Raw genomic sequence first — 144179 nt, forward strand, 5'->3', positions numbered from 1 at the left:
CCGTCCACCTAGTCATCCTCGGCCATGGGACGCAGCTACCGCCGCCGGCAGAAGGCAAGGTCAAAACCGCCGGCGATGTGGAGCCCATCTTGCGGCAGCCCGGATGCCAGCTCCGTCCGACGCTCGCGGCTCCTAGCTAGCCAAGATAGCTCCATCCAGCTGCTTGTCTGCAAGGTTTTCTAGCTAGATTGGCACGGCGGCACGGCGGCTTGCTCGCGCGCGCCGCGCTAAGGCCTGCCATCTGGCTCAAGCGAAGGCCAGCGCGGCGGCTTGCTCGCTCGTGAGTCACGCTCGGGCCAGCATGCCAACCCGTGCGGATGCCAGCGCAGCGTCCGGCCCGCCCGGCGGAGTGGCGGCCAACTCTCTCATCACCGGCACCACCGACGAACACGCATCAGTACTATTTGAAGTAATGTTTAGGAAAAATAATGATTTGAGGGGGAATAACAGGATAGAAGGTCAGATGTGGGTCCCTCATGTCAACGGTCAAACAAAATATGTTGGTTTAAGCTGCCTCGTCAGCACGGATGTGTGGGCCAACCCTATCATAAATGGGTTTAAACTAACCTAATCGCAAGGTAGTAGTTTTTGGCGTGGATTAAGAAATTTTGGGTATGTTTTTGCTATTTTTTGTACAATAGATTCTTCCTAGGGCTAACATATTGTAAGTAGGAGTGAAAGTTAAGCTTTGGAACCTAATAAGCAAGGCTAGTTACATAGTGCATATGTGTACATGATTGAAAGTAAATATCAACCATGAGTGACTAATATCTTGATGGAAAACTCGAAACTATGGAATACTAGGGAAAAATTGCATGGTTTGAAATACTAGCAATGTTCATGTGCGTTGCAACGAATCATAATTAGAATAATACTTATTCACAAACTTGATACAAAACACTCTAATTTTGATATACATATATCTCTAGAGATATATTATGTTTCAATTAGAATATATTCCTTGGGCTGTTTTGGTGAGGTTAGGGAGGGATGAGGTTGGTTTTAAGATACTAATTATGGGTTTTTCTGCAAATTGGTAGAGAAGTGGGATGTTTGTGAGAAAAGGCAACACCTTACCTCACAGTCGAAGTAAATTGCACAAAAGTGCCACAATTGAGGCATTGGAAGTAGATTGGTACCAAGATTGATAATTTTTACGTGTCAGTACCAACTTTGGGACGAGGCGTTGCAAAAGAGGCTAAAACTGTTGTTTATACGTATTGACAGGGAAACTGATGGGTTGGGCCCGTCTGTCGGGTGCTGATGTGGCATGTTTTTTTTTGCAGAAAACTCCCTTGCTTTGTACGTAATCCCATAAATGTCCAATTATTTCGGGGAAAAAGGCTCAAATATGAGGCTTTTTTCCGTTCGTAATTTCCACCCCCGATTCAGACTCATTTGAAAACTTGAGCCGGTTTGAACAAACAAATAAAACAAACCAAAATTGATTCCCGTGGAGGTTTCGAACCGCTAACCTGCGGCTACGCAGCGCCGCGTGCTAGCCAACCCGCCACGGCAGCGCTCGCAACGTACAACATGCTAGACCGCTTTTATACTAGATCAAAGACGTTGGGCCGGCCCAGCGAGGCTGCGCGTTGGATTACTGTTTTTTTAATCATGATATTAATACATATATTTTTTGTGACTACATATTAGTATTATTATTTTTTGAGCAGAAAAAGTATCCTTTAATGAATGTTCAAACACATGGGGATACAAATGATATTGGGCAGAGTTGTAAGCCAAACATGGCGCCCGGGAGGGAGAGAAGCAGCCACCTTAGCTAAGGCATGAGCTTCCTCATTATGTCTTCTATTCTCGTGCACAAACTGAATATCTTGGATAGAATACCTCCTATGCTTGATCTCCTCCAAAATAGCAAAATATCGGCATGGGGCACCAGTATGGATATTGGTGATCACCTCGAGGCAATCCGAAGCAACACACACGGATTGAGCATGGAGGTCCGTAGCAAGAGCAAGGGCCTCGTTGCACGCCTGGGCTTCGAGTGTAGTTGGGTCAAGAAAACCCTCGAAAATAACCGCTGAAGCACCAAGAAACATGCCATGCCTATCCATGCAGATCACCGCCAAAGCTCCTCGGTCTCCAACCTTGGAAAGGCCACCGTCAACATTAATCTTCACGTCATGCTTCGCTGGAGGGAGCCACACCGCCTGAACTAATTGGTCGTGCTGCACTGATTCATCCCAGGGCATTACATGCACGTCCCTGGGCGTTGCATGCAGGTCCTTGGATTTTGCATTTCGGTCCCTGGGTCGCCCCTTCCTGTCGGGGATCGCCTCCAACTCTGACAAAAATTTCTCAATGAACATATGCGTGCTTAGAGGACTTTGGTACTGATCATCGTGGATAGCTCGACGTCGTGCCCATGAAATTACCCACATCGTCACGAGGACGCACGCAAGTTCCATCGAGGGAAGAGTATCAACAAGCCACAGCATCCACAATTTTGCATCATCAGTCCGGTTGGAGACAATGGTTTCCATGAGATCCTCATCAGCTAGTGCCCAAACGCACCTAGCCATCTTGCAATCAAAAAATGAGTGACGCCACATATCCACTGCCACCTTCCAAATGGTGCACTCTGGTATTTCATCCGTGCTCCTATTCTTGCGGACTTCTCCCGTAGGGATGGAATATTTAGCCAATCTCCATGCAAAAATTCTAACTTTGGAAGGGACCGATGCTCCCCACAGCTTTGTCCAAGATCGGCGATCAGACTCGAGGCATGAGTGGCCGTCGTTGTGCTCTAGCCAGTCCGTCCGTTGTTGCTTTGTGGAGGCCAAGAGTCTATAAGCAGACCGTACTGTGAAAACACCCCCTCTCATAATGCCAAGACCAGAAATCATCACGGACTCTTGAACTTAACGGGATGTTAAGGATTGCTTCAACGTCCATGGGGTAGAGGTGCTGATCAAGAACATCTCTGTCCCATGTCATATTAACTGGATCAATAAGGTCTGACACCTTGTGAGGAGGATTCAAAGTCTTTGGGCAAACTGACCGAAGCTTGAAATCACGTGGAATCCAATTGTCATTCCATATGTTTGTGTCCTCTCCCGAACCAATCCGTTTCAAAAGCCCAAGCTTCAAAGTGTCTCTGCCTTCAATTATGGAGCGCCAAACTTGTGAAGGATGATTGCCCACTTCTGCATCAAGAATGGTGGAAAAAGGGTAGTAAACAGCTGTTAGGATCCGCACACTCAAAGAGGTGGGTTCCTGTAGGAGGCGCCAGGCCTGTCTGTCTAGTAATGCCAGGTTAAAAAGCTTGATATCTCGGAAACACATTCCTCCCATGAACTTTGGTTGTGACATGACTTCCCAAGAGACACAGGCAGTCTTTCTTTCTCCCTTTTTGAGTCCCACCAAAACTTGCGTAAGAACCCATTAATGTGTTGGCATAATCCTCTAGGAAGTTTGAAATAGGCCATGGAGTAGGTAGGAATAGCTTGAGCAACGGATTTAATAAGCACCTCTTTGCCCCCAACGGACAAAGTTTTATCCATCTAACCTTGAATGTACTTCCAGATTCTATCTTTCAAATACTTGAAAGCACCCTCTTTGGCCTGACCAACGTCAGAGGGGAGACCAAGATATTTCTCATAGAGCTACTCATCCAGAACATCCAAAATTTGCTTGATTTCCTGTCTCACAGGTTCAGCACAGCCCTTGCTAAAGAAGACGGAGGATTTATCTTTATTTATGCGTTGACCCGAGGCAGAACAATACCTTTGCAAAAGATCATCCACCCGTTTTGCCATCTCCGGTGTAGCATTAAAGAAAAGAAGGCTATCATCTTCAAAGACAAGATGGTTTACCTCCGGTGCACCTGCTGCCACCGTAATGCCTTGTATCCTCTCCATTGGAAGCACCGATTTCAACAAACATGAAAGGCCCTTAGCCGCCAGTAGGAAGAGATGTGGAGATATGGGACCCCCTGCCTCAAACTGCGCGATGGCGTGAAGTCTTCTTGTTTCCCTCCATTGAAGATAACAGAAAAGGATACAAAAGAGACACACTGCATCACAATCTCTGTGAACTTTGGGATGATTCCCAATTTCAACATGACCTTCTCCAAATAATTCCACTCTAAATGATCATAGGCTTTCATCATATCAAGTTTCAGAGCACAGAACATGTTTCCCTTGAGCTTCCTTGTTTTCATGTAGTGTAGGCACTCATAGGCTGAGGTAAAATTGTCGGTGATTAGACGACCAGGTACAAATGCCGGCTATTCTTCTGAGATGATATTGGGGAGAATAAGTTTGAGCCGATTGGCCAGGACCTTTGATGCAATCTTGAAGATCATGTTACAAAGGCTAATCGGTTGAAACTGTCCTATGTTTTTCGGACCTGCAATCTTGGGTATTAAGATGATATCGGTTACCTCATCAACACATAGATCCCAATGCCGTTGAAAAAATGTGCAGGGAAGCCGTCGGGTCCTGGAGCCTTTGTAGGAAACATTTGAAAGAGAGCCTCCTTGACCTCGGCGTTGGTGTAACGAGCCGTCGGAATATTGTTCACGGCATCATCCACTTTCCTTGGTATATGAGATAGGACTTCCTTGATCCCAACCGTATTCTCGGAAGCATACAAGTTGCTATAAAAGTTCGTGGCCATACTAGCCATTTCCTGCTCATCTTTGCTTACAGAACCATCCGCCCGCTGAAGTTTTGTGATACGATTTCGGATCTTTCTTGCACTAGCTTTGTGATGGAAGAACTTGGTGTTACTATCACCTTCTGCCAGCCATTGAATACGGGCTCGTTGACGCCACATAATCTCCTCCTACAGACATAACTCAGTCATCCGGGCTTCGACCCTTTCTCTTCATCAGACGGGCCGACTCGGCTATGCATATCACACAAGTCCAGCAGCTACGTGCGTAGAGCTCGAAGTTCCGCCCGGACAGCACCAAAAGTGATGCGACCCCAGCGCTGTAGAGAGCCAGCAACCGAGGCCATTTTGTGCAATAGATCAGCCACGGTCGACGCTCGGGCCGTGGCATTCCAAGCTTCAGTGACCACATATCCAAATCTTGGGTCCCGCTCCCACATACACCCGTAATGGAATTTTTTCTGTCGTGCTCTTACACTTGTATCCACCAGATTAGTCTCTAATAGTATTGGGCAGTGATCGGACTTGCCTGCCGTGAGGTGCTCAACAATGGCGAAAGGGAATAGTCCTGACCAACCAGCTGTCGCTAAAGCTCGGTCCAGACGAACTCTATAGTAATGACCACCAGCCACTTTTTTCTCCCAAGTCCAATCTAGGCCCCGTTATCCAAGATCAGCAAGGCCACACACATCCACCGCTTCTCTGAATGCTTCGATCTGGCCACTATCCCGTTCGTTAGGACCATGTTGTTCATCGGCTCTCAAGATCTCATTGAAATCACCTATGCACATCCATGCGAGGGTACTCTCCCCCCTAAGTCTCGTCATTGTGTTCCATGTTTTATACCTCAAACTTCTTGTTGCTTCTCCATAAAAACACGTCAACCTCCATTGTTCCCTACCTGGTTCGGTAACCCAGGTGTCCACATGATACTCTGAATAGTTCTTTATTTCAACATCAAGAGAGTTTTTCCAAAAGATACAAATGCCGCCACTGCGACCAGTACTACCAACACCAAAACTGAAATCAAAACCTAAGGAAGAACGAAGACCCTCAACACGAGCCTTTTGTAACTGAGTTTCTACTAAACAAAGGATAGATGGCGAGCTGATCTCAAGGCGATCACGGATTTCGCGAACTGTGGCGGGATCGCCTATCCCACGGTAGTTCCAACTTAATATTTTCATTGGGCCTGGCGGAACCCCTGGTCGGAGCCCGCCAATGTCGCCATTTTGTCATTGCTCTGCTTTAAGGGAGAGCAGCCCTTCCGTTGTTTCTTGAGGTCTCCTGGTGAGACATACGCCGGAGGGAGCGGTGGGGTTGCACCCTGGACGGTGCCCGCCAGTGCTTGAGCCTCCAAAGATGTTGCCGTAGAGCCGGGCCAAACCATCAGTGCGGCTGCGGTGGCACTCTCCGACATCGCTGCATCTAGGTTGCGTCGATCCCCCACTTCATCTCTGACCTTGGTCTCTGCTGCTACAGCCGTTTTGAGGGGGCCGGTCAGTTCTTCCTCCCCTGCCCCTGAGTCCAGGCCGGCCTCCTGTGATGATCTCTTCTGGGGGCGAGTTTTGGCGATGTTCTGGACCTCTACGCCTTGCCCTGCCTCGCACTCGTCCTCCCGCATGGTCACCCCGTGTCTGCACTGAGGATATTATTATGTATCCTAATTACTATGTATCCGATGCTCAAAAAAATACAATGTATCCTAACTATATTATTTAAGTACGCAACTTAAAAAAATGCCCAACACACAGATTTTTATTTGAGTTACTCGCATATTGATTGTATTTTTAAAAATGCACTGTTACTTAAAAGTTGACAACATGTATTAAACATAAATGTGTAATCATAATAAATTTTAGAAATGCATTACAACTGTTCAACTTTTATTAAAAAAATCGACACGTCTCTTGAAATGCAAGAATGATTTACATAATAAGTTTTTAACACATGCTGAACATTTCTTGAAATACAAATAATTCACCATGTATTAAGAAAATGTTCACCATAATGCTCTTGAAACTCATCTGTATTAAGAAAATGCTCACCATAAATTACAAAAACTCACCGCGCATTAAGTAAACTTTTCTTCATATCTTAAGAAAATATTACAAAAATATTCAATTTGCATTCAAAATATGTTCAATGTTCATATTATTGAAAAAATGTTCACCGTATGTAAAGAAAAGTTCATCGTGCATTAAAAATGTTCACTATAAATTAAGAAATTATGTAATCATAATGTTCTTGAAAATCATCGTGTAATAAGAAAATGTACACCATAAATTACGAAAATTTCACCATATACTAAAACCCGTCATAAAAAAATATTCAGTAAATATGTTAAAGATCCAGGAGAAAAACCAACTAGTGAATGAAAAAAGAAGAAAGAAAAAGCAAGGAAGGAAAACCTAAAAATAAGACAAAACTAGAAACAAAAATATAAAGCATAATAAGTAAGAAAAATGAAACATAAAGAAATCTGGGCAACGAATGAGCTCCAACACGCGCGGCAGGTAAGTGCGAAACGAAAAATAATTCGCAGGCCTCGGTGGGCCGGCCCAGCGTTCTTGAGCTAGTATAAAAAGGACCTCGCCTGTTGTACATTGCGAGAGCGGTCTTGGCGGGGTGGCCGTCGCGCGGCGCTGCTGAGCCGCAGGTCGGCGGTTCAAAACCTGCGCGGGATTCAATTTTGGTTTCTTTTATTTATTTGTTCAAACCGACTCAAATTTTCAAACGAGTGCAAATCGGTGGTGGAAATTACAAACGAAAAAAACCTCTCATTTGAGCCCTTTTTCCGAAATAATTGGGGATTTATGGGATTACGTACAAAGCAAGGGAGTTTTCTGCAAAAAACATGCCACTTCAGCATCCGATAGGCGGGCCCAACCAGTCAGTTTCCCTGTCAATACATATAAACTGCAGTTTTAGTCTCTTTTGCAATGCCTCGCCCCAAAGATAGTACTTACACATAAAAATTACCAATCTGCTTCCAATGCCTCAATTGTGGTACTTCTGTGCAATTTACACTCACACTATCATCACCAACTTAGTCTTCTGTAGGAGTACTAGCAAGATCTGTGCATTGCACGAAACATCAAGATGCATATTTTTATAAAAACACTCATTGTGATTGACCCATGCGGGACTAATCCCATGTGTAAAAACTAATGATATCTCGAGAAATAGGATATAAGGTGAAGAGGAATGCGGCGTGGTGGTGATTGGTGGTCGGAGTGAGCGGAGGCATGGGGATTGACGTCGCCGGCAGCGGCCACCAGGCCAGTTTGTTCCAGAGGCTTCCTTTATTAATTGCTCAATAATGAGGTTGTCGAAGATAAGGATGAACGAGGGAAGGCCTTGTCTGCAAATGTGGAGAGGGGTGCGGGTATCTTTTAGTTTAATTTCCATCAGTTAGATATAGATCGGACGGTCTATATTGCAAGATGGCACGCGCACCATCATCACCAACTCGGTTTTTTATAAGAGAAGAAATATAAGTATGGAGACACAAACGTATGATCGATACTTGTTTCCGTAAACTAGCATCTACATTCTATTCAACGCCTCATCATGTGAGGCCTTAGCACAATGACTTCTCGACTGTGTAAAACAAAGGTTTTCCCGTCGCCGATAAGAAGGGGGTGACGGTGGCGCGCTTTTTGGCTTGCTCTAGTCCTAGTAGTCATACTAGGTGGTCTAAGCACATGTATATTTATTCTTTTTCACGTCTTGTGTTCGCCGTGCTTCCATGACTGTTGATGAATAGACGGTAAGTTATTCACGAGGAAACCCTTGTTGAGCGTGTTTGCGAGAGAGAGACAGTGTGTGTGTGTGTGATATGTCTAGAGACTAAGGCAATGATAACAGATTCTTTGTGTCTATGTGTGTGGAGGATAGAGAGAGACATGTACATCGGGCTTTGTGTTGTGTAACGTGGAGACACATATACATAATTAGAGAGTGAGTGTGTGAGATACACATGCGGACATGGGGAGAGATGAGGATCCAGATGAATGGGTGTTTGTGCACACGTTTGTGTGTGAGAGGGAGTGTGTGTATGTGGAGTAGAGAGACCACTAATGATGTAAACCTAGTATAAGGGAAGGGGGAATGGTGTGACATGTGTAGTAGCGGGATAGTATGGGTGCGGGCGGGGGGAGCAGACTATTTGGAAGAGACAACGATTGTGTGTGGGAGAGGGGTGTGAGAGCGAGAGAGAGTGAGGGAGTCCTGGATTAGGGGGTCTCCGGACAGCCGGACTATATCCTTTGGCTGGACTGTTGGACTATGAAGATAAAAGATTAAAGACTTCGTCCCGTGTCCGGATGGGACTTTCCTTGGCATGGAAGGCAAGCTTGGCAATACGGATATTTAGATCTCCTCCCTTGTAACCGACTCTGTGTAACCCTAGCCCCCTCCGGTGTCTATATAAACCAGAGGGTTTAGCCCGTAGGACAACAGACAATCAGACCATAGGGTAGCTTCTAGGGTTTAGCCTCTAAGATCTCGTGGTAGATCAACTCTTGTAATACTCATATCATGAAGATCAATCAAGCAGGATGTAGGGTATTACCTCCATCGAGAGGGCCCGAACCTGGGTAAACATGGTGTCCCCTGCCTCCTGTTACCATCCGCCTTAGACGCATAGTTCGGGACCCCCTACCCGAGATCCACCAATTTTGACACCGACATTGGTGCTTTCATTGAGAGTTCCACTGTGCCGTCACTTTAAGGCTCGATGGCCCCTTCGATCATCGGTAACGATGCGGTCCAGGGTGAGGTTTTCCTTCCCGGACAGATCTTCGTATTCGGCAGCTTCATACTGCGGGCCAACTCGCTTGGCCATCTGGAGTAGATCGAGAGATACGCCCCTGGCCATCAGGTCAGGTTTAGAAACCTAAACTACACTGCCGACATCCGCGGAGACTTGGTCTTCGACAGATTCGAGACCATGTCAGGTGCGCCGCACGATCACGACGAGCATGATTTAGCTCTGCCGTCGGACAGTGTTCGGGAGATCACACCTACAATTACTCAGGCCTTCAATCTGGAGCAAATTGCGCCATCCGAGGATGGAGGGATAGACCCCGCCGCGGAGGCCGCACTCTTAGTGGCGATGGAGCCGGATACTGACTTCACCCCTTACGAGAGCCGTGTTGCCGAACCACTGGATTCGTCTACAGCCACGGACTCCGAGCCGCCTGCATCCGTGCCTATCGAATCCGATTGGGCGCCAATCATGGAGTTCACCTCCACGGATATCTTTCAGCACTCACCTTTCGGTGACGTGCTAAATTCATTAAGGTCTCTCTCCTTGTCAGGAGATCCTTGGCCGAACTATGTCCGGCTAGATTGGGTTGCGGACGACAAAGAAATTCGCTGCCCACCCAGCACCCACTTAGTAGCCTCTGTCGACGATTTAACCGACGTGCTCGATTTCGACTCCGCAGACATCGACGGCATGGACGACGATGCAGGAGAGGAACAGGAACTAGTGCCCACAGGGCACTGGACAGCCACTTCATCACATGACATATACATGGTGGATACACCCAAAGAAAACGATGATGAGGAATGGGAGGAGACAACGGAGGATGACCCCTCCAAGAAGCAAACAAAGCGTCGGCGTAGGCACCGCTCCAAATCCCGCCTCGGCAAAAACAGTGATAACAGCGCAAGAGAAAAACAACACTCTAGTCGACTCCGGAGGAAACGACGACCACATTGCCCCGGCGGCAGAGCACGATGAAGCTGCAAATGGTGAACATAGTATGGATCTGACATCCGAACACGGCGACGCCGATGATAAACCTCATCAAACCCCCTCTGAGGAGGAAAACAGTCCGTACGAAGATGCACACATCATCCCGGAAACGCACTTGGAGCAAGAGAACCTTCGCAGAAGGCTTATTGCCACAACGAGGAGTCTGAAGAAGCAGAAGAAAAGGCTTAAGGCCGAACAGAATACGCTCAACAGCAGGTGGAACAAAGTGCTCGACAACGAGGAAAAGTATGGTGGAGGTTACCACACAAAGAGTTATCCAAAGCGCAAGCTATTACCCGAATTCGACGATGAGGCCTTAGAGCCCATACAGCCGAAAAATAAAATGGCCAACCGGCCGGATCAACCACCTTGTGACCGCGATAGAGCGGCTAACAAGGTCGCACATAAGTCAAAACATGATCTACGTGAGGACTTGCGCCAAAAATCCAGTATGACCAGATCCATCTATGGATCTAGGAAATGCGCTCCGACACAAAATCAAAACCGAATACTACAACCGTCCGAACGCCATGATACATCCAAATACAGGGGTGCCGCACACCCCCTATGTTTCACCGATGAGGTGCTGGACCACGAATTCCCAGAAGGATTCAAACCAGTGAACATAGAGGCGTATGACGGGACCATAGACCCTAGGGTCTGGATTGAGGACTTTATCCTCCATATCCATATGGCTCGCGGAGACGATCTCCATGCCATCAAGTGCTTGCCCCTCAAGCTTAAAGGACCAGCTCGGCACTGGCTGAAAAGCCTCCCCAAAACTCAATTGGAAGTTGGGAGGCGAGGATGCTTTTCAGGCTAATTTTCAAGGGACCTATGTCCGACCTCCGGACGCAGACGATTTAGGTCATATAATTCAACAACCCGGAGAGTCAGCCTGAAAGCTTTGGAACAGGTTTCTCACGAAGAAGAACCAAATCGTTGATTGTCCTGACGCTGAAGCCTTAGCAGCTTTCAAACACAGCGTCCGAGACGAATGGTTCGCCAGACACCTCGGCCAAGAAAAACCGAGAATAATGGCAGCCCTGACAAGCCTCATGACCCGCTTTTGTGCGGGCGAAGATAGCTGGTTAACCCGTAGTAGCACCAGCGACCCAAGCACATCTAAAGTCAGGGATGGGAATGGAAACCACGACGCGGTAAAAGCAAGCGTCGCAATAAAGAAGACATCCCATATAATACGGCGGTAAACGCCGGATTCAGAGGCTCTCGACCAGGTCAGAGGAAAAAGCCTTTCAAAGGTAGCAGAGATGGACCGTCTAGCCTAAACAAGATTCTCAGCAAACTATGTCAGATTCAAGGCACCCCCGATAAACCTGCAAATCACACCCACAGAGAATGCTGGGTCTTCAAGGAGGCCGGCAAGCTAAACGCCGAACACAAGGGGAGGGAGACACCAAGTGAAGACGAGGACGAGCCTCGCCAGCAAAGCACTGGGGGACAGAAAAAAATTCCCACCAGAGGTTAAAACAGTAAACATGATCCACGTGACAAAGAGGAGAAGAAAACATGCACTCCGAAACACACGCGCCGTAGAGCCCGTCACCCCTAAGTTCAACCACTAGTTGGCCTACCCGATCACTTTTGATCGCGGGGATCACGCGACAAGCATCCAACATGAAGGATTGGCTGCCTTGGTGTTAGACCCAATAATAAATGGATACCATCTCACATGAGTCTTTATGGACGGCGGCAGTGGTCTAAATCTGATATATCAAGACACAGTCCGCAAAATGGGGATAGACCCAACAAAAATCAGCCGTAGCAATACTTCCTTCAAGGGAGTAATACCAGGTGTGGGAGTCCTGGATTAGGGGGTCTCCGGATAGCCGGACTATCTCCATTGGCCGGACTGTTAGACTATGAGGATACAAGATTCAAGACTTCGTCTCGTGTCCGGATGGGTCTCTACTTGGCGTGGAAGGAAAGCTAGGCAATACGTATATGGATATCTCCTCCTTTGTAACCGACCTTGTGTAACCCTAACCCTCTCCAGTGTCTATATAAACCGAAGGGTTTTAGTCCGTAGGACAACAATCACAACATACAATCATACCATAGGCTAGCTTCTAGGGTTTAGCCTCTCTGATCTCGTGGTAGATCTACTCTTGTAACACCCATATCATCAATATTAATCAAGCAGGACGTAGGGTTTTACCTCCATCAAGAGGGCCCGAACCTGGGTAAAACTTCGTGTCCCTTGTCTCCTATTACCATCCGGCCTAGACGCACAGTTCGGGACCCCCTACCCGAGATCCACCGGTTTTGACACCGACATTGGTGCTTTCATTGAGAGTTCCTCTGTGTCGTCGCCGTTAGGCTTGATGGCTCCTACTATCATCGATAGCGATGCGGTCCAGGGTGAGACTTTTCTCCCTGGACAGATCTTCGTATTCGGCGGCTTTGCACTGCGGGCTAATTCGCTTGGCCATCTGGAGCAGATTGAAAGTTGCGCCCCTGGCCATCAGGTCAGATTTGGAAGTTTGAATTACACGGCCAATATCCGTGGGGACTTGATCTTCGACGGATTCGAGCCACAGCCGGGCGCGCCGCACGGTCGCAATGGGTATGACCTAGCTCTGCCACCGGACGGTACTCCAGAGGTCGCGCCCGCATCAGCTCTGACCCTTAGCTCAGAGCCAACTGCGCCAATCGAGGACGGGTGGCTAGACACCACCTCAGGGGCTGCAGTCTCGACGGCGATCGAGCCAAACACCAGCATAATCCTCTGCACAGCCCGTGACTCCAAGGTGTCGGACTCTCTTCCGGACCCAGAACCATCCGTGCCCCTGCCAATCAAATCCGAGTGGGCGCCGATCATGGAATTCACCGACGCGGATATCTTTCAGCACTCGCCCTTCGGCGACATTCTGAATTCACTAAGGTCTCTCTCTTTGTCAGGAGAGCCCTGGCCAGATTATGGCCAACAGGATTGGGATGCGGACGACGAAGAAATTCGACGCCCACCCACCACCCACTTTGTAGCCACTGTCGATGACTTAACCGACATGCTCGACTTCGACTCCGAAGACATCGACGGTATGGACGACGATGTAGGAGACGAACATGAACCAGCACCTACAGGGCACTAGACAGCCACCTCGTCATATGACATATACATGGTGGATACACCCAATGAAGGCAACGGCGATGAGATAACAAAGGATGACCCCTCCAATAAGCAACCCAAGCACCGACGTCAGCGGCGCCGCTCTAAGTCCCGCCAAAGCAAAAGTGGTGATATCGGCACAGGAGATAATAACACTTCGGATAGCGCCGAAGACAACAACAATCCCCTCCAGCAAGATTTAGAGCAAGAGGATGAAGGAGCCAGCTCTCCTGATAGAGCGGCTGGCGGAGAGGAGGAGGATGACAATTACATGCCCCCCTCCGAAGACGAGGCAAGCGTAGGCTCATGGCCACGGCCACGGCAAAAGCGCTTCAAGCGTAGGCTCATGGCCACGGCAAATAGCCTGAAGAAAAAGCAGCAGCAGCTTCGAGCTGACCAAGATCTCCTAGCTGACAAATGTACTGAAGTCCTCGCGGCCGAGCAATATAAACTCGAGCGTCCCTCCAAGAGTTATCCAAGGCGCAGGTTATTTCCCCGAATGGAGGAAGAAGCGTATGAAACGGCTGATCGACCACCTCGTGGCCGCGATAGAGAGGCATTCCAGTCAAAAGCTCAACCTCCACCCCAGCGCCATTCAAATAAAAAGGCATGGGGAGATACGCCAGACCCGCGAGACATCTTGGAGGACAAAGCAAAGCATTCAAGATCGATCTACGGATCACGAGGGCGCACCACTCTACAAGATGATAAACGTCACGCCGGATATAGTAAAAGCAAATCTGGCCAGGCTGAACACAGCGGGAAGGACCCATTCGAGCTGCGTCGCGATATAGCCCAATACAGAGGTGTCGCACACCCCTTATGCTTCACAGAAGAAGTAATGGAACATCAATTCCCAGAAGGTTTCAAACCTGTAAACATTGAATCATACGACGGCACTACAGACCCCGCGGTATGGATTGAGGAGTTCCTCCTCCACATCCACATGGCCCGTAGTGATGACTTACATGCCATCAAGTACCTCCCACTAAAACTCAAAGGACCAGCGCGGCATTGGCTCAATAGCTTGCCAGCGGACTCCATTAGCTGTTGGGAAGATCTGGAAGCCGCATTCCTCGACAACTTTCAGGGCACTTATGTGAGATCACATAATTTAGCAGCCAGAAGAGTCGGCCAGGCGGTTCTGGACTCGGTTCCTTACAAAGAAAAATCAAATCGTCGACTGTCCGGATGCAGAGGCCTTAGCGGCTTTCAAGCACAACATTAGAGACGAGTGGCTAGCCCGGCACCTTGGTCAGGAAAAGCCGAAATCTATGGCAGCCCTCACGATGCTCATGACCCGCTTTTGTGTGGGAGAAGACAGCTGGTTGGCTCGCAGTAATAACATATCAAAGAACCATGGTACCTCAGATACCAAGGACAGCAATAGCAGGTCACGTCGCAACAAGCATAAGCGCCGCATTAACGGCGAAAGTACTGAGGATACGGCAGTCAATGCCAGATTCAAAGGCTCTAAACCCGGTCAATGGAAAAAGCCATTCAAACAAAGTACGCCGGGTTTGTCCGGCTTGGATCGTATACTCGATCGCTCGTGTCAAATACACGGCACCCCAGACAAGCCAGCCAATCACACCAACAGGGATTGTTGGGTGTTCAAGCAGGCCGGCAAGTTAATTGCTGAAAACAAGGACAAGGGGCCGCATAGTGATGACGAGGAAGAACCCCGGGAGCCGCACACTGGAGGACAGAAGAGGTCTCCCCCGCAAGTGCGGACTGTGAACATGATATAAGCAACCCACATCACCAAGAGGGAGCAGAAATTTGCGCTCAGGGACGTATATGTGTTGGAGCCAGTCGCCCCAAAGTTCAACCCTTGGTCCTCCTGTCCGATCACCTTCGATCGCAGGGACCACCCCACTAGTATCCGTCACGGCGGATTCGCCGCACTGGTCCTAGACCCAATCATCGGCGGATTTCACCTCACTCGAGTCCTTATGGACGGTGGCTGCACCCTGAACCTGCTTTATCAGGACACAGTGCGCAAAATGGGTATAGACCCCTCAAGGATCAAACCCAAAAAGACGACCTTTAAGGGCGTCATTCCAGGCGTAGAGGCCCACTGCACAGGCTCAATTACACTAGAAGTGGTCTTCGGATCCCCGGATAACTTCTGAAGCGAAGAGTTAATCTTCGATATAGTCCCGTTCCGCAGTGGTTATCACGCACTGCTCGGACGAACCACATTTGCTAGATTCAATGCAGTACCACATTATGCATACCTCAAGCTCAAGATTCCAGGACGTCGCGGAGTTATTACAGTCAATGGAAACACAGAGCGCTCTCTCCGAACAGAGGAGCACACCGCGGCCCTCGCAGCAGAAGCGCAAAGCAGCCTCTCAAGGCAATCTACCAGTTCGGCGTTTCAAAGCCCAGACACCTTCAAGCGCGCTCGGGGCAATCGGCAAACAGACCGACTGGCACGATCGGAGCTCGCGTAGCAATACGGCGGCCACCCCAATCCCAGCCCAACAACGTTGTTTGTGCCGCGCGTACATAATTATGCATTAAAAATACCATGGGCACAGGTGGGGAAGGGGGCACAACTACGGCATGCCCCAAAACGCGGCCTAAACCTCACCAGGGGCTTCCCGTTTGGTTATTTTTCTTTTTCTTTCAGGACTTCAATCTCTGGAAACACTGTGCGACATCTCTATTGCCGAACACATGATACAATAACCAAGGAGGCCGACAACTACGGAATTCCCAAGTGGATTACAGATTTCATATAATTCCTCAGCTCGCCCTTGGAAGGGACATAGTCCTACTCTTTTGCTTATCACACTATCTGTATTATTCTGCTTTAATGCAATTTTTTAATATACAATGTGTAAGTGCATCTAGTGCCACCCCTAGTTGGTTTTGGAGTATTGACGACAAACCTAGCTGAGGGACTAATGTGTTTGTCAGAATTGCAGGAAAACACAGGTAGAAGTCCCTCATTGATTCGGTTTTACTACCAGAGATGACCCCTAAAATGTACGAAGACATTGAAGACAATGGTGGTTTATGAAGATATTCGTATTGAAGACAATGACATGAGAAGACTCCCTATGAAGCTTTTGGAACTCGAAGACCTAGATCCTTCGTAGTTTTATTTCATTCATGTTGTGTCATAGGAACCACCGTACTGTTAAGTGGGGTCCAAAAGAACCAGTCAGAATGACTGTAGTGATGCCTAATTCAAATCCTATGTCTTCGAGCGAAGCCTATGAGAGAAAATCTTGTCCAGAGTTAGACAAGTCAGCTTTACTTGTAGCCCAAGTAAAGTTGCCGTGTGAGTTCGAAATCCGACCGTTGGTACACGTGTCAGTTCCTTAGTGACCCAGGGTCATTTCGGACAGATCAGGTCGGGTTGCCAAGTGGCTATAAATAGTCCACCCACCACAACCATAAACGGTTGGCTGCTCAGATTTCAGTGCACGGCTTTTGTCGTTTGAGAGCAACCCACCTCGAAGCCTTTGAAAGAAAAATTCCCAGTGAGGACAAAAGCCCTAACCACCCAGAGCCAGAGTAAATTGGGAATCACTTAAGTCTTCGTGTCTGTGTGATTTGAAGACTTATTACACTTGAGGACTGTGCATCCTCCAGACGGTTAGGCGTCGCGTTCTGAGCATCCAAGAGAAATTGTGGATTGTCAGTGAACGAAGTCTGTGAAGGTTTGGGAGTCTACCTTGAAGACTTACCTGAGTGATTGGGCGAGGTCTGTGTGACCTTAGCTCAAGGAGAAAACGGTGAGGACTGGGTGTCTTGGACTAAGTGTCCTTTACTGGGTGTCCGGGACTGTGTGTCCTTTGGTTTAAATACCTAACCGCTCCAACCAGACGTACAGTTGTCACAGCAACTGGAACTGGTCCAACAAATCATTGTCTTCAACGTGTCACTGGTTTCATCTTCACTTCCTTTCGCTTACAGTTATTCATTGTGAAGCCATTGCATGCTTGATTTATCATTTGTCTTCACAACATGAATGTATGATCTGTTCGGCCTCATAACTTCTTCCTACCTAATCCTTATTACACTGAAGCTGCTTGTCATTGCGCTTTCACTCTATTGAATACATGACCATGGCTGGCCTAGTGTAATCTAACTTCCGCTGCATAGTAATAGGCATGATCTTCACTGTTTGTCTTCACAACTCTCACATTTTGAAGACTTTCATAAAAATCGCCTATTCACCCCCCTCTAGTCGATATAACGCACTTTCAGTTGGTATCAGAGCAAGGTGCTCCCTTGTTCTGTGTGATTCGGTTTAACCACCTGGAGTTTTAGTTATGTCGACTGCAGGGATAATCAAAGCCTCCACTGCTTGCCCCGTCTTCGATGGAACTGAATATCCCTACTGGAAGAATAAGATGCGCATGCATCTTGAAGCCATTGACATCGACCTATGGTATGTCATCGAGAACGGCGTTCCCAAGGCTGGAGAAGGTGTCACTGCTGCTGATGTCAAGAAGTTCACTCAACTGGACTCCACTGCCAAGAATATCATATGTGGTCATCTGACCAAAGGACAGTATGGCCGTGTGAGTGCTTTGAAGACATCCAAGCTAGTCTGAGACTGGCTCTCAAAGGTCAATGAAGGCATCTCAACCCAGAGAGATCAAAGAATCAGTGTTCTTCGCAACCTCTTCAACCGCTTCAAGCGAAATGACAATGAGAATGTCCAGCACACATTTGACCGGCTCACTGACATCACAAATGAGCTTCAAGCCCTCGGCGCTACTGAGATCACCAAACATGAAATCGTCAAGACGCTGCTGAGATCACTTGATAGTTCGTTTGACATTCTGGCCCTGATGATTCAAGAACGTCCTGATTTCAAGACACTCGATCCGTCTGACATACTTGAGAGGATCAACACACATGAGTTTCAGCTTTCTGAGAAAAGAGATATCTACGGCCCAAACTATGGGCGAACTCGTGCCTTGAAGGCAAAAGCTGTCTCCTCATCTGAAGAAGAATCTGACTGCAGTTCTGATGATCCTGAAGACATTGGAAGAGAACTTGCAATGCTAGTGAAGAAGTTCCAAAAATTCACTAAGAAGAAAGGCTTCAGGAAATCTTCACGATCAAGCTCAAGGAATGATGAAGCTTCTGCTCATGACTACAAGAAGAAAACATGTCACAAGTGCAAGAAAACTGGACACTTCATCTCTGAGTGTCCACAGTGGGACAATGAGAACAGAAGGAAGAAGAAGAGCAAGGAATATGATTCTGACGACAAGAAGAAGAAGAAATACTCAAAGTCTTCTTCCAAAACTTCATTAAGGTCTTCATCACACAAGAAGAGCTCATCTGGCAAGGCACGTGCGTTTGTTGGAAAGGAGATGGATTCAGAGGAGGAGTCCGCATCTGAGGAGGCAGAGGTGGAGTCTGAGGAGGAGTCTGATTCTGGCATTGCGAGTCTGGCTACAGCATACGTCACCAAGTCCATCTTCAATACTGAAGACAATGACTGCATCACCGACACCGACCCAAATGACAAGAACGACTCCACTCCTACCTACTGCTTCATGGCACACAGTGCCAAGGTAAACACACGCACAACTCGCTATGAAACATCTAGTGACGATGACTCTGAATGTGATTCAAAACCTAGCTACAAAACACTTGCTCAAATTGCAACTAAACAACAGAAAGCTATGGAACATATTCAAAAATTGTTAGACAGAAGCGATGATCTGTTGGGTGCTGAAATGACTCGATCTGAATCCTTAATTGAAGACATAAAAAACCTTCACGTTAAGTATCAGGAACTTGAAGATCGTCATGATACTCTCTCAACAACTCATGAAAAGCTTTCCTATGATTATCTTCAAAGGAAGCAAGAACTTGAGAAATTGAGGGTGGCTCATGAAGATCTTCAACAGGAAAACGAGTCACTTCGCGCTGAACAGATCCGTCCCGCTCAGGAAGGATTTGAACCACCATGTCTTAAATGCATTGAGCGTGATAATGCTGCTTCTGTTGCTGAATGTTCCACTGCTACTACTGTTTCAATATCTTCAACTGTTGATGTGGTAACTAACCCCTCTGCTGAGGATACCACTGCTATTGCTGATGAGAATGCTAGGTTGAAGACATTGCTTGAAACAGGGATGTACAAAAGTCTGAAAGGGCATCAAACATTATGTCATGTCCTTAAGAAGCAGATTCTGAACCGAAACCCTAGGAAAGAGGGTGTTGGGTTCGAGAGGAGAATTAATGCAGATGGCTCTTACTGGAAACCTGAGCAGTACCCCAAAACCATATGGGTTGCTGCAAAGGAATCCTCAGTAGATCCATCTAATCTGTCTGGCTTCACTTGTGATAACCCAATTATCACTGATGAATCCTTTGATGCAAACTATAAACTGTTTAAAAATCAGAATGGTGAAGTGTTTGCCAGGTACATTGGTACTAACTGCAGGAATGGACCGCCTATGAAGAAGATCTGGGTTCCGAAAACATGTCTGGAAAATCTTCCTGTGAATGTCTTCATGACACCTCACTTGAAGAAGACAAACCTCGGTCCAAAGGCTTCATACAGACAGAGGACTCACCTGAGTCACACTAACGCAAATGTTTTGCAGGGAAACCATACTCAGGCATATGAATATGAGAGCGGTTCATCGAACCGTCATGTTCACATGACCAAAAATTATTCTGCTTATTCCTATGAGTATTATTGTCCCCCTGCTAGACTGTTTGCTAAGGCTTCAAAGCCAAAATTCTCAGATGCTGCACTTAGACTCATAGCTTCTAAGCCACCCGTGAAGATGTGGGTGGTTAAGAAAGCTTAACTCTCTTTTGCAGGGAAAGGTCTCCAGCACAAAAACAAAATCTTCTGATGCTATTGCCGGGGACCATAAAAATTTTGTGGGGCACAAGATAAAATGCCCAAATGGCATCATTATGTACTTCATTCCTGAATCGCATGCTATTCTCCCCATTAGTCGTAATCTGGATCTAAGTTTTCATAACCCACTGGTTCGTCAAATGTTTATGCTTCACAACACTCTTTGTGAAGCCTATCCCCCTAACTGCACTGTAGGGTACGACACCAGTGACTTCAAAGTCTTCAGAATGGATTATTGACAGTGGGTGTACAGATCACATGACTGGCAGAAGAAGCCTTCTTATGGACTCAACTTTACGTCCATCCGACAAGAGCCACATTACATTCGCTGAGACTGGTAAAAGTAAGGTATTGGGTCTAGGTAGAGTTGCAATCTCAAAGGATCAACACATAGATAAAGTCATGCTTGTTGAATCACTTGGCTTCAACTTAATGTCTGTCTCAATGCTTTGCGATTTGAATATGATTGTAATGTTTGGCAAATATCGCTGCCTAGTGCTAATGGAATCTGACAAATCTCTAGTGTTTGAAAGGTATAGGAAAGGTGATTTGTATGTGGTAGATTTCTCAGCAGGACCACAACTTGCAGTATGTCTTCTTGCAAAAGCTTCAGAATGCTGGCTTTGGCATCGAAGGCTTGGGCATGCTGGCATGAGGAACCTCCACACCCTTGCGAAGAAAAAGCACGTCATAGGCATCGAGGGCGTCAAGTTTAAGAAAGATCACTTATGCGGTGCCTGTGAAGCAGGGAAGATGACAAGGGCAAAACATCCTTCAAAGACAATCATGACTACTACACAACCCTTTGAACTGCTTCACATGGATCTTTTCGGTCCCACTCACTACTCAACTTTTACTACTTCTGCATGCCTCTATGGCTTCGTAATTGTTGATGATTATTCTAGATATACTTGGGTGCACATAATCCTTTACAAGACTGAAGTGCAGGATGTCTTCAGACGCTTCGCAAATCGAGCTATGAACAATTTTGGAGCCAAGATAAAGCACATCAGAAGTGACAATGGCACTGAATTCAAGAACACTGGCATTGATACATATCTGGATACCTTGGGCATCACACATGAATTCTCAGCTCCATACACGCCATAGCAGAATGGCGTCGTCGAACGCAAGAACAGAACACTCATTGAGATGGCCAGAACAATGCTAGATGAATACAAGACTCCAAGAAAATTCTGGACTGAAGCCATTGATACTGCATGCCATACAATCAATCGTGTTTATCTTCACAAGCTTCTGAACAAGACATCCTATGAACTCCTAACTGGCAAGAAGCCAAATGTCAGTTATTTCAGAGTATTTGGCGCAAAATGCTGGATCAAGGACCCACACCACACCTCAAAGTTTGCACCAAAAGCACATGAAGGCTTCATGCTTGGATATGGAAAGGATTCGCACTCCTACAGAGTCTTCAATCTCTTCCACTACAAAGTGGTTGAAACAGTGGATGTGCGATTTGATGAAACCAATGGATCACAAAGAGAGCAATTGCCAAATGTGCTAGATGAAGTTCCAGCAAATGAATTAATCAAGCTTATGGGAACTGGAGAAATTGTACCTTCTGAAGCTCAACCTGAAGAAGAACTTATCATCTCAGCACCTGATCCACATGAAGACAATGCTCAGCCTGAAGATATACCTTCAAATGACCACATAGATCAGCAAGAGCAAAGTCTTCGCCCCACACACCCTCGTGTTGCAAATGAAGTACAAATTGACAAAATACTGGACAGCATCAATGCACCTGGTCCACTCACTCGTTCAAGGGCAACTCAGCTAATAAACTTCTGTGGGCATTTCGCATTCGTCTCAATATCAGAACCCAAGAAAGTTGAAGAAGCCTTCATGGAACCTGAATGGATTCAAGCTATGCAAGAAGAGCTTCAACAGTTTGAGCTGAATAATGTATGGGAACTGGTTAAGCGTCCTGATCCACGGAAGCACAACATAATAGGCACCAAATGGATATACCGCAACAAGCAAGATGAGCATGGTCAAGTTGTCAGAAACAAAGCTCGTCTAGTTGCTCAAGGATATACTCAAGTGGAGGGCATTGACTTCGATGAAACATTTGCTCCTGTGGCTAGCTTGAAGCCATACGCATCTGCTGGCCTATGCAAATCATCATAACATACTTCTCTATCAGATGGATGTGAAAAGTGCCTTTCTCAATGGCAAGATTGAAGAAGAAGTGTATGTTGCACAACCACCTGGCTTTGAAAATCCAAAACATCCTGATATGGTATACAAGCTCAACAAGGCACTGTATGGCCCTCAAACAAGCCCCTAGGGCCTGGTATGATACACTCAAGTACTTTCTGAAAAGCAAAGGCTTCATACCTGGTTCCCTGGATCCCACTCTTTTCACGAAGACATATGATGGTGAACTGTTTGTGTGCCAAATATATGTGGATGACATTATCTTCGGCTGCACCAATCAGAAGTATAGTGAAGAGTTTGGATACATGATGCAAGAGCAATATCAGATGTCCATGATGGGGGAGCTGAAGTTCTTTCTCGGTCTTCAAATACGGCAACAACGCAACGGCATCTTCATATCTCAAGAGAAATATCTTAAAGAGTGCCTGAAGAAGTTCGGTATGCAAGACTGCAAAGGCTTCACAACACTAATGCCAGCCAAGCATCATCTGGGTCCCGACGATAATGGTAAAGAGTTCGATCAAAAGGTATACCGCTCCATGATTGGGTCTTTGCTTTATTTATGTGCATCTAGGCCAGATATCATGCTTAGTGTTTGCATGTGTGCTCGATTTCAAGAGACACCAAAGGAGTCGCATCACTTAGCTGTGAAGCGAATTCTTTGATATTTGGCTCACACCCCAACTCTAGGATTATGGTATCCAAAGGGCTCAGAGTTTGATTTAGTTGGATTTTCGGATGCTGATTATGCTGGTGACAAAGTTGATCGCAAGTCTACATCAGGCACATGTCACTTTCTGGGACGATCACTTGTATGTTGGTCTTCAAAGAAGCAGAACTGTGTATCACTCTCCACTGCTGAATCTGAATACATTGCTGCTGGATCTTGCTGCGCTCAGCTTCTGTGGATGAAGCAAACACTCAAGGATTATGGCATTCATCTAAAGCAAGTGCCACTTTACTGCGACAACGAAAGCGCCATCAAGATTGCCAACAACCCAGTTCAGCACTCGAAGACAAAGCACATTGAAATTCGTCATCACTTTCTCAGAGATCATGTTGTGAAGGAAGACATTGATATCATACACGTCAACACTGAAGAGCAATTGATAGATATCTTCACCAAGCCCTTGGATGAGAAGAGATTTTGCAAGTTACGGTGTGAGCTAAATATCTTGGAATCCTCAAATGTCCTGTGATCAGGCACACATCCTAACACTTAAGCATATTGATGACTTAGATGTGCAACACACGAAGTAGCGTATATCTTCAAACAATGAAGACATACATTCTAAGTGTGAATACATTAATGTGGAATTTGACTTCGGAGCGCCACGATAATTCTGCGCCGTGTCTGGGTCTAATACTTCCTATACGGTGGGTAACGCCACCACCAAACGTTCCATTTTGAAGTGTTACCTCTCAATGTCTTCACAATTGGTTTGGTTTCATTCTCAATATGTCTTCATGATTATCTTCACTACATTGATTATATGGATATATATGTACTGATGTTCTGTCCTCTACAGCATTCACTTATAGCTATGTCTTCTTGGTTGAATCTTTTGAACTAAGTGAATGTGATCGGACCCTAACCTCTCTATGCTTTCTATCTCAAACTCTATCTCTCCAAGTCATATGCATTCTGTTGAAACTGTCAAATGTCTTCACTGTGTCCTTGTCAGCTGAAGACATAGTGACAACCATAAAAGTCCGTTTTTAATGCTCATTCCTCCACATAAGATCCGGAGAAGAAGGAACGACCTCCCGACAATTTAGGCGTGCGTGGGACATGGAACAAATCCCAATCTTCCTCTAACTGGCCACGCGTGCCTCAAATGCGAACCGCCAGGGGTACCTGTGTAATAACGCAGTGCCGCCTCTATCCCTATAAATACACGATTCACTGCGGTCATTATCTCCTTCTTCCACCCTCGCACGAACCCTAGCGCCACCGCTAGCACTCGACGACGCCGGCGACCAAGCGCTTCACTGCCGCAACCTCTCCGACGTCGTTTTCATGCCGACAGCGGACATCGCTCTCTCCGCCGTCGCCGTAGGTGTCTTCCGTTGCCAAGTTAGGGCACGGAGGATTGAACTGCTCGACCTCAACTCTCACTTCGTCTAGCAGTTCCAAGTGTGGTAAATAAAACCTCTTTTAACAGCCTCTTTTGATCCTACAGTTCAGTCACTTTCTGCCATAAGAAGTTTCTCTTCACACCAGTTAAATCTCTCGCTGCATCTCATAAAATGCCTAGTATATTCACTTGTACTTCATAAAGTAGTTAGATTCCTCACTTGTACTGATCTATGGGTTCGTACAAATCTGGAACCAACTTCTTATCTGCAAGTGAATGTCTTCGCATAATGAGGTCAATGTCTTCTAAACCGATTTATCTTCAAAATCTTCTGAGAATGCATATGACCTCTTCCCCTTCCCTCGCACCTTAATGCTGTCACAGGTACATGTCCGTGGGAGAATCGTTTGGTTCTCATAGTCTGCATTCATTTGCAGAGTACTTGCAGCATCACATCAACTCACCTGAAGCCAGTTCTTGCAAAAGGAAGCCTTTGAAGCCTTTGAACATCTTGAAGCCTTCCAAGTTATTCATGGCTTCAGAAATAGCAGCAAGGAAGGGAGGCAGACAGCGACGTGGTGAAACGTCCAAAGATCTGCCTGATGAATTGGCAGAGATGTACAAAACTGATCCTGAAGAAAGCTATGGTCAGCGCAAGACACGAATCCAATGGATTCGAAGATATTGGGCAGAGCAATGGTTCCACTACCGCTTCGTCACTCAGGAATATGCAGAGAAGTGCGCCATCAAGAGACCGTGGGGAGATGTATTATACAAAAATCTCGTACCCAGGTCCAGAGACGAAGCCATTGCTCAAGGCTTCTATCCATGCATGGTGAGAGGACCACAGCCAGCTGAGGCACATCCGTCATCACTTCTCTGGTGCCGCGATGATAATCTCTTCAAGCGCAACTTTTAGTTTGCACAACAGCCAGCGAAGATAAACAAGAAGAAATTTGGGCTTGACGTCAACCCTGGTCCCTCCTCACCAAGGGCAGATGGCACACGCAACGCCGATCCCAATATCATCGGGCCGTATGCCAATCTTGCAGGCCTCATCACTCGCATCCTAGTCCAAGGGACTGCTGTGAATGACCCTCCAGCAGATACTGAGTCAGATGACGCCCCTGTTGCTCCGAAGCCAAAGCAGAAGAAGCCAAAAGCTCCAAAATCTTCAAAGCCAGCCGCTTCTCCCAAGATCGCAAGAGTGAAGCCTTTAGCAACTGCACCTCCTGAAGCCAGTGTGCAGTCAGAAGGCTTATCACGAGTGTCCAAGCCCCAAGAAGCCAAGAAGCCTCAGCCACACACAGGCAAAGAGCTCACAGCTGCTGACATTCTGCGCTGCGAAGCCATTGATCTCTCAAGTGATGAAGATCTTGGAGATGATGCTCTTGAGCAGCTCATCAAGAGCAAGGAGGAGGCTGAAATCTTCAACAATCTGCCTCTGTTTGATGTCGCCATCATCCACAACTTCATTGATGAATGGTTTGACACACCAGACATAAGCTTCAATGATCTGCAGCTACCCGTAGGCCTCAGCGTTGCCTTTCAAGGTGCAATTGCTTCAGAACTTGCAATAGCCCAGCGAATTGTCGAACTGAAGTAGAAAATTGATCATGAAAAGGCTCAGTTCAAGAAGCACGTGGACAAGCTCAGTGTGCAAGAAGTGAAAAACTTCAAGATCATGTTGCACGAGCTGAAAGAGAACTTCCTGAAGACGCGTGCCGAAGCTCAAGGCTCGCGAGAACGCATGAAGACTTTGGCTGATCGCTGCGTGCAAGCCTACAATGAGGCAGAAAATCGCAAGGCACTTGGGCGTCCCGGCATTGACCCCAGGATGGCCGCGAAGAAGAAAAACAAGGCGGCTGTGCCCGAACCTGAAGCGCCAAGGTCAGAAACTGCTCCGATTGTCTTCCCCGCTGCAACGACTGGCTCGAAGCCAAAGAGTCGATCAACCGCCTCACAGCACAAGAAGACACGGACTGCAGAGGCTGAAGCTAAGAAGAGAAAACATTCTGAAGCCTCTCCTTCTGAACCCATCATCAAGAAGCGCAAGACCAAGAAATCTCGGGCTGCTCCCACAGAGCCCCTGATAGTTGAACCACTCTGCGTCCGCTATCCTGACGCAGATCGTCAGTTGACAGTGCATGAGCCTGCTTACATAGAGGCTCCGCACGCTGAAGACATTCCAGCAGCCAACCCCAATGCTGCTGAAGACATTGGTCCCCAAGAAAATGTGCGAGGTGATGCAGCCCTTCCTCAGCTTGAGACAAGCGAACAGATCAGTATTGGTCGTCCATTGACGCCAATCACACAAAATGCGTCGTGGGCAGATCGCCCATAGGAGGAAGATGAGCCCCAACTCACTGCAACTCCACCAGCGCCTACACTTCATAGGCTTCGCAAAGGGCCAAGGGCTCAGGCTGCTGAAGACATTCCGGCTGCATCAGCCGAAGAGCAAGCAGAAATACCACAAGCTCCAACTCCCCCGCACCAACAAGAAGCAGTTCTCAAGGAGAACGTGCCTGAAGCTGAAAATGTTGAGGCTGCCACAAACAACGCCGAAGCAAATGTGGAGCCCTCCCCAACAACAGCTTCAGAAGACACCGAAGCTACTGCTCCTGAACATTCTGTGCCTGTGTCTGCTGCCGGACCACAATTCAACTATCATATTGCGCACAGGCCCCAGGTCCAGAAGCCGATCCCACGACTACCAAGGTTCCCAGGTCCTGCATCAGCTCCTGGTTCCTTCAACATCAACGGCTTCAGGGAAGATAACACGTTTTTCGACCGCTCCAAGAACCCTTATTCAAGGGAACGGATTGTATCAGATAGGTTCTGGAGCCATCAACAGCGCAGCTATTATTCATGCATCCTCTACAACCAAGGCCGCATCTTTCCTCACAAGCGCCTTGAGGTTGAAGCTGTTGCAGGTCTGCCTGGTCTGGAAGAAGCACTGGATTGCTTCAAGCAAGTGGGTTTGCTGCCATTTATCACTGACGAAGAGCACTGGAACGAAGAGCTTCTGCTCCAGTTCTATGCCACCTTGCATATCAAAGGCTATAACAGAGATCCGAAGACATGGATCCTGGAGTGGATGACAGGCAATATCCATCATGAAGCCAATGCTTTCGACCTAATTGAGCTTACCGGCCTTCCCACTCCTGGCGAATTCTTTGAAGAAGGGTGCCAACTCCATGCTGAAGCAATTGAGAGCATATTTCAGCGTCCTGAGCCAGATATGAGTCAGATGCTCTCAATGATGAAGCCATTTCCTCCAAATGCACCCTATCCAACTAGGTTCTTCGTTGAAGACTTAGAGTACCTGCCCAGAACAATATATCACATCATAAGGCGGACTCTCTGGCCAGTCAAGGGACACTCTCGATATGCAACGATTGATGGTGCAATGAAGACTCTCATCTTCTGCATTCTTCACGGCAAATGCTTCAATACACAGGATCTCTTCATCCGTCAATTTGCAGCGTCTGCTTCAGAACTGTTTGGATTAAAGTTTTATGCTCCTTGGGTTATGAGGCTGATCAAGCTTCACTCTGCAATCTCCTATCAACCCTCAGCCCGCAATCATAGGATATTTTTGCCAGATGTGGACACATCTGCTGAAGCAATATATCCAGAGCCGGCCAAGCAACCACTAAGTCTTCAGAATGCAGAACACCAGAGCTTCACTCAAAATATTGAAGGTGTTGAAGCTCTCTCCCGAGTGTATCCAATGGCTGGCACCACACGTGCCCCTGCATCAACTGAAGCCACCAACAGCACAGCTGCAAAGAGACCCAAGAAGCGCGCTCGTGCACTCAATGACAGAGAGCTTCTTGTGGCTCTTCACCAAAAGCAAGATAGGCATCACGACTGGCTCAAGAGGCAGATGAGAAGCATCATGCAAGACGTCAATCGCATCAGAAATATGGCAACCAAGAATGCATTTGTCACACACGAGACCTGTCGCCGCACTTGGAAGGGCCTCACCATGATGTGCCCTGAAGCTGAACTGCATGAGGATGGCTTCACAGAGCACTTCAAATTTGACTCCACGCCTCCAAGAAGAGCGGTGATGCGCAGCACACCATCACTTGAAGAGTCAGAGTTCTCTTCTTCTGCTGCCACCGTGTCTGCCCGGATTATTGAAGAAGAAGACGACGCGACATCATCTCCACCTGCTTCAACGCGCGTCGAATCTGCACCAAGCTCGTCTGCACCACCGCCAAACAACTCCACCGACCCTGCTGCGCCTGGGAACGCGTAGAAACCTCTATGTCTTCAAACCTTTTTGGTCATCACTGACAAAAGGGGGAGAAGCATATGATGGTTATAGTCTTCAAGCGGGTCACTATGGGCGGGTGCCTTCATATTTTGCTACATTTTGCTTCGTGCTTACAACTCCCGTTTTTTTGCTACATTTGCTTCATTGAGTTGTAACACTTAGCCTTGATGGTCGTCTGCTACCTGTTTGTCACTCGTTTGCGAAGATAAATTCCGCACTCATCTCATTCTGCAGACGTCCATTTTCCATTATGCATGTCATTATCTTCATATACTTTCACATGCATAGTGGATTGTCATCATAAGTTGAAGTGGATCTCCACAAAGTACAACCTGCCATGTGCATTTGCATTCAAGAAGCAAATTACTTATATGCACATCTTCAGGGGGAGCCCTTGCAACTTATGAAGACAATTCCTTTACAATTTCACAAATTATGTTCCCCGTTGAAAACTTCAACTAGTTTGTCATCAATCACCAAAAAGGGGGAGATTGTAAGTGCATCTAGTGCCACCCCTAGTTGGTTTTGGAGTATTGACGACAAACCTAGTTGAGGGACTAATGTGTTTGTGAGAATTGCAGGAAAACACAGGTAGAAGTCCCTCATTGATTCGGTTTTACTACCAGAGATGACCCCTAAAAATGTACGAAGACATTGAAGACAATGGTGGTTTATGAAGATATTCATATTGAAGACAATGACATGAGAAGACTCCCTATGAAGCTTTTGGAACTCGAAGACCTAGATCCTTCGTAGTTTTATTTCATTCATGTTGTGTCATAGGAACCACCGTACTGTTAAGTGGGGTCGAAGAGAACCAGTCAGAATGACTGAAGTGATGCCTAATTCAAATCCTATGTCTTCGAGCGAAGCCTATGAGAGAAAATCTTGTCCAGAGTCAGACAAGTCAGCTTTACTTGTAGCCCAAGTAAAGTTGCCGTGTGAGTTCGAAAATTCGACCGTTGGTACACGTGTCAGTTCCTTAGTGACCCAGGGTCATTTCGGACAGATCAGGTCGGGTTGCCAAGTGGCTATAAATAGTCCACCCCCCACAACCATAAACGGTTGGCTGCTCAGATTTCAGTGCACGGCTTTTGTCGTTTGAGAGCAACCCACCTCGAAGCCTTTGAAAGAAAAATTCCCAGTGAGGAGAAAAGCCCTAACCACCCAGAGCCAGAGTAAATTGGGCATCACTTAAGTCTTCGTGTCTGTGTGATTTGAAGACTTATTACACTTGAGGACTGTGCATCCTCCAGACGGTTAGGCGTCGCGTTCTGAGCATCCAAGAGAAATTGTGGATTGGTCAGTGAACGAAGTCTGTGAAGGTTTGGGAGTCTACCTTGAAGACTTACCTGAGTGATTGGGCGAGGTCTGTGTGACCTTAGCTCAAGGAGAAAACGGTGAGGACTGGGTGTCTGGACTAAGTGTCCTTGACTGGGTGTCCGGGACTGTGTTGTCCTTTGGTTTAAATACCTAACCGCTCCAACCAGACGTACAGTTGTCACAGCAACTGGAACTGGTCCAACAAATCATTGTCTTCAACGTGTCACTGGTTTCATCTTCACTTCCTTTCGCTTACAGTTATTCATTGTGAAGCCATTGCATGCTTGATTTATCTTTTGTCTTCACAACATGAATGTATGATCTGTTCGGCCTCATAACTTCTTCCTACCTGATCCTTATTACACTGAAGCTGCTTGTCATTGCGCTTTCACTCTATTGAATACATGACCATGGCTGGCCTAGTGTAATCTAACTTCCGCTGCATAGTAATAGGCATGATCTTCACTGTTTGTCTTCACAACTCTCACGTTTTGAAGACTTTCATAAAAATCGCCTATTCACCCCCCCTCTAGTCGATATAACGCACTTTCACAATGCATGACATTACGACTATTATCGCAGTTTTGTTATATATATACATATCTATGTGTTCATTAATGATGCCTAGCAACCGTACACTCTAGTACGGCCAATGCACCAGGGGCTTATGTACCTAGAATATGGTGTGAAAAGTCCGAACACTTTCACAAGTGCGGCACCCCAAACTTATAGCATTATATGCATCAGCTCCGAATCATGTCTTTGGTCAAATGTTGGGTTTGCCCGGCTCCTATGTTTTGGTACCTTACGTTCCGCTCTATCAGCTAAGGTAGCGCTAGGAGAACTACTGCGATTGTGCCCCGGTTCTGCCGGGCCGAGCACCTCAGTAGAGAAAGCTAAAACTGACTATCATGATAAGCCGAGAGACCGGTCGCTGTTCGGCGAGGTTTTTCGAGTCCCTAAAGACTTATGCCACTTAGGGCGAGGGGCCGGCTCTGTCCGGCTTACAGGCGTGTATCGTGCCCCGAATTCGGCCTTCCGAATACCAGGGGCTTCACCGAAATTTAAAATTATAGAATTCTATTGCTAAGTGAGAGTGATAAAGCATTATTAGTACGGTTGCCTTGTTCGTTGTGCTGAGCACCTCCCTCGAAGGACCCAACCATGGGAACAAGAGTGCTCAGGTTTATCCTGAACACCCCGGCACTCGTGGCATGGGGGCAGAAGCCGAGGACTAGCCATCTCTCAGATTGGATAAATAGCCAAACAGAAGGTAATATTTTAAATTCACACAAGCGTTGCATAGCGAATACGATACAAGTTTTCATACATACAGGACAAACGAGCAAGTCTCATTCAAATATTACATTTTGCAAACACTCATCCGCGATAAGACGGGCGCCCGGCAGAACACCCTCGTAGTACATCTCGGGGTGGCGGTGCTCCTTGCCCTCCGGCGCCCCCTCCTTGATCAGCTTCACGGCGTCTAGCTTGACCCACTGCGATTTTACACGGGCGAAGGCCCGGCATGCACCTTCAATGCAGACGGATCGCTTGACCACCTCCAGCCATGGGCAGGCATCCACAAGCCGCCTCACTAGGCCAAAGAAGCTGTTCGTAAGGGCATCACCAGGCCACAACCAGACTATGAAGCCCTTCATGGCCTGATCGTCCGCCTTATGTAGCTCGGCCATCTGCTTCAGCTGGTCGCTCATCGGCACCGGATGTTCGGCCTCAGCATACTGAGACCAGAACAGCTTCTCCGTCAAGGTACCGTCCTCGGCCTGGTAAAATTGTGCGGCATCGGAGACATTGCGGGGCAAATCTGCGAATGCTCCTAAAGAGCTCCGGATCCGGGTAAGTAATCCATAATTTACTTTTACATGCTTGCTTTGCATATAGAAAGCCTTACCCGCCGCTATCTTCTTTATCGCGTCGATCTCCTGAAGGGCCTTCTGGGCCTCAGCCTTGGCACTCTTCGCGCTCTCACGGGCCGCGGCAAGCTCAGACTATCGCGTCTTTATGTCAAGCTCGAACGCCTCGTGCTTCGTCACGAGAGCCTGGAGCTCTTGCCGCACCTCGCCCACCCAAGCCTCGTGCCTCTCTCGCTCGGTGTGCTCCTGGGCCGCCTTCTCTTCGTCCTGGGACAGCGCTTGCTTCAGGGTCGCCACCTCAATCATGGCCGCTGGCAAACATACAATGATCCTGTCATTTAGCAATCGCGTCCTTTTTCTCATCTATAGACGGGGTATTACTTACCCTTGTTCTCCACGAGCTGCCTCTTAGCAAGGCCGAGTTCTTTCTGGGACCCCTCGAGGGCGTCCTTCAGTACGGCGACCTCCAGAGTTAGTGCGGCGGACGCCAGCAGTGAAGCCTGCATATGCATATTGACATACTTATATTAGACACCTGCGATATTATTTGATCCTCTGTTCGGCTTTTCTTTGTGAACACCGAACAAAGCATCAGGGGCTACTGTCTATGCAGTAATATTTATACTACATTTTAAAACACTTACCTCGAAGCCTGCTAGAAGGCTAGTATAGGCTTCAGTCAATCCGCTCTTGGCGGACTGAACCTTCTGGATCACCGCACTCATGATAGTGCGGTGCTCCTCCTTGATGGAAGCGCTGCGAAGCGCTTCCAACATATTGTCCGGCGCCTCTGGATGGACAGAGGTCACCGGCATAGGCGTCTCACCCCTCTTAGAAGGAGACAGCCTGCCCGAGCCCGGAACCGCTGGAGGTTCTGGCGCGGGGTTCGGTTGAGGGTCGAACTCGGAGCTCTGAGGGGGCCCGTCCCCTCTGCTCCCGGAGTCCGGAAGGTCGCCTTGAGACGCCTTCAGGACTGTCTCCCCTTGATCCGGTGCCTCTTGGGACAACACCTCGGCGTTGTCCGCAGGATGAGGGGAGGTGGCAGTCGGGACTGGATCGCTATCCATGTCCGACGAACCCAGGGAGCCGTCTGATGATACCTCGATATTGGCTCGTGGCGGCCTGCGTAATTATGTTCGGCGATTAGGGAAAGCAGTGCGACAATGGAATCCTACGGGTTACTTTGGTATCCAAATACTTACGATCTCCCCTAGGGCTTGGCCCTAGGCAACCACTCGTCTTCACTTTCGTCGGTGGCGGTGGAGCTATCCGGAAGGAGAGTCCTTCCCTTCTTGGACCCTCCGGCCTCCCCAGTTGGGGCGGCCTTCCTTTTCTTGTCTCCCCCCGTCGGTGGGGGAGCCTCTTCTTTCTCTTCCTCATCTTCAGGGGAAGAGTGCGCCGTAGAGTCGTCGGACGGTGAGTCCGACGACGCCTGGCGTCGGGAACTCTTTCGAGCTCCCTTGGCCTTCTTGGTCTTCTCCGGCACCTTATAAGGGGCCGGAGTCAGCATCTTTGTCAAAAGAGCGTCTACGGGGCCTTCGGGCAAGGGAGCCGGATAGTCGATCTGTCCGGTCATCTTCTGCCAGTCCTGTCAAAATTACGGGAGTTTAGATCCCGCATAGAGTCAATCTATATAAAAATAAGTATCCTGTGAAAGGTAAAACAACTTACCGCGCTGGCTTGGCACTTCGTGCTGAATCCGCGATCCTCAGTAATGGGGGGAGGGACCTCGGCGCTCTTGAACAGCACCCTCCAGGCATCTTCATGAGTCGTGCCGAAGAGCCTGTTTAGAGTTCGGTGCTGCGCCGGATTGAACTCCCACAAAGTGAACTCCCGTTGTTGGCACGGGAGTATCCGGCGGACGAGCATAACCTGGACTATGTTGACGAGCTTGAGCTTCTTGTCCACCATGTTTTGAATACATGACTGGAGTCCGGTCAGCTCTTTTGAATTACCCCAGGACAGGCCCTTCTCCTTCCAGGAGGTGAGCCGCATGGGGGTTCCTGATCGGAACTCGGGGGCCGCTACCCATGCAGGGTCGCGTGGCTCGGTTATGTAGAACCACCCCGATTGCCAGCCCTTTATGGTTTCCACAAAGGAGCCCTCGAGCCATGTTATGTTGGGAATATTTCCCACCATGGAGCCTCCGCACTCCGCTTGGCGGCCGCCCACCACCTTCGGCTTGACGTTGAAGGTCTTCAGCCATAGGCCGAAGTTGGGCTTGACGCGGAGAAAGGCCTCGCACACGACGATAAACGCTGAGATGTTGAGGATGAAGTTCGGGGCCAGATCATGGAAATCCAGGCCGTAATAGAACATGAGCCCACGGACAAAGGGATGGAGAGGGAATCCCAGTCCGCAGAAGAAATGGGTGAGGAATACGACCCTCTCATGGGGCCTGGGGGTGGGGATGAGTTGCCCCTCATCTGGGAGCCGGTGCGCGATGTCGTCGGGCAGGTATCCGGCTCTCCTCAGTTTCTTGACGTCTCCCTCCGTGACTTAGGAGACCATCCACTTGCCTCCCGCTCCGGAAATGGTTGGGGAAGGTTGAGATGGAAGTGAGGACTTGGGCGCTAGATCTCGAGTGTGCGGGAGCAGATGAGCAGAGGAGGAAGAAGGCGTGGATAGAAAGGTGAATCCTTATCCCTTTATATGGGCGGACAAAACTAAGCATCCCCACTTTCCTGGTAAAACTTGCTTATCCCCCAAGCGCCGTAATTAATGGCGCGGTTGGGTTACCCACACCCGTATTGATGAGAATCCCGTAATAAGGGGACACGATATCTGCTTTGACAAGACGTGTCGAAAAACTGCCTCGCATTATGTGCGGGGCTGGTTAAAAGAAACGGTTCGAATAATCACCAGGCCATGACGTAACATCATGTTGCCAAAACAAGCTAGCGGATTAGATCTGCGAAAACATTATTCTCTCTACGGTGAAATATGGAACTTATTTTGCAGGGTCGGACACTATCCTCGTATTCAAATTCTTCTGTGATGTATTCGAAGAAGGAACCCGCCTTGTAATGCCGAAGACAACTGCGCGCCGGACTCATCGTCATTGAAGCCTGGTTCAGGGGCTACTATGGGAGTCTTGGATTAGGGGGTCTCTGGATAGCCGGACTATCTCCAGTGGCTGGACTGTTAGACTATGAAGATACAAGATTGAAGACTTTGTCTCGTGTCTGGATGGGACTCTACTTGGCGTGGAAGGCAAGCTAGGCAATACGTATATGGATATCTCCTCCTTTGTAACCGACCTTGTGTAACCCTAACCCTCTCTGGTGTGTATATAAACCAAAGGGTTTTAGTCCGTAGGACAACAATCACAACATACAATCATACCATAGGCTAGCTTCTAGTGTTTAGCCTCTCTGATCTCGTGGTAGATCTACTCTTGTAACACCCATATCATCAATATTAATCAAGCAGGACGTAGGGTTTTACCTCCATCAAGAGGCCCCGAACCAGAGTAAAACTTCGTGTCCCTTGTCTCCTGTTACCATCCGGCCTAGACGCATAGTTCGGGACCCCCTACCCGAGATCCGCCGGTTTTGACACCGACACCAGGCCAAGAGGCCCGCTGCATGAGCTCTCTATTACTAGAGGTTGTATTCGGTTCTTCCGACAACTTCCTAAGAGAAAAGTTAACTTTCTACATCGCTCCATTCCGAAGTGGCTAGCAAGAACTACTCGGAAGAGCGGCCTTCGCTCATTTTAATGCAGTACCGCATTACGCTTCTCTCAAGCTTAAGATGCCCGGTACACGTGGCACCATCACAGTTAGTGGAAATACTGAGCGTTCTCTATGCACGGAAGAATGTGCGGCGGCTTTAACACCCGAGCACTAGACGGCCTCACCAACCAGAAAAAATGAGAGGTCGTCAAGACCACGGACACGGTTAGACGAGTCCAGCGCATCACTACATATACATGAGATTGGTTTGATGGTTAAATCCTCATAAACGGTACCAGGGGCTTCCCGCGTGTAATCAGGGCTAGTTCGGCTCAACTTGACTTATCTTGAATTTTAATGGCTTATTGATAAGAACCAATTTTCTGGCACGACAACTTTCACCTAAGTTCTTCTCTTTTATAGATGACAATCGTGCTACACCTGTCCAGGACACGGCACAACGGAGACACAGGCACAGACATGCAACAGGGACCTGCTCAAAGGTTTCTTTTCAGATTAAGACCCTGCGTAAACCTTTTTTACTGTATCTTGTTGTTCACATCCTCCGGATATTCAATACAACCGAGAAGGATGCTGACGTTATTGGCATGTGGCCATGTCACGATATTGCACGTACCTGGACACTCGGGGTTTATTATTAAGGGCATTGTTCAGCCCGTCATATGTTATAAAGACCGAATACCTTCGGGAGTGTTCGGCGTCGCGAGTTTGGCCTTATATGCATCAGCTCCGAATCATGTCTTTGTTCCAATGTTGGGTTTGCCCGGCTCCCATGTTTTGGTACGTTACGTTCCGCTATATTGGCTAAGGTAGCACTGGGAGAACTACTGCGATTGTGCCCTCGTTCATCCGGATGAGGACCTCAGTAGAGAAAACCGAAAACTGACTGTCATGATAAAGCGCGAGACTGGTCAACCACTCGATGACTTAGCGGAATCTTCGGGATTCCTCCGCATTAACGAAGGGTCGTTCCCCGGTCATGTACGTACGCGCCCCGTATTCGGACATGCGCGGAGGTACCGGGGGCTATCTAGTAGTCCCGTCGTCAAACTCCTATGGCTAAGTGAAAGTGTTAAAGCAATATAGTCTGATTGCCTCGTTCGCTGTGCTACCACCTCCTTTATGGACCAAGACGTTGGATCAAGTGTGAATACGAGTTTTTTGCGAACACCCCCGCATTATATGCATGGGGGCTGAAGCCGACGACTGCAAATTTTCTGGTTATATTCATATATACATAAACGGCCGCATAGGAGGCATCATAATACTCTCAGGCAAAAGTATAAACACAGCCTTTATAATTCAATAAAACATTTTTTTACAATGGGAATACATGTCACTAGAACATAATATTCTTCGAGCACTGCGCCTCTATTGAATGAGAGCCTTCAAGGACTTCTTCAAAGTAGTGCTCGGCAGCTACTCGGCCCACGGCCAAACCCTGTGTTGCAATAGTGGTGGCCTCCATCTCTGCCCAGTATGTCTTGACACGGGCAAGTGCCAGCTTCGCACCCTCTATGCACGCCGACCTCTTCATAGCGTCGATGTGCGGCACAACACCAAGGAATTGTTGCACTAAACCAAAGTAACTATTCGGCCTTGGCCCTTCCGGCCACAGATGATCCACAACAAACCTCATGGCAAGTCCGGACAACCTATGGAGCTCAGCCCACTCAGCCATTCGCTCATTCAACAGCAGCGGATGCACTGGAGCATGGAACTGTGACCAGAACAACTTTTCCACTTCATGATCTTTTTGATCCTTGAAGTACTCGGCTGCATCAGCAGCACTTCTCCAGGTCTGTCGCCTTCGTTTGGCTTCCAATCCACGTATGCGTCTGCAGAACTCCATAGTTGATCAAGAGGGGCATACTTCAGATCTATGAACTTAGTCCGCAACAAAAAGGGCCTCCCAGCCGCGATATCTCCAGCTTGACGCAACTCCTCCTTCGTCGCTCTGATTTTGGAGCGAGTTTCCTTGGCTGCTACCATGGCCTTCTCCAGGTCCGTCGCCTTCGTTCGGCTTTCTTTTTCAAGAAGCTGGTAACGGTCGGCGGCATCTTTCAACTCAACGGCCATCTTGGCCATTCTTTCCTTGCTCTGGCAATGCACGGCCTGTTCGGCTCTCAGCTCTTCGACCGCCTTTAGAGCGGCTGCATCGCTATTTCTGGCTTGTTCCTTGGCTCGGGCAAGTTCCGCCTGAAGGGTCTCCACGGTGGCAGCTCCATCTGCAGTCACAACATAGGAAAGATAATGGCATCATGCTCCTCTTACTATGTGTTGATCACCGGAGAAATCACATACCCTATGCCTCGTTAAGCCGCTTGTTGACAAGCACGATGTCGGCATCTGCCGCATCAATTTGCCGCTTTAGCTCGGCAAACTCATCAGTCCGGCTAGCCACCAGACCTTCAGCCACCTACACATGAAGGCGGTCTAGTTATTACCTGGGACTATGATCCTCTGTTTACCGCTGTTTTCAATGGCAACCAGAGTCTCAGGGGCTACTATCTGCATAGGGCACACCTATGTGTGCAGTACTGTAAAAAACATACACTATTTCACATACCTCAAAGCCTTTCAGCAGACTCATAAAAGCTTCATGCAACCCGCTTTCGGTGGATGAAATCCTTTCAATCACCGTACCCATCAGCGTATGATGCGCTTCTGAGATGGCCACTTTCTCCAGAAGATCATTCAGTGCGTCCGACCGCACACTGTATGGTTCCAGACTCTTTTTGTTGCTCTCTTTAGGAGCCGAATACTGAGGACTTCGGGTGGCCAAAGGATTACCCTCCGACCTTGGTGGATCAGGAGAAACCCTCCGCGACGACCCTTCAGGGTCGCCCGCCTCATGAGGTGGGGTGGCAGGGGGAGGTGTTTCTCTCTCCATCATCTCCGGAAGAAGATCCCCCGAAGACGAACTCTGTCGAGAAGGGCTACGATCCGAACTGCAAGATATATGCTTCGGTTATTATCTTCAGAAGTAATGTAAGATATTTTTACTACTAAGCACTTTTTGTTTACTTACAGCTCGGTAGAGGGCTGATCCCCTTGTGGACACGGTGCGGCAAGAGTACCCTCCGAGGCAGGACCCTCTGGCGAAGATTTCTTCCCTCATTTGGAAACCTTTGTTTCCAGGACTTCCGAGGTGGTCCTCTTCCTTCCTTGGGGAGAGGGAGTTTCATATTGTTCTCCCTGGCTATCCTCCTTCGCGGAGGCGCTAATTCCACCGGTTTGGATGAATAATGAGTGAGGCCCGCTTTCAACCTCTTTATTCTCCCCTTTATCTTCCCCTGAGGGCGCCTGATAAGGCGCCGGCTCAAGCATTCTAGCTAGTACTGGATTTGCTGAACCTTTGGGAAGCGGGGCCGAACACCTGATCATCTTCACCATTGTTACCCAGTCCTGGTCAAAGAGCAACTTTTCAGAATGGTGTTATGGTAAATAAAAAGACAGCATGTTCGGCCACGGTCTTACTTACTTGGGTATCTGGGCGATTGCAACTCAGACCCGCATCCTGGGTTGTGTCCGGACACCTTATTTGTGGTCCGAAGAACAATTTGTACATCTCTTCGATCGTCATGTAGAGGAAGTGCTGAATAATTCGCGGTCCTTCCGGGTTGAACTCGCACATACAGAGGGGTCGATGTTTGCAAGGCGGGACCTGACGAACTAGCATGACTTGCATCACCGAGACCAGGCTGACATCTCTCTCAAGGAGATCTCGGATGCGACTCTGCAATATTGGCACATCATTTACTGGCCCCCAGTTCAGCCCCTTGTTGATCCATGACATCAGTTGTGGTCGGGGGCCTGAGCGAAAGGTAGGGGCTGCTACCCACTTGGTACTCCGAGGAGCTGTGATATAAAACCACTCCCGCTGCCACAAACTGGACACCTCTGGGAAGGAACCCTCTGGCCATGGAGCATCAACGCTTTTGCTTATTACGGCACCTCCGCACTCTGCGTGTTGCCCCTCGATCATCTTCGGCTTCACATTGAAAGTCTTGAGCCATAGGCTGAAGTGTGGGGTAATGCGGAGGAAGGCCTCACACACGACGATGAATGACGAGATGTGAAGGAGGGAATCCGGGGCCAGATCATGGAAATCCAGCCCATAATAGAACATGAGCCCCCTAACAAAGGGATCCAGAGTGAGGCCTGGCCCTCGGAGGAAGTGAGAGATGAACACAACACTCTCGTTGGGTTCGAGAGTGGGGATGACCTGCCCTCGGGCAGGCAGCCTGTGCGAGATTTCGGCTGTCAGGTACCTGGCCTCCCTCAGCTTCTTGATGTCCTCCTCTATGACACAGGAAGGCATCCACCGACCTTGGAGGTTGGATCCGGACATGGTTGAAGTTTCCAAAGCGCCTGACCTGAGCCTTGGGTGTTGGAACACGGGGCGGGGGAAGGATTCAATTGAGCACGAGAGGGAAAAAAGGACAGGCCTTGGCCTCTTTATAAAGAGGGTGAATATCAAGCGTCCTCCTCGTGGTCATTTGGGACTTGCCTAAAATCGAGGAGTCATACCAACAGGCACGATGGGGTTACCCACGTCCGTATTGATGAGAATCGCGTAATAAGGGGGACACGATCTCTGCTTTGACAAGATGTGTCAGGAAAACCGCCTCGCGATATGTGCAGTGCTGGTTGAGAAAAACGGTTCGAATAAAGACTGGGTCGTGGCATGATGTCATGTTGCTAAACATGTTAGCAGATTAGATTTGTAGAAATATTATTCTCTCTACGGTTGTATGTGGAACTTGTTTTGCAGAGCCGGACACTATCCTTGTGTTCAAAATCTTCTATGGAGTATTCGGAGGAGGAACCCGCCTTGCAATGCCGAAGACGAATCTGCGCGCTGGACTCATCGTCATTGAAGCCTGGTTCAGGGGCTACTGAGGGTGTCCTGGATTAGGGGGTCTCCGGACAGCCAGACTATATCCTTTGGCTGGACTGTTGGACTATGAAGATACAAGATTAAATACTTCGTCCCGTGTCCAGATGGGACTTTCCTTGGCGTGGAAGGCAAGCTTGGCAATACGGATATGTAGATCTCCTCCCTTGAAACCGACTCTGTGTAACCCTAGCCCCCTCCGGTGTCTATATAAACCAGAGGGTTTAGCCCGTACGACAACAGACAATCAGACCATAGGCTAGCTTCTAGGGTTTAGCCTCTACCATCTCGTGGTAGATCAACTCTTGTAATACTCATATCATCAAGATCAATCAAGCAGGACATAGGGTATTACCTCCATCGAGAGGGCCCGAACCTAGGTAAACATCGTGTCCCCTGCCTCCTATTACCCTCCGCCTTAGACGCACAGTTCGGGACCCCCTACCCGAGATCCGCCGGTTTTGACACCGACAGAGAGAGAGAACTAGCGACGGAGGGAGAGAAAGGAAGAGAGGGGCGAGAGAGGCGGCGCTTGTGTCCATAAATGGTGTATAGATAGGGAGACAATGTTGATGTTGTTTGAAATTGGCCTATGTACGGAGACGCAAGGGAAGCGAGTCATCGTGTGTGTGATAGGGACTTCATGAGAGATCTAGAAAAGATGGTGTAGAGAACAATGTGCGAGATCGAGAACGATGATACATTAGGGATCTATGGAAAGAGTCACGACATATATGTATACAGGGAGGAGCTGGGGCGGGTCCGCATGTGGGAGAGATAGAAAGAGGAGAGTGGTGCACATGGAGACAAAGAGGGCTTGTTTTGTAGTGGGGGTGGTGTATGAGGTGAGTGTGTGAGAACCACATAACTAGGGAGATAGAAGTTTGGGGGCGGCGTTTTGTGTGTATGGGAATGATACACTCTACATGGTGCGTGTGCTTGGGAAAGAGAGATGCCGGGAGACCTAGCTAGAGAGTGGGGGAAGAGATGTGTGCATGCCCAAGAGACAAAGTGATAGAGACCTATATTGAGGTCCGGACTTTAGAAGAGAGAGGGGTGTTAATGTACTCGTGTGTTGGTGTTTGGGGGAGAGAACGACTTCTGTGTGTGTGGGGGGCGACAAGGGGGGGGGGTTGGCTTCAAATAAAGAGTGAGGTGTCTATATTTGAGGGACTTTAGCGTAATTGAGATATACATGGTCAATAGTGTGTGCAATCAAGGTTGATCAATTTGTTTCATAGTTTGGACTATGAGATAACGATACTTTTGAACATGTGTGATATACTTTGATGTACCAGAATTACAAACCTAAGATTGGAATTTCGGAATTCGACTCCATCATTAGCTTTTGTAATTCATTTAAACGGAGGTACCTTTTTAAGCCGGGATTTCGTGATTTCAAATTCAAATACCAAACCTAGAGATATACACATACGTGCATGTTCAAACTTTATAATCATATTCATACACATACACATTTTTGCTTTTGTCATCATATTTAGGATAAACACATTTGGAATTTCATTTGAATTTCACCATATGATGGTATTTGCTTGCAGTAGCTCAATGATCCGTATTTGAATTGAATGGACAATCTAAGTTTCGAGTTGGAGATATTGATTTTCAAAACTTGCACTTTTTTTGCGTGCAAAACAAACAAATTCTCGGCCATGATATCATAGTCGGTCGTACAAGAGCAGAATATAATTTCAGGTGCCAAAAGCTTTCAAACTTCCCGCTCACATCGAAATATCTCGCGCCCGAAAGTTTAGCCCTGCGATATTCCTGTTTTACCCCTGCCACATGAACGGAAAAGGGCTGCTTTGGTTACTCCATTGTTTTCTCCTTTTTGCCCCCAACATTCTTCCCTAGATCCCCTCTCCTTCCCCTCCCCGACCCCCCCCCCCCCCCAACCACGGCAAGCCGCCGAATCTAGTCCTCCACCGCAACGGTGGACCTCAGACCCTGACGGATCTACCTTCCGCACCTTGGAACCCTGAACTGCCAACTCACCTCTTTACCGGAGCCGCTTTAGCGTCTGTCTTGTACACCGCTCAAGATCTCCTTGATCTCCATCATGGTCCACCGCACCAGATCCGCTTAAACAGTGCCCTCATCCACCATAGTGTAGGCCCTTCACTGACTCCCTCGTCCGTCCCTTTGTTGGCCCTTCATACAAGCCCTTGTCCGCCGCAATAGATCCGCCTCATCAAAAGCACTGTACAACGCGCCCGCCGAAGCCTTCGTCCACTGCACCGGACCCACTCCACGGACGCCATATTCAACTCCACTGGCCCTGCTTTACCGACATCGCAGCATCATCAGGTTATTTCGATCTGTACTCCTTCGGTTTTCTCTTTATCGTGCAACTGTTCACTTACCACAGATGAGCTTTCTTGTATGTCGACAGGGGCCGCAACTGTAGCACTGGAGCTGCTTCAACGACGGCAACAGCCGGCCCAAACTCAACCGCAACACGAGCACCATCAACGATCCTTAGCTATTAAGTATGCAAATGATACCCATACGCCGCCGAGAATTAGGTACTATTATCCAACGGCCGGCGCCTACGTTCACTTTCTTAGCATAAGCACCGCACCTTTGAATTTCTTCAGGGCATCATTCAGTTTTTCATGAGACACGTTATTCTGCTTGCACCTGTAGGGCCATACTTCTAGCAGTGAACATGTTACATGTGCTAAGTTACATACGAGTGCACATATAGTTAATATGCTTTAGTTTTGTCCTAAGTATTACTGTACTTCATAGATATCACTACCTACTATTTTACTTCTTGCATGCTATATTTATGATAATTGTGTTGTTCTGATGGCACCTGTTGGTTCCATCAGACTGCTTCATGTTCTCTATGCTTAATTACACATTAGCAAACTAGCATGTGGTTCCGTTGGTTTTTGTTCGTTTTACCCTACATTTTCTGATGCTTGCTATTACATCACTGCTACGAGCCTCTGTTCATTATTTTTTGTGTGTTCTTGATCTTCCCAAGTTGCATGACTAATTTGATGCTTCTATTAATTATGGAGCTGCCTACCCCATCAAGCAAAATATTTGTTCTTTTGGGGCTGGCACCTCGAACAAGCATAAAAATAGAGGGAAGCAGATATATTGTCGTGTATGCACACACCCTTCTTTCATTAGTTTAGATGAACCATTGATGATCAATTCAAACCAATGCATGCGATTAAAATTAATTTTACCTAAATATAGGGTGTAGAATAAACTACAACAAGTAGATTTGCAACCACGGGATGCTGACGATATCTTCAAAGAACATTGCAACAGCGGTGAGGCTTCATAGCAACATATGGTAAGCCAGTGTGTTTTAGTACATGTGAAATGTAATGCATGTGGGATGCTTTCTTGGCTTGTGCCCTCAACCTGTAATCCTATGGAATATCAAATAGTTCAGTTGTCTGCTTTGCTGTATTGCTTGATTCAAATGCTTGTTTGTTACATGTTACGCTATACCTGAGTTGGCCAATATGTCAACAGTGCCTACTGTAGTATCGTAAAGAAATGCATGCCTAGTTCATTTGAGTCCTTAACTTTTCCTTTGAAGTTCATCACAAGACTGTCTTCATAATTTATATGAGGCCACACTGTTAAGTGCTTTCTCAGATTATTTCAACTGCTTAGATGCCTTGGCAACTTAAATATAGCGGTGGTACACTCCCTTTCAACTAGGGATGTCAACTGGGTCCCGTTTAATCCCGATTAAAGTCCACTAGTGGTATGATAGTTCAAAAGAGTTTCTGTTTTTTGAGGAAAATGAACCAAGGAGCTAGCAAAAACTAACTAGATGGGACTGGCGGATGTCGTTTATTTGCCACTTACATCCCTAGTTTCATCTTACCATTTTAATTTCTTTTCGGCTGATGCTGCTTCGAACCATTTAAATATAGCTTGCCATGCTCGGCAATAATTCGTATGTCGTTTACCATGTAAGCTTACTGCCTAGATCATGCGATAACTATCTCTTACTTATGTCCAGCGGAAACCTTTCAGGATGCCATTCACACTAGGACACAATGTACAACCCCAGAATCTATTTGTGGAAGCAGTGCGCCATCCATGTTACCAGATGGTAGCAGTTCAGAGGAAACACCGATGGAGAGTAGTATGAGCACATATATTATAGTTCTTGAGGCTCTACTAGAAGCGGAAAGAGATGGTTTGGCTGCCATGAATGAGGTAATCTCGATCTTGAAGCTGGAAATTATGCAATTAGCTGCACGCATTATGCAAGCAACCCAAGAATTGGAGGAAGTAAGAATGTTGCATTTCAAGACGGAGGAGGTCCTGCTGCTTCTGCTATTTGAAGCCCAGGGTAATCCCAGTTCTTCTTTAGATAGCAGTTGAAATTGTCATTAGATTATTGTACTTGCATGTTGTGTCATGTCTCTGAATGGATTATGTTGTAAGATCCCCTATGTTGTCCATGTGTTGTAATGATCCGAATTTTTTAGGCGCGGTAATCCTCAGTACTTGTATGATTGACATAAGGTGAACTGTTTTTCGTGTGAGCATATTGTATTGGATGAAATAACTGTTTGTCTCAAAGTGTATCGAACCTACTAAATTCGAAGATCACAGCATTTCTAAATCATAATCATATATAAAGGTGGAATAAATCTTAGTTGTGGTTTTGAAGAAATAAATAATGAAACATAGAATTATCTGTGGATATTCGTAATCGAATAAAAATTGGATTTGGATTCAGTTCCCAGGGCCCAGGGCAAACGTGAATGCTAATTCTCCCAAGTTTTGAACGAAGTGGCAAAACACCCACTATCATTTGTGGGCTGCCTGAAGCAGGTGTTTGCGAGATGGAAATTACTGCCTACCCCTGACACTTGACATCCTTATCAACCAGATTTACACTGCTGTCAACAGGGGTATACTAGTAACTTCAATCAGACGTGACACGACGGCCTCTGAACCCATTCAGACACGGTGGGCACCAAACGTGGGCGGAAAAACACATTTGATTCAAGCTCGTCCGAAAGACATGTGTCTCTCCCTCCATTTCCCCATTCATCCACGGTGGGCTGCAAAACAAACTCTCCTCGTCCAAAATCGATGTAGGCTAATATTTTAAATAGGGGCATGTCGGCGTCCTGGGAATGGGGGTCCCCAAACTTTCCTGCCTGCGGCCCGCGGCGTGGCTGAGCCAGCAGGCCGTACGGCCCATATTCATCAACAAGGCATCCATGACCCTCACGAGGCGGACGATGCAAGACCTCCTCGGGAGTGGCCTAGACAGGCAGGCTCACGAGGAGCGGAGATATCAAGGCGGGTCAAACCTCATGAGACCCTCGTGATGTGAGCCGTGACGCACGACACCAGGCGGGCGCTAGCGCACGCAGCGTCCTTGTTTCCTCTTTGGTGCTAAGGAGGCTAGTGCAAGCGAAGAGTACGAAGGCATCAGGCAAAGGTTGCTATATTGGTGCAACGAGACCAAGACCAAGAGGATGGCAAGACGGAGGTCATCGTGGAGCCCAAGAGGGCGTCGCGACACAGCTTTTCGCAGGCGAAGACCACTTTTGTCAGGATAGCTTGTACTAGATGTCCCCCTTCAAATTGGCCCACCATTGTTGGCTTCCTTCCCACTCGATATTTTAGAAGAGGACCAGGGCCAATATAAATAGGACTAGCGACCACCTTAGCAAAAGACGGATTCATTCAGACCATCCACACACCCAGGGATCATTGAGACCATCCTCACACACACAAGCTCACCGAGCTCAAGAACACCTCAACCTCGGGAGGCTGCTCTTCCCTTGTACTGTTCATCATTAGCCCTAGAGGCAATCCACCACCACACTGGAGTAGGGTATAACACCACAACGGTGGCCCGAACTAGTATAAATCTTGTGTCTTTCTGTGTTGCGAGTTCGTCGAGTTCGTCCGCGAGATTGTAGTGAGCTAGGGCGTAGATCGGTGGGAGGGAAAGACTTCGCGCGCACCCCAGTGTTCGAACCTTATGGGTTTGCCGGAACCCCACATCTGACATTTGGCGCGCCAGGTAGGGGTGCGCCGGGGCTTCTCTCCACCAACCAGCGCCCCGTACCACTGCACTACACTCCCATGGCAGGTGCCTCGCCGCCAACCTCTGCGGCCAACACCAGCAGCAGGGAGTCTGGGTACCATGCCCTGGCCCCCGCTCTGCGGCGAGTGCAGTGGCCGGCCAAGTTCAGGCCGGAGATGCCGCCGCGTTACGACGGGGCGGCAGACCCGGCGCCGTTCCTGCTGGCGTACGAGGAGGCCGTCCTCAAGGCCGGAGGCGACGACAAGATCATGGCCAACTGGTTTCCCATGGCCCTCGCCGGCGAGCTGCGCGCCCGGCTGCTCAACCTCCCGGGATCCACGGTGGCATCCTGGGGGGGAACTCTGCTACCTCCCGGTGCCAGCGCACCACGCAGTCGTGGCACTGCTGGGTGGCTCCCAAGCACCGCCTTTAGATCGCCACGTCAAACCTTTCTTCCATCAGATTGGGGCATCCTTCAAGCACCCAGGGGCTCCACCGGGTTGGGCTGCGCCGGAGGCCGGCCTCACTTTCGGCTCGGAAGACCACCCCGGCTCCACCGCCGGCTCCGGGATGCTCCTGATGCTCCCGATGCTTTGCACGCCCACCATCTGCAACGTGGCTGTCACCAAGACCCTCACCGACGGCGGCGCCGGCCTCAACTTGCTCTCTGTAGAAGCCTTCAGCCTTCTTCATGTGCCGCTCGAACGGCTCGGCCTCAGCAAGCCATTCACAAGAGTGGGTGATGGAGCTGCCCACTCTCTGGGGCAGATCCGCCTCCCCATCACCTTTGGCACGTGAGACAACTATCGCACTAAGCTGGTGGACTTTGACATCGCCCGCATCGGTCTCCCGTACAATGCCATCCTCGGGTACCCGGCTCTCGCTCAGTTCATGGCGGTGACTCACCCGGCCCACAACCTCATGAAGATGCCAGGGAGCAAGGGCGTCCTCACCATTAAGGGGGACACTAAGGAGGTCGTGGCGGCACTCAGGCTCGCCTTCAAAACCGCGGCAGCAGCATAGCCAGCCGGCGTCGGTACACCCGAGGCCAAGGAAACCGCACCCACCAAGAAGAAGCAGCTATTCAATCAGGACAAGGCGGAGACCAAGCGGGTGCCGGTCAACGAGGACGGGCCTTCAAGAGCCACCTTCACCATAGCAACCGGCCTTGACCCGGGACAAGAAGAAGCTTTGGTGAGGTTTTTGCGCGCGAACAAGGAGATATTCGTGTGGGAGCCCAATCAGCTGGTAGGGGTCTTGAGAGATGTAATCTAGCATCATCTAAGGGTGTGCCCCAACGTACGCCCCGTGAAGCAGCGAGCAAGACGACAGTCCACTGAGAAGCAGGCCTTCATCGTCCAAGAGACACGCAAGCTGGAGGCGGCAGGTACCATCCGAGAAGTTCGATACCCCGAATGGCTGGCGAACCCCATCGTAGTACCGAAGAAAGGCGGGAAGGAACGGATGTGTGTCGACTTCACCAACCTTAACAAAAGCGTGCCCCCAAGATCCTTTCCCGCTTCCACGCATCGACCAAATTGTCGACTCCACCACCGAGTGCGACCTGCTATGTTTCCTGGATGCATTCTCAGGATACCACCAAATCAAGATGGCGGTGGAGGATGTGGAGAAGACAGCCTTCCTGACACTATGCGGGGTGTACTGCTATACCTGCATGCCCTTCGGGCTACGCAACGTGGGCGCAACCTTTCAACGGTTGATGCAAATCGCCTTGGGGTGGCAGCTCGGCAGAAACACAGAGGCCTACGTTGATGACATAGTGGTCAAATCTCGCGAGGCGAGGACGTTGATTCAGGACCTGGAGGAGACCTTCGAGAGCTTGCGCCAAGTGAACTTGAGGCTTAACCCGGAGAAGTGTGTGTTTGGCGTCCCCTCCGGCAAGCTACTGGGTTCCTCGTATCCCACAGAGGGATCGAGGCGAACCCGGAGAAGATCAAGGCCATCGAAGACATGATCCCACCAAGGACCCTCAAGGAAATGCAAAAGCTAGCAGGGCAGGTGACCGCATTAGGGCATTTTATCTCCAAGCTAGGCGAGCGCGTCTTACCCTTCTTTAAGCTCATGAAGAAGAAGGGCATGTTCGAGTATACCTCGGAGGCTGACCGGGCCTTCCAAGACATCAAGAGGTACCTCACCAGCCCCTAGTGATGGTGGCACCGTGGCCTCTCGAGCCTCTGGTGCTCTACCTCGCCGCCACCCCGTACTCCGCCAACGCGACGCTGGTAGCAGTTCGGGAGGAGCGCCAAGACAAGGGTGTGCCGCGCCAAGCCTGAGCTGATGCAGCGCGGGGTCGGGAAGGCGCGGCAAAGCCATCAGCGGCGGAAGACCAAGCTCAACAGGGCAACATCGCAGAAGCTCCTGAGGACAGCCAGGTCTCAGGAAACCCACCACCTTAGGATATGCCACAATCTCCGCGGGACCCGAGCCTCAACAATGTGCCAGCCCTCATCGAGCACCCGGTGTACTTCGTCAGCACCATACTGCGGGACGCGAGGGCACGCTACCCCATGCCGCAAAAGCTCCAGCTCGCACTCTTGGTGGCCTCGCGCAAGCTGCGGCACTACTTCCAGGGCCATCCCATCAAGGTCGTCTCAGCCTACCCATTGGAGAGGGTGCTCAGGAGCCCTAACTCAGCCGGAAGTGTTGGTGAGTGGAACATCGAGTTGCAAGCATTCCAGTTGGAGTTCAGCACTACCAGGGTCATCAAGGGAGGTGCGCTCGCCGATTTTGTGGCAGAATGGACAGATGCCCAGGCTCTTGAGGAAGGGGAAGACCGGTCCACCTTCCCAGGAAGCGAGGAACCAGACGGCCGGGTCATGTATTTCGATGGCGCCTTCGCGCATCAGGGCGCAGGGGCTGGAGCAGTGCTCATCTCGCCCACTCAGGACAAGCTCTACTACGCCGTGCAACTCTGTTTTCAGCATGGCAGAAGGTCTCCAACAACATCGCAGAATATGAAGGCCTCATAGCTGGCCTGAGGGCTGTGGCGGCTCTAGGGGTGAAGCCCTCACCCTCAAAGGCGACTCGCAGATCCTCGTCAACTTTTCCAACAAGGTGTACGAGCCGAAGGACGAACACATGGAAGCCTACCTCGTGGAGGTGCGCAAGAAAAGCAGTTCTCGGGCCTGGAGCTGCAGCACGTGCCCCGGGGCACCAACAAGGAAGCCGATGACATCGCCAGGAGAGCATCCAAGCAGCAACCGCAAGAGCCCGGTGTCTTTGAAGAGTGGCTCTTCAAGCCATCAGCTTCGCCACCTCTTTCAAGCATGACTCAGCCTCGGGAGGAACTCCCACAGCCCCCGGCCACGGAAGCCCCAGCCTGTGGCCCGACCTCAGGAGCTCGGCTGCTCTTGGCGCTCGAGCCCCAGCAGGAGTTCTGGATCAAGGAATTCAAGGAGTACCTGGTGCATGGGACGCTGCCGGAAAAGGAAGAGGACGCGGAGCGCGTGGCCCAGCAGGCCACGGCCTACTGTATCCAAGACGGCGAGTTATACAGGAAACGAACGAACGACATCATGCTGTGCTGCATCTCCAGCGATCAAGGAAGGGAGTTGCTGATTGACATACACGGCAGTGACTGCGGACATCACTTGTCGTCACGGACCCTCGTCGGCAAGGCGTTCCGCAACGGGTTCTATTGGCCTACAGCACTCAACGACGCGGCCGAGCTGGTGAAGTCCTGTGAAGCTTGCCAATTCCACGCTAGGCAAATCCATCAGCCTGCTCAGGGCCTCCAAACCATCCCGCTCACATGGCCGTTTGCGGTCTGGGGGTGGACATCCTAGGCCCATTTCCTTGGGCTCCAGGGGCTACCGCTATCTCTATGTCGCCATCGACAAGTTCACCAAGTGGGCAGAAGTGGAAGCCGTCCGTACCATCCCAGCCGGCTCTGCTGTCAAGTTCATCAAGGGCCTCATGAGCCGCTTCGGGGTCCCAAACCGCATCATCACAGACAACGGTTCATAGTTTACTAGCAACTTCTTCAAAACCTACTGTGCTAACCTTGGAACGCAGATCTGCTACGCTTCGGTGGCCCACCCCAGGAGTAACGGTCAGGCCGAGCGCACTAACGCGGAGGTCCTGAGGGGCCTCATGACCAGGACCTTCAAGAAGAAGCTGGAGGCCTGCGGCAGGGGCTGGCACGATGAGCTCCAGTCCGTGTTGTGGTCCATCCGAACCACCGCCACCAAGCCAACGGGAGAGACTCCATTCTTCCTCGTCTACGAAGCTGAAGCAGTCGTTCCTCATGAGGTCAAGCATCGCTCTGCGCGGGTCCTAACGTTCGATGAAACGCAGCAAGACGCCATGCAGGGGATGGATCTCGTGCTGGGGGAGGAACACCGTCGCGAAGCTGCGTTGAGGGCAGCAAGGTACCAACAAGCGCTGCGGCGATACCACTGCCGCAACATCCTCTCCAGGACGCTCAAGGTCGGCGACCTCGTCCTTAGGCGGGTCCTCTCCAGGGAAGGGCTGCACAAGCTCTCACCCATGTGGGAGGGCCCGTTCAGGGTCATCCACGTCTCCAGGCCGGGTGCAGCGTGCCTGGAGACGCGGGACGGGATACCTATCCAGAACGCCTGGAACATCCAGCACCTCCGAAAGTTCTATCCATGAAGCAAGGCCCAGAGCCTGAGAAGCAAGGCCCGCAGCCTGAGAAGCAAGGCCCAGGGCCAGTGAAGAAGGCCCGGTGCCTGTGAAGAATCGCCACCCATGACACTCTCACGTAATAATGAGTGGGGATGTACACGCCCCGGAGTCTCAGGAGCGTCGGCCTTAGGCCCCGGGGCTCCCTCCCAAGCCTAGTGGACAGTACTTAGCTCCACGCTGGTGAGAAGACTTGAAGACTAGATTAGGTGTCGGACGCAAATTTTCATTTGCTTTCCGTAGTTGACTCGCTTTTCCTCAATCAAACTTTGCCCTTGGCGTTCCTTGCCGATTTGATTCCCTCGCCTCTCACTGCATTTTTTCTGGCTCGAATTTTCTCGTGTTCTCTCTCTCGCATGCCTCGCGACGGGGCTAGGCAGGTGCCCTCGCGAGCATTTTTTTCTCCTTTCTGCCTTCTCCTAGTCCGTGCCCCTCGGGTACCGCGACACAAAGCGCCAGGAAAGGGTTAGGATGAATGGAAAATCTTTTAACGCACTCCCTAATGAGTTTTTCGCAGTTCCTGAGCGAATGTAGGCCACCAAGGCAAGATGAATGCGAGGAAATAAATGCTTCGCAAGGAAGAGGACGTCCTGAGTATACCAGGTTAAGTTATTTTTGTGTAAAATAACGACATAGCACGAGAACAGCATGCATACTAATATAACCAAGGAACCATAGTTCGATACACGCCCCCCTTGGGCCCATGCTGGTTTCATTCTTGATGCAGGAAAAGAGCAAAACAAAAGTAGTGTTGGAGCGATCCGCGAGGATAGGCACCTAGCACTACCCCAAGCCTAGCCAGATCCTTCCTCACGCTTCACGGAGGTGCGTCGACGAGACGACCCAATGCTGCCTTCAAAACGGGCGCAGAGGCTGGGCATAGCCGCCACAGCTGGAGCTGTAGCCGGAGGAAGAGCCGCCGTAGCTGGAAGAGACATGATCGCCGACGAGGGCGGGCTCACCCTCGTCCTCGTTGCGACAGTCCCCAAGGCCGAGTACCTCCTCACTGTCATTCGCCTCGGGGCAGCACCCGGCGTGACGACCATCTTCCCCAAACACCCACACATAAAGGGTCGACCCACCATCGTACATGAAGTGGAGGGTGCACCGCCTGCCCATCAGCGCGCGCGGGCGAATGTCTGCCAGCTGTGGGCCAGGGCTATGTTGCCCGCGGTGAAAGTCTCGACCGCAACCCAAGAGGCCTTGCTGCAGCAGCTGTCCGCCTACAGCCAGAGTCCCCCTGGGCCAGAGGCCGGCAGATCGCCGACAAAGAAGCGCGGGAGTTGGAGCCAGTTGCCGGCCGGGTTCTCCGACCAGACGACGAACTCCGGCGACACCTCTGCCGTGTGGAAGCACGGACTAGGGGGCCGCGCCACCATGGCGTGCCTCCCCTCATCAACTGGACCGCCATGGCCAGGATGGCCCACTCCGCGTGTCGTGGCGCCATCTCGACAATGGGCCACGGCGGGGGTCGCGGCATGTTTACGCGGGCGCCCGCGGCCGCGCTTGGGCGTCGGGGAGTCGGGTCCCTCGCGAGGGGCTTTCCCCTTCTCGGCGGCGGAGAGCTTCCTTCGTGTTGCCATGGGTGTCTCTGCAAGTGATGGAGCGAGGAGGAAGGAGCAAGCTAGCAAGGAAGAGATGGGCAAAGGGGGCTCCTTCCCCCTTCCCATTTATAGCAAGGGAAGTCCAACCGGCATCTCCCACGATCGCAGGTAATGATGGTTTTCCATGCTTGTCGCAGGGACCTGACAAGTCGAACAGTTGCCGAGGCAACGTGGGGAAGCGGAGACGCCCACGTCCAACCATCCACGATGCGTCGATCGAGGCCGCAGGCTTTTAGGGCCCGTGATGCTCCGAACTTGGCCCTTGGCATTGCCGTGAAGCCAAGCCCGAGCATACCTTGGGCCCTGGGGCTACTGTCGGTGTTCTAGGAACGGGGGTCCCCAGACTTGCCTGCATGCGGCCCGCGGCGTGGCTGAGCCAGCAGGCCATATGGCCCATCTTCATCAACAAGGCATCCAAGACCCTCGCGAGGGTCCAAGCCTCGCGAGGCGGACAACGCAAGACCTCCTCGGGAGTGGCCTAGCCAGGTAGGCTCACGGGGAGCAGAGATATCAAGGCGGGGCAAACCTCACGAGACCCTCATGACATGAGCCGTGACGCATGACACCAGGCGGGCGCTAGCGCGCACAGCGTCCTTGTTTCCTCTTTGGTGCTAAGGAGGCTAGCGCAGGCGAAGAGTATCGAGGCATCAGGCAAAGGTTGCTATATTGGTGCAATGAGACCAAGACCAAGAGGACGGCAAGACGGAGGTCATCATGGAGCCCAAGACGGCGTCGCCATAGAGCTTTTCACAGGCGAAGACCACTTTTGTCAGGATAGCTTGTACTAGTTGTCCCCCTTAAAATTGGCCCGCCATTGTTGGCTTCCTTCCCGCTCGATATTTGGGAAGAGGACCAGGGCCAATATAAATAGGACTAGCCACCACCTTAGCGAAAGACGGATTCATTCAGACCATCCACACACAGGGATCATTGAGACCATCCTCACACACACAAGCTCACCGAGCTCAAGAACACCTCAACCTTATGAGGCTGTTCGTCCCTTGTACTATTCATCATTAGCCCTAGATGCAATCCACCACCACCACACTGAAGTAGGGTATTACACCACAACGGTGGCCCGAACTAGTATAAATCTTGTGTCTTTCTGTGTTGCGAGTTCGTCGAGTTCGCCCGCGAGATCTTAGTGAGCTAGGGTGTAGATCAGTGGGAGGGAAAGACTTCGCCCGCACCCCAGTGTTCGAACCTTAAGGGTTTGCCAGAACCCCACATCCGACAGGGCACATGTGTAACTTCCCTCAGACGTGACACAACGGCCCTACCTGTCAGCCCCGTTCATACACCATGGGCGCCAACCGTGGGCGGGAAAACACCCTCTCCTCGCCCGAAATCGTTACCGGCGAATATTTGGGAGATGCGAGATTACCGTCCTATCCCCAACCGATGTGATGTCCAAAATTTTAAACGGAGGATAAGTTCGTAACTTTCCCACATTTCAGACAAGCGCGTCCCAAAGTTTGAGATCCCCCCTCCCTCTCCATTTCCCCATTCATACACCGTCAGTGCCACGACAACCTCCCCACTGCGGCCAGCCTCATCCGTCCGCCACCCCATCCTCCACCTTGCCGGAGCCGCTACCCCTACCCCGTCGTCCACTGCAAGAGATTGACGTCTCTCATCCACGGCGCCGGACCAAGATCCTTTCATCGCGTCGTATCGCTTCATCGGTGCCGTCGTCCACTTTGCCGGTGCCGCTCCTACGACCGCCTCATCCACGGCAACGGGATTAACCCCCAACATGGCCGTTTGCCATCTAAAGTTTTCTTCCCCGCCGCCGACAGCCATCGCACCCGCAGCACCCTCAACGTATCAGCAGGGGCCTACATGGCATCGCAAGAGTGGTGGTACTCTTCCATATGTGCTTAAGTTATTGATCTCACCCAAAAAATAGATCATAAATTGTTTACTGTACTTTTCTTGTCCGTACCAAATTGTAGTGGCTAGTTGAATGCAAAGATTGGTTGCGAAGTAGCTTTGTCTGGTTTGCACCTTCAGATCCGCCATGTCACTATCACTATACTGGTAAAGCTTATGGTTTCCCCCCTTTATATTCACTACCATCATCGTAGGTGCTTCACTGCTTCGTGTCATGCTAGCACTGCTCCTCAAGACCTCAACCCATCAAGCGAAACAACATGCCACTCATAATTCCAAAGCTTACATGTTGAAATACGAATCTGATATGATGCTCATATTACTAAAATAGAGAACGTTTAATTGGTCCCCTAATGTTCCTATATTCATTTCGAAAAGCATGTGCGCTACCCACTGGTCCAGCTAGTTCCACTTTCCTGATTTTACTCTTGATGCTTAGGGTTTTCCCCTTTTATCTACTCTACTATGATCTGCGTAGGTGCTTTCTGTCATACTAGCATTACTCCACCCTTCAAGCTAAACAACACAACACTCAAAATTCCAAAGCTTAGTTGTTCAAATATGATTGTGATATGATACTGATATTAGTTAATAGACACACTTAATTGGTTAGCTAAAGGTACCACTTGAGTTTCCAAATGCATGTCACGACATATAGAGAGACAACATAATTGCATTTCTTTGTCACTTGCTGACTGTACTTTCTTGTCCATACCAAATCTTAGTTGTTATTTCAAAGCAAATATCAGTTTCTAACTACCCTTTGCACGGTTTGCAGCCTCAGATCGGCCATCCCACTACCATGGTCAACACTATACTCATCATGCTTACGATTTCCCCATTTTATGATGACCAAGATTAGCCTATGTGGTTCGTGTCGTTATAGCACTGCTCCACCCATCGAGCTAAACAAGCTTACTTGTACAAATTCAAATATGATATTATGCTGATATTACTAAAACTGTGACATGTTTAATTGGTCAGCTAAATGTTCCTACTTTAGTTTTGAAATGCATGTGAGCCACATATGGAGAGACCGAAAGGAATAGTTTTTTTCTGTGCGCTCTGGTTCATCATCGGTGGCCAACCGACATTGTACATAAAGACTTGTAATATCTTCAATCTGCTTGCTCTTCTGCTCTTCTTTAAGATGATCCTCTTCTCTCGCGGTCGACTAGTCAGGTCGAGTTATTCTCCCTTAGTATATTTTGAATCTGTCAGGTCAGGTCGACTTGTTCTTCTTTACTACATGTTCAAGCAGTCATCTGCGAAGTATCATCACTTCTGGAGCTCTCATATTTTGAGTAGTAGGCCACATTATATTAATGCACACACCATATTATAGCATGCATGGCACCTCTTAGAAGAATTGCAGATATAGCACAAAGTGGTTTACAGGGAGGGAATATTGGATTAGAATCACTTCTGCATTACAAAGACAATCTCACTTGTTTTTATGTTTTCATGCATGTCAGGTATTGAACATTATCAAAATGAATATGAGAATGGACGCATGAGAGGAATATTGCAGAACAATCCACTGGCTAACAAACTTGGCATGGTGGAGTATGGCCTATCTTATTCACCCATCAAGGTGCATGCTCTAACTTGGCCAGGTTGTATTGGTTGCACATATTTTGCATCCGACCTCTTGCATTACTTCTACTTTGTTACACCATCTGCTTAGTTTCAGCATCCTATATGAGTATATGCCATACCTATCCATTTTCTGTACCTATTCCATGTGTCGTCATACTATGTTTCTTCAGTCAAATGTTGTTCTTTCGTAATAGATGTCCAAAAGGAATAGGGTGATTGCAGACCCTCAAGGAGTACAAACTAGGTATTTGGAAAAGATAGTGATACCTATTAAATCAGATAGATCAGCAGCCATAGAAAACACAGGCCCAACTATAACGAACTTTACCCCTACTCCAGCGGCCACCCCCCCATTAGAACTGCTGACAGCCTAGCGTTAGGTATTGTCTATGGTATCAATTCAAAATTGGAGCTCCTAAATTTCTGCATGTGCCTTACCTTCTCCCTTGTATCAAAACTAATTTCAGATAAATCTCCTTGCTCAAAGGATCATTGGATCTCACGACAATACTGGGCTCTGCATTGCTCTTGTCAGTACCTTTTGCCCTTTGTCGTCATACTTACACGCATTGCTGTTTGATTATGTAGCATCACTGTAGATGTTCGCTTCTTTATCCTCCCTTTGCTTGAAATTATAAGATCTATATTTACCCTTAGATAAATGTAGAAGTAACACAATGGTTATGAAGTTTGGGATTGCTCATGTAAGTACCTATTGTCATGTACTCCCTCTGTATCGAATTAATTGTTGATCAATTGGATGTATTTAGAACTTAATAGTGCTAGATACATCCATTTGAGTGACAACTAATAACGGATGGTGGTGGTATTACTGTACATGCATCGCGGGATAGTTAATTGTCTAGCATTACTCTGCATCTTATCTGCCCTGCCCTCCACTTTCTCCAAATTATCATATCTACATTTACTCTTACCAAAATGTTGAATAAAGCCAATGCCACTGCACACGTCGATGTCGGCATTCCTCTTGTTAGTACCTTTTGCCTTGTAACACTATACTTAATTAATTGCTATTTGATTATGTATCATCAGTCTGCACCTGAGCTTCATTATCATCTATTTCTTCCAATATTATTTTATCTATATTTACTCTTTGCAAAATGTAGAATTATGGCAACGCTTAGAAAGAATTTTCTTTGGGGAATTTGTTGAATTATCTTTCCATCAACATGGAGAAGGGCTTTGTCCAGCCCGTGTTAACATGTAATGTAAGTTCATCCTTCTCAAGCCTTCAAACTTTGTTCTAGTATAGATTTGGATAGGCATCATTTCCTCCACTGCTGTTTACATCTGATTGGATGTTTGCAACAACTACCAGTTTTAAATTGTAGTTGTAAAAACATGTTCCTTATGCAGAACCGATCCATTTATTTGCTTATATAATTGTGAAACATGTTACGCGTCTCCTTGTTTCTCTTTCAGAGTCGTATCTCTTATGCCAGGCAGAACTTTAGGAAAGATAGTGAGCCCAACCATCTTCAGGACAGCGAGATGACCCCAAGGTCCTGTCTTGATGAAGACAGTGAGTTAAAGCTACTCACCAGCAGGTGTGAGACAACCTCTATGCAGTCGCTGCCTCAATCAGTTCAACTTCTTCAGTCTCAACTTAAAGCAGAAAGTCTTGCTTCAGCTCAGCTCCGACTTGAAGTCAAAGATGTAATGAAGATGTCACGGGACTGCCTTGCGCACTATGGTGCCATACAACTAGGGATGAAGTATCTATCGTTGACACAACTGAGGTCTCATCAGCTTGTTTGGCTGCTTGCGGGGCCCGAGCTTGCTAGGTCTAGTGCCTTCTGAAGTGCTCTCAATTTTGTATATTCTTTTGTTGAAGCGTTAATATGCACTGGTGGCAACCTTTGATGCCCAGTGTATGTAATCCGCGGTCATGTTGCGCTTTATTATCATCGGTAGCGAGCTTTGATTCCCAGTGGATGTAATATGTCGTAATTTCTTTGTTGTATAGTCTAGGTTTATTCTTTGGTTGGTATGTTGTAATTTAGGCCGGACGGTTCAGTGGATCTTAGTGTTGTCTCTCTTCAAGCCGACCCATTACTCATATGGGCCAAAACGTGGGCCTATAATCATCTTGGGCCATTAGCAGGTCTAAACCTATAGTAGTTTCCCGCCTACATATTTACTATAGTGACACTGGGCTTCCTACGGGCCGTAGAAACAATGGGCCTTCTACAGTCCGTAGAAACAATGGGCCTGCTGCGGGCCGTAGAAACGATGGGCCTTCTACGAGCCGTATCATCAATGGGCCTTAGACGGGTCGTATGATCGATTGGCCAAACATGGGCCAAAAACAGACCGCATTATGGCCGTAAACGGGCTAGAGTTGGAGTCGTTCGTTCATGGGCCGACCATAACGGGCCGTCATTAATAGCCTGTATTTGATAACGCTATGAAAACGGCCCAGCGTATTAATAGGCCACAAACGGGCCGACTGTAACCACAGGCTGAATTTGGCCCACAAGCAGAAAATGGCAGTAACGGGCCGTAAGTAACCGAATGCTGGAAATGAGCCCAAGAATAAATGGGCCCTGAGAAGGCCGAAAGATAACATGGGCTGCAAACGACCCAATGGATTAATGGCCGTTAATGGGTATAAAGTGATACACTGTTCAGTACGGGCCAGTTTCACCATGGGTTGTTAATGGGCCAAGAGTTACAAAGGGCCTCATATGGGCCGAAAGATGTCATGGGCCATACATAGGCCGGAACTTAAAATGGGCTGGAATCATATTGGACGGCCCAGATGACACTACTGGGCTTAATTCGGATAGGTCGTAACGGGCCCTGTGTTAGCGGGCTGTAAATGGGCTATATGCGAACAGGCTATTAACAGGCTTTCCATGGGCTGGCCCCCCACCTTTTGACGAAGTCAAACGGGCTGGCCTTTTCACAGGAATGGGCCTCTGTTCGGCTGTGCCACGTGTCGACGTATCATAGGCGCCTTCGGTCCAATGAGTGGATGACATCTGTCCCAACGGTGAGCCGACACGTGTTTCCTCCAGCCAATGATGATTTTACACGTGGAAAATCCCCATTGGTCAGGGCTATTAGCGGGTTATCGGATCCAAAACTAGACCCGTTAGCTTAACGGTGTTCCGATACGGTGGATGCCATGTGGCGGTCACCCTTGACGAAAGCACTTATGTGATGTGCGATTTATCATCATGGAAGTGGACACTTCCGTGATGATAATTTTGGTAATGTCATGGAACACTTCTACGACATCACAGCTATGACTATCTTGATTCTGTCATAAAATTTTCATGGATGTACATGCATGACAAAAAACGCGACCTACTGTGACAAACACGTATCATCACGGAAGTGTATTTTTTGTAGTGGATGGCGCACGCCTCCATGCAGCCGAGTGTGTGCGCATGCATGTGTTATTCACATGCATTCTGCAGCCGAGTGTGTGTGCATGCATGTGTTGTGTATGTGCGTTGTGTGCTCTATGCTGTGCGCGTATGTGCATGAGTTGGATCGGCATGAGTTAGTGCGTAGGCGTGTGTACATGCATGGTTGCATGCGTCCTGTACATGTGTGGCTTCTTGCGTGGTTATCAATATAAACTATAAAATATCTTCAACTTAGCATCCTGATGTATCGTCTCTAGTGGTTAGAGAAGAGTTCAAGTTCTTTTATTTGTTTATAGGTGGGCAGGCAGCAAAAAAACAGGGCAAAACGTGCAAGGTTCCTTGCAGACGGTCCACCGCGAGGTTCCTTGCTCCTTCTTGGTTGTCGGGAATCTATGTTCTTCCACTCTTTTTTTACGTGAGCTTTGTTCATCCTTTTGCCAACACGCGAGACATCTAGCATCAAGGTGCACGTGTCATGCAAGAAAATGGAGATAATTACATAAGCAATGCTTAAGTGAGTCGTGCACTTCGACGGCACCTACTATGCAATATGTTTTCTCCTCGATGGCACGTGAATAGTGCACATACTCAATGACGAAGCACGAGATGGTAGCCACGACATGGTCAGCCCTTTTTGGAGAGAGTACGTACTAAATAACTTTGATGTGTCCCGTGAACTCGTAGAACGATGAGAAGCTTGCTTACTATGCCTTCTCCCTCGCCAACACGTGCGCGGTGGCTCGCGTCACGAGGAGAAACGTTTGCTTACAAGTGGTGGACGTGCAGCAGTTCATTTGGTGTCAGATTGCCAGAAGTACTACTGTAGTACCATCATTATCGTTCGACTTCCGGAAGAGGCGAAGAGCCAAGCGCAAGGTCACCTACTAACCTTAGGCTAGCCATAGTGCGAGTAACATAAGTAGGTGTACCTCCTTTTTTATTCTAGAAACAACCACACGCGAATATTGGATGGTAGCAGCATAGCAAATGAATCAAAAATGGAAACCAACGAATGAACTACTACTAGTAGTGAGCATTTGCTGGTATCATGTACTCCATCTGTCCATGTATATAGGGCTTAATGCGTTTTCCGAGACTAACTTTGGCCATGTTTGGATCCATGGGTTAGAGTTAGTTTGAGCTAGTTGGGACTCAAATAGCCCTAAAGTATCCAAACATGAGGGTTAAATTGCAGCAAGTTGCCCCAAACCCACCAAAAAACTATCCCACCCAAGAGTCGCTAACATGTGATGAGTTAACCGACCTCAATAGACGGCAAAAACGCCAGTTCGCCGCACTTTGAGAGAGATGAGGCGCGAGAAGCGATACGGGATGGTGGATTACTAGAGCTAGGTGTCGCACGGAGGCCAAGAAATATGGTGATAGCGTAGGTTTGCCATGTAGTATGATGTAACTACACCGGGCTGTCGTGTTTCATACTCTTCCAGTCTATTGTGGAGATGATTGGCACACACTCATAATATTTTATATTACAGGCTAACCTATGCTATCACCATATTTTTTGGCCTCTGTGCAACACCTAGCTCTAGTAATCCACTAGCTCGTATCGATTCTCGCTCCTCGTCTCTCTCAAAGTGCGGTGGGCTGGCGTTTTTGTTGTCTATTGAGGTCGGTTAACTCATCACATGTTAGCGACATGCCAAGAGCATTCTAAAAAATATTGTGCTCTATTTTTATGCCAAGAATAGGAAGCACTTTGACCGACGGGCCAAACGAGACAGGCATGTCGTGTCATGAGTGGGTCCAGTTTCTCGTTTTGAACTTGTTTGGTGTAGTAGTAACACTTGCTTTTGATTGATAAGATTTTATATAGGGCCTAATGTATTCTTTGAGGATGCCTTTAAATATTGATAATATTTTATATAATTTGAAAATTATATCATTCGAAGATCCTTTCATGTTCCGTTTTTTCTTTTTTAAAAGATCCTTTCACATACTAATTTGAGTGTATGCTTTGAGCAACTTGCATGTCCTATACTGCTCCTGTTTTGATACTCTAACTTAGCTAGAGGTTAGACTAACTCATGACTAACCCTGAACTAACTATAGCCAAAGAGGTGTTCGGGTGATAGGGTTAGATTGACAATAAATTCACTTGATGGAGAGAGAAAAGTGATTTTTCAGTGGGCCCAATGAGAACTATCTCCAATTAGCACCTCTTGGGTGGGATAGTTTTTTTGGTGGGTTCGGTGCAACTTGCTCCAATTTAACCCTCATGCTTGGATACTTTAGGGCTATTTGAGCCCAACTAGCTCAAACTAACTCTAACCCATGGATCCAAACAAGGCCAAAGTTAGTCTCAGAAAACGCATTAAGCCATATATACATGAACAGACGGAGCAAACGCTCACCATTAGTAGTAGTTCATTGGTTGGTTGGATTTTTGATTCAGTTGATGTGCGGCTACCGTCCAATATTCGCGTGTGGTTGTCTCTAGAGTAAAAAAGGACGTACTAGTACTTACTATGGGAAAGGTGAAGTGATGGTTGCTTCTCCCAAGCAACTTATTACTCTGGGAATATGGGAGTACCAGCGGATTCAACGAACAGAGAAATGATGGTTGCTTCGTCCGAGCAACTTACTGTGGTGAAGGTGGGGCTTTGTGATTTGACTGCTCACTAGTCATTACTACTGCGGCGCAACAACCAGGGTGAATCTTTCCCTGCAGTTGTGCACTCAATATTGCTGCATGGCAGGAGGAGCTAAATCAAGGATGTCCCACATGTCGGTGAAATGAAGTTGAATTATTTCTGGCATTGCTATCAATCCTTCAGGATTTGTTTATATGTCCACATAATTTTAATGAAATTGTACTGTGATGCTATGAAGGTTTCAACTTTGGTTCCTACAGTAAAAAAAGGTTTCAACTTAGGATTTATGTGTCCTCTTGCCTTAAGATTATCTCGTTACAACATTCCATCAAATACAAATGAAACTACCATGGCTGCTAATGCATCTCAATGATTCACAGATCAACGCAAATATTCATGTCACAACTGAATACAAAGTTGTGAGAAGGTGTACAAATAAAGAAAAATATATAATTGATCGATGTTGTTCGTAGGCATGGCTCCATTTCCTGGGCACGGTGCTCATTGGTTGGCAGCTAGTTTCACCCAGCTCTGTAGCCAAAAAAGAGGTGTATGGAGGACACCACAATCCGATAATTTTGTGCAGCTCCACTAAAATCGAGCTGACCATCCTTGTTTGCAAAGATATCCAGTCAGTGTGAATACAATAATAGTGGAACTAGATGATGAAACATAACACACACAAATAGAAGTCGGTCACCTCTGTGATCTCTCTTTAGGACTAACTACTTGTTGGAGAAGATTAGGCATGGAGTTGGATGAGGAGGATAGCAAAACCAATCTCCCTTTCTGCAGTCACATAGAAATGTAAAAACGTTGCCCGTGTGACATTTTGGCGGAACTACATAAAACACTCTTAAGAAAAAAGTGATTTGTGCAGTTCACTAAAAGGTCGCAATAGCAACAAGGTGAAATGGATAGCCCTGTTTTCAAAAGGAGGTAGAAAGGAAACAATTACTACCCAATAATAGGAGTTGAAGACACATACGCCGACAAAAAAGGAAGCATATTCCATGTAATAAGGGAAAGATAACGGCATGGTGGTTTATCAAAAATGGTTTGAGGACGAGATTGCATGATGGAAAGTACACCGGTCGAGATACATTTTAAGAAAACAACTAAAGAAGATCCACATGCAGCAACGTGGGAAGATGGCAGTGGAGCAAGGCCGGAGGAAGTTGTACCTGAGGATCGTCAGGATGTTACTAGGAGGGTGCCGGCGGCCGGGATCTACCCATATTGCGGTAGCGAGCAAGTGGCGAAGGCCCTACTGCGTCGGAGCTTGGTCAGGGAGAACAACGGGTACCACATATCAGGACGTGCTGCCTCAATGCCGTCCAACGGAGAAATGATGCACATCCTCCCTTTCCGCTGGCAGACGGGATGCGACCGGATCACTGACAAACGGTGAGAGAGAGGCCACCGCCGCCTTGTGTGAGATGGTGTAACGAGAGACAAACCCCGGCAGGCAGGCTCTGTTGTATATAGTGGAGCGGATTTTTTTCATTTTCCCCATGATAATCGTTTTATATTCTGTACGTGCCATTGAGGAATATATAACTTTATTTAATACTAACACGTCAAGTTGAATTTTGTTCCGTCTAGGCGTGGTACCCGACCCTCCTTCGAGTAAACAACCGCTACACGTGTCAAATTATCACGTGGTCTGCCTTTTCATATAGAAATGAACTCCACTGTGTACCCGCACGGGTGTGGCTGGGAACGAGACGTGAGTGCGTGCGTCCTACGTGCACCTCTTTTTTAGGTGCATGTATGTACGTGGGTGGGTGTGACAGAGATGGTTTGTGCGAAACAGAGGCAATGTGTCGATGATATCTCAAACAATAAATGCAAACATATGCAATGTGTGTGAAACAGAGTCATGGATATATCATATATAGAGGGAGCGATCCACGAGAAGAGAGTGGAGGGATCATCGGCGTGAGATATCGATAGAATCAAAAACAAGGATGAAGTGCGTGGCTGCGCGATTGATAAAGAGTGCCATCGAATTTGTGTTTGCCCACGTCAAAGATACAGGGTGGCTGGCTTACTGGAATTTGAGAGGGCAAAGGTGCATTTTTTTCTCTATGGCATGGATACCTACCTACAATGTTCGACTATCGGTGTGTGTGGGGGGGAGGGGGCAGAGACCTAACTATAGAGAGGTAGATCGACTAGTATATGTGTGGAGAAGGAGAGACCTGGCTATGTATTGAGGAAGATCGATCGGCATCCATGCATATGTGTAGCAGAGGAATAAGGTTGGGAGAAAGACATTGGTAGAGTGTCGGAGGGTTGGTGGTGGTGTGGCGTCTCACAAATGGTGGGGGAGGCCTGCTAGACAAACGGAGGGTACTAGTGCAATACCAATAAGAGAGGGCCGGGCATGTCTGTCTGTCTATGCACGTGCAAGTGAGAGACGGGTCGAGCGGTATGAAAGAATGATGAGGGGAGACGATATGGTTGTGGTAATCATACGTAACTACATAGGAAGATCAATCGTCGTGTGTCTGAGAAAGGGAGAGACATAACTAGTGAGGTAAGTCTATCGGTGCGTCGGGAAAATGAATTATAGTCGGCCTGGCTATATGTAGGGAGATCGGTATGTATACATGCATGCATTTGTTAGAAGCAAATAAGGTCCGGAGAGGCAGACAGGGCAGAGGGGTGCGGCTAGGAGGTGGTGCACTGGGCCTACCATGTCGAGGGGAGAGGAGTATGCGAGTATGAGATCGATGAAAAGAGGGGTGGGAGTGTGCACCTGCGTGGAACCGTATTGGACATAGGGGGGCATGGACGGTGAGAAGAGAAGAGGGGAAGTATGTGTTTGTGGTAGGCACACTTGGCTAGAGGGGTATATCCACTGGTGTGTGCCGGAAAGAAGGAGCCGGGGGACCTACAAACACCGCGGGTGAACGACCTAAAGAGAAATAACGAACGTGCACGATGGAGGGGACGCTGAGGGAGGGTGAGAGCGGGGCGGGCGTGTGCTTGCATGATAGAAAGTTAGAGCTAGCTAGCTACAAAGAGAAGAGGATCGTGAAGGTGTAAAAGACGAACAAAGATCATAATTCATTATAAAAAAGTGGATACGGAAACTTGAAGAGGATATCATAATGTCGAACATTGATTATAATTTGGGCTAATGTGTAGCATTTCCAGCTCAGGGCTAAATACTTGTCATAATGTAGGGGGCGGGGCACTATACTTTGTGTGATAAACACGGTGTACGTGTGGAACATGGTTTAGATTATGAATATCTAGTTAGTACATCAAATATACTATTATTTGGAATCAACATCAAGTGTATTCAAAAAATTGAATTCGAGTTCATATAGTACACATAGTTCATATCTATCCCTATAGTAATCATGTGGTGTGTTGTTAAGGTATTACACGAATGATGGTTGAAGTTGGCAACAATCATGATTGTAGATTCTTATTGAAATAGAGAAACGAATTCAAATTTAGTTCAAATTGCAGCGGTAGTATAGACATTTGGAAAGCACTAAAATGTTGGTATGAGTAGGTTACATGCATTATACAGCCAGCGAAAAAATTTAATTGGACATAACATGGATTCATAGCTTTGAATAGCATTTGTATAGTAAAATGGGACAAGGCTCTCTTTGTGTGGTGTGAATAGTTTTATTTTTTTCATTTTTTCGTTGAGGGAAATGCAAATTGATTTGGTACTTACAAGTACAATATTACATGTTAGGCTTGTCCCTAAAATTCAACCTGCGCCTTCTTATATCCCGAAAATTCAGATATCGTGCTCCCAAAACTAGCACCTTCACAACCCGCGGCTTGCTATCCTGAAATTACAACGCGCACGAAAACTCCCTCCAGCTGCCAAATCCCGACACGCAAAATCCCCCTTCTAACCCTGAGCCGAAAGGGCCGCTAGCTCAAATCAGTGGGGATACTTTTGTAACACACCCTATATTTTGGACAAACGCATCAGTAAGTCATGGTTCCCCCCTCCCATCCCCTCCTTTTCACCTCTCCGCTTCAGCCGTGAAACCCCACCCTCCTCCGTCCACCACCTCACTGCTGCCCAGCCGAAGCCTCTTCCCCGACGACATCATCCACCGCAATAGCTCGACGTCCCTCATCCTCCTCCCCAGATGAGGATCCGTCGTCCATCTCGTCATCCCGCTGGTTCAGCCGCCCCATCCTCCACCCCCAAGGAACTGCTCCGAGGATCACCTCATCTATCGCGGCTGCTCCACTGGAACCGCAGCGCCGCCTTAACCTGCTCCACTGGAACCGCAGCATCCTGACTAACTCCTCGGACAAAGCCGAGGCCTACTCGGCGCCACCAAAGAGGTTGTACACTCATCGCATCGCACCTTCTCCTTAACTCGACCTCCTGGCACCGACGATGCTCCATCTCGCACCCCCATGGAGCGGCTACCTCGAAGCCGGTGCCGCGGGTGACATCTCCATGGCGGCTCTCCCCCCAGTGCAAGGCCCCTTCGGCGGCGGCGGCCATACCAGCCGGATCTGCTGCTGCTACTCCGGCTCTCGCTCGCGTTGTTTGCTGCTGCTCCAGCTCTCGCTCGCTCGCATAGCTACTACTGCTCCGGCTCTCGCTCGCTCGCTCGCGCTGCTGCTGCTGGTCCGGCTCTCGCTCGTTCTCTCGCATTGTTGTTGCTGCTCCAGCTCTCGCTCGCTTGAGATGCTGCTTTGCTCCGGTTTAGCTACACTTCAGTCGACTGAATTGACTTTTGGGTCAGTTGATTTTCTGGGGGTGGGGGCTCGCCGGAGTTAAGGAAGAACCGCCAGCAGTGGGGAGGGGGCTCGCAGGAGAGGTACCCCACTATCTATCTTAGAGTTCAGGGTGGCGCGGTGGTCACCGGCGCTGGGGGGCACGATGGTGGGGCGGTGGCGTGGGGGTCGCCGGAGAAAAAGCTCGGCGCGGGGGGGGGAGGATTACAGGGCTGGCCGGGGCGGCGGCGGACCGGTGGTAGGGAGTTGTTTCGGTGCAGCGAGGCGGTGGCAGACTGGCGGTGGGGAGTTGTTTCGAGGCGACGAGGCGATGTGGGGGCGGCGGTTCGGCCGGTGGTGGCTGGCGGCTCAGGAGGTGCAGGTTGAAGATGAACTGCAGGCCCTCCCTAAACTACATGTGAAGTGCCTCTCTGGTACCATCGCGTTCAGTTTCGACAGTAACATTCAGATTCCACAGTAAATTTCAATTTCGACAGTTAAGTTCAGAGTCAACAGTTTTTACCTCATCTGTTGTAGTTAGGTGCTTTTTGGTGGTAATGTATTTTACATCATCTATAGGAGATGCTATTAGAATCCCACTAGAGATTAAGGATGTATGTCTTGTGTTGTTTCAGCCTCGGCGTCTTACGACTCACCGGAGCTGCTCCAACGACGGAACGATCCATCACAACAGAGCAGTGCCCTGGACGCCGTCTACAGATTCCTCAGATCTTCCTCCACACCTTCAACAGCCACCTCTGCCTCAACTTCTTCAGCGACCAACCCAATGATGTTGAGGTGGACACAGCTACGGCAAAGAGGTTGTACACTTGTTGCATCACTTATTACTCTACATTCATGTCGATCCATTAGGGCTATTTTCGTTCAACGGAAAAACATAGCAATAGGGAATTTTCCTATGGCACTCTACTATTCAATTATTCATGCATTTTGTTGAAAGGAATGGAGCAAAACATCCACCTAGACCTACTTTTCAAAATCATATGCATGAAAACAAGACCAAGTGCACTAGTGCTAGAATAACATTCTAACTGTACATGCTTTCATATGGTTTCACTTTATTTTGGCCATGTTTCTTTGCATTCCTCTGCTCTTCCAATTCCTGTGAACCAAACACACAAGTTGACAGAAATTATGTGCTTACAAATGCTCTGTTTACCATGTGCATTCCTATCATATTCCGTTTTTCCTATCCCTGCGTTTTTAGAATCATGCAAGCCAAATGAGCCCTTACAGAATTACTTATGTTACAGGTAGGTGTCGAAGGAAACTTTGTGTGGTTTCCTGCTCCTGCCGTGACGTCATCCACCTCACCTGAACTGCTCCATCGACGGAAGCATCCACCAAACCAGACATCACGACTCCTGACCATCTTTCGCCGCCTCAGATCCCCTTCCCTACCACTGGCACCCACCGCAATGGCATCACCATCATCGATTTAGCGGATGAACCTGAGGAGTGCACAGGTCCACAAGAGAGGTCGCACTCTTTTGTTTCTACTTATGTTATGCATTGCTTAAAATTACCTGCTACTTTATCGTCCTGTTCACCTCTTAGACTCCAAGTCATGTCCAAATTAATGTTCAAACTTGAGTTCTAAATTAGTTGTGGGGCACATATCGAGGCAGCAATGAATAGTATTTATGTCTAATATCTGGTTCACCTAGGGTATGCATATGTTGCTCATCTTGGGTGTGAAACAAATAGTCAAGCAATCATCATATGTCTTTTTATTAAATTAAAATAATCATCAGCCTGCTATCATTATTTTTGGATCCATCCACTGGTTGTTACCATCACTCTAGATTTGTGCATGCTCTCCTTACATAATCTTACCATATTTTTTTTCTATGCATGTCAAATATTGTACACAATCATGCTGAACATGTAGAGAAAAAGAGAATAGTTTTGCATGGCAATACAATGTCATGCAGACATCGCTCCATGGTGGGTTCAATGGCAAACCCACCCCATGTAACGCCCTCGATGCGGCTATATCTTCTACGTGTCGAAGCACGACTTAGAGGCATAACCGCATTGAAAGCTATGTCGCAAGTAAGGTAATCTTCACAACAACCCATGTAAATAAATAAAAGGGGAAAAGATACATAGTTGGCTTACACTCGCCACGTCACACAAATACATGAATAACATTACAATCATCCAATACACTCATGGTTCGTCTACGGTACCAAAATAAAGATCAACCCCCACATGCGACAAAGTCCTCGATCGCCCCAACTGGGCACCACTACTGATCATCTGGGAAAGACACATAGTACCGGCGAGAGTCTTCATCGAACTCCCACTTGAGCTCAAGCGCATCGTCTGGAACGGTATCATCGGTCCCTGCATCTGGTTTGGAAGTAATCTGTGAGTCACGGGGACTCAGCAATCTCGCACCCTCGTGATCAAGACTATTTAAGCTTATAGGTAAGACAAGGTATGATGTGGAGATGCAGCAAGCAACTAGCAAATATGGTGGCTAACCTATTCGCAAAAGAGAGCGAGAAGAGAAGGCAAAAGCACGGTCGAACAACTATGATCAAGAAGTGATCCTAGAACAACCTACGTCAGGCATTACTCCAACACCGTGTTCACTTGCCGGACTCCGCCGAGAAGAGACCATCACGGTTACACACGCGGTTGGTTCATTTTAATTAAGTTAAGTTTCAGGTTATCTACAACCGGACATTAACAAATTCCCATCTGTCCATAACCGCGGGCATGGCTTTCGAAAGTTCAAATCCCTGCAGGGGAGTCCCAACTTAGCCCATCAAAAGCTCTCACAGTCAACAAAGGATATTCCTTCTCCCAAGAAATTCCGATCAGACTCGGCATCCCGGTTAAAAGACATCCTCGACAATGATAAAACAAGTCCAGCAACACCGCCCGAATGTGCCGACAAATCCCAATAGGAGCTGCACATATCTCGTTCTCAGGGCACACTCAAATTGTCCAATCTTCTGGTAGGCCAGCCCAGAGTTGCCCCTGGCGGCCACCGGCGGCTGACGAGGTGGACCAACACTCAGAGGAGCACTGGCCTGGGGGGGTTTAAAATAAGATGACCCTCGGGCTCCGGAAACCCAAGGGAAAATAGGCTAGGTGGCAAATGGTAAAACCAAGGTTGGGCGTTGCTGGAGGAGTTTTATTCAAGGCGAACTATCAAGGGGTTCCCATTATCACCCAACCGTGTAAGGAACACAAAATCCGGGAACATAACACCGATATGACGGAAACTAGGGCGGCAAGAGTGGAACAAAACACTAGGCAAAAGGCCGAGCCTTCCACCCTTTACCAAGTATATAGATGCATTAAGATAAACAAGATAATATTGTGATATCCCAACAATAAACATGTTCCAACAAGGAACGATCTCCAATCTTCACCTGCAACTAGCAACGCTATAAGAGGGGCTGAGCAAAGCGGTAACATAGCCAAACAACGGTTTTGTAGGACATGGTGGGTTAGAGGTTTGACATGGCAATATGGGAGGCATGATAAGCAAGTGGTAGGTATCGTAGCATATGCATAGCAAAAGAGCGAGCATCTAGCAAGCAAAGATAGAAGTGATTTCGAGGGTATGGTCATCTTGCAAGCAAAGTTGTCAGAGTTGACTTCATCCTCGTAAGCGAACTCAATGGGCTCCTCATTCACGAACTCGTCTCCCAGCTCTACCCAAACAAGAGCAACAAGCAAAAGGAGCACAATCAACCACATGCAATGCTCAAGCAACATGATGCAAACATGGTATGATATGCGGGATGCGGTATGTGATGCATATGCAAGATTTGACAAGGAAAGATAGATCCTGGCCTCAACTTGGAAATCCAAGAGTGCCACTGGGAAGGTGCGGTGATTTCGGTTGAAATCGATATAAAGATTACCGGAATCGGATGCACGGTTTGGAAATGGCAAGCAAAACAAATATGGCACCGGTCTGCGGTAATCAGCAAGTGACCAACTAAATGCATCAAGATAAATATGCTACAGCACTCAAACATGGCAACAAAATACATGGCAGGGATCCACTCATGAAGTTTGACAAAAGATGAACACTGAGCTACGACTAGTGCATCAATTAACAGGTTCAAACAAGCATGGAAAAAGTGCAAATGACAACAGGTTTCAGACTTAGTGAAATTAACACAAGTCTGGAATTTATCATCAGGAAGCAAACTTTAGATCATGAAAACTACATGCTACAGGAACTTAACATGGCAAAGCAAGGCATGGCAGGAAGCTACTCAAAGCACTTAACAAAAGTCCCTTAGTGACCTTGAGCCAAAAGGGATCAGAAAATACAATTTCAAGCATGTGAACATGGCAAAATCATAAACAGATTCATACTTAGTGAAAAACTGGAGCATGCAAAACAGTTAATGAGTAGGCATGTTTACGAGCTCGATGCACTCACTACAGAGAACTGCGTGACTAAATAAGCATACACCCATCAAGAAGACATGGCATAGGAGCTAGAAATGGCAAGAACAACAACATAGCATGCACGGATCAATAGCAACATCCTCGGCAAAATCGCTAAACATGTCAACAATCTGCCAGGATTCACTTTATAGAAAAAGTAGAGCTCGATTGACTCAAGCTAGGGTGCTCCATAATTGCAAAAAAGACATGGATGGATAAAGCACCACAATATTAACAAAACATCCTCACTGATCATCCTCAAAAGAGGCACGGATCACTAGGAAACAACATGAACATATGGCATAAAAATAATGACAGGGCAAGGACTTAGTGAAATTCGAAGTCCCTGAAATCAGCATCAACGATTACGCTACTTTGCAAGCTTGTGCTAGTCACCCCAAATATCACAAAAATACATGGCATATACCCCTGTAAAGATGGCATGGCATATAACAAAACACATGTAGAACTCAGGATCATAGCATGCACACATTAATCATGGCAAAAATGACAAAAAGCCATTTGCTGAAACAGATCTGACGAATTCATCACATAGCCCTATTCCAACAGCATTTCGGGCATAAAATGAAAATGATGCAATGAGATGAAATGATGTACTCGTCGAGACGAACATTTTGATATGCTACACGCATGAATCGGAGCTACGAATGCAAAGTTATGGCATGTCAAAGTATGCAAGAAAATTAGGGTTTAGGGACGAAAAGTCAACGAGGAGATTGATCCAGATCCAGATCCGATCGTGCACGGAAAACAAGGACGGTCGGCTGGAGTACTGTTCGCCGGAGAAGAGCCCGAGGTCGCCGGAGCTGGTGAGGAGGGGCGGCACCGGCGTTGAGGGATGTCGAGGAGGCGGCGGCGGCGTGGAAGCTGAGGTCGGTGAGTGGCGGATCTGGCGTGGCAGCGGAGTTGCGGCGCCGTGGTGGGGCGAGGTCGCCGGAGGCCGGCGCGGTGGCGGCGGAGGACGGTGGCCGGGCGGCGGGCGGCGGACGAGGCGGCGGGCGGCGCACGAGGCGGCGGGCCGCGGGGGCTCTCCCTGGGCCTCGCGGGCTGCGGCGGTCGGGAGGCCGACGCGCCACGTGGCAGCCTGCCACTGGTGTGGGGTGGCGGCGCGACGTGTTCGGCTGGAGACGGACACGTCCGGCGGCGGCGCGAGCGGATCTAGGGTTTTAGGGGGTGTTTTGACCCGGAATTTTTGGAGGAGGGGCTATAAATAGAGGTAGGAGGAGATAGCAGACTCCAAATGAGGTGCGATTTTCGGCCACGCGATCGTGATCGAACGCTCTAGATGATGGGGAGGGTTTAGGTGGGTTTTGGGCCAGTTTGGAGAGGTGTTGGGCTGCAACACACACGAGGCCTCTTCGGTCCCTCGGTTAACCGTTGGAGTATCAAACGAAGTCCAAATGGCGCGAAACTTGACAGGCGGTCTACCGGTAGTAAACCAAGGCCGCATGGGAAGTGCCGATCCAACCCAGAAATGTTTAACCCCCACACACGAAAAGAGGTAGAAAGGACCACCGGAGGACATAGGAGCGCCAGAATGCAAAACGGACAACGGGGAAAATGCTCGAATGCATGAGACGAACACGAATGTGAATGCAATGCACATGATGAGATGATATGAGATGCATGACAAAGACAACAACACACGGAGACAAAAACCTGACAGCGGAGAAATAAAATAACTTAGCACCGGAAATGGCAAGAGTTGGAATACATATAAGGTAAATTACATCCGGGGTGCTACAATGCTCCACCACTACGAAAGGATCTCGTCCCGAGATCTAGGACTGGAAAAACTCCGGGTACTCAGAACAGAGGTGATCCTCGCATTCCCAGGTGGCTTCACGGTCGGAATGGTGTGACCACTTGACTTTGAGGAATTTGATTGACTTGTTGCGAGTCTTGCGCTTAGTTTCTTCAAGAATAGCAACTGGGTGCTCACGATAAGAAAGGTCTTCTTGGATTTCAATGTCTTCGAAGTTGACGGTGCGGTCAGGGGTCTTGAAGCACTTGCGGAGCTGAGAGACATGGAACACGTCGTGCACGTTTGCAAAGTTGGAGGGAAGCTCGAGTTGATAGGCAAGATCGCCTCTCTTGCTGATGATCTTGAAAGTACCCACGTATCTAGGTGCAAGCTTCCCTTTGATACCGAAGCGACGAGTACCTTTCATTGGAGAGACGCGGAGGTAAACATGGTCTCCGATCTCGAAAGCCAAACCACGATGCTTACTATCATAGTAACTCTTCTGGCGCGATTGCGCTGCTTTGAGGTTATCACGAATGACTTTGCACATCTCTTCTGCCTCTGTGATCAAGTCATTGCCAAGAAGTTGATGTTCACCAGTCTCTGACCAGTTAAGAGGAGTACGACACTTCCTGCCATAGAGAATTTCAAATGGGGCCTTGCCCGAACTCGCTTGAAAGCTGTTGTTGTAGGAAAACTCAGCATATGGAAGACAATCTTCCCACTTCATACCGAAAGAGATAACGCAAGCCCTGAGCATATCTTCAAGAATCTGATTGACACGCTCGACTTGGCCGCTAGTTTGAGGATGAAAAGCTATGCTGAAACGGATGTTGGTGCCCATGGCCTTCTAAAAAGAATCCCAAAACTTCAAGGTGAAGATGCTGCCACGATCTGAAGATATCAACTGCGGAATGCCGTGCAGAGAGACAATCCGAGAGGTATAAAGCTCTGCCAATTGAGCTGCAGTGATAGACTCTTTGATAGGAAGGAAATGAGCCACTTTAGTGAGTTTGTCGATGACAACGAATATAGCCTCATTGCCACGCTTAGACTTTGGAAATCCCGTCACGAAGTCCATCTCAATGTGGTCAAACTTCCATTCTGGAATGGCAAGAGGTTGGAGGAGACCAGCTGGTCGTTGGTGTTCTTCCTTCACTCTTCTGCAGACATCACATTCGTTCATGAACTGAGCAATCTCACGCTTCATTCGAGTCCACCAATACACCTGCTTGAGGTCCTGGTACATCTTTGTACTCCTAGGGTGGATAGAGAGGAGTGAATTGTGAGCCTCATTCATAATGACTTTACGAAGGTCACCTTTAGGCACAACAATGCGATCCTCGAAGAAGGGAGTATTCTTGTCATCAAGGTGATAACACTTGTACTTGGGTTGACTCTTGGCAATCCCAATCTTCACCTTCTTCACCATAGCATCAAGAAGTTGAGCCTCGCGAATTTGATCTTCCAAAGTAGGAGAGACTTGGAGGTTGGCGAGGAAACCTTGAGGAACAACTTGCAGATTGAGTTTGTGGAAAGCTTCACAAAGCTTGGGTTGGTAAGGCTTGAGAATCAAACTGTTGTAGTAAGCCTTCCTGCTTAATGCATCAGCAATTACATTGGCCTTGCCTGGAGTATATTCGATGCTCGGATTATACTCTTGAATCATTTCGACCCAACGCATCTGCCTAATGCCGAGATTAGGCTGAGTGAAGATGTACCTGAGACTCTTGTGGTCAGTGAAGATGTCCACTTTTCTTCCCAATAAGAGATGTCTCCAAGTCAAAAGAGCATCCAAAACTGCCGCCAACTCGAGGTCATGAGTGGGGTAGTTCTTCTCGTTGGGCTTCAACTGGCGAGAAGTATAGGCCACAACTTTCTTCTCTTGCATCAACACTGCACCCAGACCTTGAAGAGAGGCATCACAGAAGACCTCGAACGGTTTGGATTCATCAGGAGGAGTCAGAACTGGAGCAGTGACCAATTTCTCTTTCAGGGTGTTGAAAGCGATGTCACATTCGGGAGACCAAATGTACTTCACGTGCTTCTGGAGAAGGTTGGAAAGAGGCTTCGCGATCTTTGAAAAGTTCTCAACGAACCTTCGACAATAACTTGCGAGACCAAGGAATCTACGGAGTTTCTTTACGTTCTGAGGTGGTTCCCAATTCACAATTGCAGACACCTTCTCAGGATTCACCGCTATGCCCTTGGCAGAGATGATATGCCCAAGGTAGAGAACCTCATCGAGCCAAAACTCGCACTTTGAAAACTTGGCATAGAACTGATGTTCTCTGAGCTTATCCAGCACCAAACGCAAGTGCTTGGCATGATCTTCCTTTTTCTTGGAAAAGACCAAAATGTCATCGAGGTAGAACAAGACGAAGTCATTTGTGTAGGGGTTGAAGATGAAGTTCATCATGCGAGAGAATGTCGGAGGAGCGTTGACGAGGCCAAAAGACATGACAGTGTATTCATATGAACCATAGCTTGTTCTAAATGGTGTCTTGGGGATATCTTGCTCACGAATATGAATCTGGTGATAGCCCATACGGAGATCAAGCTTGGAGAATACTTGAGCACCTTTGAGTTGTTCAAATAGCTCATTGATGTTGGGAAGTGGGTACTTGTTCTTTATAGACTTCTTGTTCAATGGACAGTAGTCAACACAAAGTCGGTCCGTTCCATCCTTCTTCTTCACAAAAAGAACTCCACAACCCCACGGAGAAGAACTAGGTCGGATCAGACCCATTCGCTCTTGAATATCGAGTTGCTTCTTCAGCTCCTTCAACTCTTCAGGTCCAAGCTTGTAAGGACGTTTGCAAACAGGTTCCGTGTCAGGCTCAAGATCGATGACAAATTCAACTGGGCGGTGCGAAGGCATTCCTGGAAGCTCTTCTGGAAAGACGTCTTGATATTCGCAAACGACCGGAATTTGAGAGATGGCATCCAGCTCGCCCTTCTCATTGAGAAAAAACAAACGGATTGTATTATCCCGAGCGGCAAAGACAATTACATCCTCAGACGAATGAGTCAATTGAATCTTCCTGGCGGCACAATCAAGCTGAGCCTTGTGCTTAGAAAGCCAATCCATTCCAAGAATAAGATCAATATCCGAGTTACCAAGGACCATTGGAGAAGCCAGAAACTTGAAGTCACCTATCATGATAGAAATATCCGGAACCTCGTAGTTTGCGAGCAAACATTTACCCGGTGAGACAACTGCTAATGGTTTATGCAAAACTTGAGAAGACAATTCATGCTTAGATGCAAAAAGTCTCGAGATGAAACAATGCGATGCATCAGTGTCAAAAAGTACTTTTGCAGGAACATCATTAACAGGAAGGTTACCCATGATGACATCTGACGAGTCCTCTGCCTGAGCTGCATTCATCAAGTTGACCTTGGCGTGCTTGGGGTTATGCTTGACCATAGCTGTACTTGCAGATCTCACAGGAGGAGGAGGGAGATGCCTCTGATTGAAGCATTTGTTGGCATAGTGACCCTTCTGTTGGCACTTGTTGCACGTGACCTCCGAGAGCGAATGGTGATACGGAGCACTTGATCTTGGAGCTTGAGACGAAGAGTTGTTCTGAAAGCCATGGTTGGGTGGGTGGGAAGATCCATTGCCACCTTTGCTCTTCTGCTGATAAGGCTGACGGAACGGAGGAGGAGGAAGCCAATACTTTTGCTGCTTAGCCACTTGAGTTGAGGAAGAAGGAGTTGCATCTCTGACTCGCTTCTTGGAAGCATCGCACTTCAGTTGAGCAGTCTCTTGCTTCATTGCCATGTTGTAAAACTCATCGTACTTCTTGGGCTCAAAGAGGACGAGAGCTAGCTGGAGGTCTTCACTGAGACCACCCCTGAACTGGTATATCATGCTCTTCTCGTCAGGGACGTCCTGCTTAGCGAAATGGGCGAGCTTCTGAAACATGATGTTGTACTGGTAAACAGACATAGTGCCTTGCTTCAGGTTGCGGAATTCCTCACGCTTGCTTTCAACCACACTATGAGGAATATGATGAGCTTTGAAGTCTTGACGGACCCAGTTACACCCCACCCCCTCCAGATTGTAATCCAGAGGAAGATATTTGTTCTGAGGCGGATTCAGACGCAACTGACCACTCCTATTTACCACCCAAGGTGTTTGCTCTACCTTGGCATGATGATGTTAGTCATATCATGCATATGTTGCCTTGCAGTGCCTACTTTTGACATCATATATGTCATATGCTTAGTTTAGACATGTTCTATAATGCCACATGTTTAGTTTCTATATCATATATGGGAATTATGCAGTCTCATGTCTTTTAGCTAGCCATAATATATGTGAAATGTGCAATGCCATCTTGTTTAACCAGGCATAATATATTTGAATGATATCTTGCCCATCCATTTATACATTACATTTCCATCTGTCGACAATGTGTGTACATTAAACTACTCTTCATGTGAATCAGCCATTTGGGTGGGAGATGGAAAAATCTGGAGTTAAAACAAGGCCTTCAGAGTAGACAGTACTACCTATCAAAGCAGATCTCTTGTTGGCTCCTGATAGCTCCTCATAGATGTATTCATCGATAGATGACCAGTCCTATTCCCCCACCGAGGTGTATGATCTAACTTGGCATGGTTATACTGCTCATATCATGCATATGGTGTCTTGCACTGCATAGTTTAGACATCATATATGCGAATGCCCTATTCTTAGCATACAAATCACATATTTGAATTAAATCATGTGATCCTGATTACTTAGATAACATCACTACTGCAAGATGCTGCTAACGTGACACTTCGATCAGAGACCCTTCGAGAAACTGTGTGCGATGCAGTAATCACAAACGGTGGTGTATGAAAACCGTCAAAAAATGTGCAAAACGTTTGCGATGTAGGATGCATCAAACACGGTTCAGATTTTAGTTGCGTGTGCGATTCAGGCCACACGGTTAACCCGTTCGAACTGTTTGCGATGATGCAGAACAACAGAAATGGGTAGTCATATCAATGTGTGTGCGATATACAGCATACAGTTCGCTTTGATGAACCGTTTGCTATTAGGGAGTGCAACATAAACGGTTAGCCACATCAAGGTGTGTGTGTGATATAGGGCATATGGTTCACTCTAACGAACTGTTTTCGATTAGCGAACGCAATAGAAACGGTTCAACTTAACAAGATGTGTGTGATATGTGGCAAACAGCCAATGCGGATGAACTGTTTGCGATGAGAATTTACAACACAGACGGTTAATACAGTTAGTTCGTGTGTGATTCTGTGTGTACAAAAAACTTTGAAAAATGCAAACTAGTTGCTTGCGGTGGCTAGGAGTATCACACACGGCCACAAGGGTGCTATGCTGATCATGGAGTCTGAGAATACCATCGTCGGAAGGCCGCCAGCTCAGCCTTTTAGCTTATATTTTATTATAATTGTATGCATATGTAGGTCATGAGTGTTTTGGGCCTTGCTGCATTTGGCATTTTAAATTATCCTGAATATGTAAGACAATTATTAAGAATTATTAACAGTTGCCATCGTAACTTTGCCTCAACGGCGAGCAGAGCGCGCGCAGGGACGCCAGAGCGGAGCGCGCCGCGGCCGCCTGAACGGCGAGCAACCACGTGGTCAACCTTCTGCCATCAATAAATTTTGACCTTGTTTCTCGTCACATTGCTGATTACAACACAATAAGTAATTGCAAATCAGTTCACACCTCTCAAACTAATATGTGTTCACACCTAGCACCGGGCTATAAAAACTACCCACACGAAAATTACTTCACAGTTCATCTCCTCATCACCCACAAAACTGGTTTTCTCTGTCAAGTCGTTCCGCCATGACCGGTAGGAGGAGTTTAGGGTGGACATATAACCAGGCAACAAAGACCAAGGCCGCGGAAGCACTAGAGAGGCCCCACCACGAAGCCGCAGCCGCAGCAGAGATGTCCGGGCACGCCGCGGAGCCCTCGAACGAGCTCTCACGGGCACGTGAGGGCTCTCACAAGCGCATTCGCGGCATCGGCCATCGTGACGAGCCAACGTTCCTGAAGTCCTTCGCCGGTGATGATGGCATTCCCGCTAGCGTCACTACGCAGCAGGAGCTGGTCGACAACTTGATGAAGCTGCTCAAGATCAGTAATGCCTCGGTTGACAAGGTGACCGGCCTCATCGAGCAACTCATGGATGACAATGCGAAGCTGCTCAAGTTGGTCACTGAGAAGGAGGAGGAGGCCGCCGGATGGAAGATGCTGCATGAGTAGAGCAATGCCTCGGAGATGACGCTGAAAGCGGTCGTCGAGGAACTGATGGGTGGCTTGAGGAAGCTCCGGATCGAGCACGAGCAGGAGGTGGAGGAATCCATGCCTGCTTTCAAGCAAAGTCGTGAGGATTTGAAGAAGGAGCTAGAGGATTTCGCCGCCCGGCGATCCATCGACGAGTAGAGACAGTAGCGACCCAGATCGTTGTCTGCAATTTCCTTCTTCTCTTGCCCCCGTGTCTTCCGGGCTTTGCCGCATGTGGCATTTTAAATTATCCGGAATATGTAAGACAATTATTATGTGCGCCATTGTAAATTAGTCGTCGTATTATCCGTTTCCATTGTATTTGTGTTCATATTATCCGTTGCCCTATGTGGCAATTTAAATTAGGGCAGAATGCTAGTTGAAAACACGAACAAAGCAAATGCTGCCATGGGATCACAAGCAAACACCCTCCGTCCAGATGCTTTAATTAACCCATTAATGGAGAAGTTGAGCGAGGCGGGCGATGAATGGTGCATGGAGGTCAAAGAGCTCGCTTCTCGGTGAGCATGGGCGGCCTTGCTGCTCGCACGTGTCCCGTCGAGCCTGCGAGGTGGACACGATGCACGCGTCCCGTCGAGCCTACGCGGCGGATTGCTCGCACACGTCCCATCGAAGCTGCACGGCGGACTTCTCGCGCTCGTACCGTCTAATCAAACAGCTGCACGCACGCCACCAAATATGGTTAAATTTCGACACAATAAATATAATACAACCATTTGCGATATTAACATGTCAGCTTTTTTTTCAAAAAGGACATCGTTGGCTACTAATGTGTGCACCTCTTCTGAAACTAGAGGATTTTTCTTACCATGGCATATATGTGCCATGTCATGAAACCATGCCAAGTTTCATGTTTTTTGGGTGACTTTTTTATTTACTGGGATTTAAGAACCGAGATTCTCATTGTTTCAGGACGACGACAAGTTTGTAATTCATTCTCATTCCTTAAACGAGACCTAAACATGCACCCAATGACACATGTATGATTTCCCACCCATTTTTCTTCATTGGAGCATGTGGTTTTAGTTCAAATTTGAATTATGGACTACATTAAATGCATAGAAAACTTAGTAATTAGTAATATATACAATGTCCAAACGAACCCTGAACAGTTTCAAATTTCAGCCCGAAACTCCTATTATTCGATGTTGCCTATAGAAAACAAAGTTCAAGGCGAGAAGAGGCATCGATTATCGTTTCACCCACAAGACGGGCATGTTTCCCTACCGGAACCACGAGGGTTGCGACAGGCTCTGGTTTTTAAAAGGCTTGTAATATAGCTTCGCCCAAATTGGACAATTATATATACCATGTAGTGACACCATACCAAGTTTCATGATTTCCTGGTGAGTTTTGGATTTATAGACATTTAAAAACCGAGATTCGCAATATTTGTGGCCAGGCCAGGACGGCGAGAAGGTTGAATTCGTTCCCATTCGTTCCATGCACTAGTAGAAAACGGACCATTAGTACCGGTTTGTAAGGGCCTTTAGTGCCGGTTATGGAACCGGCACTAAAGTTTCGGCACTAAAGGCCCCCCCCCTTTAGTACCGGTTAGGCACGAACCGGCGCTAAAGTGCCACCACGTGGCGTGAGCTCACGCCCTGGTACGGGGGACCTTTAGTACCGGTTGGTGTTACCAACTGGTACTAAAGGTTTTTTTTGAATTTTTTTTAAAAAATTTGGAATTTTTTTGTTTTTTTTTTAATTTTTCTGAATTATTTGATGATTTAGTCTCTAATCACCTCTCTTAACTGCTCAAGTGTGGATCACTCATTCCAAATCATCTAACTTCCCGACCGGTCACCCATCCCTCTCACTACTCCAGCCCGAGCATGCTTAACTTTCAGGTTCTATTCTCCTTCGTTTCCGAGTCTGCACTTGTTGTTTTCCTGACAATAGTAAGATGTCAATCCTATTAACCTTCAGGAATTTTTCTTGAGCATGAAGTGACACATTTCACTGTTTGAGTTTGAAACTATTGTTTTAAAAACAATAATTATTTAGTAACACTAATATTTCTTGAATAATTAGTTTGACCATTGTTTGACCACAGTTTGACCAGATTTGACCAAAATTGAAATAACTAAAATAATTATTTAGTAACACTAATATTCTAGAATAATTAGTTTGACCATTGTTTGACCACAGTTTGCCCACTGTTTGAATATTTTTCAATTTTTTCCACTCTAGATCTTAAAAGCCCCGTAACTTTTTTTCTATTAGGTTTTTGAGGATTTTGCAAATGTTTAACGGGGTTCCCCCGGTTAAATTAGGATGTAACTTTTCGAGTAGATGATTTTTCATATAAAAAACTTTTTCATCCGAGTTAGTATGCAAAAGTTATGGCCATTTTTACAAATTTCAGAGAGATTTTGCAAATAAAGTCAAAATTCACATTTGCAAATTTTCCCAACAACTAGACCACATATCACATGAGAAACTTATTTTCTTTTATTTTTTTGACATTTCCATTATTTTCTTTTATTTTTTTAAAACTGAAAAGGCGATCCACGGGGGGGGGGGGGTAGAGTTTGAAAATGGGACCTTTAGTACCGGTTCGTGGCACGAACCGGTACTATAGGTTAGACCTTTAGTACCGGTTCGTTTCGTGCCACGAACCGGTACTAAAGGGGATCGTGGGGCCCCGGCCTGACGCCAGCCTGCCACCGTCCCTTTAGTACCAGTTCGTGCCACGAACCGGTACTAAAGGTTCAACACGAACCGGCATTAATGCAAATCCGTTCGAACCGGCACTAATGGTACCATTAGTACCGGCTCAAATACAAATCGGCACTAATGTGCTTCACGTTTGACCCTTTTTCTACTAGTGATGGCACCTAAACATGCACCCCATGGAAACATGTACATTTTTTCTAGCCATTTTGGTGCACTGGAGCATGTATTTGTAGTTCGGATTTGAATGATGGACATTAAATGCCTAGAAAACTCAATTAATGGATAAAAAGGTCAAACGAACCATGAATAATTTCAAAGTTCAGCCCGAATCTCCAGTTGTTCTGTGTCGCGTGTAGAAGAAAATACGAGGCTAGAAGAGGGAGTGATTATCATTTGGCCCTCAAGGGGACACGTTTCCCTATCTAAACCATGAGGGTTCTTGCGACAGGCTCCGGTTTGTAAGAGGTTTGTAATAAAGCTTGGCCCAAATTGGCAATGTTTTTACCATGACATATATGTGCCATGACATGACACCTTGCCACCTTTGATGACTTTCTGTTGAGTTTAGGATTTATGGGGACTTAAAAACCGAGATTCGAAATGTTTGAGGAAAAGCCAGCACACTGGTACGGTTGTAATTTGCTTCCATTCCTGGCATGAGACCTAAACATGCACCCAAGGACACGTGTATAATTTTTCTAGCCATTTTGGTGAACTGGAGCATGTATTTGTATTTCAGATTTGAATTATGGGCATTAAATGCCTAGGAAACTCAATTAGTGTATAAAAATGCCAAACGAACCCTGAATAAGTTTAAATTTCGGCATGGATATCATGTGGTTCCATGTTGCCCGTGGAAGAAAATACAAGGCGGAAAGAGGCAGTGATTACGTTTCACCCACAAGGGGAACACGTTTCCCTATCAGAACCACGAGGATTCTTTGAGAGAAGCTCCAGTTTTTGTAAGAGGTTTGTAATAAAGCTTGGCCCAAATTGGACAATGTTTTTACCACGACATATATGTGCCATGACGTGACACCATGCCACCTTTGATGACTTTCTGGTGAGTTTAGGATTTATGGGGACTTAAAAACCGAGATTCGAAATGTTTGAGTACGAGCCATGACACCAGTACGGTTGTAATTCGTTCCCATTCCTGGCATGGGACCTAAACATGCACCCAAGGTCACATGTATAATTTTTCTAGCCATTTTGGTGACCTGGAGCATGTATTTGTAGTTCAGATTTGAATTATGGACATTAAATGCCTAGGAAACTCAATTAGTGTATAAAAAGGCCAAACGAACCCTGAATAATTTTAAATTTCAGCACGGATATCATGTCGTTCCATGTTGCCCGTAGAAGAAAATACAAGGTGAAAAGAGGTAGTGATTATGTTTTGCCCACAAGGGAGACACGTTTCCCTATCGTAACCACAAGGCTTCTTTCAAAGAAGCTCCGGTTTGTAAGAGGCTTGTAATAAAACTTGCGCCACAATGGACAAAAAAATTCCTCGACATATAAGTGCGATGTCGTGACACCATGGCAGGTTTCACGATTTTCAGCTTAGTTTTGGATTTACGGGGATTTAAAAACCGAGATTCTTCTCACGAAATGTTTTCAAATAGCACAAGGTTCACTCACAAAAGCCAATTTTCAATGAAAACTTCATGGAAACCATATTTTAAAGTTTCATAAAAATCTGAAAAAAATGTGGATGCTAAGAAGGTGATGTTTTATTGCGACACAAAATTTCAAGTTGAAAAACATTACGAGATGTGTCCTATGAAAAAGACAAATTCTGCCCTGAATAGTGACATTACTATTCGGCACTATTCAACACTGATTTTGTCTTTTTCATCGCTCACATATCTTAATGTGTTTCAACTTGAAATTTTGTGTGCCAATAAAACATCGTCGTCTTTACATCCCGCATTTTTTGAATTTTTTTTTAAACTTCAAAACATCTTTTTCTCGTGGTTTTCACCGGTTTCCACCGAATGTTGGTTTCCGTATGATATCCCCCCCCCGCGCCGCGCGCTCGATCTGAGTCCTGCTTCTAACTGGCCAGAACCCAAACCCCACGGATCGTACATGTGCATTGTTGGATACTCCCAGATCGAACGGCAACCCTGAGCCCTTTCGACAACACATGCAGTACATGGGTAAGCACTGTGCGCATGCATCGTGTAGCTCACGCTTCCATCTCTACTAGGTTTTCACTCAAAACAGGTGTAGCGACCTGACCTCAAACGGTCAAGCCTCTGTGTTTCAGTGTCATCCTTGGATCGGTAATGCTGACACACACACAATACTTGAAGAATCTGTAACAGAGTGGCAATCACACACTTATTACAACGGATGTCTCAAGAGAGTGCTTATTACAATAAATATGGCTTAAGGCCGTCTAATACGATAACAGCGGAAAACTTGGAAGATAAAATGAGTCCATCAACTCCAACGGCAAAGCTGAGTGCATGACAAAGGACCTATCGCACCTTTACTCGTCGTCTGAAAAGTCTGCAACAGAATACGTTGCAGCCCGAAAACGGGTCAGCACATGGAATATGCTAGCAATATAACACAGTAGAGCAATGAACAGAATAATGCTATCACTATATGCATATATGGCTGGTGGAGGCTCTATGGTTATAAGTTTTTGCGAAAAGCCAATTTTTTCCTACAACAAAGGATTAAATTTATTTTAACTATCATGGTAGTTGAAACATCATTGAGAATGGTACCCCCATCTCAATCCCAATTAAAAATAATTATCAACCCAACAAATTAAAATTAGATTGATGAGATACAGTAGGATAATCCAATTACTAGATACTCAAGATGTCCATAACCGGTGACACGGCTAACCATGATTAGTTTGTACACTCTACAGAGGTTTGCGCACTTTTCCCCACAATACTCGATCTCCTCTGTTGGATTACTCGCACTACATGATGTTTGAGAAACAGATGACTGAGACACAGTCTTTCAGAAGCATTAACTCTTTACTCCGGGCAGACCGGTACACCTACAATCCCCCTACATCTGCTAGTCCACCTCTTCAAGAGCTCAGGCAACTTACTCAACTATGCCAGAGCCCATAATGGCTTGTGGCTACACAAGGAAGTTTCTAGCATGAATAATCTTATGATCCCTTTGAGCCTGGGTGCCAAACCATAGGATGATCACATGGTAAGCCCGGGATCTCCTAGGACAACACTGGTATATCCCCAGGTGTCCAAACAAGCAATCCACCCAGATGTGTATTGAAGTTGCCACCTTAAGTTGAACCATTAAATAACAATCTCACATATGTCATGGATACACTCAAACCCAATCCACGTCTACGAGCATAGGAATATAGGCATAACGTAGAAGTAACTCCCAGGGTTTGATAATAAAACAGGTAATAAGTTCTACCACATCTTCTACTTCCCAAACCCACATGTTAAGAGATCCTACTCATGCAATGTGTAAGGGTTGATACACATGCATAAAAACTGGGTGATAAAGGGTATGATCAAAGTGTTACTTGTCTTGCTGATGATCCGCAAAACCAAGAGACTCGTAGTAGCACGCTTCACACTCCAAGTGTTCTATCACAAACAAACAATAGCATACATAAGAAATCAAGCAAAGATGCACGAGTAAAACTCAAATAAGAAGATCTAACCAGAAAGTTCAACTTAAGAACTCCGGGTTGCAAAAAGAATTAAATCAAACGGAGCAACGAAACTCAAACGGAAAAAGAAACAAGATCCGATTACTAATCTGGACAAAAGTCAAATTTTACAGTTTCAAAATTTTGTTCAAGTTGGTTAAACAGAAAGAGGGCTTCGAGACAAAGATCCAGGCGCTTGAATCGCCTGATTCTGATAAACGAGCGAAAAGATAAACTAAAATGAAAATCGGATCAGAAATCACGATCATATATAATCACGAAAACCCCGAGAAAAAGAAAAACTGACGAACGGGCAAGCGAATGAGTGTTTGCTGCCTGCGACTAACGGGTGAACGGTGCTCGTTTAAACAAATGAACGGACGAACGTCCGCAAAATAAATAAACCAGCAAAAAGACCGATCTAACGAAATAAACTGGAAAATAAAAAAATCGGGGTTTTAGCCGAAGAAAACCGACCGGTCAATGGCGGTCAACGGCGACGAGATCCAGCGGGAGGCGACGACGGGCGGCGGCAGCGCGGCACGACGCGCGAGGCGGCAGCGGTGGCTGGCGACATCTGTGCGCTAGGGCGGCGGCGCGCTAGGGTTTGGGGCGCGGGGTGGGCTGGCGGCGGCGGTGGGCTGCGGGGCAGGGGGCGGCTTATAAGGGGGCCCTGGGGAGGAGTCCGGGCCGGATACGGCCCATAGGTCGGTTCCCCTTATTTTTAAAATAATTCCGATGCGCAGAAAAATGAAGAAAAAGAATACTAAACGGACTCCTAAAATCCCGAAATAAATTTTCCTCGTCCTCTAAAAATATGTCGGACAAGGTGAACATTTATTTGGGCCTATAATGCAATTTGAACAACGCATATTTTTTCTAATTCAAATAAAATAGCAATAAAATCAAATATTTGATTTTAATATTTTCCTCCAATATTTCATTTACTTTGGAGAAGTCATATTATCTACGCTCATATATTTTAAGATGAAATATTTTCTGAGAGAAAAATAATAAAACACATGATCCTCCTTTCGATATTTGATAAAATTCAAATATGAAAACGATGAAATCCCCAACTCTCTCCGAGGGTCCTTGAGTTGCTTAGAATTTCGAGGATCGCGAAACGAAATGCAATAAAATATGATATGCAATGATGATCTAATGCATAACATTCCAAATTGAAAATTTGGGATGTTATAACAGGCTACCATTTCTCGCCACTCCTCTCATCGGTTTCCCGCCTCTTCTCCCAGATATTCATGATGTAGATGTTAGTTTAATTCTTGTTGTTCATCTCATCCAAAATCAATTAGTTTTCTATTAAAAACTATTTTAAGATTCATGGAATTGTGCATTGTAAAGATAAAAACAAATAGTGACAATTCATTTAGAAAAAAAGGTTTGGGCAATTAAGATATGGAAGATTCTAGAGAACAAAGGAGAAGTGCTTGTGTTTATAGGTTTGTGCATTATGCTTAAGTTCAACCATGGAGGCTTCTAGATTGTACATGTGGCAGAATCTGGTGGAATGTAGAGATATCCAATGACCAGTAGTGCTCGGATTTGTCATCTTTGTACCATCGGATTGGCTTCATCCAACGAGCAACTTTCATAGTTATTCACACACTATATATGTGTATAGATGTATATATATAGATGTATAGATGTATAGATATATATATATAGATGTATCCCATGCTAGACAAAATTAAGTTTGAGCGCATGCGTGGGACGACCCCCCCCCCCCCGCTGTCGTCTCGAAGTTGGGAAATTGACGTCATAGGTATTGAACCAGGCTTGCAGTTGGGTACGGTGTTCGGTTTGTAATGTACTTGGCGTGGCCCATCGAAGTTGTGCATTTGGGATTTAAACACATCATACACCATCGTACCCATACATATTTTCGGGCCAGATGCAGTGTATATGGGGTCTTCTGATCGACCACGTCTCCCTTGTGCGGTTTTTTGTGATGACACGAATATATGTGGGCTCCTCGAGTATATATATTTCATCCGTTTGATCGATGTGAGGGGTATGTGTTTGCCATGAATGGATTCCTCCTAGTTCATGTTAGGGCAGGTCACCGTCAAATGTCGTTCAACCAAAACTTGAGCTCATGCGTTGTCAGGATTCCCTCCCAGATGCTCGAATTGCTGGGTTCGACCTACATCAAACCATGCATATGTATCTCGTCCTTAACTACCTTGCCTTCATGGTTGTTGTCTGTATCGAGAGGTAGGCACCACATCTAAATTGTACATTATTCTATATTGAAACACACATCACCCCTTCCCAACGCACATCATTTTGGGCCGCATGCAAGAGGTGCTGGTTTTTTGGTCCCTCTTGTGCGATGTTTATGATGGTTCAATCTATTGGCCCAAGCGGTTTATCGACAACAACAACTGTCATTTGACCAAATGAAAGATTCATTGGTCTGTCTTATGGTAGGTCATGTCGACATGCATGTATGACCAAAGTGTCGATCATTATGTGCATCCGCCCCGCTGACACGAAGTGGGAGGTGGTGGGCAAGCATCCTAGCTAGGTACGACATTATGTCATTATATATATATATCCTAGCTAGGTGGTTGTTAGGGTGCTTTTGGGTTTGCGAGGCAGGTGCCACCAAAGTTATGCATTGTGTATTTAAAGTTCCCCAATATTCGTACATATATTTGGCCACTTCCAGGTGGTTCTTGACTTCTGGCCCCTCTCATCGATCTTCAATGATGCGTCCAACCGTGGGCCCGCGGGGTCAAAGTTGTGCATTGGAATTTTGAACATCACATTCCACCCTTTTCACTCATATATATTCGGGCCACATGCTGGTGTGGCTATCTTTTGACCCTCCCTAACGTTATATTTTGCTGCAAAGACTCTGATGATCCTCAACGGACATGGGGTATAATATCTAAACCGTGTGCGATACAAGTGCGATGTGAATCACCATGACCATGCAAGCGCGAGAAAATTAAGGTGGAGGTATTGGCTCAACCGTGTGCGATGCACGTGCGCTGAAATCACCACGACCGCGCAAGCGCGAGCAAAGGGTGGAGGTACTGGCTTAACCATGTGCGATGCATGTGCGCTGTAAAACCACCACCTGTGGAAGCTAAAGGCGGGTAAGTTTATTTGGAAATTAGGACAAACCGTCTGTGATAGACCAGCTAGCTAGAAATATAAAAAACAAACTACCCGCCTTGAGCATTGAAAAAATCGGTGGATCCACGCCACTTTTCCTTATTATCATACGCGCATATTGTTATTGGACCGTGCACGATCTTGGGCACTCCCGCCCCGCATCTTCAATATTAGCAGCCGAGGCATTTGAACCGTCGCCCTCTGTCGTCCCCCACCATCTCCACCCACCATTACTAAAATTTTCAATAGCCGCGGCGTATCCTCAAACACCACCCCCCTCCACAGTCCCCCACCCGACCCGCACCCCCCTTCAAACCCTAGCTCACGGCCGCCGCCGGCGCCGCCGCCAACCCTTCTGGTCTGCCCGTTCCTCCTAGCTAAGATAATAAAGTTCAGGTTATCCAGCGATTCCCATACCGTCGCCCCACTCCCCTAAGTTTTTAGATGAGGCCTGCGGTGTCCCTCTCCGCCAGATCCACATCCCCTGCTCCAGAATGTCGTAGCCTAAGCTCGACCACGTATCCCGGGGAGCCCGACGAGCGTTCGGCCAAGAAGAGGTTTATCATGGCCTCTCCGATGGACGTTGGCAAGGTGGCCGCCGTTCGCCCCGACCTGTCGATCCCGGAGCAACACGTCGCCGCGGAAGCCGGCGAAGACGTTGACTATGTTGCCATGCCGAAGGCTTCATGTCAGCAGGCTAGTATATTACTGTATCTCGGGAAAGCAGGCTACGACATCAAGCTCATCCACACCGACGGCTTCGCACGGGCCATGTCAAAGGTTAAGTGGTCCATCCCCAACCCCTCTGGTTCAACCGCCGTCGATCTCTTCGACGGCCCTACCGCTGATCTCCTCTGCCAAGCGGTCAAGGATTTGCGATCTTTATACGCCATTGAGCCCATTTTGTCACTTCTGAAGGACACGTTCTACGGCGGCGGCTTGGGATCCTCAGTTGCCAAGTTAGATCTCATCGACCACGACCACGACCATGAGGAGGGCACCCACGAAGGTTCTTCCAAGGTGAAACAACCCATCTGTGACATCAAAGAGCGCACCATGGGTCTATGCTCTTCCAACTGGAAGGATCCCGTCCATGAAATGTGAGGCAACATTCTATCAGCAAATATTACCTTTTGTAGCTTGCTAACCCGTACCCTTTGTTGTAGTAGCATTTGCCGTGCAGTGCTTTAACTGTGCCGTGTTTAATTATTTCAGTTATGCAAAAATGTATTGTTCAATAGGTCTATGTGATGTTTAAGTATGAATTGTCCACTTTCGTTTCATGAATGGCTATATTTGATTGTTTATAGTGAGTAGATGCCTTGTTTATCTGTATTTGGTTGTTAGATTGGTTGGAGTGAGCATTTTTTCAGTTATCGAGCAGATGCCATGTTTATCTGTATTTGGTTCTTAGTTTGGTTGTAGTGACTATTTGTCCAATTATCAAACAGATGCCTTGTTTATCTGTATTTGGTTGATAGGTTGCTTTTTTAGCATTTGTCCAGTTATCAAGCATATGCCTTGTTTATCTGTATTTGGTTGTTAGGTTGCTTTTTTTGGCATTTCTCCAGTTATCAAGCAGATGCCTTATTTACCTTTATATGCTTGTTAGGTTGGTTACAGTGAGCATTTGTCCAGTTTTCAAGCATGTGCCCTGTTTATCTGTATTTGCTTGTTAGGTTTGTTGCAGTGAGACTCTGTACAGTTTTCAATGGCTATATTTGGTTGTTATACTGGTCATTTATGCCTTGTTTATTTCAGTCATTCACAATGTGTGGTTCATTATGTGCAAGTTGAAACTGTGCCGCTCGACTACATCAATACCAGTTTGAACGGCTATATTTGGTTCCAGTTATTCCTGGTGTAGTTAACACATGCCCTTTATTTTTAGTTTTACACATTTATCCAGTGTGATGTTTAAGCATTACCTACGTTCTATTCATTTTCAACAATACCAGTTTGAATTGCAATATTTGATGGCTGTTAAGCCTACTGTCGGTAACATTGCCTTCCATTTTATATCTACTTTAACAACATGCTGAAACCAACACCTTCAAGCTATCTTTTGAAGATGATGTTGTTTACCTTTGCTATATTTGTTTGATGTTAAGATTGCTATACCCACTACTTATGCAGGACAACAATGGGAGTGGCCACCATTTTCCGCCGAGGTTAGTTTCATCCCTCAGCTTGTACTCCCCCATCGTTCCATATTGTAGTGCATATAGATCCAGGCCTGGACACTAGTTAGCTTCTAATATTGACTTGTTGCTTGTCGGTACATATGCCCTTGGCAAGGATCCACGCATTGACCCTTTTTGCGTATGGGGCAATGAGATATTGATGAACAAGCATCAAGTGAGGAAACTGATAAGGATTATTAGCAAAAAGGTACGAACGGTGGCAAGCAGATTATTTGTTTATGCTCTATCCAACACAACAGTGAGCTGTAGGATGGTAACTACAAACTCTGCAACCTTCTCTTTTTACTGCCCATAATGAGTCGTTAGACAACAATGTCTGAATCTTTTTCATTCCCAGTGGTTCCCGAAGCAGTTCACTCAAGATTACCTCGCAAAGTACATGATTGGTGGACACGCGATGAAGGTTAAAGAATTTCATCCAAACTACAATGAGCATTGAGAGGTCCTAATGAAGACAGTGAAGGATGGATGGGCAGCCATCACAAGGGGTTGCCTAGAGTCGTGCGTGCCTTACACATGGAGGAGGGCACAATATGAGCATTCCGCTTCACCTTCTCCAGCATCCAGAATGTCTTTCGCCGCTGTCTTTACAGTCTTTAGTACAACTGTGGTTCATCATTATTTACTTGGTGCTTCTGTTGTTCTTCAGTATATGTACATGTGCATTGAATTATGGATTCGTGGTTGAACCTATATTTGTAATAAACATGGTTGGATATGAAATAAGTGATTGCCTACTTTCAAATTCATAACATGTGATTTTTAAATTAGGGATTAATTATGGATTCAATAGGGATTACACTGCACATAGTTTGCGAAAGCGAAACGTCTACGATATACGTGGAGATCAAAAACGTTTCTAGGATCCACTACGTGTGCGATCAATCTCCACTGCACAGACGACTTTCTCTTGAAAACTGTTTTCGTTAGGTCACCTTGCGCAAACGTTTATCACATAAAAAGTGTGTGTGATGGACAGCCGTTGCCACATAGTTTCTTTGTACGCACCGTGTGTGATGCATTCAATAACGCAAATGATAAAATTATTAATATCGTGTGCAATGGAAACACTATCGCAAACGATTTAACGGGAAAAATTGTGTGTGATGTACCTGTGAACGGACACGTTTTCCTTGGAGCGACTGTGTGGGATGTACATACGAACGGAAACGTTTAGCGGGGACTGACTGTGTGAGATGTACTTGCGACTAGAAACAATTTCGCTGTATAATTGTATTTTTTTCTATACTATACGTATTTCCATATTTGAGCACTCGCCGGTCGCACACGGCCTCATTTTGCTGAACGTGTGTGCCAGGAGGGCATATCCCCGACGGTTTCTTGGTCGTGTGGAAAGGACCCCCCCCTATCGCCCACACTCACTTGGCGACGGTTCCAGATGCCGTCACGGAAAGTGGTTTGAAACCGTTTGTTTAGGACTGAGGCGCACCAGTGCATGTATGTGAATTATGTCATGCGATCCTATTTAGTTATTCATCATATCTTTGAATTATGTTATGCTATGCTATCCAGTTTAGATAGACATCATATATGTGAAATTATGTCATGCTTGTTGGAAATATGCCCTAGAGGCAATAATAAAAGCATTATTATTATATTTCCTTGTTCATGATAATTGTCTTTATTCATGCTATAATTGCATTATCCGGAAATCGTAATACATGTGTGAATAACAGACACCAACATGTCCCTAGTAAGCCTCTAGTTGACTAGCTCGTTGATCAACAGATAGTCATGGTTTCCTGACTATGGACATTGGATGTCATTGATAACGGGATTACATCATTAGGAGAATGATGTGATGGACAAGACCCAATCCTAAACATAGCTTAAAGATCGTATAGTTCGTTTGCTAGAGTTTTTCCAATGTCAAAGTGTCTTTTCCTTAGACCATGAGATCGTGTAACTCCCGGATACCGTAGGAGTGCTTTGGGTATACCAAACGTCACAACGTAACTGGGTGACTATAAAGGTATACTACGGGTATCTCCGAAAGTGTCTGTTGGGTTGACACGGATCAAGACTGGGATTTCTCACTCCGTATGACGGAGAGGTATCACTGGGCCCACTCAGTAATGCTTCATCATAATGAGCTCAAAGTGACCAAGTGTCTGGTCACGGGATCATGCATTATGGTACGAGTAAAGTGACTAGCCGGTAACGAGATTGAACGAGGTATTGGGATACCGACGATCGAATCTCGGGCAAGTAACATACCGATTGACAAAGGGAATTGTATACGGGGTTGCTTGAATCCTCGACATCGTGGTTCATCCAATGAGATCATCGAGGAGCATGTGGGAGCCAACATGGGTATCCAGATCCCACTGTTGGTTATTGACTGGAAAGTCGTCTCGGTCATGTCTGCATGTCTCCCGAACCCGTAGGGTCTACACACTTAAGGTTCGGTGACGCTAGGGTTGTAGGGATATGTATATGCAGTAACCCAAATGTTGTTCGGAGTCCCGGATGAGATCCCGGACGTCACGAGGAGTTCCGGAATGGTTCGGAGGTAAAGAATTATATATAGGAAGTGCTGTTTCGGCCATCGGGACAAGTTTCGGGGTTATCGGTATTGTACCGGGACCACCGGAAAGGTCCCGGGGGTCCACCGGGTGGGTCCACCTGACCCGGGGGGCTACATGGGCTGTAGGGGGTGCGCCTTGGCCTACATGGGCCAAGGGCACCAGCCCCAAGAGGCCCATGCGCCTAGGGTTCACAAAAGGGAAGAGTCCCACTAGTGGAAGGCACCTCCTAGGTGCCTTGGGGGGGAGGGAAACCTCCCTTGGCCGCCGCCCCCCTAGGAGATTGGATCTCCTAGGGCCGGCGCCCCCCCCCTTGGCCCTCCTATATGTAGTGGGGGAAGGAGGGCTTTTCATCCACGCCTTTGGTTGCCTCCTTCTCCCTCTCCAACACCTCCTCCTCCTCCATAGTGCTTGGTGAAGCCCTGACGGAGTACTGCAGCTCCATCACCACCACGCCGTCGTGCTGCTGCTGAAGCCATCTTCCTCAACCTCTCCTTCCCTCTTGCTGGATCAAGAAGAAGGAGACGTTACGCAGACCGTACGTGTGTTGAACGCGGAGGTGCCGTCCGTTCGGTGCTAGGATCTTCGGTGATTTGGATCACGTCGTGTTCGACTACCTCATCCCCGTTCTTTGAACGCTTCCGCTCGCGATCTACAAAGGTATGTAGATGCATCCGATCACTCGTTGCTAGATGAACTCATAGATGGATCTTGGTGAAACCGTAGGAAAATTTTTGTTTTCTGCAACGTTCCCCAACAGTGGCATCATGAGCTAGGTCTATGCGTAGTTCTTGCGCGAGTAGAACACAATTGTTGTGGGCGTAGATGTTGTCAACTTTCTTGCTGTTACTAGTCTTATCTTGCTTCAACGGTATTGTGGGATGAAGCGGCCCGGACCAACCTTACACGTACGCTTACGTGAGACCGGTTCCACCGACTAACATGCACTAGTTGCATAAGGTGGCTGGCGGGTGTCTGTCTCTCCTACTTTAGTTGGAGCGGATTCGATGAAAAGGGTCCTTATGAAGGGTAAATAGAAGTTGACAAATCACGTTGTGGTTTTCACGTAGGTAAGAAAACGTTCTTGCTAGAACCCTACTTCAGCCACGTAAAACTTGCAACAACAATTAGAGGACGTCTAACTTGTTTTTGCAGCAAGTGCTTTGTGATATGATATGGCCAAAGTTGTGATGAATGATGAATGATCTATATGTGATGTATGAGATGTTCATGCTATTGTAATAGGAATCACGACTTGCATGTCGATGAGTATGACAACCGGCAGGAGCCATAGGAGTTGTCTTTATTTTTTGTATGACCTGCGTGTCATTGAGAAACGCCATGTAAATTACTTTACTTTATTGCTAAACGCGTTAGCCGTAGTAGTAGAAGTAATAGTTGGCGAGCAACTTCATGAGACACAATGATGGAGATCATGATGATGGAGATCATGGTGTCATGCCGGTGACAAGGTGATCATGGAGCCCCAAGATAGAGATCAAAGGAGCTATGTGATATTGGCCATATCATGTCACTATTATTATTTGATTTCATGTGATGTTTATCATGTTTAGCATCTTGTTTACTTAGTACGACGGTAGTAAATAAGATGATCCCTCATAATAATTTCAAGAAAGTGTTCCCCCTAACTGTGCAACGTTGCGACAGTTCGTTGTTTCGAAGCACCACGTGATGATCGAGTGTGATAGATTCTAACGTTCACATACAACGGGTGTAAGACAGATTTACACATGCAAACACTTAGGTTGACTTGACGAGCCTAGCATGTGTATAGACATGGCCTCGGAACACAGAAGACCGAAAGGTCGAGCATGAGTCGTATAGAAGATAGGATCAACATGAAGATGTTCACCGACTTTGACTAGCCCGTCTCACGTGATGATCGGACACAGCCTAGTTGACTCGGATCATGTTATACTTAGATGACTAGAAGGGGGATGTCTATCTAAGTGGGAGTTCATTGAATAATTTGATTAGATGAACTTAATTCTCATGAACTTAGTCTAAAATATTTACAATATGTCTTGTAGATCAAATGGCCAACGTAGTCCTCAACTTCAACGCGTTCCTAGAGAAAACCAAGCTAAAAGACGATGGCAGCAACTATACGGACTGGGTCCGGAACCTGAGGATCATCCTCATAGCTGCCAAGAAAGATTATGTCCTACAAGCACCGCTAGGTGATGCACCTGTTCTCCCTGCAGAACAAGACGTTATGAACGCTTGGCAGGCACGTACCGATGACTACTCCCTCGTTCAGTGCGGCATGCTTTACAGCTTAGAGCCGGGGCTCCAAAAGCGTTTTGAGAGACACGGAGCATATGAGATGTTCGAAGAGCTGAAAATGGTTTTCCAAGCTCATGCCCGGGTCGAGAGATATGAAGTCTCCGACAAATTCTTCAGCTATAAGATGGAGGAAAATAGTTCTGTTAGTGAGCACATACTCACTATGTCTGGGTTACATAACCGCTTGACTCAGCTGGGAGTTAATCTCCCGGATGACGCGGTCATTGACAGAATCCTTCAGTCGCTTCCACCGAGCTACAAGAGCTTTGTGATGAACTTCAATATGCAGGGGATGGAAAAGACCATTCCTGAAGTATTTGCTATGCTGAAATCAGCAGAGGTAGAAGTCAAGAAGGAACATCAAGTGTTGATGGTCAATAAAACCACCAAGTTCAAGAAGGGCAAGGGTAAAAAGAACTTCAAGAAGGACGGCAAGGGAGTTGCCGCGCCCGGCAAGCAAGCTGCCGGGAAGAAGCCAAAGAATGGACCCAAGCCCGAGACTGAGTGCTTTTATTGCAAGGAGAGTGGTCACTGGAAGCGGAACTGCCCCAAATACTTAGCGGACAAGAAGGCCGGCAAAACAAAAGGTATATGTGATATACATGTAATTGATGTGTACCTTACCAGTACTCGTAGTAGCTCTTGGGTATTTGATACCGGTGCAGTTGCTCACATTTGTAACTCAAAGCAGGAGCTGCGGAATAAGCGGAGACTGGCGAAGGACGAGGTGACGATGCGCGTCGGGAATGGTTCCAAGGTCGATGTGATCGCCGTCGGCACGCTGCCTCTACATTTACCTACGGGATTAGTTTTAAACCTCAATAATTGTTATTTAGTGCCAGCTTTGAGCATGAACATTGTATCGGGATCTCGTTTAATTCGAGATGGCTACTCATTTAAATCCGAGAATAATGGTTGTTCCATTTATATGAGAGATATGTTTTATGGTCATGCTCCTATGGTGAATGGTTTATTCTTAATGAATCTCGAGCGTAATGCTACACATATTCATAGTGTGAGTACCAAAAGATGTAAGGTTGATAATGATAGTCCCACATACTTGTGGCACTGCCGCCTTGGTCACATAGGTGTCAAACGCATGAAGAAGCTCCATGCAGATGGACTTTTAGAGTCTCTTGATTACGAATCATTTGACACGTGTGAACCATGCCTCATGGGTAAAATGACCAAGACTCCGTTCTCAGGAACAATGGAGAGAGCAACCAACTTATTGGAAATCATACATACTGATGTGTGCGGTCCAATGAGTGTTGAGGCTCGCGGTGGCTATCGTTATGTTCTCACCCTCACTGATGACTTAAGTAGATATGGGTATGTCTACTTAATGAAACACAAGTCTAAAACCTTTGAAAAGTTCAAGGAATTTCAGAGTGAGGTTGAGAATCAACGTGACAGGAAAATCAAGTTCCTACGATCAGATCGTGGAGGAGAATACTTGAGTCATGAGTTTGGCACACACTTAAGAAAATGTGGAATAGTTTCACAGCTCACGCCGCCTGGAACACCTCAGCGTAATGGTGTGTCCGAACGTCGTAATCGCACTCTATTAGATATGGTGCGATCTATGATGTCTCTTGCCGATTTACCGTTATCTTTTTGGGGGTATGCTTTAGAGACTGCCGCATTCACTTTAAATAGGGCTCCGTCGAAATCCGTTGAGACGACACCGTTTGAATTATGGTTTGGTAAGAAACCTAAGTTGTCGTTTCTAAAAGTTTGGGGATGCGATACTTATGTCAAGAAACTTCAACCTGAAAAGCTCGAACCCAAGTCGGAAAAATGCGTCTTCATAGGATACCCTAAAGAAACTGTTGGGTATACCTTCTACCTCAGATCCGAAGGCAATATCTTTGTTGCCAAGAATGGATCCTTTCTAGAGAAGGAGTTTCTCTCGAAAGAAGTAAGTGGGAGGAAAGTAGGACTTGATGAAGTATTACCTCTTGAACCGGAAAATGGCGCAACTCAAGAAAATGTTCCTGAGGTGCCTGCACCGACTAGAGAGGAAGTTAATGATAATGATCAAGATACTTATGATAAAGCTCCTACTGAAATTCGAAGGTCCACGAGGACACGTTTCGCACCAGAGTGGTACGGCAACCCTGTCTTGGAAATCATGTTGTTAGACAACGGTGAACCTTCGAACTATGAAGAAGCGATGGCGGGCCCGGATTCCGACAAATGGCTGGAAGCCATGAAATCCGAGATAGGATCCATGTATGAAAACGAAGTATGGACTTTGACTGACTTGCCCGTTGAACGGCGAGCCATAGAAAATAAATGGATCTTTAAGAAGAAGACAGACGCGGATGGTAATGTGACCATCTATAAAGCTCGGCTTGTCGCTAAGGGTTATCGACAAGTTCAAGGGGTTGACTACGATGAGACTTTCTCACCAATAGCGAAGCTAAAGTCCGTCCGAATCATGTTAGCAATTGCCGCATTCTACGATTATGAGATATGGCAAATGGACGTCAAAACGGCATTCCTTAATGGTTTCCTTAAGGAAGAATTGTATATGATGCAGCCGGAAGGTTCTGTCGATCCTAAGAATGCTGACAAGGTGTGCAAGCTCCAACGCTCGATTTATGGGCTGGTGCAAGCATCTCGGAGTTGGAACATTCGCTTTGATGAGATGATCAAAGCGTTTGGGTTTACGCAGACTTATGGAGAAGCCTGCGTTTACAAGAAAGTGAGTGGGAGCTCTATAGCATTTCTCATATTATATGTAGATGACATACTTTTGATGGGAAATGATATAGAACTCTTGGACAGCATCAAGGCCTACTTGAATAAGAGTTTTTCAATGAAGGACCTTAGAGAAGCTACTTATATATTAGGAATCAAGATCTATAGAGATAGATCGAGACGCCTCATATGTCTTTCACAAAGCACATACCTTGATAAGATATTGAAGAAGTTCAATATGGATCAGTCTAAGAAGGTGTTCTTTCCTGTGCTGCAAGGTGTGAAATTGAGCTCAGCTCAATGTCCGACCACGGCAGAAGATATAGAAGAGATGAGTGTCATCCCCTATGCCTCAGCCATAGGTTCTATTATGTATGCCATGCTGTGTACCAGACCTGATGTAAACCTTGCCGTAAGTTTGGTAGGAAGGTACCAGAGTAATCCCGGTAAGGAACACTGGACAGCGGTCAAGAATATCCTAAAGTACTTGAAAAGGACTAAGGAAATGTTTCTCGTTTATGGAGGTGACGAAGAGCTCGTCGTAAAGGGTTACGTCGACGCTAGCTTCGACACAGATCTGGATGACTCTAAGTCACAGACCGGATACATGTATATTTTGAATGGTGGGGCAGTAAGCTGGTGCAGTTGCAAGCAGAGCGTCGTGGCGGGATCTACATGTGAAGCGGAGTACATGGCAGCCTCGGAGGCAACACATGAAGCAATATGGGTGAAGGAGTTCATCACCGACCTAGGAGTCATACCCAATGCGTTGGGGCCAATCAAACTCTTCTGTGACAACACTGGAGCTATTGCACTTGCCAAGGAGCCCAGGTTTCACAAGAAGACAAGGCACATCAAGCGTCGCTTCAACTCCATTCGTGAAAATGTTCAAGATGGAGACGTAGATATTTGTAAAGTGCGTACAGACCTGAATGTAGCAGATCCGTTGACTAAACCTCTCCCTAGGGCAAAACATGATCAACACCAGAATTCCATGGGTGTTCGATTCATCACAATGTAACTAGATTATTGACTCTAGTGCAAGTGGGAGACTGTTGGAAATATGCCCTAGAGGCAATAATAAAAGCATTATTATTATATTTCCTTGTCCATGATAATTGTCTTTATTCATGCTATAATTGTATTATCCGAAAATCGTAATACATGTGTGAATAACAGACACCAACATGTCCCTAGTAAGCCTCTTGTTGACTAGCTCGTTGATCAATAGATAGTCATGGTTTCCTGACTATGGACATTGGATGTCATTGATAACGGGATCACATCATTAGGAGAATGATGTGATGGACAAGACCCAATCCTAAACATAGCTTAAAGATCATATAGTTCGTTTGCTAGAGTTTTTCCAATGTCAAAGTGTCTTTTCCTTAGACCATGAGATCGTGTAACTCCCGGATACCGTAGGAGTGCTTTGGGTATACCAAACGTCACAACGTAACTGGGTGACTATAAAGGTATACTACGGGTATCTTCGAAAGTGTCTGTTGGGTTGACATGGATCAAGACTGGGATTTCTCACTCCGTATAACGGAGAGGTATCACTGGGCCCACTCAGTAATGCATCATCATAATGAGCTCAAAGTGACCAAGTGTCTGGTCACGGGATCATGCATTACGGTACGAGTAAAGTGACTTGCCGGTAACGAGATTGAACGAGGTATTGGGATACCGACGATCGAATCTCGGGCAAGTAACATACCGATTGACAAAGGGAATTGTATACGGGGTTGCTTGAATCCTTGACATCGTGGTTCATCCGATGAGATCATCCAGATCCCGTTGTTGGTTCGACTACCTCATCCCCGTTCTTTGAACGCTTCCGCTCGCGATCTACAAAGGTATGTAGATGCATCCGATCACTCGTTGCTAGATGAACTCATAGATGGATCTTGGTGAAACCGTAGGAAAATTTTTGTTTTCTGCAATGTTCCCCAACAATGCTATCCATTTTAGTTAAACAATATACATGTCAACTATTCCATGCCCTCTTTTTTCCACACTATCTATTGCATCTGTCTCTCATAAAATGTCTGTACATTCAACTATGTTTCCTGTTTATCAGCCACTTGAATTGGAGCGGGTGATGCTAATATCTAGCGGAGTAAAAACATGGTCTTCAAATAAAACAATGCTACCTCTTGGTGGAGATAGCACCGCGGTTGTACATGCATGAGAACCAGCCCTACCACACATAACGATTGTGCCCCTACTGCGATGGACAGAGAACCAGCTTCACCCAATCTAACCCCAACCCCAGCAGATAGTAACCCAGCTCCTGTTGACACAACACCATCTCCACCACAAAGCTCCCAAACAAGAGCACTTAGTAAGGCAGCTCCAGTGCCCAAAGGGCCAGTACTACCACGGTGAACCCCAACTCCACCAGTTAGTACGCCTATTCCTGTGGAGGAAGCACAACCAGCCAGTCATAGTTTAGCATCTATCACATTTGATGTTGTTAAATCCTATGTGCGTATCTTCCCATCTTGGAAATATTACACTGAAGATGAAGGAAAATGCCAATTGCAGGTGTTTGTCCAGGAGTTATGTGTAAGTAATGTTATTCATGGCAATTACTTTGCTTTGTCCCATACATTCTGCCTCCATGATGGTTATAATACAACAAATTTCCCATTTTTCTCTATAGAGAAGGACCGATTTGGAAACTCAGGATGAGGAATCAGTGCTAATACCTCTGCTATCTTGAAGAATGCTTGGTGGCAGTATCGGAATTACCTGAAGAAAATGTACTTCACTGGCAAAGAAACTCATCAAATTCTCTTATATTCTCCTGAGACACATTTACTGGACGATGACTGGGAACGCCTTGTTCTGTACTGGTCCCGAACCAAGAATGTGGTAAGGTCTATGAGCTCATTTTCTATTTTTAAGTACTATATTCTTGCGTCTTACTGTAAGTGCATCTAGTGCCACCCCTAGTTGGTTTTGGAGTATTGACGACAAACCTGGTTGAGGGACTAATGTGTTTGTGAGAATTGCAGGACAACACAGGTAGTAGTCCCTCATTGATTCGGTTTACCTAACGGAGATGACTCCTAAAAATGTATGAAGACATTGAAGACAAAGGTGGTATGTGAAGATATTCACACTGAAGACTATGACAAGAGAAGACATAGCGTGAAGACTATGGAGCGCGAAGACTTAGTAGTTTTGTTGTTTCCTTTTCTTCTTTGTTGAGTCATAGGAACCACCGTACTGTTAAGTGGGGTCCCAGTGAACAAAGTTAGAGTGACTGAAGTGATGCTTAACCAAAATCCTATGTCTTCGAGCGAAGACAATGAGAGAAGAACTTATCCAGAGCTGGACAAGTCAGCTTTACTTGTAGCCCAAGTAAAGGTGTCGCGTGTGTTTGAAATATGACCGTTGGAACACGTGTCAGTTCCTTAGTGACCCAGGGTCATTTCGGACAAATCAGGTCAGGTTGCCCAGTGGCTATAAATAGCCCACCCCCTACACCATAAATTGGTTGGCTGCTCAGAGTTAGAACACGACTTTTGTCGTTTGAGAGCAACCCACCTCGAAGCCTTTGAGAGAGAGAGAAATCCTTGCGAGAACAAAGCCCTAAACATCCAGAGCCAAAGAGTGTTAGGCATCACTGAAGTCTTCCTGTATGTGTGATCTAAAGACTTATTACACTTGAGGACTGTGAATCCTCCAGCCGGTTGGGCGTCGCATTCTGAGCATCCAAGAGTCATTGTGGATCGCGGGTGAACGAAGTCCATGAAGGTTTGGAAGTCTACCTTGAAGACTTACCTGAGTGATTGGGCGAGGACTGGGTGTCCTTAGCTCAAGGGGAATAAGGTGAAGACAAGGTCTTCTGAGTTAAATCTCAGCCTCCCTAACCAGACGTACAGTTGTCACAACAACTGGAACTGGTCCAACAAATCATTGTCTTCAACGAGCAACTAGTTCTATCCTTCCCATCTCTTTATTTACAGTTGGTCCTTGTGAAGTCATTGCCTGTTTGCATTATCTATTTGTCTTCACTGTGTGACTGTTTGTTCTGATTGGCTTCATACTATCTTCCATCCTGATCCATACTACCTAGCTGCTATTAGTATTCGTGCTTTCACTTTACTGAATACTTGACTATGGCTTGCCTAGTGTAGTCTACCTTCCGCTGCATGTTTATAGGTTCATTTCTATCGTTTGTCTTCGAAACCTCCATGTTTTGAAGACTTTCATAAACCTATTCACCCCCCTCTAGTCGATCACTGGCACTTTCAATTGGTATTAGAGCAAGGTACTCCCTTGTTCTGTGTGATTCGGTTTAACCACCTCGAGTTTTAGCTATATCAACTGCAGGGATAATCAAAGTCTCCGTTGTGTGCCCCGTCTTTGATGGAACTGAATATCCCTACTGGAAGAATAAGATGCGTATGCATCTTGAAGCCATTGATGTCGACCTCTGGTATGTCGTCAAGAATGGCATTCCCAAGACTAGTGAAGGTGTCACCCCTGCTGATGTCAAGAAGTTCGTTCAACTGGATTCTACTGCCAAGAACATTATCTGTGGTCATCTGACCAAAGGACAGTATGGCCGTGTAAGTGCTCTGGAAACATCGAAGCTAGTCTAGGACTGGCTCTCCAAGGTCAACGAAGGCGTCTCAACCTAGAGAGATCAAAGGATCAGTGTCCTTCGCAACCTCTTCAACCACTTCAAGAGAAACGACAATGAGAATGTTCAGCTCACGTTTGATCGCCTCACTGACATCACAAATGAGCTTCAAGCTCTCGACGCTACTGAGATCACCAAGCATGAAATCATCAAGACGCTCTTGAGATCACTTGACAGCTCGTTTGACACCCTAGCCCTAATGATTCAAGAACGCCCTGACTTCAAGACACTCGATCCGTCTGACATACTTGAAAGGCTCAACACACATGAGTTTCAGCTTACTGAGAAAAGAGATATCTACGGTCCCAACTATGGCCGAACTCGTGCCTTGAAGGCAAAAGTTGTTTCCTCATCTGAAGAACAATCTGACTGCAGTTCTGATGATCCTGAAGACATTGGAAAGGAGCTTGCTATGCTTGTGAAGAAGTTCTAGAAATTCACCAAGAAGAAAGGCTTCAGAAAGTCTTCTCGATCCGGCTCAAGAAATGATGAGGCCTCTACCCGTGACTACAAGAAGGGAACATGCCACAAGTGCAAGAAACCTGGTCACTACATCTCTGAGTGTCCGTAGTGGGACAATGAGAACAAGAAGAAGAAGAAGAAGAAGAAGAGCAAGGAATATGATTCTGATGACAAGAAGAAGAAGAAATACTCAAAGTACTCTTCCAAGTCTTCCTCAAAGTCTTCTTCAGACAAGAAGAGCTCGTCTGGCAGGGCTCGTGCGTTTGTTGGCAAGGAAATGGATTCAGAGGAGGAGTCTGCGTTCGAGGAGGCGGAGGTGGAGTCTGAGGAAGAGTCCAACTCTGGTGTTGCAAGTCTGGCTACATCCTACATTGCCAAGTCCATCTTCAACACTGAAGACAATGACTTCGTCACTGACGCTGATGTTAATGACAAGGACGACTCCGCTCCCACCTATTGCTTCATGGCACGCGGTGCCAAGGTAAACTCACGCAATGCTCACTATCAAACAACCAGTGCAGATGACTCTTATTGTGATTCCAAACCCAGCTACAAAACACTTGCTAAAATTGCAACTAAACAACAGAAAGCTATGGAACATATTCAAAAACTGTTAGACAAAAGCGATGACCTGTTGGACGCTGAAATGACTCCATCTTAGTCCTTAATTGAAGACATAAAAAATCTTCATGTTAAGTATGAGGAACTTGAAAGTCGTCATGAAACGCTCTCAACAACTCATGAAAAGCTTTCCTATGATTATCTTCAAAGGAAGCAAGAACTTGAGAAATTGAGAGCGGTTCATGAAGATCTTCAAAAGGAAAACGAGTCACTTCACGCTCAACAGATCAGTCCCGCTCAGGAAGGTTTTGAACCACCATGTCTAAAATGCCTTGAGCATGATAACGCTACTTCTGTTGCTGAATGTTCTACTGCTGCTAGTGTTGCAATATCTTCAATTGTTGATGTGGTAACTAACCCCTCTGCTGAGGATGCCACTGCTATTGCTAATGAAAATGCTAGGTTGAAGACATTGCTTGAAAAAGGGATGTACAAAAGTCTCAAAGGGAATCAGACACTATGTGATGTCCTCAAAAGGCATATTTTGAACCGAAACCCTAGGAAAGAGGGTGTTGGGTTCGAGAGGAAAATGAATGTTGATGGCTCTTACTGGAAGCCTGAGCAGTACCCCAAAACCACATGGGTTGCTGCAAAGGAACCTTCAGTGGATCCATCCACCCTATCTGGCTTCACTTGTGCTAACTCTATTGCCATTGATGAATCCTTTGATACAAACTATAAACTCTTTAAGAATCAGAATGGTGAAGTGTTTGCCAGGTATATTGGTACTAACTGTAGGAATGGGCCACCTATGAAGAAAGTCTGCGTGCCCAAAAGGTGTCTGGAGAATCTTCCTGTGAATGTCTTCATGACACCACAAGGGAAGAAGACAAACCCCGGACCACAGGCTTCATATGGTCCAAAGGCTTCATATAGATAGAGGACTCACCTGAGTCGCACTAACACAAATGTTTTGCAGGGAAACCATACTCAGGCCATGTTCATAAGACCAAGAACTATTCTGCTTATTCATATGAGTACTATTCACCTCTTGCAAGGCTATTTGCTAGGGCTCCAAAGCCAAAGTTCTCAGATGCTGCACTTGGACTCATTGCTTCTAAGCCACCCCTGAAGATGTGGGTGGTTAAGAAGAATTAACTTTATTTTTCAGGGAAAGGTCTCCAGCTGGAAATCAAAGGCATCTGATGCTATTGGTGGGGACCTAAAACATCTTGTAGGGCGCAAGATCAAATGCCCAAATGGTCTTATTATGTATTTTGTTCCTGAGTCACTTGCTATTCGTCCTATCAGTCCTAACCTTGATCTAAGCTTTCATAATCCACTTGCTCATCAAATGTTTATGCTTCACAATGCTCTTCATGAAGCCTATCCCCCTAACTATTCTGTAGGGTATGACATCAGCTGCTTCAGAATGGATTATCGATAGTGGATGCACTAATCATATGACTGGTAATCAAAGTCTTCTCGTGGACTCAACCTTACGTCCATCTGAGAAGAGTAACATCACATTTGCTGACACTGGTAAAAGCAAGGTATTGGGTCTAGGTAGAGTTGCAATCTCAAAGGATCAGCACATGGATAAAGTGATGCTTGTTGAATCCCTTGGCTTCAACTTAATGTCTGTCTCAATGCTTTGCGATTTGAACATGATTGTGATATTTGGAAAATATCGTTGCCTTGTTCTAATGGAATCTGACAAGTCTCTAGTCTTTGAAGGGTATTGGAAAGATGATTTGTACATGGTAGATTTCTCAGCAGGACCACAGCTTGCCGTATGTCTTCTTGCAAAAGTTTCAGAGTGCTGGCTCTGGCATCAGAGACTAGGGCATGCTGGCATGAGGAACTTGCATACTCTCGCAAAGAAGAAGCACGTCATAGTCATCGAGGGCGTCAAGTTCAAGAAGGACCACTTATGCGGTGCCTGCGAAGCTAGAAAGATGACGAGGGCCAAGCATCTGTCGAAGACAATCATGACAACGGCTCAACGCTTCGAATTGCTACACATGGACCTCTTCGGCCCTACTCACTACTCTACTCTAACTACTACGCTTGTCTCTATGGCTGCGTCATTGTTGATGATTATTCAAGATATACATGGGTACACATAATCCTCTACAAGACTGAAGTGCAGGATGTCTTCAGATGCTTCGCCAATCGAGCCATGAACAACTATGGCATCAAGATCAAGCACATCAGAAGTGACAATGGCACTGAATTCAAGAACACCGGCCTCGACACTTATCTTGATACATTGGGCATCACTCATGAGTTCTCAGCTCCGTACACGCCGCAGCAGAATGGCATCATGGAGCGCAAGAACAGAACACTCATTGAGATGGCTCGGACGATGCTCGATGAATAGAAGACACCAAGAAAGTTTTGGCCTGAAGCTATTGATACTGCATGCCATGTCATCAACTGTGTTTATCTTCACAAGCTTCTGAAGAAAACATCCTATGAACTCATCACTGGTAAGAAGCCAAATGTCAGTTACTTCAGAGTATTTGGTGCTAGGTGCTGGATCAACGATCCACATCACACTTCAAAATTTGCACTGAAAGCACATGAAGGTTTTATGCTTGGTTACAGAAAGGATTCGCACTCCTACAAAGTCTTCAACCTCTTTCACTATAAAGTGGTTGAAACTGTGGATGTGCGGTTCGATGAGACTAACAGCTCACAAAGAGAGCACCTGCCAAATGTGCTAGATGAAATTCCACCTAGTGAATCCATCAAGCTTATGGGAACTGGAGAACTTATACCGTCTGAAGTACAGCCTGAAGAGGACCTTATCATTTCTGCACCTAATAAACCTGAAGACAATGCTCAGCCTGAAGACAATCCTTCAAACGATGACAATGATCAGCAAGAGCAAAATCTTTGTCCAGTTCATCCTCGTGTTGCAAATGAAGTACAGATTGAGAAGATAATTGATAGCATCAATGCACCTGGTCCACTCACCCGTTCAAGGACAACACAGCTAGCAAATTTCTATGGACACTTTGCATTTGTCTCAATATCTGAACCCAAGAAAGTTGATGAAGCCTTCATGGAACCTAAATGGATTCAAGCCATGCAAGAAGAGCTTCAACAGTTCGAGCTGAATAATGTTTGGGAACTGGTCAAGCGTCCTGGTCCTTGTAAACACAATATAATAGGCACTAAGTGGATATATCGCAACAAGCAAGATGAGCATGGTCAAGTTGTCAGAAACAAGGATCGTCTCATTGCTCAAGGATACACTCAAGTTGAAGGAATTGACTTCGATGAAACATTTGCTCATGTGGCTAGGCTTGAAGCTATTCGCATACTGCTAGCCTATGCAAATCATCATAACATTCTTCTGTATCAAATGGATGTGAAGAGTGCCTTTCTCAATGGCAAGATTGAAGAAGAAGTGTTTGTTTCACAACCGCCTGGTTTTGAAGATCCAAAACATCCTGACATGGTTTACAAGCTCAACAAGGCACTGTATGGCCTCAAACAAGCCCCTCGTGCTTGGTATGACACACTCAAAGACTTCCTGAAGAGCAAAGGCTTCAAACCTGGTTCACTGGATCCCACACTCTTCACGAAGACATATGATGGTGAACTGTTTGTGTGCCAAATATATGTGGATGACATTATCTTCGGCTGCACTAATCAAAAATACAGTGATGAGTTTGGACACATGATGCAAGAGCAATATCAGATGTCCATGATGGGTGAGCTGAAGTTCTTCCTTGGTCTTCAAATACGGCAGCAACGCAATGACATCTTCATATCTCAAGAGAAATACCTCAAATATTGCCTGAAGAAGTTTGGAATGCAAGACTGCAAAGGTTACACGACGCCAATGCCAACCAAGAGTCATCTTGGTCCTGACGCCGATGGTAAAGAGTTCGATCAAAAGGTATATCGCTCCATGATTGGTTCTTTGCTTTATTTATGTGCATCTAGGCCAGATATCATGCTTAGTGTTTGCATGTGTGCCCGATTCTAAGCGGCACCAAGGGAATCACATCACTTAGCTGTGAAGCGAATTCTTCAATATTTGGCTTACCCCCCAACACTAGGATTATGGTATCCAAAGGGCTCAGAATTTGATCTAGTTCGATTCTCGGATGTTGATTATGCTGGTGACAAGGTGGATCGCAAGTCTACATCAGGCACATGTCACTTTCTGGGATGATCACTTGTGTGTTGGTCTTCAAAGAAGCAGAACTGTGTATCTCTCTCCACTGCTGAATCTGAATACATTGCTGCTGGATTTTGCTGCGCTCAGCTTCTATGGATGAGGCAAACACTCAAAGACTATGGCATTCATCTGAAGCAAGTGCCATTCTACTGCGACAATGAAAGCGCCATCAAGATTGCCAACAACCCAGTTCATCACTCAAAGACAAAGCACATTCAGATCCGTCATCACTTTCTCAGAGATCATGTCATGAAGGAAGATATTGATATCATTCACGTCAACACTGAAGAGCAACTGGCAGATATCTTCACAAAGCCCTTGGATGAGAAAATGTTTTGCAAGTTGCGGTGTGAGCTAAATATCTTGGAATCCTCAAATGTCTTGTGATCAGGCACACATCCTAACACTTATGCATGTTGATGACTTAGATGTGCAACACACGAAGTAACGTATATCTTCAATTAATGAAGACTTACACTCTGAGTATGAATACATTAACGCGGAATTTGACTTCGGAGCGCCACGATAAGTGCGCACCGTGTCTGGGTCTAATACTACCTATACAGCAGGTAATGCCACCACCAAACTTTTGTTTGGAGTGTTTTCTGTTGGCATTACATTTGCTATGTCTTCACATTTGGTTCGTCTTCAAATTTCAACATGACTTCATATTTATCTTCACTATATTGATTTGGTTGTATTCTGATATGTACATATATTAGTGTGCTGTCCTCTACAGCATTCACTTATAGCTATGTCTTCTCGTTTGAATCTTTTGAAATAAGTGAATGTGATCGGACCCTAACCTTTCTATGCTCCCGTCTCAAAACTATCTGTCCAAATCATATGCATTCTATTGAAACTGTCGAATGTCTTCTCTGCATCCCTGTCAGCAGAAGATACAGAGACAAACATTAAATCTGTTTTAAATGCTCAATCCTTTTTGCCTGAAACTCGAAGAAGCGGGAACGACCACCCGACATTCCAGGCGTGCGTGGGAACATGGAACAACCTCCAATGTGTTGCATGTTCGCCACGTGTCCTTCAGATGTAAACCTCCAGGGTGTAAGTGCATCTAGTGCCACCCCTAGTTGGTTTTGGAGTATTGAAGACAAACCTAGTTGAGGGACTAATGTGTTTGTGAGAATTGCAGGATAACACAGGTAGCAGTCCCTCATTGATTCGGCCTTCCTACCAGAGATGACCCCTAAAAATGTATGAAGACATTGAAGTCAAAGGTGGTATGTGAAGACATTCACATTGAAGTCTATGACAAGAGAAGACATCGCATGAAGACCATGGAGCGCGAAGACTTAGTTATTTCGTCGTTCTTTTTCTTCTTTGTTAAGTCATAGGAACCACCGTACTGTTAAGTGGGGTCCAAGTGAACCAGTCAGAATGACTGAAGTGATGCTTACCCAAAATCCTATGTCTTCGAGTGAAGACTATGAGAGCAAATCTTGTCCAGAGTTGCATAAGTCAGCTTTGCTTGTAGCCCAAGTAAAGTTGTCGTGTGTGTTTGAAATCTGACTGATGGAACATGTGTCAGTTCCTTAGTGACCGAGGGTCATTTCGAACAAATCAAGTCGGGTTGCCTAGTGGCTATAAATAGCCCACCCCCTACAACCATAAACGGTTGGCTGCTCAGAGTTAGTGCACGGCTTTTGTCGTTTGAGAGCAACCCACCTCGAAGCCTTTGAGAGAGAATTCCTTGCGAGGATAAAGCCCTAACAACCCAGAGCCAAAGAGAGTTAGGCATCACTGAAGTCTTCCTGTCTGTGTGATCTGAAGACTTATTACACTTGAGGACTGTGAATCCTCCAGCCGGTTAGGCGTCGCGTTCTGAGCATCCAAGAGTCATTGTGGATCGCCGGTGAATGAAGTCTGTGAAGGTTTGGAAGTCTACCTTGAAGACTTACCAGAGTGATTGGGCAAGGACTGGGTATCCTTAGTTCAAGGGGAATAAGGTGAAGACGCGGTCTTCTAAGTTGAATCTCAGCCTCCCTAACCAGACGTACAGTTGTCACAGCAACTGGAACTGTTCCAACAAATCATTGTCTTCAGCGAGTCACTGGTTTCATCCTTCCCATTCCTTTACTTACTGTTGGCCCGGGGGAAGTCATTGCATGATTGCATTATCTTTTGTCTTCATTGAGTGACTGCTTGTTCTGATTGGCTTCACTATATCTTCCTACCTGATCTTTACTGCCTAGCTGCTATTAGTCATTGCGCTTTCACTTCATTGAATACTTGACTATGGTTTGCCTAGTGTAGTCTACCTTCCGCTGCATGGTAATAGGTTTATTTCTATCGTTTGTGTTTGAAACTTCCATGTTTGGAAGACTTTCATAAAAATCGCCTATTCACCCCCCCCTCTAGTCGATCACTAGCACTTTCAATTGGTATCAGAGCAAGGTACTCCCTTGTTCTGTGTGATTTAGTTTAACCACCTGGAGTTTTTAGCTATGTCGAGTGCAGGGATAATCAAAGTCTCCGCTGCGTGCCTAGTCTTCGATGGAACTAAATATCCCTACTGGAAGAATAAGATGCGCATGCATCTTGAAGCCATTGATGTCGACCTATGGTATGTCGTCAAGAATGGTGTTCCCAAGGCTGGTGAAGGTGTCACCGCTATTGATGTCAAGAAGTTCGTTCAACTGGACTCCACTGCCAAGAACATCATCTGTGGTCATCTGACCAAAGGACAGTATGGCCGTGTGAGTGCTTTGGAAACATCCAAGCTAGTCTGGGACTGGCTCTCCAAGGTCAACGAAGGCGTCTCAACCCAGAGAGATCAGAGAATCAGTGTCCTTCACAACCTCTTCAACCGCTTCAAGAGAAATGACAATGAGAATGTTCAGCTCACGTTTGATCGACTCACTGACATCACAAATGAGCTTCAAGCCCTCGGCGCCACTGAGATCACCAAGAATGAAGTTGTCAAGACACTCCTGAGATCACTTGACAGCTCGTTTGACACCCTAGCCCTGATGATTCAAGAACGTCCTGACTTCAAAACACTCGATCCGTCTGACATGCTTGAGAGGCTCAATACACACGAGTTTCAGCTTTCTGAGAAAAGAGACATCTACGGACCCAACTATGGGCGAACTCGTGTCTTGAAGGCAAAAGCTGTCTCTTCATCTAAAGAAGAATCTGACAGTAGTTCTGATGATCCTGAAGACATTGGAAAGGAGCTTGCTATGCTTGTGAAGAAGTTCCAAAAATTCACCAAGAAGAAAGGCTTCAGGAAGTCCTCACGATCAAGCTCAAGGAATGATGAAGCTTCTGCTCATGACTACAAGAAGAGAACATGCCACAAGTGTAAGAAACATGGCCACTACATCTCTGAGTGTCCACAGTGGGACAATGAGAACAAGAAGAAAAAGAAGAGCAAGGAGTATGATTCTGACGACAAGAAGAAGAAGAAATACTCAAAGTCTTCTTCCAAGTCCTCCTCAAAGTCTTCATCACACAAGAAGAGCTCATCTGGCAAGGCACGTGCATTTGTTGGCAAGGAAATGGACTCAGAGGAGGAGTCCATTTCTGAGGAGGCGGAGGTGGAGTCTGAGGGGGAGTCCGATTCTGGCGTTGCGAGTCTGGCTACAGCATACGTTGCCAAGTCCATCTTCAACACTGAAGACAATGACTCCGTCACCGACACTGAGCAAATGACAAGGACTACTCCGCTCCTACCTACTGCTTCATGGCACGCGGTGTCAAGGTAAACACACGCCCTACTCACTATCAAACTTCCAGTGAAGATGACTCTGATTGTGGTTCCAAACCTAGCTACAAAACACTTGCTAAAATTGCAACTGAACAACAGAAAGCTATGGAACATATTCAAAAGCTGTTAGACAAAAGCGATGACCTGTTAGACGCTGAAATGACTCGATCTCAGTCCTTAATTGAAGACATAAAAAATCTTCACGTTAAGTATGAGGAACTTGAAAGTCGTCATGAAACGATCTCAACAACTCATGAAAAGCTTTCCTATGATTATCTTCAAAGGAAGCAAGATCTTGAGAAATTGAGAGCGGCTCATGAAGATCTTCAAAAGGAAAACGAGTCACTTCGTGCCAAACAGATCAGTTCCGCTCAGGAAGGATTTGAACCACCATGTCTTAAATGTATTGAGCGTGACAACTCTACTTCTGTTACTGGTTGTTCTACTGCTACTACTATCGCAATATCTTCAACTGCTGATGTGCCAACTAACCCCTCTGCTGAGGATGCCACTGCTATTCCTGATGAGAATGCTAGGTTGAAGACATTGCTTGAAACAGGGATGTTCAAAAGTCTCAAAGGGCATCAGACACTATGTGATGTCCTCAAAAGGCAGATCCTGAACCGAAACCCTAGGAAAGAGGGTGTTGGGTTTGAAAGGAAAATGAATACTGATGGCTCTTACTGGAAACCTGAGCAGTACCCCAAAACCACATGGGTTGCTGCAAAGGGACCTTTAGTGGATCCATCCACCCTATCTGGCTTCACTTGTGCTAATCCCATTGTTATTGATGAATCCTTTGATACAAACTATAAACTGTTTAAGAATCAGAAGGGTGAAGTGTTTGCCAAGTATATTGGTACTAACTATAGGAATGGACCGCCTATGGAGAAGGTCTGGGTGCCGAAAAGGTGTTTGGAGAATCTTCCTGTGAATGTCGTCATGACACCACAAGTGAAGAAGAAAAACCCCAGACCACAGGCTTCATACGGTCCAAAGGCTTCATATAGACAGAGGACTCACCTGAGTCGCACTAACGCAAATGTTTTGCAGGGAAGCCATACTCAGGCCTGTGAATATGAGCGCGTTTCATCAAACCACCATGTTCATAAGACCAAGAACTATTCTGCTTATTCTTATGAGTTCTATTGTCCACCTGCAAGATTTTTTGCTAGGGCTCCAAAGCCAAAGTTCTCAGATGTTGCACTTAGACTCATTGCTTCAAAGCCACCCTTGAAGATGTGGGTGGCTAAGAAAGCTTAACTCTCTTTTGCAGGGAAAGGTCTCCAGCCGAAACCCAAAATGGTCTGAAGCTATTGCTGGGGACCTTAAACATCTTGTAGGGCGCGAGATCAAATGCCCAAATGGTCTTATTATGTATTTTGTTCCTGAGTCGCTTGCTACTAGCCCTATCAGTCCTAACCTCGATCTAAGCTTTCATAATCCACTTGCTTGTCAAATGTTTTTGCTTCACAATTCTCTTCGTGAAGCCTATCCCCCTAAGTGCAGTGTAGGGTTCGACACCAGCTGCTTCTGAATGGATTATTGATAGTGGGTGTACTAATCACACGACTGGCAAGCGAAGTCTTCTTATGGAGTCAAACTTACGTCCATCTGACAAAAGTCACATCACATTTGCTGACACTGGTAAAAGTAAGGTATTGGGCCTAGGTAGAGTTGCAATCTCAAAGGATCAACACATGGATAAAGTCATGCTTGTTGAATCCCTTGGTTTCAACTTAATGTCTGTCTCAATACTTTGCGATTTAAACATGATTGTGATGTTTGGAAAATATTGTTGCCTTGTTCTAATGGAATCTGACAAGTCTCTAGTGTTTGAAGGGTATCGGAAAGATGATTTGTACGTGGTAGATTTCTCAGCAGCACCACAACTTGCCATATGTCTTCTAGCAAAAGCTTCAGAATGCTGGCTCTGGCATCGGAGGCTAGGGCATGCTGTCATGAGGAACTTGCACACTCTTGCAAGAAAGAAGCATGTCATAGGCATCAAAGGCGTCAAGTTCAAGAAGGATCACTTATGCGGTGCCTGTGAAGCAGGAAAGATGACGAGGGCCAAGCATCCCTCGAAGAAAATCATGACAACGAATCAACCCTTCGAACTGCTACACATGGACCTCTTCGGTCCCACTCACTACTCAACTCTTACTACTACTGCTTGTCTCTATGGCTTTGTCATTGTTGATGATTATTCAAGATATACTTGGGTGCATATAATCCTCTACAAGACTGAAGTGCAGGATGTCTTCAGACGCTTCGCCAATCGAGCCATGAACAACTATGGCGTCAAGATAAAGCACATCCGAAATGACAATGGCACTGAATTCAAGAACACTGGGCTAGATACATATCTTGATACTTTGGGCATCACACATGAATTCTCAGCTCCGTACACGCCACAGCAGAATGGCGTCATCGAACGCAAGAACAGAACACTTATTGAGATGGCTCGGACGATGCTTGATGAATACAAGACTCCAAGAAAATTCTGGCCTGAAGCCATTGATACTGCATGCCATATCATCAACCGTGTTTATCTTCACAAGCTTCTGAACAAGACATCCTATGAGCTCCTTACTGGCAAGAAGCCAAATGTCAGTTACTTCAGAGTATTTGGTGCTAGGTGCTGGATCAAGGATCCACATCACACTTCAAAATTTGCACCAAAAGCACATGAAGGTTTTATGCTTGGATATGGAAAGGATTCGCACTCCTCAGAGTCTTCAACCTCTTTCACTATAAAGTGGTTGAAACTGTGGATGTGCGGTTTGATGAGACTAACGGCTCGCAAAGAGAGCACCTGCCAACTATGCTAGATGAAGTTCCATCAAGTGAATCAATCAAACTTATGGGAACTGGAGAAATCATACCATGTAATCATCAGCCTGAAGAGGAACTTATCATCTCCGCACCTGATCAACCTGAAGACAATGCTCAGCCTGAAGACAATCCTTCTAACGATGAAAATGATCAGCAAGAGCAGAATCTTCGTCCTGTACATCCTCGTGTTGCAAATGAAGTGCAGATTGAGAGAATAATTGATAGCATCAATGCACCAGGTCCACTCACTCGTTCAAAGGCAACACAACTAGCAAATTTCTGTGGACACTTCACATTCGTCTCAATATCTGAACCCAAGAAAGTTGACGAAGCCTTCATGGAACCTGAATGGATTCAAGCTATGCAAGAAGAGCTTCAACAGTTTGAGCTGAATAATGTATGGGAACTGGTTAAGAGTCCTGATCCTCGGAAGCACAATATAATAGGCACCAAATGGATATATCACAACAAGCAAGATGAGCATGGTCAAGTTGTCAGAAACAAAGCTCGTCGTTGCTCAAGGATACACTCAAGTTGAAGGGATTGACTTCGATGAAACATTTGCTCATGTGGCTAGAATTGAAGCCATACGCATACTGATGGCCTATGCAAATAATCATAACATTCTTCTGCATCAAATGGATGTGAAGAGCGCTTTTCTCAATGGCAAGATTGACAAAGAAGTGTATGTTGCACAACCGCCTGGCTTTGAAGATTCAAAACATCCTGATATGGTGTACAAGCTCAACAAGGCACTGTATGGCCTCAAACAAGCCCCTAGGGCTTGGTATGACACACTCAAAGACTTCCTGAAGAGCAAAGGCTTCAAACTTGGTTCCCTCGACCCCACTCTCTTCACGAAGACATATGATGGTGAACTGTTTGTGTGCCAAATATATGTGGATGACATTATCTTCGGCTACACCAATCAGAAATATACTGATGAGTTTGGATATATGATGCAAGAGCAATATCAGATGTCCATGATGGGAGAGCTGAAGTTCTTCCTTGGTCTTCAAATATGTCAGTGTCGGATTTCGGATTCCGGCAGACCCTTGAGGTTCGAACACTGGGGTGCGCGCGGAGATTTCGCCTCCTACCTACCCGCACCCCTCCGCCTTGCTAAGATCTGAGCTATGGAAAGAACAACACGAGAGACACGGGGTTTATACTGGTTCGGGCCACCGTTGTGGTGTAATACCCTACTCCAGTGTGTGGTGTGGTGGATTGCCTCTTGGGCTGATGATGATGAACAATACAAGGAACAACGGCCTCGCATGGGTCTGTTCTTGGCTGGGGGGATGAACTGCTGGGAGGAGTTCAGTCACCCTTCTCTCTCTCTCTCTCCGATTGTCGATGCCCTAGTTCTTGATTCTCTCCTTCTTCTTCCTTCCTCGTTTTCTCTCTTCTTTTCTTCCTCTTTTTTCCGTCCCGTCCCCCTTGTTCTGTGGGTGGCTGGTCCAATTTATAGGGGCCCTGGTCCTCTTCCCAAATATCAAGCGGGAAGGGAGCCAACAATGGCGGGCTAATTTGAAGGGGGACAGCTAGTACCAGCTATCCTGACAAAAGTAGTCTTCGCCTGCACAAAGCTCTGGTCGTGACGCCGTCTTGGGCTCCACGATGACCTCCGTCTTGCAGTCCTCCTGGTCTTGGTCTTGTTGCACCGAAATGGAAACCTTTGCTTGATGCCACGGTACTCCGCGGCTGCGCTTGCTCCCTTTGCACCAAAGAGGAAAGGAGGATGCTGCGCGGCCTGGCACCCGCCTGGCGCCTTTGGTCGTCATGGCTTGCGTCACAGGCACCTCGTGAGGTACCCCGCCTTGATATCTCCGCCTCCTCGCGATCCAGCCTGATGAGGCCGTGCCTGAGGAAGCTCCGCATCGTCCGCCCTGCGAGGCTTGGCCCCTCGCGAGGGTATTGGGTCTGTGTTGGTGAAGATGGGCTGTGCTGGGCCCCCCTTTGAGCCACGCCGCAGGCCGCAGGCAGGCAAGTCTGGGGACCCCCGTTCCCAGAACACCGACAGTAGCCCCCGGGCCCAAGGCGCACCAGGACTTGGCCGAGCAGGGAAGCGGAAGGGCGAGGGCGAAGCGCCACGGGCCCTAATAGCCTGCGGCCTTGGGCGCCGCATGGCGGTTGATTGGACGTGGGCGTCTCCACTTCCCCATGGCACCTCGGCAACTGCACGGATTGGACAAGTCCCTGCATGCAAAGCGGGTCATGATTACCTGCGATTGTGGAGGTCGGCGGTTGGCCTTCGCCGGCTATAAGTACGGAACGGTGCGCGCCCTTCCAGTCCATCCCTTCTTGCTTCTCCTTCTTCCCGATCCTTGCTCCGTCTTGCTGCGATGGCTCCAATCCGCCGGTTCTCGACGGTAGAGAAGGGAAAGGCTCCCCGAGAGGAACCAGACCCGCTCCCGCCGAAGAAACGGCTCGTCCTCCATGGCCCGGACGAGGGGGCCCATCAGGTGGTGTCGAGGCCTTGGTGCGAGCGGGCACCGCCGGGGTTCCCGCTTCCCTTGTACGCCCACATCGAGGGCCCTGAGGGAGCTGATGTTGATCGCCATGGGCGGCGCCACCATCGGCGCCGACGGGTCATGAAGGTGTGGGTCGTCCCCCCTGGGGTCCACACCGAGGGCTCCTCCCGAGAGCTCGTGCTCCACGTCGCCATGCCTCCTCAGTCTTGGATTCGCCTTCCTCCCTTCTTTGCCTCCATCGTCCCGCAGGGAGAGCCCCTGGAGCTTTGGCTGCAGCACGCCGGCTGCAGCACCCTCGCAACCGAGGTAGAGGTCGCGGTCATTGCCCCAGGCGAGGTCTTCATGACTCGAGGCTGGAGCGAAATCCCTCGGGTTTGCAGGACAGGAGGCGCCTTCGCGATCCACTTGGAGTACGACGGTCCTTCGGTGATGTTCTTCAAGGTCTTCGATGCGAACAGGCGCCGGCTGGAGTGCTGCCCCGAGAGAGGTGGCCGGGACCCTGCTGCAGCGAGGACTGGGCCTGCCGACCGCTCCCTTGGCGGCTCCTCAGGCGGCGGAGGCGTCGGAGGTTCCAGCGACTCCGGCGAGCTCTTCGCGACTCCGGAGACGAGCGACGACAGCTACGAGCCCCCGAGCCGGCGCCGCTCCTGGAGCAGGGCGGGCTCGTCAGGCCACCGCCGACTCTGATCTGGATGGGGTTGGCGCCGGTGCTTGACGGCCCACTGTTGATGATGGCGTCTCTTGCAGGGGCGCGCGTAGTTAGTGTCCCTTTAGGATCTGTTCCCTGCGAGGAATCAAATACGCGTCCCGTGGGGGCTTGTAAGGTGCCTGTGATCCAGTTTCGTTAATATAACCCTTGTCATAGAATTGTGCGAGTTGCTCATTCCGTCTTAGCTCAGTTCTCCCTTTCGAACCTCACGAGGGCTTGGTGCTCTGCACCGACAGGTCCTAGTCCCAAGGCGGCTTCAGCCGTCGCTGGTATGCCATGTCGCGATGCCGTGGTTAAGGCCAGGAGGTGAGCGACCCGGAGTCCGGTAAGAGCCCCTGAGTCGCGATGCTCAGGAGGTCCCCTTTGGCGCTCAAGCAGCCGTTGTTCGGTGAGAAAGGAGAGTGGCATCGCTAACAAGGGATTGCATTAGGTGCGGGGATGGTGCCACGGTAGCTGGCGCTTCCGGGTGGTGACTTATCTCGAGAATCAGGGGTCGCTCTCTGATGTGTCGCCGGGTCCGTGCATCGGCAGGCGCGAGGTTGCTCGGCGAGGTCCTCACGTGTCCCTCCCCTCTCGCCTTTGCTCCCCTTTCTGCTCTACGTCCTCGGGTCCCGGCCCTCGAGCGAGTCTCAGCCGTTGCTGGTATTCCAGGTCGCGATGCCGGGGACAAGGCCAGAGGGTGAGGGCTGGAGATCCAGTAGGAGCCCTGAGTCGCGATGCTCAGGCACCCCCCCTATAACGTGCAAGCGGTTCGTGCAGATGAGAGTGAAGGAGACACCGCAAGGGCCTCGCCTGATGCAGCTCCTTCAGGAGATCCTGTAGACCCATCATAGAAAAAACGAGGGGTTGCCATGACAATTGACAGTCAGCCGTTGGTTGCTTCCGAGGGGTACCAGGCACTCAAGGCTTGACAAGGTGGCGCCGTGCGGGGCTGTCGCGGCCAGAGCTCAGCCGTTCAGGTTTGTCGGCGTTGCAGGGATGGACCCATGCACAAGCATCATGCGTTTGAGAGCAGTTCCGTCAGTTGGCGTCAGTTGAGTGGGCAGCTAGGTCGGCATGGAGAAGAAGAGGTGCCGTGGACCGGCATCAAATAATCAAGCATGGTGGGTATAACGCATAACCGGAAATAAATGCAAATGGGTTACATGCCGCTGGGCCTGGCCCGACGGACTTGGGGATGATGCAGCCCGAGGGGCGCCCCCAACAAGGTAAGTTAACAACATGAAATAAAAGGGATACACGCTATAGGGACGGACCCACGCGGCCTGGGAATAATGCAGCCCTGGGGGGGCGCTCCCAGCTGGAAGTGAAACTTGAAAGATCTCACCTGATGACGTTAAGGACGAAGGGGTGTTGGTGTAGCAGACTCGGTGGGCTGTGGAAGCCGATCCTCACGAGCCCCCAGGCCCGGGGGCCTCGGGAGGCTCCGGAGGTGCTGGCGCCTCCCCGCGGACCATCTCCATATCCGCCAGGGTTGCGGAACGCCTGGCCTCTTGTGCCTCCATGATGCCCCTCATGAGGCGCTGGTACGTGGTAGCCGCGTGCGGCAAGCCGTAAGGCATGCGAACGTAGCTGTGGGGTGGACCTCCGCAGCGCCCCACTCGCGAGGGCCAGAGGCGCTCCAGAGAGGCGACTCAGTTGAGCCCTGGTATGTTGATGCAGACGTGCAGCCCACCATCCTCGCCTGGATGGGGAACCACTGCTGGTAGATGGCGGCCGCCTTTCATGACCCTTGACTCCTGTAGCTCCTGAATGGCCTTGTTGACGAACTCCTGAGGGTCTGGCTCTCCTTGCCTTACTCCTTGATGAGGGAAACGTGCTTCGAAACACGCCTCCATGTGGTGCCCGAGCGCCTCCCTCGTGACCCTAGCCAGGTCGGTGGCCCTCTAGGGGAGAGCCCCCGAGCCCTGCCAGAGGAGGGCGCCGGGCGTGCTTTCCTATGCGATGGAAGGAGGTTCCCCCTGGGCAGGCACGGGCCCAGAGGGGCCTGCCTCCTGAGGGGCCGGGCCGGACGATGTCTTCTTCTTCTTGGGGGCGGTCTCGGGAGGCCTCCTGCTTCCGCGGTCCGGGTCTTCCAGTGACGCGGCCTGAAAGGCTCGTTCCAGGGAACACACCGCGTCCTTCTCTTCACAGGGCACCGTGATGACTCCGCCACTTCCTGGAATCTTGAGGATGTTGTAGCCGTGGTGAGTTACGGCCATGAACTTGGCCAGTGCTGGGTACCCAAGGATTGTGTTGTACGGCAGGCGAATGTGAGCGACGTCGAAGTCGATGAGCTCGGTGCGGTAGTTGTCGCGTGCCCCGAAGGTGACAGGGAGGCGGACCTGCCCAATCAGGACCGTGGAGCCGTCAGTGATTCCGAAGAACGGCTTGGTTGGCTGAAGCTGGATGTAGGGCACTTGGAGATTGTTGAATGTTTCCATGGACAGGACGTTGAGCCCTGCCCCGCCATCGATGAGGGTCCTGGTGACCACCACGTTGCTGATGATTGGGGAACAAAGCATTGGGAGGACTCTGGCTGTAGCCGCACACTTGAGCTGATCTGCTGAGCTGAACGTGATGGCGCACGCCGACCACCTGAGAGGGCGCGTGGCTTCAAGCCTGGGGAGGACTGCATTCACTTCGCGGGCGAACTGCTTGAAGATGCGTTGAGAGGCTGGGGCTTGAGCCCCGCCCAGGATGCAGGCGATCGCGCGCGGCTCCTGGAAGCCCCCAGCCCCCACGTCTTGGTGGCGGTCCATGTTTCTCCTTGGCTGCGGCGGCAGCGGAGGGAGGTCTGCATTGCCATGCGGGCGATCCTCGCGAGGCTGATCCCTCCAGTCTCCCTCGTGAGGCGGGTCTTGCCAGCGATCCTCGCGAGGTTGATCGCGCCACCCTTGGCACGGGCCACGGTCTTCCCAGCGTCTTGCGTTCCTTCCTCCTCCTCGACCGTAGCCCCGGTCACCGCGGTCGGGGCGATGGCCGATCCTTCCTTCTCGCACGGCTCGGAGCTCTTGACATTCGTTGGTGTTGTGGGTGTGGAGGTCGTGGTACACACAGTACCGGCTGCCCTTGGAAGGTTCGGGCTGATCCCTTCCCCGCTTGGTGTCTGGTTCTGCCGCGAGCACGGCAGCCCCCTTGCGCTTCACGTCCTTGGCCTTGGGCTTCTTCTCTTCTGGGTCTGCGGCAGGCAGCTCGAGGAGGGAGAGACGCCCTTCCTCAGCCCTGGCGCACTTGGTTGCCAAGTTGAACAGCTCCAAGGAAGTGCACAGGTCTTCATGCATCGCCAGCTCCTCCTTCATCTTGACATCGCGCACGCCGTCGGAGAAGGCTGAGATGATGGCCTTCTCAGTCACCTTGGGAATCTTGAGGCGTGCGTTGTTGAAGCGTTGGATGTACTTCTGCAGGGTCTCCCCGGGTTGTTGCTTGATGCGGCGCATGTCGCTCACGGCAGGTGGCCGGTCGCGAGTACCTTGGAAGTTGGCGATGAAGCGGGTGCGCATCTCATCCCAGGAGGAGATCGTGCCTGGAGCCAGGTTCAGGAGCCAGGTGCGGGCCCCGTCCTTGAGTGCCATGGGAAACCAGTTCGCCATGACCTTCTCGTCTCCGTTGGCAGCTTCGATGCCCAGCTCGTAGAGCTGGAGGAACTCCGCAGGGTCAGCTGTGCCGTCGTAATGAGGAGGCAGGTCCGGCTTGAACTTGCCGGGCCACGCGATGCTGCGTAGCTCGATGGTGAAGGCACGACAGCCTGCTGTGGCCATGGGAGGCCTTGGGTGACGGAGAGCTTGGTCTTGCATGTCCCCACGCGCTGCAGCTGGGTCTTGACGTGCGGGAGCAGGAGCATGGTCGCGATGTCCTGGAGCACGGAGTGCCCGGGCAGCTTCTTGCAGGCGAGGAACTTCTTGGTAGCTCGGCTCTTGCCGTGCTGGCACCTGACGGAGCGGGTTCCGCCCAGGGGCCACACGCCTTGGAGCCATGGCGCCTTCTTGAGGAGGAGGCGGCCGGGGTGCCGCCAGAGCTTCGTCCCCCGCGCGGGGCGGGGTGCGGTGCAGTGGAACGGACGGCGCAGGAGAGCCCCCTGCGGCGCGGACGAGCTCGGCGATGCGGTCGAGCCATTCTTCGTAGACGTCGTCGACGGGATGGTAGCGCAGGAGCTCGTTTGCCGCGATGAGCGCAGCTCGAGCCTCCATGGGTGCGCGGAGCGCGCGGGACGAAGAACCGGCTGGGGTGAGCGAGGGAGTTGCGGTGCGGCCGTCTTGCCGCACGGACGGATGCTGAGACGATGCTTGCTGCTCGTCCCCCGCCGGGCCGGTGGCAGCGTTGACGGCAGGTGACGGGGAACGGCGAGGACGCCCGCCGACAGGAGCCGTCTGGCCGACGCGGGAAGCGAGAGCGGCCCGGCGCTCGGTGCGGGCCCGACGAGCGTCAGACATGGGCGCGATGGTCGGAGGAGAACGGGGTGGTGGAAGATGAATTCCGGCGCACCCCTACCTGGCGCGCCAAATGTGGGATTTCGGGTTCCGGCAGACCCTTGAGGTTCGAACACTGGGGTGCGCGCGGAGATTTCGCCGCCTACCTAACTGCACCCCTCCGCCTCGCTAAGATCTGAGCTATGGAAAGAACAACACGAGAGACACAGGGTTTATACTGGTTCGGGCCACTATTCTGGTGTAATACCCTACTCCAGTGTGTGGTGTGGTGGATTGCCTCTTGGGCTGATGATGATGAACAATACAAGGAAGAACGGCCTCGCGAGGGTCTGTTCTTGGCTGGGGGGATGAACTACTGGGAGGAGTTCAGTCACCCTTCTCTCTCTCTCTCTCCGATTGTCGATGCCCTAGTTCTTGATTCTCTCCTCCTTCTTCCTTCCTCGTTTTCTCTCTTCTCTCCTTCCTCTTTTTTCCGTCCCGTCCCCCTTGTTCTGTGGGTGGCTGGTCCAATTTATAGGGGCCCTGGTCCTCTTCCCAAATATCGAGCGGGAAGGGAGCCAACAATGGCTGGCTAATTTGAAGGGGGACAGCTAGTTCTAGCTATCCTGACAAAAGTAGTCTTCGCCTGCACAAAGGTCTGGTGGTGACGCCGTCCTGGGCCCCACGATGACCTCCGTCTTGCAGTCCTCCTGGTCTTGGTCTTGTTGCACCGAAATGGCAACCTTTGCCTGATGCCTCGGTACTCCGCGGCTGCGCTTGCTCCCTTTGCACCAAAGAGGAAAGGAGGACGATGCGCGGCCTGGCACCCGCCTGGCGCCTTTGGTCATCATGGCTTGCGTCACGGGCACCTTGTGAGGTACCCCGCCTTGATCTCTCCGCCTCCTCGCGATCCAGCCTGATGAGGCCGTGCCTGAGGAAGCTCCGCGTCATCCGCCCCACGAGTCTTGGCCCCTCGCGAGGGTCTTGGGTCTGTGTTGGTGAAGATGGGCCGTGCTGGGCCCCCCTTTGAGCCACGCCGCAGGTCGCAGGCAGGCAAGTCTGGGGACCCCCGTTCCCAGAACGCTGACAGTCAGCAACGCAATGGCATCTTTATATCTCAAGAGAAATACCTCAAAGATTTCCTGAAGAAATTTGGAATGCAAGATTGCAAAGGCTACACGACGCCAATGCCAGCCAAACATCATCTAGGTCCCGACGACAATGGCAAAGAGTTCGATCAAAAGGTATATCGCTCCATGATTGGTTCCTTGCTTTATTTATGTGCATCTAGGCCAGATATCATGCTTAGTGTTTGCATGTGTGCCCGGTTCCTAGCGGCACCAAAGGAATCGCATCACTTTGCTCTGAAGCGAATTCTTAGATATTTGGCTCAGACCCCAACACTAGGATTATGGTATCCAAAGGGCTCAGAGTTTGATCTAGTTGGATTCTCGGATGCTGATTATGCTGGTGACAAGGTGAATCGCAAGTCTACATCAGGCACATGTCATTTTTTGGGACGATCACTTGTATGTTGGTCTTCAAAGAAGCAGAACTGTGTATCTCTCTCCACCGCTGAAGCTGATGAAGCGCCTGCACCGCCGAAGCCAAAGAAACTGAAGAAGCCTAAAGCTTCAAGGCCTGCTCCTACACCAAAGGTCTTATAGGCAAAGCCTCTGGCCACTGCACCTCCTGAACACAGTGTGCAGTCTGAAGATTTGTCACGCATCTCCAAGCCCTCGAGAGTGAAGATGCCCTTGCAACCCACCAGCCATGAACTGACTGCTGCTGCTATTCTGCGCAATGACGCCATTGATCTGTCCAGCGATGAAGATCTTGCAGATGACGCTCTTGAGCAACTGATTAAGAGCAAAGAAGAAGCAGAAATCTTCAATGATTTGTCTCTCTTTGACGTGGAAATCCTCCACAACTTCATTGATGAGTGGTTTGAAACCCCCAATCTCAGCTTTGATGATCTGCAACTTTCAATTGGCCTCAGCGTCGCTTTCACTGGCGCCATTGCTTCTGAGCTAGCTCTAGCTCAGCGCATCGTTGAACTGAAGCAAAAGATCGACTATGAGAAAGCTCAGTTCAAGAAGCACATGGCAAAGCTCAGCGTGCAAGATGTGAAAAACTTCAAGATTATGCTGCACGAGCTCAAGGAAGCTTTTCTCAAGAAACATGAAGAAGTTAAAGGGACTCGTGAGCGCATGAAGAGTCTGACTAACAAGTGCGTGCAAGCCTACAATGAAGCTGAGAAGCGCAAGGCTCTTGGGCGTCCTGGCATCGACCCCAGAATGGCGGCCAAGCCAAAGAAGAAGAAGCCAGTTGTGGCCGAACCCGAAGCAACAAGGCAGGAAGTACATCCCATTGTATTCCCTGCCAGTATGACAGGTTCGAAGCCTATGGTCCCTACAGTGGCTTTAGAACTAAAGAAGACAAGGGCTGCCGAGGCTGAAGCTAGATAGAGGAAAAATCCTGAAGCTTCTAATGTCGCTCCCTCCAAGAAGAAGCGCAAAACCAAGAAAGATCGGGCTGCTCCCACAGAGCCCCTTGTTGTTGAGCCCATCTCGGTTGCTCGTCCTGCCTCCTCGCATCAAGAACGACGAATGATAGTTCATGAACCTGCTTCCACAGAGGCTCCTGAAGCTGAAGACATTCCAACAATTGACCCCACCGCTGCTGAAGACATTGGTCACCATGATAATGTTGAAGATTATGAAGTCCTTCCTTAGATCGAGCACCAATTGGTATCATAGCCTGTGCTCACGCACAGCGAACTCATCAGCATTGGTCGTCCTCTGACGCCAACTTCTCAGGATGCATCGTGGCTGATCACCCACAGAGACAAGATACTCCAAGCTCTCCCCCACTGCAAGCTACCCCAACAGTGCAAAATGATGATGACTTTGAGGCCTCGCACGCTCCATCTCCACAAGCGTCGCCCGCATTACGCAGGCTTCGCAAAGGACCCAGGCCCCAAGTCACTCCCACAATGCACGTGTCTGAATCCGAAGCCAAAATGGCTGAAGATGCTCCGGCTGCATCAGCCGATGAAGAAGATGAAGAAGAAGCCCCAAGAGTTACTAGAGTTGCTACACCCCTGTCTCACCAAGATGTTGTTCTCGAGGAGAACGTGACCGACCCACCAGCTTCTGAAGTGGAGGTTCACAACCCTGAGGCGGCCACCAACATCATTGCTGACGCCAATGACGTTGTCATGGTTGACGCCAATACGGCGCCAGAAGCCAATGAGGCGCCAGAAGCCAATGAGGCACCAGAAGTCAATGCAACACCTGAAGTCCAAGCACCTGAAGCACATGTGGCCCCTGAAGCCCATGAAGACAATGCCAATGCCCCTGTTCACAATGGAGCTGGCATTTGATCATGGTCAGCCAGTTATGGTTCGATGGCCCATTCTGACTCCTCCGCCTGCTGTTGGTCCACAATTTGAGTACCACGTCGAGCACAGGCCTCAACTTCAAAAGCCCAAGCGAAGACTTCCATGATTCCCAGGCACTGCCACTTCACCTGGGGTCTTCAATGCAAATGGCTTCGTGGCACATAATACCTTCTTCAACAGCTCCAAGAACCCCTATACAAGACCGCGCATTTTCTCAGATCGGTTCTGGAGCTATCAGCAGTGCAGCTACTATTCCTGTGTCCTATACAATCAAGGGCGCATATTTCCACATATGTGCCTCGACTCTGAAGCTATAGCTAGTCTGCCCTGCCTCGAAGAAGCATTGGACTGTTTCAGAGATGCTGGTCTGTTGCAATTCGTCACTGACAAGGAGCACTGGAACGAAGAACTGCTGCTTCAATTCTATGCCACTCTTCATATTCGAGGCTACAACAGGGATCCGAAGACTTGGGTCCTTGAGTGGATGACAGGCAATGTCCATCATGAAGCTAAACCTCTTGATATCATTGAGCTCACAGGCCTGCCCACTCTTGGTGAATACTATGAACCAGGTTGTCAACAACATCAAAATGCCTTGGAAAGCATCTTTCAGAAGCCAGAACCCAACATGAGTCAAATGCTGAGCATGATGAAGCCTCTGCCTCATGACGCTGAATACCCATCTGAGTTCTTTGTTGAAGACCCAAAGTACCTGCCTCGCACCATTTACCACATCATCAGGAAGACTCTATGGCCTGTCAAAGGACACTCATCTGCAGCAAAGCTTGAAGGAGCAATGAAGACTTTGGTTTTCTATATCTTCAATGGCATCATCTTCAATGCTCAAGACTTCTTCATCAGGCAGTTGGCTGTGTCTGGCTCTGACATCTTTTGGTTGAAATTCTATGCTCCATGGGTCATGCATCTGATAAAGCGTCACTCGGCTTTCAACTATCAGCCATCTGTGCGCAATCATCTTATATTCTTGCCCGAGGTTGATCTATCAATTGAAGCCATTTACCCAGAGCCTGCTAAGGATCCCATTTATCTTCACAACGCTGATCACCAAAGCTTCACCCAGCCCATTGAAGGGATTCCAGCCGTTTCTCGTGTTTATCCTCTGGCTGGAAACACACGTGTCCCTCATGCTCAAACTGATGTCACTGGTAGCACCATTGCGCAAAGGCCTCAAAGACAATCTCGTGCCCTCAATGACCGAGAGCTTCTCGTTGCGCTGCATCAGAAACAGGGCAAACATCACGACTGGCTTAAGCATCAGATGCAAAGCCTCTTGGTGGATGTCAACCGCATTCGCAATCTTGCCACCAAGAATGCATTTGTTACTCATGAAACCTGTCGGAGGTCATGGAAGAGTTTGACCCTACTTAGTGCTGAAGCTGATTTGCATGACGATGGCTTCACCGAACGCTTCAAGTTTGACTCAACTCCTCCCAGAAATGCTCACTTGCGTCGGACTCCCTCACTTGAAGACCCTGAATACTCATCCTTAGCTGCGACCGTAAATGCCAGAGTCATCGATGACCAAGATGATGCAACTTCACCTCCTCCAACTTCAGCACATGTCGACACTGCACCAAGTTCCTCTGCACCACCGGATCTCACCGACGACCCTGCTGCCTCGCCTGCACTCATGGGAACGAGTAGGCGCTCTATGTCTTCAAACCTTTTTGGTCCTCACTAACAAAAGGGGGAGAAGCATATTGAGTTGATAGTCTTCAAGCGGGTCTATATGGGTGGTTGATTTACTTTTTGCTACTTTTTGCCAAGTTCTTACAACTCTCATTTTCGATACATTTGGTTCTTTGAGTTGTCTACTTATTTCCTATACTGTGATACGATGATAAATTCCGCATGTGCGACGATAAATTCCGCACTTAGATCATTTTGCAGACGTCCATTTTTCATTATGCATGTCATTATCTTCATTACATCATATCTTGCATAATGAATTGTCATCATAAGTTGAAGAGGATATCCACAAGTACAACCTGCCATGTGCATTTGCATACCAGAAGCAAATTACTTATATGCACATCTTCAGGGGGAGCCTTTGCCACTTATGAAGACAATCCCCTATCCTTTACAATTTCACATATTTTATTCCCCGTTGAAAACTTCAACTAGTTTGTCATCAACCACCAAAAAGGGGGACATTGTAAGTGCATCTAGTGCCACCCCTAGTTGGTTTTGGAGTATTGACGACAAACCTAGTTGAGGGACTAATGTGTTTGTGAGAATTGCAGGATAACACAGGTAGAAGTCCCTCATTGATTCGGTTTTCCTACCAGAGATGACCCCTAAAAATGTATGAAGACATTGAAGTCAAAGGTGGTATGTGAAGACATTCACATTGAAGTCTATGACAAGAGAAGACATCGCATGAAGACTATGGAGCGCGAAGACTTAGTTGTTTCGTCGTTCTTTTTCTTCTTTGTTAAGTCATAGGAACCACCGTACTATTAAGTGGGGTCCAAGTGAACCAGTCAGAATGACTGAAGTGATGCTTAACCAAAATCCTATGTCTTCGAGTGAAGACTATGAGAGCAAATCTTGTCCAGAGTTGGATAAGTCAGCTTTGCTTGTAGCCCAAGTAAAGTTGTCGTGTGTGTTTGAAATCTGACCGTTGGAACACGTGTTAGTTCCTTAGTGACAGAGGGTCATTTCAGACAAATCAGGTTGGGTTGCCTAGTGGCTATAAATAGCCCACCCCCTACAACCATAAACGGTTGGCTGCTCAGAGTTAGTGCACGGCTTTTGCCGTTTGAGAGCAACCCACCTCGAAGCCTTTGAGAGAGAATTCCTTGCGAGGATAAAGCCCTAACCACCCAGAGCCAAAGAGAGTTAGGCATCACTGAAGTCTTCCTGTCTGTGTGATCTGAAGACTTATTACACTTGAGGACTGTGAATCCTCCAGCCGGTTAGGCGTCGCGTTCTGAGCATCCAAGAGTCATTGTGGATCGCCGGTGAACGAAGTCTGTGAAGGTTTGGAAGTCTACCTTGAAGACTTACCAGAGTGATTGGGCAAGGACTGGGTGTCCTTAGCTCAAGGGGAATAAGGTGAAGACGTGGTCTTCTGAGTTGAATCTCAGCCTCCCTAACCAGACGTACAGTTGTCACAGCAACTGGAACTAGTCCAACAAATCATTGTCTTCAACGAGTCACTGGTTTTATTCTTCCCATTCCTTTACTTACTATTGGCCCGGGCGAAGTCATTGCATGATTGCATTATATTTTGTCTTCATTGAGTGACTGCTTGTTCTGATTGGCTTCACTATATCTTCCTACCTGATCTTTACTTCCTAGCTGCTTTTAGTCATTGTGCTTTCACTTCATTGAATACTTGACTATGGTTTGCCTAGTGTAGTCTACCTTCCACTGCATGGTAATAGGTTTATTTCTATCATTTGTCTTCGAAACTTCCATGTTTTGAAGACTTCCATAAAAATCGCCTATTCACCCCCCTCTAGTCGATCACTAGCACTTTCACAGGGGCACCTGCGTAATAACGTATCGCTGTCCCTATCCTTATAAATACACGCCACACCCCAGTCATTATCTCTTCTTCCACTTCTCCTTCTCACACAAACCCTAGCGCCACCACTAGCTCTCGACGACGCCGGCGACGAAGCGCTTAGCTGCCGCGACCTCACCAGCGTCGTCCTCACGCCGGCCGCAGACATTCTCTTCTCCACCGTCGCCGTAGGTGTCCTCCATCACCAAGTTAGGGCACGGAAGATCGAACTGCTCGGCCTCATCTCCTACTCCGTCTAGCAGTTCCTCGAGTGGTAAATAAAAACTCTTTTTACAGTCCTTTTTGATCTGATAGATTCATCTTTTTCAACCACAAGTGGTTTCTATCCCAACAAATTGAATCTATCCTTTTCTGCATCTCATAACATGCCTAGTATGTTCACTTATGCTTCACAAAGTAGTTAGATTCCTCACTTGTACTTATTCGTGGATTCGTACAAATCTGGAACCAACTCTCTACATATGAGTGAATGTCTTTGCACTATGAGGTCAATGTCTTCTAAACTGATTTATCTTCAAAATCTTCTGAGAATGCATATGACCTCTTCCCCTTCCCTCGCATCTCTAATGCTGTCACAGGTACATGTCCGTGGGAGAATCCCTTGGTTCTCATAGTCTGCATTCATTTGCAGAGTTCTTACAGCATCACATCAATTCTCCCGAAGCTAATTCCTGTCTGACCAGTAGAAGGAAGCCTTTGCACGTTCTGAAGCCATTCAGTCTGAACTTCATAGCGACAGAAAAATCAGTCAGGAAGGGCGGCAGACAGCACCGTGAAAACACTGCCAAGGACCTGCCACCGGATCTGTATGATCTATACAAGTCAGATCCAGAAGAGACCTATGGAGAATGCAAGAACTGAATCCAATGGATTCAAAGACATTGGACAGAGGAATGGTTCAAGTACAGATTTGTCACTGACGAATATGCTGAAAAGAATGCCATCAAGGGCCCCTGGGGAGATATAATATACAAAGGTCTTCAGCCCAAGTCGAAGGCTGAAGCTATTGCTCAAGGCTTCTACCCCTGCATGATACGTGGATCTCAGCCTGCTAATGCCGACCCATCCTCTCTGTTATGGTGTCGTGAAGACAATCTCTTTAAGCGCAACCTCCAGATTGCCAAAACTTCTGCCAAAGAGAACAAGAAGTCGCTTGGGTTAGACTTCAACCCCAGTCCCTCTGCTCCTCGTGCCGACGGCACACGCGATACCAAACCCAATATTGTTGGGCCCTTCTACAACCTTGAAGGTCTCATCACTCACATTCAGGTTCAAGGGGCAGCCGTGGATCACTCTGTCGATGACCCTGATTCTGACGAAGCGCCTGCACCACCGAAGTCTGTGAAGCAAAAGAAACCAAAGGCTTCAAAGCCCTTCTCTGAACCAAAAGTTTTGCGGGCGAAGCCTCTAGCTACCGCACCTCTTGAAGCCAGTGTGCAGTCTGAAGATCTCTCTCGCATCTCCAAGTCTGACAAGATGAAGAAGCCCATGCAACCAACTGGTCAGGCACTAACCCCTGCTGCCGTTCTGAGGAATGGGAACGAAGCCATTGATCTGTCAAGCGACGACGATCTTGGCAATGATTCTCTTGAGCTGCTTATAAAGAGCAAACAAGAGGCGGAAATCTTCAATGATCTTCCCTTCTTTGATGTGGAGATCCTGTACAAGTTCATTGATGAGTGGTTTGACAGCCGAGACCTTAGTTTTGATGATCTTCAACTCCCAATTGGCCTCAGCGTATCCTTCCATGGATCCATTGCTCCTGAGCTGGCTCTTGCATAGAGAATTGTTGAGCTGAAGCACAAGATTGATTATGAAAAGGCTCAGTTCAAGAAGCACATGGCCAAGCTCAACATGGAAGACGTCCAAAACTTCAAGGTCATGATGCATGAGCTCAAGGAGGCGTTCCACAAGAAACGTGAAGAAGCTAAAGGTTCTCGAGAGCGCATGAAACACCTGGCTGCCAAATGTGTTCAAGGCTACAATGAAGCTGAAAAGCGCAAGGCTCTGGGGCGACCAGGCATCGACCCTAGAATGGCTGCCAAGAAGAAGAAGAAGCCTACTGTGGCCCAACCAGAAGCATCAAGGCAGGAAGAACCTCTCATTGTCTTCCCGGCCAGTATGACAGGCTTGAAGCCTAAGGTCCCCACAGTGGCTTCGGAGCTCAAGAAAACAAGGGCAGCTAAAGCCGAAGCCCGAAAGCGCAAGACCAAGGCCACCACTGACGATGCTCCACCGACCAAGAAGAGAAAAACCAAGAAGAAAGATCGGGCTGCTCCCACAGAGCCCCTTGTCGTCGAGCCAATCTCAGTTGCTCATCCTGCGTCTGAACACCATGAGCGCTAGTTGATAGTTCATGAGCCTGCTTCCATAGAGGCTCCAGAAGTTGAAGACATTCCAGCTGTTGAACCCACCGCAGCTGAAGACATTGGTCATCAAGACAATGTTGAAGATGATGAAGTCCTTCCTCAGATCGAACACAATGTGGTATCATCGCCTGTTCTCACGAACAGCGAACTCGTCAGCATTGGTCGTCCATTGACGCCAATTGCTCAGGATGACTCATGGGTTGATCACCCACAAGACTCCCCCCGTCAAGAAGAATCACCAAGTACTCCCCCACCTCAAGTCACCACTCCGGTGCTTGAAGACAATGACTTTGTGGCCCAGCCAACTCCATCTTCACAAGCGTCGCCAGCATTCTGCAGGCTTCGCAAAGGACCAAGGCCACAGGTCACTTTGTCAAGTGTTCCAGAAGGAGAAGAGCGCCAATCTGTTTCACGCCAAGTCTTTCCTGAAGCCTCTCCTACTGCGAACATCCCCGAGTCTGAAGCCAAAGCAGCTGAAGATATTCCTGTTGCATCAGCCGATGAACAAGAAGAACCAAGAGATGAAGAACGTGTTGCTACACCCTCGTCCAACCCTAAAGTTGTTCTCGAGGAGAACGTGTCCGACCCTCCAGCTACTCGAGTGGAGGTTGAAAATTTGAGGTGGCCACTAACACCAACACTGAAGCCAATGACGTTGTCATGGCCGAAGCTAATGTGGCGCCTGAAGCTGATGTGGTGCCAGAAGTGATTGCACCTGAAGCCAATGCTGCTCCTAACGCAAATCTGCAGCCAGAAGTCAATGCCACTACTCCTGTACCGCCTCCACAGCCACACACCCTTGAGCAAGCATTCTATCAAGGCCAACCTACCACCGTCCGCTAGCCCATTCTGGTTCCTCCACCTACTGCCGGTCCGCAATTTGACTATCATGTGGAGCACAAGCCTCACGTCCAGAAGCCAAAGCCAAGGCTGCCAAGGTTTCCAGGTACTGCAACTTCACCAGGATCATTTAATCTGAATGGCTTCAAGGCACACAACACATTCTTTGACAGTGCCAAGAACCCCTACACAAGGCCAAGAATCTCATCAGATCGATTCTCGAGTTATCAGCAGCGCAGTTACTATTCATGCATCTTATACAATCAGGGGCGCATTTTCCCTCATATGTGTCTAGACAGTGAAGCCATGGCTGGCATGTCTTGCCTAGAAGAAGCCCTTGACTCCTTCAGAGATGCTGGCCTTCTACAGTTTGTGACTACCAAAGAACATTGGAATGAAGAGCTTCTGCTACAATTTTATGCTGCCCTGCACATTCACGGCTACAACAGGGATCCAAAGACATGGATCCTTGAGTGGATGATAGGCGATGTACACCATGAAGCTAAAGCCCAAGACATCATTGAGCTTACTGCCCTGCCCACTCCTGGCGAACATTATGAACTGATACGTCTCCAACGTATCTATAATTTTTGATTGCTCCATGCTATATTATCTACTGTTTTGGGCATTATTGGGCTTTATTATCCACTTTTATATTACTTTCGGGACTAACCTATTAACCGGAGGCCCAACCCAGATTTGTTGTTTTATGCCTATTTCGGTGTTTCGAAGAAAAGGAATATCAAACAGAGTCGAAACGCAACGAAATCAACTGGAGAAGTTATTTTTGGAACGAAAGCCACCAGATAGACTTGGACTCCACGTCAGGAGATACGGGAGGTTCTCACGAGGGTGCCCCCCCTAGGGCGCGCCCCCTGCCTCATGGGCCCCCCATGGCTCCTCCGATGTACTTTCTGCACCCATATATATCGTCGTACCCTAAAACTTCCAGAACACACAATAGATCGGGAGTTCCGCCGCCAGAAGCCTCCGTAGCCACCGAAAACCAATCTAGACCCGTTCCGGCACCCTGCCGGAGGGGGCAATCCCTCTCCGGTGGCCATCTTCATCATCCCGGTGCTCTCCATGACGAGGAGGGAGTAGTTCTCCCTCGGGGCTGAGGGTATGTACCAGTAGCTATGTGTTTGATCTCTCTCTCTCTCGTGTTCTTGAGATGATACGATCTTGATGTATCGCGAGCTTTGCTATTATAGTTGGATCTTATGTTTCTCCTCCCCCTCTTCTCTCTTGTAATGAATTGAGTTTCCCATTTTAAGTAATCTTATCGGATTGAGTCTTTAAAGATTTGAGAACACTTGATGTATGTCTTGCCGTGGATATCTGTGGTGACAATGGGAAACCACGTGCCACTTGATGTATGTTTTGGTGACCAACTTGTGGGTTTCGTGACATTGGGAACCTATGCATAGGGGTTGGCACACATTTTCATCATGATTCTCTGGTAGGAACTTCGGGGCACTCTTTGAGGTCCTTTGTGTTGGTTGAATAGATGAATCTGAGATTGTGTGATGCATATCGTATAATCATACCCACGGATACTTGAGGTGACATTGGAGTATCTAGGTGACATTAGGGTTTTGGTTGATTTGTGTCTTAAGGTGTTATTCTAGTACGAACTCTAGGGCTGTTTGTGACACTTATAGGAATAGCCCAATGGATTGATTGGAAAGAATAACTTTGAGGTGGTTTCATACCCTACCATAATCTCTTTGTTCGTTCTCCACTATTAGTGACTTTGGAGTGACTCTTTGTTTCATGTTGAGGGATAGTTATGTGATCCAATTATGTTATCATTGTTGAGGGAACTTACACTAGTGAAAGTATGAACCCTAGGCCTTGTTTCAACGCATTGCAATACCATTTACGCTCACTTTTATCACTTGCTACCTTGCTGTTTTTATTATTTCAGATTACAAAAACTATTATCTACTATCCATATTGCACTTGTATCACCATCTCTTCGCCGAACTAGTGCACCTATACAATTTACCATTGTATTGGGCGTGTTGGGGACACAAGAGACTCTTTGTTATTTGGTTGCAGGGTTGCTTGAGAGAGACCATCTTCATCCTACGCCTCCTACGGATTGATAAACCTTAGGTCATCCACTTGAGGGAAATTTGCTACTGTCCTCCAAACCTCTGCACTTGGAGGCCCAACAAGGTCTACAAGAAGAAGGTTGTGTAGTAGACATCAAGCTCTTTTCTGGCGCTGTTGCCGGGGAGGTTAGCGCTTGAAGGTATATCTTTAGATCTTGAAATCGAGTCTCTTAGTTTCTTGTTTTATCACTAGTTTAGTTTATAAAACAAAACTATAAAAAATGGAATTGAGTTTGTCTCATACGCTTCACCTTTTTAATATCTTTCGTGAGTATGATGGAAAGGATAATTGTGCTCAAGTGCTCGACGAAGAAATCTATAAAATGTTTGGCACTAAATATTTGAATGATGAGCATGATTGCAATGTTGTTAGTATGAATTCCTTGAATATCCATGATGCTAATGATATGCAAAGCCACAAGCTTGGGGAAGCTATGTTTGATGAAGATGATATTTTTTGCCCCCCAAGCTTTGATGAGCAAATTTACTATGATGAAAGCATGCCTCCTATCTATGATGATTATTGTGATGACACGTATGCTTTATAGAATAATTATAACCATGAAACTTGTCATCTTGATCTTCATTTTCAATCACATGATAGTTATTTAGTTGAGTTTACTCCCACTATTATCCATGAGAAGAATTTTGCTTACGTGGAGAGTAATAAAATTTCTATGCTTGTAGATCATGAAAAGAATGCTTTAGGTGCTGGTTATATTGTTGAATTCATTCATGATGCTACTGAAAATTATTATGAGGGAGGAATATATGCTTGTAGGAGTTGCAATAATATCAAGTTTCCTCTCTATGTGCTTAAAGTTTTGAAGTTATGCTTGTTTTACCTTCCTATGCAAGTTGATTCTTGTTCCCATAAGTTGTTTGATCACAAAATCCCTATGCATAGTAAGTATGTTAGACTTAAATTTTCTAGTCATATTCTTCATGATGCTCTCTTTATGTTTCAATTCTTATCTTTTATGTGAGCATCATTGAAATCATCATGCCTAGCTAGGGGCGTTAAACGATAGCGCTTGTTAGGAGCCAACCCAATTTTATTCTTGTTCCTTGCTTTTTGCTCCTGTTTAGTAATAAATAATTCATCTAGACTCTGTTCATATGTGTTTTTATGTTTTAATTAGTGCTTGTACCAAGTAGAACCTTTGGGAAGACTTGGGGAAAGTCTTGTTGATCATGCTGTAAAAAACAGAAACTTTAGCGCTCACGAGAATTGCTGCCATTTCTATTTGGAGAGTGATATTTAGTTTATTCTTTTTGCATATGATTACTAGATAAATTCCTCAGGTCCAGAAATTTATTTGAGAATTTTATCAGTTGAATAAGTATACGTTTGATCCAGATTACTACAGACTGTTCTGTTTTTGACAGATTCTGTTTTTCATGTGTTGTTTACTTATTTTGATGAATCTATGGCTAGTAAAATAGTTTATAAACCATAGAGAAGTTGGAATACAGTAGGTTTAACACCAATATAATTAAATAATGAGTTCATTACAGTACCTTGAAGTGGTGGTTTATTTTCTTATACTAACGGAGCTTACGAGTTTTCTGTTAAGTTTTGTGTTGTGAAGTTTTCAAGTTTTGGGTAAGGATTCGATGGACTATGGAATAAGGAGTGGCAAGAGCCTAAGATTGGGGATGCCCAAGGCACCCCAAGGTAATATTAAAGGACAACCAAGACCCTAAGCTTGGGGATGCCCTGGAAGGCATCCCCTCTTTCGTCTTCGTTCATCGGTAACTTTACTTAGAGCTATATTTTTATTCGCCACATGATATGTGTTCTACTTGGAGCGTCATTTTATTTTGTTTTGCTTGCTGTTTGAATAAAATACCAAGATCTGAAATAATTAAATATTAGAGAGTCTTCACATAGTTGCATAATTATTCGACTACTCATTGATCTTCACTTATCTTTCGGAGTACTTTGTCATTTGCTCTAGTGCTTCACTTATATCTTTTAGAGCATGGTGGTAGTTTTATTTTGAAGAAATAGATGAACTCTCACGCTTCACTTAGATTATTTTGAGAGTCTTAAATAGCATGGTAATTTTCTTAAAATCCTAATATGCTAGGTATTCAAGAATAATAAAATTCTCTTATGAGTGTGTTGAATACTATGAGAAGTTTGATACTTGATAATTGTTTTGAGATATGGAGATGGTGATATTAGAGTCATGCTAGTTGAGTGGTTATGAATTTGAGAAATACTTGTGTTGAAGTTTGTGATTCCCGTAGCATGCACGTATGCTGAACCGTTATGTGATGAAGTCGGAGCATGATTTATTTATTGATTGTCTTCCTTATGAGTGGCGGTCGGGGACGTGCGATGGTCTTTTCCTACCATCTATCCCCCTAGGAGCATGTGAGTAGTACTTTGTTTCGATAACTAATAGATTTTTGCAATAAGTATGTGAGTTCTTTATGACTAATGTTGAGTCCATGGATTATACGCACTCTCACCCTTCCACTATTGCTAGCCTCTCTAGTACCACGGAACTTTTGCCGGTACCATAAACCCACCATACACCTCCCTCAAAACAGCCACCATACCTACCTATCATGGCATTTCCATAGCCATTCCGAGATATATTGCCATGCAACTTTCCACCATTCCATTATTATGACATGCTTCATCATTGTCATATTGCTTGGCATGATCATGTAGTTGGCATCGTATTTGTGGCAAAGCCACCATTCATAATTCTTTCATACATGTCACTCATGAGTCATTGCATATCCCGGTACACCGCCGGAGGCATCCATATAGAGTCATACTTTGTTTTAGAATCGAGTTGTAATCATTGAGTTGTAAATAAATAAAAGTGTGATGATCATCATTCAATAGAGCATTGTCCCAATAAAAAAAGAGAGAAAGGCCAAAGAAAAAAAAGAAGGCCCAAAAAAAGGGGCAATGCTACTATCCTTTTTCCACACTTGTGCTTCAAAGTAGCACCATGATATAGCGAGTCTCATATATTGTGCTTCAAAGTAGCACCATGTTCTTCATATAGAGAGTCTCATATGTTGTCACTTTCATATACTAGTGGGAATTTTACATTATAGAACTTGGCTTGTATATTCCAATGATGGGCTTCCTCAAAATTTCCCTAGGTCTTCGTGAGCAAGCAAGTTGGATGCACACCCACTTAGTTTCTTTTTGAGCTTCCATACATTTATAGCTCTAGTGCATCCGTTGCATGGCAATCCCTACTCACTCACATTGATATCTATTAATGGGCATCTCCATAGCCCGTTGATACGCCTAGTTGATGTGAGACTATCTTCTCCCTTTTTGTCTTCTCCACAACCACCATTCTATTCCACCTATAGTTCTATGTCCATGGCTCACGCTCATGTATTGCGTGAAGATTGAAAAAGTTTGAGAACATCAAAAGTATGAAACAATTTCTTGGCTTGTCATCAGGGTTGTCCATGATTTAAATATTTTGTGTGGTGAAGATAGAGCATAGCCAGACTATATGATATTGTAGGGATGGCTTTCTTTGGCCATGTTATTTTGAGAAGACAAAATTGCTTAGTTAGTATGCTTGAATTATTATTATTTTTATGTCAATATGAACTTTTGTCTTGAATCTTATGGATCTGAATATTCATATCACAAGTAAGAAGAATTACATTGAAATTTTGCCAACTAGCATTACACATCAAAAATTATCTTTTTTATCATTTACCTACTCGAGGACGAGCAGGAATTAAGCTTGGGGATGCTTGATACGTCTCCAATGTATCTATAATTTTTGATTGCTCCATGCTATATTATCTACTATTTTGGGCTTTATTATCCACTTTTATATTACTTTCGGGACTAACCTATTAACCGGAGGCCCAGCCCAGATTTGCTGTTTTATGCCTATTTCAGTGTTTCGAAGAAAAGGAATATCAAACAGAGTCAAAACGGAACGAAATCAACTGGAGAAGTTATTTTTGGAACGAAAGCCACCAGATAGACTTGGACTCCACGTCAGGAGATACGGGAGGTGCTCATGAGGGTGGGGGCGGCCCGCCCTAGGGCGCGCCCCCCTACCTCGTGGGGCCCCCGTGGCTCCTCCGACGTACTTCCTGCACCCATATATATCGTCGTACCCTAAAACTTCCAGAACACACAATAGATCGGATGTTCCGCCGCCAGAAGCCTCCGTAGCCACCGAAAACCAATCTAGACCCGTTCCGGCACCCTGCCGGAGGGGGCAATCCCTCTCCGGTGGCCATCTTTATCATCCCGGTGCTCTCCATGACGAGGAGGGAGTAGTTCTCCCTCGGGGCTGAGGGTATGTACCAGTAGCTATGTGTTTGATCTCTCTCTCGTGTTCTTGAGATGATACAATCTTGATGTATCGCAAGCTTTGCTATTATAGTTGGATCTTATGTTTCTCCTCCCCCTCTTCTCTCTTGTAATGAATTGAGTTTCCCCTTTGAAGTAATCTTATCGGATTGAGTCTTTAAAGATTTGAGAACACTTGATGTATGTCTTGCCGTGGATACCTGTGGTGACAATGGGATACCACGTGCCACTTGATGTATGTTTTGATGACAAACTTGTGGGTTTCGTGACATTGGGAACCTATGCATAGGGGTTGGCACACGTTTTCGTCATGATTATCCGGTAGGAACTTCGGGGCACTCTTTGAGGTCCTTTGTGTTGGTTGAACAGATGAATCTGAGATTGTGTGATGCATATCGTATAATCATACCCACGGATACTTGAGGTGACATTGGAGTATCTAGGTGACATTAGGGTTTTGGTTGATTTGTGTCTTAAGGTGTTATTCTAGTACGAACTCTAGGGCTGTTTGTGACACTTATAGGAATAGCCCAACGGATTGATTGGAAAGAATAACTATCGGTGTCAAAACCGGCGGATCTCGGGTAGGGGGTCCCGAACTGTGCGTCTAGGCCGGATGGTAACAGGAGGCAAGGGACACGAAGTTTTACCCAGGTTCGGGCCCTCTCGATGGAGGTAAAACCCTACGTCCTGCTTGATTAATATTGATGATATGGGTAGTACAAGAGTAGATCTACCACGAGATTGGAGAGGCTAAACCCTAGAAGCTAGCCTATGGTATGATTGTTGTTCTGTATGTTGTCCTACGGACTAAAACCCTCCGGTTTATATAGACACTGGAGAGGGTTAGGGTTACACAAAGTCGGTTACAATGGTAGGAGATCTGCATATCCGTATCGCCAAGCTTGCCTTCCACGCCAAGGAAAGTCCCTTCCGGACACGGGACGAAGTCTTCAATCTTGTATCTTCATAGTCCAGGAGTCCTGCTGAAGGTATAGTCCGGCCATCCGGACACCCCCTAATCCAGGACTCCCTCAGTAGCCCCTGAACCAGGCTTCAATGACGACGAGTCCGGCGCGCAGATTGTCTTCGGCATTGCAAGGCGGGTTCCTCCTCCAAGTACTTCATAGATGATTTTGAACACAAAGATAGTGTCTGGCTCTGCAAAATAAGTTTCCACATATTGCCATAGAGAGAATAATATTTACACAAATCTAATCTGCTGACGTATTCCATAGTGTGACACACCACGGCCAAGCCTTTATCCGAGTCGTTTCATTATCCCACCTCCGCGCGTCATGCGAGACGGTTTCCTTGGCGCGTCTTGTTAAAGCAGAGATCGTGTCCCCTTATTCCGGGATTCTCATCAATACAGGCGTGAGTAACCCAACCGCTTCTAGGACTCCTAGATTATAGGCAAGTCCAAACGGACACGGAGAGGACGCTTGATATTCACCCTCTTTATAAAGGGACAAGGCTTTTATTTTTCCCTCTCGTGCTCAATCGAATGCTTCCCCCACTTCAAGCTCAAGCGCCCAAAGTTCAGGTCAGGTGCTCCGAACCTTCAGTCATGTCCGGATCTAGCCTTCAAGGCCGATGGGTGCCTTCCTCCGTCACGGAAGAAGACATCAAAAAGTTGAGGGAGGCCAGATATCTGACCGCCGAGATTTTACACCAGCTGCCTCCCCGAGGGCAGGCCGTCCCCACCCCCGAACCCAACGAGAACGTCGTGTTCGTCTCCCACTTCCTCCGAGGTCTAGGCCTTGCTCTGGATCCTTTCGTCAGGGGTTTGATGTTTTACTACGGGCTAGACTTCCATGATCTAGCTCCGGACTCCTTTCTTCATATCACAACATTTATTGTCGTGTGCGAGGCCTTCCTCCGGGTTACCCCTCACTTTGGCCTATGGCTCAAGACCTTTGAAGTGAAGCCGAAGATGATCGAGGGGCAACATGCAGTGTGTGGAGGTGCCTCAATATGCAAGATGACAGGAGCTCCATGGCCCAAAGGATCCATCCTAGAGGTGTCTGAATTGTGGCAACAGGAGTGGTTCTACATCACGGCTCCTAGAAGTGCCAAGTGGGCAGCCGCCCCTGTTTTCCGCTCGGTCCCTCCACCACAACTGATGTCATGGATCAGCAGAGGTCTGAGCTGGATTCTAGCCAAGGACGTGCCTATACTGCAAAGCCGCATTCGAGGTCTCTTCAATGGAGATTTCAGTTTGGTTGCGGTAATACAAGTTATGCTAGTTCGTCAAGTCCAGCCTTGCAAACGCCGGCCTCTTCGCCTGTGGGAGTTCAATCTCGAGGGACCGCGTGCCATTCAAAATTTTCTCGGCCTGGTGCACGAGGAAATGTACAAGTCAATCTTCGGACCTTAGGTGGAGTGTCCGGAAATCACCGAGGACGTGGGCCTGAGTAGTAACCGCGCCGCCGAACAGGTAAGGCATCTTCCGGCCGAACATACTATCTCTCCTTTCTTATGAAGTTATTTCTGAGAGTTCGCTTTTTGACCAGGACTGGCTAACAAAGGCGAAGTTGATTCTGTGTTCGGCCCCCCTCCCTGAGGGTTTGGAAAATCTGGTATTGGAAAAGATGCTCCAGACCGCACCTTGCCCAGAGCCCTTGAAGGAAGATACTGTGGAGGATAATGCGGGTGGACGCGGGCCCCCAACGCTACCCATTCTAGCCGAGGGAGCGATCGTCTCCATGAAGGAAGACGACCAGAAGAGGAAAAGGACAGCGCCCGGGGATTCGGAAGCCGAAGCTTCCAAACGGGAGAAGAAGTCTCCCACAGAGGGTCCTACCTTGGGGGGTGCTGTTGCCGCACAAAGTCCGCGGGGGGATGAATTCTCCCGCGAGTCGTAAGTGACCCGAAATACTTTAATAGTACAGATATGCCATCTTTTTCTTCTGAGAAAATAACCACCGCATATATTTTTGCAGTTCGGGCCTTAGCCCCTCTCAAATGAGCTCGTCTTCGGGGGATCTTGTTCCAGAGATGATGGAGAGCGAAACGCCTCCTCCGGACTCCTCCGCTCCGGAAGCGGGCGACCCTGAAGTGTCGTCGTGGAGGGCCTCTCCGAGTCTGGTGAGACCGGAAGATAATCCCATTGACCCCCGAAGCTCCCAGTGTCCGGCTCCCGAAGAGAGCAGACAAAAGAGTCCGGAACCGTATAGTGTGCGATCGGATGTTCTGAGGGAGTTGGTGGGGCGAGCGGCCATCTCAGATGAACACCGTGTGCTAATGAATACGGTGATGGAGAGAATATCGTCCGCCGAAAGCGGATTGCATGAAGCTTTTATGAGTCTACTGACAGGCTTTGAGGTAAGTAAAAGAATGTATGATAGTCCTGCACATGCTAGGTGTGCCCTGTGTAGATAGTAGCCCCTGAGACTCTGGTTGTCATCGAAAATGACGGCGAACAGAGGATCATATTCCCAGGTAATAACCATACTGCCTCTATATGCAGGTGATGGAAGCTCCGGTGGCTAGCCGGACTAGCGAATTTTCCCATTTAGAATGGCAGTTGGGTGCGGCAGATGCCGACATCGAGCTTGTTAACAAAAGGCTTGACGAGGCACAGGGTAAGTGTTATTATCTGGTAAAGGCCACATAGGAAGAGCAGCATGATGCCAGTATCTTTAATATGTTGTGACTGCAGATGGAGCTACCATTGTTGAAGCCTTGCGGGCAGAACTTGCCCGAGCCAAGGAAAAAGCGAGGTTGGGTAATGCGGCTGCTTTGAAGGCGGCCGAAGAGTTGCAAGCCGAGAAGGCCGCGCATGGAGAGAGCCGAGACAAGATGGCCAAGATGGCCATTGAATTAAAAGCTGCCGCCGACCGTTGCCGGGTTCTTGAAAAGGAAAACCAAGCGAAGGCATCGGACCTTGAGAAGGCTGCTGCGACGAAAAAGGACCTCCGCTCTGCTATGAGGGCAAAGAAGGAGGAGCTGCGGGAAGCCGGGGATATTGTAGCTGGGAAATCCTTTATGTTGCGGAGGAAGTTCGGAGATCCACGGTATGCCCCTCTGGATCGGTTGTGGAGTTCGGAGGATGTATATATGGATTTGGCGGCGAGCGCTGCCGATGCGGCCAAGTATTTCCAGGGTCAGACGGACCGTGAAGTAGACCAGCTGTTTTGGAGACAATTCCATTCTCCCGAGCGTCCGCTTTCATTGACTGACCAATTAGCCGAATGGGCCGAACTAAATAGGTTGTCCGGACTTTCCATGAGGTCTATTGTGGATCATCTATGGCCGAAAAGGTCAAAACCGAATAGCTATTTCAGCTTGGTGCAGCAGTTCTTTGACGTGGTGCCGCGCATTGATGCAATGAAGAGGTCGGCGTGCATAGAGGGCGCACGGATGGCCTTTGCCCGTGTTAAGGCATACTGGGCGGAGATGGATGCTACCAATGTTGCAGCGCGGGATTTGGCTATAGGTCGAAAGGCTACTGAGCACTACTTTGAAGAGGTTCTTGAGGGTGCCCGTTTGATAGAGACCCAGTGCTCAAA

The sequence above is a fragment of the Triticum urartu genome, chromosome 6 (assembly GCF_003073215.2).
Source record: "Triticum urartu cultivar G1812 chromosome 6, Tu2.1, whole genome shotgun sequence".
In the NCBI taxonomy this organism is placed as follows: domain Eukaryota; kingdom Viridiplantae; phylum Streptophyta; class Magnoliopsida; order Poales; family Poaceae; genus Triticum; species Triticum urartu.